The 144,179-nt window shown below is 40.5% G+C and overlaps 2 protein-coding genes across 11 annotated transcripts; both read right to left on the bottom strand.

The window, feature by feature from the left end:
- Window positions 1–3,936: 3,936 nt before the first annotated feature.
- On the bottom strand, window positions 3,937–6,800 carry BBS10 (Bardet-Biedl syndrome 10). Its single transcript, XM_075150337.1, has 2 exons — window positions 6,520–6,800; window positions 3,937–6,443 (listed from the first exon to the last, which is right to left on the bottom strand). Exons 1-2 carry the CDS (start codon window positions 6,702–6,704, stop codon window positions 4,499–4,501), a joined length of 2,130 nt encoding a protein of 709 aa, XP_075006438.1. The 5' UTR covers window positions 6,705–6,800; the 3' UTR covers window positions 3,937–4,498.
- Window positions 6,801–7,350: 550 nt separating this feature from the next.
- On the bottom strand, window positions 7,351–102,822 carry OSBPL8 (oxysterol binding protein like 8). 10 transcript variants are annotated; one of them, XM_075150247.1, is made up of 24 exons: window positions 102,620–102,822; window positions 69,651–69,756; window positions 64,262–64,298; window positions 58,601–58,738; window positions 39,774–39,844; window positions 35,045–35,125; window positions 34,072–34,173; window positions 32,631–32,834; window positions 28,003–28,087; window positions 26,640–26,811; window positions 23,235–23,469; window positions 21,654–21,838; window positions 20,799–20,880; window positions 20,011–20,109; window positions 19,481–19,577; window positions 19,041–19,139; window positions 18,009–18,106; window positions 16,544–16,633; window positions 15,814–15,950; window positions 15,304–15,489; window positions 12,706–12,793; window positions 12,200–12,302; window positions 11,506–11,611; window positions 7,351–11,250 (listed from the first exon to the last, which is right to left on the bottom strand). In XM_075150247.1, exons 2-24 carry the CDS (start codon window positions 69,690–69,692, stop codon window positions 11,115–11,117), a joined length of 2,673 nt encoding a protein of 890 aa, XP_075006348.1. In that variant the 5' UTR covers window positions 69,693–69,756; window positions 102,620–102,822; the 3' UTR covers window positions 7,351–11,114. The 10 variants fall into 10 exon arrangements, with proteins under 10 accessions (XP_075006348.1, XP_075006358.1, XP_075006374.1 ...); XM_075150257.1 differs by lacking the exon at window positions 102,620–102,822 and adding an exon at window positions 76,357–76,595; XM_075150273.1 differs by lacking the exons at window positions 64,262–64,298; window positions 102,620–102,822 and adding an exon at window positions 70,469–70,642 and having other exon boundaries at window positions 58,601–58,735.
- Between the last annotated feature and the right edge of the window lie 41,357 nt (window positions 102,823–144,179).

Here is a 144,179-nt window from a genome sequence, read left to right on the forward strand (position 1 = left end):
ACTCAGACATTACTCTCTTGATTTGTTCAGTCTTAATAGTAATAATGCGATAAATAGCATAGTAAATAAAGCAAGTATTTAATCTTTGGTTTTACTGGTGACAAAAAAAAAAGTTTCTTAAGATTTCAAGATAATTAAACTAATGAGATTTTTGCAACTGAACACTGAAATAGTTTCTCTCTTAACATGAGATTTAAAAGAACCTCGCCAAAAAAGACACAAGTGGACAGGTAACCTAAACAAGCATAGAAATAAATTTAGTGATCAAAAATGGAAGTCTGTACTGCTAATAGCAGATTTGTTACATAACAAAAAGCAAATTAAGTACAGGCTCAAATGAACACAATTCTAGTGAAGTCCAGGAGATATATGCAAGTGAAAAATTTAATTTTCCTTAATCTTCTCATGTGGTATGATTAATCACCCACCTGTGGACTCTGGAAGATGACTGTTATAAAGATAACAATAGAAACAATATAAAATTACCAGAGTTATGCCAATATACAGTTATGCTCCTAAACAAAATATTGCATTCCCCTACTCCCTCTTGCAAATGTGATTCAGTCGCGTGTGATTTGTGACACAACAGAATAATATTCTTCGTTGCGACTGGTTCCTATTAGCGATACTCTCTGTATAGCTGCCAAAAAGGCTAAAGGTCAGTAATCAGCTAAGCATGGATGAAAATATAAGGCCATATTTCGGTTGCGTAACTTCCACTAAAGAAGTCAAGCAATACCCATTTGGTAAATGGGGAGCTGATGTCACCGGAGATCAATGAGAAGGGCCCGAGGAAAGTGCTGAGCCACCGGGGTGAGGCAACGGGGAAAGGCAGCCGGAGGAGCGCTGGGGAGCGGAGGCTGTCTTGGTGCGGTCCCAGCACCGGCCAAAGTCTGCTGAGACTCGACCCCTGCCCAAATCAACAAACAAAAATGTGTGTCCTTGTCGTGTAAATAGATTATTCCCATTCTCAAGAGCTGTGTGCAGGATGCAGCTTCCATCTAGTCTCACAACACATTACTATACATGCATCTTAAAACCTGGGTTTTTTTAAATTAAAAAAAAGAAACTACCTGCCTATGTATTAAATCTGCTACCTGACAAATGGGATTACCTTGCTTAAAATACACCGACACTCCTTGCGGCTGGGGCGAGCGCCTTTAAAATATGAATTTCACGTGAGGCAGAATATAGGTTTGCTAAGAGCTGCAGAAAGGAGAGTTAAACATCAAGATTTTTCTAAAACCATTCTTTTAATTTGAGGCTATTACCACCAGTATCCTTGTACTTTACATTATATTTCAAGTTTGGACCCGAGTCCACACACATGCGCACGTGCACCTGACTTTCACTTTGTGTGGAGGCCAATCCATATTTAGAAATAGAAAAATAATAGAATAATAGCACAAAATAGAAATAATCTCTGGGAAACAGTGCAAGAAGAAAAACCCATAGGCTTTTACAACCTTAGTGCATGCCCAAACATACCACTCCCTGTGGTTTTGACTGAGTAAACATATTCTTCCAAGCTGTCCCAGATAACCCCTTTGTCCCTGCCACTATGTCAAGAACCGTCCCCATGCCACCTGTCAAAGGGCAAGCAACGTTTATATATAGCTTTAAAATTTGTGATAGCTACAAGACGTCATGAAACATTGCGTACCTAAGGCTTGGGTACCAACGAGCAGTAACAGCCCCAGTAAGGTGACCGGGTAAGCACAGCCTCTGCAATCGGGTCAGAAACATCAGCAGAGGAGAAACGGCACGGACAGCGCCCGAGCCGCAGCCGCAGCCCGGAACGCAGACTGCCGCCGCTTCTCAGGGCCACAAACAGCCTTTCTCTTAAAGAGTAGATCGGACAGCAGTGATCCCAAAGTATTTTCTAAGATTAGGTCATGATTACACTTCCAGGCTAATTACTGGAGAAGACTCTTAAAGATAAGAAAGAGCTGAATCCAGAAGTAAATCTGCTCTTCTCCCCAAAGACTAAGTTAATGCTTTTTTTTCCCTTGAGCCAGTGCACATCTCGTAATGCGCTTAGGCTCCAGGACTGGAAACCAAACAGCCATGTCCTGAACAAGCACCACCCCAGCAGTCCAGGACAGAGAAGGGACATTCCTCTCCAAGGGAAAGGCGTGCCATGTTCTCAGCTCTCCACAAAAACCAGGTAATCAGTAATTCAAAAGGGAAAGCTGATCATTCACAAAATATAAAAGGACAGAGAAGTCAATGAAATATAGCACCTGACTCAATGAGCCTTCAGGCTCAAGAAGTTTCACCAGAAACAGGTCAAAAAAAAGCTTTATGTAATTGTAATTTTAAAATTCTCCCTTGTATCTCTGGCATACCAAAACAAGAGTTTTGTATATCATAAAATTTTTGGAATTTCTTCTCAGTGATGACACTGAGAAACAGCCAGAAGGCCATTCACATAACAAATTATTTTTGTTTTAACCTTTTTCAAGAAGCTGCAGTAAATCTGAGTGTGCAGATGTGCAAATAGTATAAAATAACATGAAATGATACAGTATTCTCTTTATTTTACCTGTATTTAGGGGACACCTAGCTTCAGAATACAAAAGCAGCTTCTGCAGACAACCCCCACTGCTGCCAGGCTTCACGCACTCTGCGCCGCAGTTGTTAGACTACCATGAAGCAAATCATTAATCTCTGGCCAGCAAGCCGGTCAGCAGTTTGAACAGAGTATGCAGAAACTCGTGCAAGAGCAAAACTGTCTCGGCAGCTCATTACAAAGTTAAAATACAGAACCCAAGTGCCTGCTGAAGCGCCAGGGCTGATGGAGGCTCCCAAGAGGCCCCGAGGCCGTCCGGGCAAGCAGGGCTCGCAGCTCCGAAACACCAGCTCTTCCACAACAGAGATTTCTCTTTGCTCTTACTGGACCTGTCACATGAAGCAGCTGCCGAAAGCATGTGGTAACAGGAAGAATGTGATTTTCTTCTTCTGTGTGTTTAATTCTCCCCCACCTCTGCACCCACCAAAAATGATTCTAAAAAAAAGAATTACTGTCCCTAGTCCTTCATTAAAGAAATCGCTCTAGTGAACACTGAGTTTCACTGTTTTTCATATGCAGATGTCTGTAACAGTGTATTAGTCAGGAAAAAAAAAAATTATTACAGCATTTTATATTACCAAGAATATATATAAACTTTCAACAGAAAGTTGTAGTCAAACAGAGCATTGCTGCCAAAACACCTGCAACAGCTTTGGTAGACTCTTCCAAAGAAACTGAAAAAAGGAAAGCAACCACATAAATTAATGGGAAAAAAAATCTGATTTCCTGTTGCAATCATGTCAGCAGATAAATGTGATTTGTGCCTATGACTTTAAATACCCTCACCAAATTTTATTTAATAGCAGATTAAAAAAAAACCCTAGTTATTCTAAGTGTTTTGCAATACTGGCAATGGCACAGAGAACCAATGTGATACCGTTATCAGCTGCAGCTGTTCAGTTACCCAAAACCTCCCACACCAAACCAGTTTTTAAGACACAGCAGAAAAGGAGGTATATTGACATCTCAGTGATACTGAGCTTAAAGCAAATAGTATTAGGGTGAAAATCCTGTGGGGGAAAAAAGAATAAAAAACAAACAAACAAACAAAACCCAGAATAAAATCCCAAATGATCGAAGTCTGAACTGAAACATTGTCTCAGGTTTTTCACACAAAACTGCATTATTGCCTGTGTAAACTTTTCCCATGATTACACAGCCTTTTATAGTAGCACCACAACTCAACCCAGGATAGTTAAAATTAATAGTTGTACTATGTCACGTAACTAATTTGCCAGAGCACATGCCAGCCAGTCACGATATGAAATTATTCTTAATTCTACTAGTTTGACTGAAGTAAACTCAATGGAAGACAAAAATGCTGCATCTCCTACCAGACGAGAAAATTCTTCATTGGGATGTACTGCAGCAGCCTACCGCTGCCTGCTAAACAGGCTAACAACAGTTATATTTTTCCCATTATATTCAAAACCACAGTATATACAAAAATATTTTTATTTAAAGTAACATTCAATCCAGCCTATTATGAAGGCTAAAAAAACCCCTTGCTTACAACTTGCAAGGTCAGTGGCTCATGTCAGACTGGCAACTTTTAACGTGCCAGGAAAACTAATCACATCTAACTTGCATAAATACTCAAACCTCCAAAAAAAGTTCACCCTTGGCTAGAACGTACACAGGATCCTCTGCATGTGGATGGAAAAGGCATTGTGGATCTTCTGCAGTGGAAATCAGCTACACTTTCTCATGTTTGAAACTTCCAAGTTTGTGCTGTTCATAACCCAGTTTTCCACCCATCTCAGCTGGTCAGCTTTTTTCTTCCTTTTCTTCCAAGAGGAAAGAAGCACATTAGGTCTCTGGGCCTAAAAAGATGTCTTTCAGTCTCTAGCACTGAATTTTGAGACATGTCCATTTGACAAGAAGACACAGGAAAACACATAATCAAAACATTCTTTATTAATGATTTCAGAATTCATCTTCTGAGTCATTATCCTCAATTTTTTGCAGTGGCCGCTTAACGCCGATTATTAAATCTATGGAGAGGAGCTCTGTAACACAATGAAGAACTGAAATGACTAACTGGTATTTGCAATACACCAATTCTAAGCCTTTCTCGTTCACAGGCAGTGGCTGATTTTTTTTGAGTGCATTTATGGCTTTGAGATAGAACTTGGTAAAGCTGTTTTGTTCTGTTGTGCTGCATAAGGACTTCGGAATACTTAGCAAAGCATCAGCAACTACATTAGATATGACAGTTACCTCCGACTGATGAAACTGTTTTGCATAGTACCGAATATAATAATGTAACAAGATTTCAAAGTAACCTCCTACTGGCAAAACTGATCCTGCTTCTATGAGGGAGTTGGAATAATCCTGTGCAATACTTGCACAACTCTTTCCATGTTTAAATGGAACTATACTGCAACTTGTTTTCTCTAGATGTTTGCCAACATCTAGGCGTTCACACGCAGTGACTGTATCAGCATGATGTGCTGCTGATACAGCACTGCTGTAATTCTTTTGATTGTCCACAAGTAAATCACTTTTATAGTTCTCGTGCACGTCACCCGCATGCTTGCATTTTGCATGCAGTTTCTGTACGTCTCTCGAAGAGCCATCTCCTTCAGTGGCAACGTCGAATTCTTTGATGTGCGAGATGGGATTTGAGGGTATTTGCAAGTTTGTTTGCACACATGCCGGATTTTCACTTCCCTGCAAGTCAGAGTCTACAATTTGCATCTCTGTCCCCTCCCTGTGTGTCAGCTGTTGTTCAGAAACCTGATTACTGTTACAAAAAATATTTTCTGTTACAATTTGCTTCTGAGTAGCTGAAGAATGCCAGCCACAAACACCTGTGGCTTCATTCTGGCTCTCACCTTCTGCTTTCCATTCCACCCTCTGATCAACTCCTTTAAATAGCTGCTGCAGCATTGTAAATGCCCCTTGTAAAGCAGCAGCATGTTGCTCATTAACAGCATCGACCGGCCCACAAAGAATTAGGCAATGGGGCTGAAAGGCACACACGCTGGTGAAGCCAACGTGAACACATCTCTTTGAGCCGAGCAGCAAGGGCTGGCAAAACGTTGCCACTGCGGTTTCAGTGATTTCTCTGTGTATGTCATCACCAAAAGATGCGTAAGGCGAGACTCCTGTGATTTCACAGATAAGGGCCATTTCTTCTGACGACAAGCACTCTACCACAGATACACCGTATAATTTCGCATAGTAGATAACCACTTCCTCTTGCTTCACGCTCGACAGCAACAGTTTAACCTTGTTGCTCTGCAAGTGTTTCATTAAGGCTTCTGTCCTCCTCGAGATCCAGCGCAGGGAGGCCTGGTACTGGCCCTCGGAGTCGACAACAAACTCGGCGCCGGGGCCAGCGAGGGCGGGCCGGAGGGGCTCGGTGACGAGCACGGCCCGCAGGTCGCCGCCCGCCGGGCAGTAGGCCGCGAAGTCCCTGCGGAGGATGAGCCCGGGCAGGACCCTGGAGCTGGCCACGGGCAGGCCGGCCACGGCGGCGTGCAGCTCGGCGAAGCGGCGGCCGAGGAGGCGCAGCACCTGCGGGGCGGGGGCGGCGGCCGGGGCGCAGCGGCGGCAGTACTCGCCGCAGAGCCGCGCCAGGCGCCGCCGCTCCCCCGGCCCCAGCCGGCCGCCCAGGTAGGCCTCCAGCAGCGCCTCCAGGGCGCCCGCCTCCGCCGGCGGCCCGGGGAGAGCCGACAGAAGGTGCCGCCGCAGGCCCTGCGCCACGGCCCGCTCCAGCACCTGCGCCTCGAAGGCCCGCAGCGCCCGCCGCAGGCCGCCGCCTGCCGCCCGCAGGCCGCCCAGCACGCCGGCCAGCAGCATCACGAACGTCTTGGCGCCGTCCCCCGTCGCGGCGCCGTGGCTGCAGGCGCAGGCCGCCATCATCCTGCGGGCAGACGGGCGGTTAGGCGGCACCGCGCCCCGCCCGGCCCGGCCCCCCCGGCCCGCCCCCGCCGCGGTACCTGGCCGTCGGCGGCTCCAGGCTGAGCGCCTCCAGCAGGCGCCGCCCGTCCCGCGTGAGCAGCGCCTCGCCGGTGGACCGCACCACCAGCGCCCGCCCGCCCCGCGGCCCCAGGGCGCCGCGCACCGCGCCCGCCAGCGCCGCCGCCTCCTGCGCCAGCCGCCCCGGCTCCGGCCGCCACGCCATGCCCGCCGCCGCGCCCCGCACCTCCCGCCCGCGAGCCGCGCGCAGGGGCGGAGCTGCAGCTTGCGCACGCAACCCGCACCAATGGCTGAGGGGGGGCGCATGCGCGCGGGCTGCCGCCGCGCCGTGAGGGGAGGCCGTGAGCCGGGCCGGGGGAACGGGGGCGGGCCCGGGCCGGGGGAGCGGCGCGGAGCTGCCGCACGTCTTTATTGCGTGCGGCGGCAGTGCGGAAGGGCCGGCCCCGGCCCAGTGGCAGCCCGCTGCCGCCGGCCGGTAACAGTTCAAATCCCTTCAACAAAGGGTGAGGCCGGGTGGCGGACAGCGCGGAACGGCGGCGAGCGAGCAGAAACAAATCCGCAGAGACGGGCGCCGTGTGGCGGAGACTCGAGTTCCAGCTTGGTCAGACGAAAGGCCTGGGCAGGGCGCGGGAGACGGGGACAGCCCGCGGAGGAGGCGCGGCAGCCAGGAGCCCGCCCGCGTCGCCGCCCTGCATTACCGCTACGTGACGGATCAAAAGCCGAAATAATCCGCCTGGCAGGTGGCTGTTCTGTTACGGCTGTTTCTGTAATACCACAAACAAAGTATTGCAGCTTCGTTGTGTCCAACACCAGAAATCCTCCACTCGTGGCTCACCAGCCAGAAGAGGGAATAATTTAATGTGTTTTAATAGTTGATTTTTTTCCCCCAGAGTCTGACGAAGCAGGAAAGTTAGTTCTCAAACACAAAAGCCCTCACAAAAGGTCAGATGTTACATATGGCACAAACTTGACAAATCTGCTTTACATGTCTCGTAACAGCAAGAAACCCAACAAGAAGGCACTGTTTACAGTACTTGAATATCTGCTAAGTTTTCTGTGATTTGAGGATACCCTTGAAATAACAATAATTAAAACTTACAGATGTATGGAATCCTTGTTATATGTTATTTACACAAACAGTAGTGAAGTAGCATCCTTTAAGAAACTACATGAAACATTGAATCCAAAGTCTGTTTCACAAACACCAGTCTAGCAAAAAAAAAAAAAAAAAAATTCCCAAAGGCACAGGAGGGCAGCGAACAAAAAGGAAGAAACCACCATCACTACATTTTATGGGACACCCTTTCAAATAATTTATGAGATTTAATTGGGGGGGGAGGAACAACCAGGCTATACCCTCATCAAGTCATGTCAACTATTTAAAAGGAATCAACATGTGAAATGCAAGAAACATCATCTACTGCTGAAACTGATACTTGCTACATTTCACATGGCATATTTACTTTTTCTTACCTTAGGTCATCTGTACCTAACTAGGCAATCTGTACCTAAATGGCAAATTAAAGGCTTAGAGTGCATTTGAAAAAACAAAACCAAAACAACAAAACCACATGGTAACAAATTCTGAAAATATTTCCTGTACAAGAAAAAAAACAAACAAGATTTGTAAGTCAAATGTGAAAACAAGTGCCGTTTTAAATTTTAAAAACTAGTAGGAGGCCACAGCCCTCAAACATCTGCAAACGGTACAATCAATTTTTATAATTATGTGCAGAGCTCAGTCTTAAGTACGTAACATTCAAGATCAGCAACACATCATGGTTAAACAGGACAATGGTGATGCGCTAAAGAAAAGGCTCCATACACACCTATGACGAGCTGTACTGTAAAAATCAGGCAAGAAATTTCTTTGTTCTATTCACATGAGGGAACATTATACAAAACCTAGCAAAATAGGAATTACTAGGTTTTCGATGTACTTTTTAGAATTTATCTTATCATACAGTCAGGGAGAAGTCTGCAGTTTTACTTTTCAAAAAGTTTCATCATAATATCTTTTACCTTCCTGGACCATCACTAAAACCACTTTTATAAGAGAATTAAACTCTAAAAAATAAGTTGAAAAGGAAAATAAACACAGGCATTTTGTCTCGCTCTGTTCAAGTCTTTTACTTATCTTGAGCTGAGCATGAATTTCAGATAGGGAGTATCTGTTTAATCCGACATTGTCCAACACTGCGCTGCCACCCAGCTGGCTGGGTCAAATCCACACTTCCTACCATGCAGTCCGTGTAAAAATACACGCAGACTGTGTTATTAACTGCTCTTGAATAGAAGTGATTAAAAAAATCAACATGAAAGGGCAAAAGGACATTTCTATTTACAAGGGAGATAAAAGCTTGTAACTATCAGTCAAGAGTTTCAGCACCATAAATTTAGCAGAGTATTATTTTAGGGGATTGAAGTTATCGCCCAAATTCTCACCCATTTCCTCTTGTATTACTGCCATGTACAGAGCATGCTTAAAGGCTTGTAATGGATCTTAAGACAGGTGAAGCTTTGACATCTGAATGCGATAATGAATGGCCAAATTCCAGGCTGAGAACATTTAATTAGTGCTATTATATTCTGCTTTCTTTATGCCATTTTATACATGGCTAACAATTTCCGTTTCTGTTTAGTGACTTAACTTAGGGAATTTAAAAAATTTTTTTTTTAAACAGTGAGGGACTTTCTATATTCACAAATTTCACCTCATCAGCTGTAGATGTCCAATGTAACAGACGTCCAATCAAGTTTGGTCTTGCCCATGTATACAAGATCACTCTGGTTAAGGTGACTCTGCATTCCAGAAAATGATTCAAGACCAAACTATGCTAATATGAAGCTGGAAGAAATAATCTGAAGTTGACTGCTTAAGCAATAAACTTTTACATAGCTGAGGCCCAAAGAAGGGGAAAGGTAAAACAGAAGGGGAAGTGTGTGAAGATGTCAGCCACAGGAATATATGAGCTAGACTGACAAACAACAAGTAAATAGTATTTTCACTAAATACGGGGTGAGACTGATGCAGAACAGAAAGGTAGATCACCTGGAGAGTCAGGGAGGCTGCCCAAGGCTGAGGGATAACCAGGCCATGGCAAAAAGCCAAAAGTGATCTTTGAACTGTTCCACTGCCCGGGATGGATTTGATTTCTGAGAGGATCCTCTGAAAACAAACTCGGTTGCCCTTTGCATTGTGCCGCACATCCTCCTGTTGTCTCATCTGGGTTACTGAGAGTACCTTTACAGTACTATAGTCCCTTCTGGACTTGGTACGCTTGACTGGCATAAGGAATTCACCAGATAAACACTGGCACTAAATTTTTTTTCTCAAATTTTACAAGTTCTATGCATGCATATATTTCTTCAAATAAAAATGTTAGAAACCCTGGTTTTAAATTGAAACTTAAGCTTCACATTAATTTGTATGGCTACAGCATAATGAATAGGTGCATCTGTGTGTTCTGTTAGGTAGTATATACTGCAGCAAGGAGGAATTTAACAAAGACTTAGGGTTTCACTCTCATTTGTTTTGATATGTATGTTGTTAGCCATCCCACAATTTCTGAAGACCTTCCCCTTGTAAACACACATGTTTTCATTTGCAAGTGAACTCATGACGGTGCCTGAATTCTGTTCTACATCGTCTGCCTTTTGGGAGGTTCAACAAAAGCTACATACTAAGCACACCTTTGCATCTTCACATCTTGTTTCAAAAATAAGAAAGAGTCCTGGCATCAGCAGTCTGTCTGCTTACGATGACATGGCCACACACAAATGTAAATTCAAAGCTGTAGATTTATCAAGTCTTAAAAACATGACATAAATCCTTGACATTTGCAATTCATGAGACAGAGTGGACCAAGACAGTACCATCCTTGGTGCTGTACTGTTAAAAATGTGCTCTGTACAGTAGATGCAGGAATGTTTTTATGAAGAATCTGAAGTTTGAAAACTATAAAAATAAAACAGCTGGCTTACAAGCCACTACAGTAATTCAGGATAAAAACTGTCATACTTCCAAAACAAATCAAGGACATTACATTGCAGAATTCCCGAAGACTTCAGCTTTTTACTTGCCAGTTCCTAACACTCATGATCTTTGTATAATAATTTGTTTGTTTGACCTTAAACAAAAGTTTACTTCCAAACACCCAACGTCATTTACAAAAACTGTTGGCTACTTCGAAAGTTCCTTTGTTACAAAAATGGTAAGTTTAAATGTAACAAAGTATGCTCGTCTATCATTCTGTCGTTACAGGAATCACATCCTACCTACAGGGTCTGACCTCTGAATTTTTACTTCATCTGTTCTGTGGTGAAGGTTCATCAGTACAGCATATGACATAATATAAAACACAAGGCTGATGTCGTATGTCTGCGAGACAGAGGCACACACCAGGAGCAAGAGTGTACTGGCACTTACACAATTCTTACTTCAACTGGGTAGGCAGGAGTATGATTCTGAACCATGGACGCTGAGGCAAAGTTCTGTAAGGTGTTGCTACAGGCCTCTTTTAGATAATATTGCATCATTTAAAGTCCAACCTAAAATATGGTCCCCAGTAACAGTTCGATCATTCCAGTTCAGAAAGGCCTTTGTTCACACTTCCTATTTGAACAAGAAATTAATGATAAGCTGCAGCAGAACCACGAGTAAAATGAAGACATAGTGCTTAAACTGCAAGAAATGGTAGTCCACAGGTGGTGAATTAGAAGTGACTCTATTTCGTAGAGCCATAATGTCTCTGTAAGATAGAAAATAATATCCTGTAAATTACAATCTAGACAATTTGGCATTTTCTAATATGTTAGGGCTCCCTACAGAAGACAGTTTTTGAGGAAAATCATTAAACATCATTGAGCAATCAACATTTGGGAAGAAGGGTAGTTTAGAGACATCAGGGCTGTAAAGCAGAAAGATACATACCAGCCTCCAAGGAAAAAAAGCCAGAAAATTAGTATTCTCTAAAACCATTTTAAAGCATTTTAAATAGTACTACCTCTTAATGTCTTCTTGTGTTTCCTTTATAGATTCAATGGCACTCTGCAGTTCACCAAGGTCTGCCCCTTTTTTCCTTATTCTTGTATTATGCTTCAGAAGTTGCGCTAGAAAGATACAAAAGCCAGATGTAATTCACAGAAGTGACTGCTAAGTCAAAAAAGGAACGAAGTACTAATGACAAACTCAACCAGCTGCAAAAATGAGGAGAAAGTTTCCTAACTAAGCTTCTATTGAAAACTAAAGTTTTATTTCAGAGTCACCTATAGCACAAAAGGACAGCAGGGTAAGCACTTGAAGTATCTTAAAACACTCACTGTATGTTTAATTTCTGCAAGCATTCTCAACAACAAAAATCTGCCTTCTAGCAACATACTGATCTACAAATTAAAATGATTCATCTTGTTTTAAGAAAGAAAAGAGTTTACAAACACAATTTTTTCCTATGTGCAGCACTTAAGCCTGCCTACGCTACATACTGATGTTTAAAAGGACAGGAAAGTTTGCAATTAAAAGCATAATCCATTTTGCTTCTTTTGTTTTTCCAGAATGTGCTTCCCGTTGGATAAAACTGTGATCTAAAGCATGCATTATTTCATAATACAAACATTGAGATAAGAAGAGTATGTGTGACTACAGAACTCTGTTTCACTGTCGAATTTATTATTTCTGTATGCAAATGTATCTTTTCCTACCTTCGCTCCCAGAGGAATCCTGGTTATCAGGTTCCGGGGATGAGAAACCACACTCCCCTTTCTTCTGACCGGCTGGCTTTCGTTTGATTTTTGGAACATTAACCTACAATTGATAAACTTACGAATTATTTCCAGAGAACCAGAACTGTAGCAAAGCAGCACATTCTGACAGTAATAGTTAAAAGCACAGTATCTAATAGAAGTCCAAGTTAAAATTTTTGATGTATAAGCAGTCTGAAGTTTCTGCATCTTCCCATTTAAGGGAAAATATACATTAAACTCTTGAGTTCAAGTTTGCATATTTTATATTCCTATCCAATCAAGTCATCTCTACTGCTTAGGACGCAACACAGAAGTGAAAGACTACGGACTGGGTAAACTACATTTTTGTAGGATAACAATAGTATTTCCCATCGCTCCCAATGCTTTGATGACCTTTATACACATAACGCAATATGTAAAAGTCCCTGGATCTTGCTGCATCTGCTAACAGAACTGGAACATACCATTGGCGTGCGATGTCGAACTTTCGTTTGGATGGTGCCATCTTTTTCAAACTGGATCATATCATTCAAAGGGTCCCATGGTCTGGTACTAGACAAAGTGAATATAATTGATTAATACCACAGCGATTTAAATCAGAAGTATTTCCCTGCTCAGAAACTATTTGCTATGAACAGGTTAAAGCTCTCTCTCCCTATATAGAAGTCAGACATGGAATAAGTGATCCTATCTTCCACCTATAGACCAGTTCTAGACTGAAGGGCCAAGAGAGCCAAAAATAAATTTCACTTCCAGGTCAAACCCTCAGCCAGCTGTAAGAGTACAAGCTATTGTATTAACCAACAAGCTATTGTAATTATGAAATTATCTGGCTAGAGATATGTATTTGTCAAACATGGAGAGGTTTTCTGCTTAATGTACAGTTATTACTCTAAAACTACAGGGAAATTAGGGGATTTTTAAAATTATTTAGGACTGTTATTTGTTTTTTCTTTTAAGAGATGCCTAAGAAGAAGAGGTTAAGAATCAGTCACCTCAAACCTGCTTTCATCCCGAAGTAGCTAATAGTAATCAAAACTGGTTTCAAGAGGCACTAATGAGCTATGCACAGTTTGCTTGTTCTGATTTTTTACGAGTGCTTTTCCAAGTTCAGGTTGATATAGAATTTAAAAAAAAAAAAAAAAAAAATCAATCAAGCAAAAGATACATAGCTCACTGGAGAACAACAAGCAGCCAAAGGCAAAAACCGCCATCCCCACTGATTACAGCCTTTTCAGGATAGAAACTGCAAGTCAGCTGCATGAAGATTGTTCTGATGCATAGCTTTAGTGAGCGCAGATTAAGCATGGATTTCCTTTCATCTCCTCCTGTATGCCTTTTAAAACGGTTGTAGCTGTTTCAGGTGTTGTGAACATAGACCTGCATTTACATCTTAGCTTAACCTGACTTGAATCAAATGTCATCTAAGGTAACTGGGTAAGAACAAGGCATTGCTCTCCCAAAGGTCTTTTGTATCTGTAATACAGATGCCTAAATCCATAATCCAGAAACTTTTACAAATGCTACAGCTTTCACAGTAAGCGTAAAAGAGTGCTCTCTACATGGACCAGGTAGCGAGCCGGCATTATTGCGTAAAGGGAGACAGAAGTTTCTTCCAGGGACTGCTGACAGCGCAGACTGCTTTCTAGCACATAGCAAAATTTCCATGGCACATCCTTGAACCACAAGGCATCAAGGAGACAAGAAATAACAGATTAACAAGGTAGGTCTTAAAGCTGCAGGGGATAGTCTGACAGATTTAAAGTGCAGAATTTTTCCTGATGGTTTTACACAGGGTTCGACAGCATGGGCAGTCAATTCAGCTGGACTATTCACAACTCTTCCAACAGGAAGAGGCATCAACAGCACTAGAAGGTTCAACCAGGAGAGGGTGTTTCACATTTAGTCTAGTTGCGGAATTCCCTGTTGCAGGATGTTTTGGGTGGTAACAGTCTGCACAAACTTAAGAGGAAACCAAAGAAATTCATGGAAAAGAAATCTATTCAGAGTTGCTAAATACACAGAATCCCTGCTTGGTTCCAGGAAACCTCAGAGTTGCAAATTTGCTAGAGACATGAAGAGTACTCAGGATTCTTGTACTCTTCCCTATACGTACGCTTAGGCCGCTGCCCCAATATTGCCATTCTTCTACAGAAAGGTGAAGGGTTCCCAGGTTTAGCCATGGGAATATACTTCCAAGATCCGTGGCTTCAGAATTACTTAACTCAAGAGTGTATCATCTTTGGACGTTTTACCTTTACAATCCTTACAATATAGAAGCGTGCTGGCTATTGAAAAAGAATCAGCAGAATGTGGGTATTCTGTGAAAACCATCACTAGTAAAGGGCTCAGCTCCAAGCTGACTCTTGCAAGCGTCGGTGAGAACACAGAATGCATCCCAGCAGTCAGGGAGACAGCTACATCTTCATCTTCTGATCCAGATCATCACACAAAGAGATCACAGACACTCATGTGTGCAGGGCATATCTGACAGCTGAGCAGAGCCACCTGGTCCCAGCATTAACCACTGCTGTAAACCTGTTATTCTCAGAGTTATTCTAACATATAACAAATCAAATAGCTCAGTTCAACTAAGCACAGGCTTTTCTGATTTCCAGACACTAGATTTTCTGATTTCCAATTGGTATGCCCATATGTACCATATTTTCCAGTCTGGGAAGATCTGTGTAGCTGCTCTGGTCAGTCTGAGGGGGTGGGAAAAGGAGCACAAGAAACTCTAAAACATAGCATGGATTTGTAGAGGCACATAACCATAAAGATAAAACCAGAAAAAGCCCATTGCAATGGTTACATGAAACATGGTTTGCTACATTAGCAATCACTGCCTTCTCAATACTAAAAGGGCCAACCAAGTTCAGCTAAAAAATTATGCATTTTAATTAAAATACATAAATAAGAATATCAAGTAGCATTGCGTATTTAACGAGTTTGAACTCAGCTATATACTTGAGTTCTTTTGCTCCTGAAACCACAGGAAGAGGCTCAGCAACACTACCAAGAATTTAACAAGCATTTTTTGTTACAAGCACTTCAGGACTCACTCGGCATATTTGTAGTGCCATTCTCCTGTGACTGAATCCTGATCAAACAGCTTGCAGGTCCACTCTTCACCCTTGAGTTTCCTCTCTTTGGCACTCTTTCTCTGAGCTTCTTCCAGAACGTATTTCTCTTGAGTAGCTTCTGTTTGGTCTTTATTATTTATTGCTCTTGTCACTTGTTGCCAAAGCCTGACAAACAAGCAACATACAGAGTTACATTCGGGTTGACAGAAATAATTGCAAACATTTCCTTAATTATAGACTAAGTAAACGGACCAACTTCTAAACAGAATATTACCATGTTGTAACATATGTAACATTTCCATCAAGACTTTCCATGATTGTAAGGTTTGTAAATAATGACCTTGTATATAACAGTGTGGCTTTCTTGTTTTACAGGCCAATATCGGCAAACATGGGAAAGAAAGCAATCATAATTTGTTCATAATTTGGAGAAGATTATGAGTTTTTATTTTGTCAAAGTAATTACACATGGTTCTAAAGTGAACTTACTTCTCTGACTCAAAGTCATCCTGCTCTTCAAACTTCACTGTGTATCTAGGTAATCTACGCTGCTTGATATCAGATGTCGGGTTCCAGAAAGTCTCTGAAACATCTGTCTTCTTGTCACTGATAGTAACTTCACTGTCCTGTAATATATATAATTCAATTACCTGAATTGTAATAATCTCAAAGACTGCCAAAATAACACAAAAGGGAGGAATAAGCAATTTTTTTTGTAACAAGAATTTCTTTTCTTTTGGATGCATGTGGTTAAGAATAATTAGATATGCTAACTTTAAAATACAATTTCTGCACTCTGTGCTAGTTCTAACTTGGAACAGAGATGCAATGGAACCATTACCACACCCAAAAACCAGCGGTGCCAGTGTCATCTCACCCAGAGCTGAAACAAGTTTTAACATTTCATGCTGGTGCCATAACAATTCTTCACAGTACTAACACATATACTAAAAACATTTCACAAACTGAAATGTATTTTTTTCATTAACTACTCAAATGTACACGTTTCCACCTTTTAACAGTTGCAAATAACACTATGTTGATTCTATACTTTCTTGAGAACCGTCAAACTATAAAGAGATACTTTCTATAAAAGTACTTTCTATGGTACTTAATCAACTCTTTTTTTTAAACTTGGATCTTTTTTGTAACTAAGTGCTATTTTCACCTGTCTCAACTATCAGCCAGAATTTATAAAATACCATCACTCACTACTTACCCAGTGACCCTCCAAAATAGCCAGAACTTCTTTGCCAAGCTTAATTTTCCCTGATATTTGGTTAACACTGTCGTTGTTACCCAAAAAAGGCTGCAAAACAAAAAGAAATGCTTTCATGTTTGTTTTAACAGCAAACTATTTTTGCATTTATGTTTAGTGTTAAGGAAAAAAGTGCATTTATGAAATGTGATGTAAACAGCCCTGATGACTTTTAATATTATAACTTCTGCCTGTTTAATCCCCAAAACAAGTCTAAAACCACAGTGAGTAGTTCTCTTATGCTGTATTTTCATAAAACATTTGCTGAGCAAAAGCATTTTCTAAAAAATGTGGAAAGAAAACAGAAAATAATGCAGAAAATAGCGACACAATGATATCTTGGAGGAAACAGTCATTTGCTACACTAATTTCACCACTTTGACAAGGACCACTTCTTACTAGAGATTAACTCTTGCAGGAGCAACAGCAAAAATGATTGCCAGGGATTTTCTTCGGCTTTTTCGACAGTCTGTACAGGATACAGTCCACTGTATCCTGTGGGCTGACGAGGCAAAATATCAATTAACACAGCCTCCTAACTTTTATGTTCACCCTATAATTTCAACTGAATATAGTTTCCCTCTCCACGTGCACACTTCTCCTTAACAACTGTTTATTCAGCTTTAAATCAGTTTCTGCTTCAAAGATGGCAAATGTATTTTTCAGAAGTGCAAGCCATCTCTAAGTAGTTTAGAAACCTTTGTTTAGCTTTTGTGAGTGAAGTGGGGCTCCTACAGCAAGCACAGCTGCCAAAAACAGTTCATGTAAATTGTTGCTTAGCACTGGGCATTAGGCTGCTATAAATGTTAGCCAAAGCCTTTGCATCATCTTTATTCGAGGTATCGTGAGCAACTTAAATTTTACCCAGGATGGAAGAGGGGAACCTGGTTCTGAGTTCTCCTCCAAGGGCTCTCCAGTAGTTTAAAAAGACTCTGAAGATTTTTAGAGAATTAGAAATCAGCAAGGTGTCTTAACAACAATACACAAAATACCTGAACCACTGATCAGCTCACCAAACAGCTCCCCTAGACACTTTCCTAGACACACACTGTTGCCACTGCTGGAGGTAAGACAGACCACTGCTTTTTCCCCACTAGAGCTGTTCTTAAGATTCATACAATATGTTTGCATCTCTTATCCCCGGAGATGAAGACAGCACTGTAAGTTGCTGTCAAAACCTCTGGACGCAGAAGAATACATTAAAAAAAGAGATGACAGTATAATTCCCTTTTTTAAAAAAAAAACCCCACTATTTGCTAGATACACATAGCTGGATATGTAGCAGTTAAAATGAAAATTCCTCCGTTTCCAAAAAGACAATTCCATATTACATCAGATCATATCTAAGGAGTGACCTAATATATTTTTTTTTTAATTATCATTATGCTCATTCTCCTTCTTGTGCCCACTCACAGCATTTACTAACCTTGAGTTTGAATTCAATTGTTGCACTGTAGCCAGTTTTCTCACAGGTTATGTTGACTGTTCCCCCAAGCTCTAAGGTCATTGTGCCATAAAGAATTCCTGCAAGAGAAAAAAACCAGCTAAAATGAATGTTTATAACTGAACAAGACAAAAAACCTAAGTTACTTGGGCACAATTCCTAGAGCAAACATGTCTGTGCCAGAGGAAAAATCATCTTTTTCAGACGATCTTTCCCAACGATAAGCATGATCTTTCTGCCAAAAAAGATAACCCAAACAAAACCAAAAAGATCTCAGTGAATTTTTGTCACCAAAGCCATACAAAAAAAAAAAATATCCAACAGAGTATTAAAACCAACCATGAACAATGGAAAGAGAAGAGCCTTCCAAACTAACATCAAATTATCTAATTCTGCTAATTAATTTTCATACATCTCAAATATAGTTGCTGATTATAAGGCTTCTGAAAGAGAATTCTGGCAGAGAATATATGGGTAGGTATAACTGAGTAAGTAACAGTTTAAAAATCAGCAACTCTGCAGTGTATTTTGTACTACTACTGACTTTCCAGAAAGCTCTATGAACTACTGACTGGTTTCCCATAGTGAAAGTAAAGACAAATGGTCGTGATTTACACTCAGATCACACAGTGAGGTGTGATACTACACTGCCTTTTATGTTTACAAGAGGAAAATATTGGAAAAGCTCAAAACTGTTCTTTAAAAAAAGCAATTCAAACAGTAAATTACTGTCATGTAATGACAGATAGCTATATATATGCTCTTACTATTTATGAAAAAAATCTTTTTCTGTGCCAAAAAAAGTATATCATTGCTTAAACAATAGATATATTTTTCTCCTGATAAAATACGTAGAGGCCTAGAGCCACCAATGTTGCTAATGTTCAGAACACTCTTCTCAGATGACAAGCTTGAATCCAACACGGTATACTATTTAGAACAATGAACTATTTAGAATATTAAACTTCTGTTCTCATAACTTTGCCATCTAGAGAATGAAAAAAACCCCACTACCTTTACAATGAGCATATGGCATTGTCATTACATAATCTTCTCCCCTATTTAGGAATGTTAGCCGTCCTTCTCCATCTAGTATGGCAGATAATGAATTCCCTGAAATTCAAAGACAGAAAATGACATTTCTCACCCTGAAGACAACAGTCAACATTTCCTAATAATGAGCAATAAAATTAAGAACATCAGTATATTTAACATTGCAATCTATCCTGTCTAATGAAGCCACTATAATACACTTCTCCAATTAAAAATTAAAATACTCCAAAAATAGAAATTAATATTCCAAAGACCAGTAGCAAAAATTTGTAAGGAAAGGATAATACAATGATCAACCCCCTGGTTCTTCTAACAGCCTTCTTTCATCCACAAAACACAGCTCATTTGCACCAATTTTACACTCCTCAATAAAGGTACAACCAAAAAAAACCATTATTTACCATAGAATTTGGATTTGGCCAGAATGCTACCACTAAGGCAAAAACCATCCTTGCGGTTGCTAACATAGAAGGCAGATATTGGAGGATGATGGGATACCTGTTGAAAAAAACATGTTTAAAAAAAAAAGAACATGCAACATAGTATAAACCTTGAGCTAATAATGATAGAATGCAAAATTCAAGCTGCACGTAATAGAATACAGTTAATATATGTAAAATGTGACTATTATCTTTAAAGATAAAGATCAAGCAAATGTTCTTACTGAATTTCAAGAGTTAGGAAAATTAGCACCTGACTTTTACTGGAGGAAGAGGAAACAAAAATGATGGAAAGCACCTTTCTCTCTGTCTCTCTAGGAAGACACACTAAAAGAGACATCTATAAAAGAACCTACGCTCATCAGGAGAGCTTTTAGGATATTATTCATACACTTAAATACAGTTTCTGAAACCGCCACATCATTTATCTAGCACAAAAATGCGATATATTTATTTTTCTTCAAAATATTTGTGCTGGTTATTGCAGCTACCTGTTCTGCAATGTAAAAAGTCTTGCTATTTGTCCTTGGATGAATCCACATGCAGCGGAAAGTCTCACCAAGTATAGGATTGTATGGCTTTTTTAGTCCCTAAATAGAAACAGAACAGAGAGTAACCATACAATGCAGGTATAGAACTTGCAAAATATCTTCAGTGACAGACTGATAAAGAAAGACACACACAAAAAATCATAATATATATGCTGAAGCACATTGTACTTGATTTCATCATTTGAATATTACACTCAGTTACTCTGCTCTTCATTCTAAGGAAATGGGCATAGATTTAGTGTGTCTGATAAACTATTCCAGGTTACATAAAAGGACAAACAGAATATAACAATTTTTGTAGGAGAATTATTACAGACCTTGTGTCTGAAGTCAGGTAGTAAGTACTTTCTCTCTTCAATAGTGTTTCCACCAACACGACTATACAGAATATTTAGTGTAAAGCTAAAGGAAGTAGTGGAAATATTACTCCTCCAACTGCAGCATGTTATCACTGAAGAATGGTAAACATAGAACTGGCTCAACTTTATCACAAAATGTTTAGTCCAGCTTCTACTCCAAGGGAAAAAAACCCCAACTGAATATAGTCTATTTTAAGCATGGGAAGGGACCGTCCACAATGTATTTGCGAAAATAATGAATACTTAACCTTGCTTTTAAAAATGCATAACAATATAATTTAAAAACAAAAACTTACTCCAGCACATCCCTAAACCCTCAAACTAGACACAATGACTAAAGTAAAGACAAAATAATACGTGAGAGGACACCTTTGGCTTTTTGTAGAATCCCGACAAATACCACTTCACTACTTTTTTCATGCGGTTGTAAGCATTCTCTTCAAGAGCAGCTCTATGAATCAAACAGAACACACAGATTAAATATCAATATTCTTTCAGTTATAACACGCTATCAATCGCTGTGATATATCTTGTATCTAGGATTGGACTAAAAGGTTTTGTGATTTGCAGTACTGTAAAACTTTCAGCCTCATTGCATCAAATTCAAAGTTTTCAAATAATTGTCTGAAAATGGAAATCAAACAAAAAATCAGAAATGCTATTTCCATAATTGAGTCTGTTCTTTGTAACATTAAATCCTGTTCCACCCCCACTTAAGTTCTTCCATTTATAAAAGGTACTATTTTAGAGAACCAGCCTACTCACATATAGAAATTATTGTTGAATAATATTTCAATTTACAGTCTTTATTAGCTACATTTGAGCAGGCAACTATAAATCTGAATGGAATTTAACATTGTACTTAAAAGGTTAACTGGTACTCTTTTACCATTTTAAATATGCCTCTTAGAGAAAAAAAATTAAACTAATTTTGAGAAGTCTTCTAATCAGTCTCCAAAAGCTAAACCAGAAATGTCTGCAACACAATTGCCACTACTAAGCGGGGCCAGACTCCACTACTTCAAGACGTACTATATGAGCTCTCAGGCAGTTAGCTTTCAGAAAACAAGGATATCTGATGACTGATACATTGTCAGACAAACATTCAAACTCTAAGGAGTACACGATGTTGTTGTAGACCGGATCAAATGTTTCAGTATACACTGTTACCCCATTTTAGTTAAAAAATGAAGAGAACGAAAACCAGAGATAGGATTGACTCACTCGGACAGAAAGTCTGCATGGTAGTAGTAATCAGACAGCTTGTCCAGGAAAGAACGAGGTTCCAAGATAAATGTAGGCAGTACAACCTTGGACAAGTCCATTCCTGGCCTGACTTGCTTCAGCAGTGTCCAAATCAGACTTTTGTTTTCTTCTGACACTACTTCTGTCTGAGCAGCCTCCCCTGCCTAAGATGAACAAAAAACTGATTACAAGAAAATAATCCTCCAGAAGACAGGTCAACACATTCTAAGGATGCAATGAAAATGGAAAATGGATACTTAAAAATGAACGATTCAGAAAAGCTGAAGCAACTATGGGAGAAAAAACAAGTTTCTCTAAATACACTTATGATACATCTTTAATGAAGTATGATAGATATACTACTCAGCATTAAAAATTGCATTTGTTTTCATCAGCCCTAGAACAGAAAAATTTGAGGTAGAATGTTGTTCAGAAATCCTCCGTAGTCCTTTCCTGGGCATCAGGTACATGACCCTGCGTTCTCATGTGCAGGACTTATATAGCAAAGGCCTGTTCATTCTACCAACTTTCCCCCACCATGAAAGCTGCCACATTTATGCTTTTCACTGCCTTGACTAGTCAACAGTATCAGTGATTTTCCTTAAAGAAAACCACTACTTAGGGGTAAGTGAGTAAAACCAACAGCCACACCCCAATACCCTCCTTTCTGTCCAAGAAGAGGAGAGATATTCTTCCTTACAGTTTCTGAAATCAAAAGCAAAGGTTGTAGGAAAAGCATCCCTCTTTCCAGAACAGTTCTAAAACGCATACTCAAGAATTTATTGTAAACTTAAACTCCTCCTCAACTTTTCCTAAACTACTGCTTCTTTTGGAAACAATACTAGAAAGCAATAAAGCACAAAGTATTTATGTCCCATAGGTATGAAAAAGAAATCTCACAGTTAGTTCTTCCCTTTGAGAAGAAAGGGGAGATCTGTGAAAAAGCTCATCTCAATTTCTGTTACTAAGTTTTTTGGTATCTTTATAGCAAGTAAAACATACAAATCCCTGTCATATTTGCCTGTGTAGATACGTAAGACAACCTGCGGAAGTGGAATGACAGCTCTGGGGCATCATATTAGAATGCAAGGTGATATCAGAAACACAGCAAGCCTTCGTCTGAATTCTGCAGACCCCACGGCTGCTTAACTCCTCTCTTGCAGTAGAAAAACAGAGGTGCCAGCCTGCATTAAAATCTTCAACTTGAAGATTTTTACTTGAAGAAAAAAACAGGAGTAAGTTAATAAAAAACAAATCGAAATAACTACAAAAGGACAGGTAGACATGGTCAACTTCTTCTGCAGGTGGCCCTTTCAAACTGAGCACCTTCTGTCTGAGCAATATTCCAGATAATGTCATTATCTCTGTCAAAATCTTAGACACAAGCACAAGAGTGGCAAAGCAGAGCAGAACACGGGTGAACATAACTTTTTCCCCCCATTATTGCTGAAAATATGAAAGGCAATCCTGCAAGTCAGCTTTCAAGCATAGTCTGACCCCTAAAATATCAGCTTCCTATTTGGAGAAGCTGCTTGCTCACTACATCAACAGCACTTTTACCTCCCCAAGTTCTTCATGACTCTGTTCTAAATAAGTAGTTTCCTTGATATCAATTGGTTCTGGATCAATGTAAGAATCATCCTGTCGCTCCGAAGTGTCGCTATCACTTTCTTCGCTTTTCCCCAATCCATCATTATCAGATTCCTCGTGGTCATGGTCGTTTTCCTTATCAGATTTGTCAGAGTACATATCTTGATCTTTAAAGTGATGCCTTTCAATTTCACTGTCATTTAACCTACAAAAAATAAAGGCTAAATGAAACTTGAACTTCACACAATTGTCAAACACACCAAGTTTAGAATAGTTCAGTTGGACGGGACCTACAATGATATCTAGTCCAACTGCCTGACCACCTGCGGGCTGACCAACAGTTAAAGCACGTTGTTAAGGACATTGTCCAAACGCCTCTTAAACACTGACAGACTTGGGGCATCGACCACCTCTCTAGGAAGCCTGTTCCAGTGTTTGACCACCCTCTTGGTAAAGAAATGCTTCCTAATGTCCAGTCTAAACCTCCCCTGGCGCAGCTGTGAACCATTCCCATGCGTCCTACCCCTGGATCCCAGGGAGAAGAGATCAGCACCTCCCTCTCCCCTTCCCCTCCTCAGGAAGCTGTAGAGAGCAATGAGGTCGCCCCTCAGCCTCCTTTTCTCCAAACTAGACAAATCCAAAGTCCTTAGACACTCCTCACAGAACATTCCTTCCAGCCCTTTCATCAGCTTTGTTGTCCTCCGCTGGACGCGGAGGTCCTTCACATCCTTCTTAAATTGCAGGGCCCAGAACTGCACACAGCACTCAAGGTGAGGCCGCACCAACACTGAATACAGCGGGATAATCCCCTCTTTTGACCGGCTGGCTATGCCGTGTTTGATGCACCCCAGGATGCGGTTTGCCCTCTGGGCTGCCAGGGCACACTGCTGACTCATACTGAGCCTGCTGTCAGCCAGCACCCCCAGATCCCTCTCTGCAGGGCTGCTCTCCAGCCACTCCTCTCCCAATTTGTACTTATGTCCGGTGTTACTCTGTCCCAGGTGCAGAAGTCCGCATTTGTTCTTGTTTCAAATTTCATGCCACTGATGATTGCCCAATGCTCCAATCTATCTAGATCCCTCTGCAAGGCCTCCTGTCCCTCAAGAGAGTCAACAGCACCTCCCAGTTTGGTATCATCAGCAAACTTGCTAATGGTGCATTCAGCCCCTGCATCCAGGTCATTGATAAAAATACTGAACAGAACAGACCCTAGGATTGTGCTCTGAGGAACACAGCTGGTGACTGATCGCCAGCCAGATGTAGCCCCATTCACTACAACACTTTGAGCCCTGTCGTTCAGCCAGTTCTTCACCCAGCAAATCGTGAACCTGCTCATCTCACAGCTAGACAACTTGTCCAGAAGGATGATGTGAGGGACAGTATCAAAAGCCTTACTAAAATCCAGAAAAAAGACATCCACCACCTTCCCTTCATCCGCTAGGTGGGTGACCTTATCATAGAAGGATATCAAATCAGTTAAACAGGACTTTCCCTTTGTGAACCCATGTTGACTGTGCCCAATGATTGCATTGCTCTTTAAATGTCTTTCAATAGCACCCAGTATGATCTTGCCCATAATTTTTCCAGGCACTGAGGTTAGACTAGTAGGTCTGCAGTTCCCTGGGTCTTCCCTCACGCCCTTCTTGTGAAGTGGAACAACATTGGCTAGCTTCCAGTCAGTGGAGACCCTCCCAAGACCTCTGGTAGATGATCAAGAGGGGTCCTGCTGTAACATCCACTAGCTCCTTCAGTACTCTGGGATGAATCCCATCAGGCCCCATGGACTTACGAACATTCAGCTGATACAATTGGTCTCTTACAATTTCAGTGTCCACAAATGGAAAGTCACTGTTCCCGCACTTGTGGTCCTCCAACTCAGAGGACCGGACACCCCAAGGTCTACCGGTATTATCAAAGACTGAGGCAAAAAAAGCATTGAATGTCTCCGCTTTTTCTTCATTCCTATTTTTCAGGTGGCTGTCTTCAACAAGTATGGGTCCAGTGTTTTCCCTGGACCTCCTCTTGCTATTAACGTACTTAAAAAAGCTAGCGCTCAGTTGAAGCTAAAATTGCTTTCACCTTTCTTCTCCCTCTCCTGCCAACCCCATTAAAACTAGGCCTGCAGGTTTTGTTGCTTAAATAGTTAAGCACACTGAATACTCTTAGAATATCCTATATCCAAAGATCTACTTAATTAAACCATTAGTCTTAATTAGACTTAACAGTTGTAGCTAATTGCTGTGATTGTAATCTGGGCCAGCTGCTGATATTAAACTACTATTCATGAGTACAGATCTCCAGCTGAATTGTACACAGCAGTTTTATTGTTTCCATGAGATAATGGAAAGAGCAAAACTGTAGCTGAGCCTGCTTGGTCAGGTGGATAGGGCCTTGAACCTGGACTGGGGGCAGAAATTTGCCTTTACTGTGCTTTTCTCAGACTATCTATGCCAGAAAGAATTGCATTTCTCCCAGTCCAGGTCTTCTATCTCAAATACAGGATCGTACTCTTAACAGCAGCACAAAATTCCTGCCCACTCGGAAAAGACAGATGGGCAGCTAAATCTTCATGGGTGGAAGGATTTATCTGAAATAAATTTACGTCCACCTGAAAGTACATCGAATTGGTGGAGGATTACTGAGAGAAACTGTGCATAGCACAAGCTTCAGACCCAATGATTTCAAATAAAGGACTAAATCTTTTATAATTTCTAATGCAGTTCGGTACCACAATTGAAGTGTTTGAAAACACCATTCATTCGCCATGCTTGTTTAATAATATATTTCCACAAAAGCTTATGCTCCCAAAAACCTGGCTAAAAGTATTTATTGAAATAAACAGGGAGTTACTCAAGGGCACTCAGACATTAGATACCAGGTGATACCAGATAATTTCAACTTTTGTGCATTTAATTTAATATAATAATAGGGTGACTGAATCATTGTTCATCCACCTGATGATTCAAAGCTGAGACATACTGAAACCACTTAAATAACGATAGGATTATTAATTTCTTTAACCAAAGAGCAGCAACTTATATTCACACCTACCAATTTTTGTCACATGTACTAAACTTCTTATTTTCAGGTGAAGCTAACAAGAGAGACCAACTTCAAGATAGAAAAAATTAAAACTTCAACAGTTTAACTGAGTACTTAAACTTACTGATGTCATACTCGACTTTGAGTTCCTTGGGCCAAATTTTCCTCTGTACCCACTTTGCTTGAAAAAAGATTTTTTCGTTTTATCCACATATAATATAAAACACAGGAGCAAAAAGAACTGCAACCTTAGAAAGAGATTCTCCCTGTGGAGAAGTTATCATACAAGGTTCTGCCAACAGGATAATCAGGTTTAGTAATTAATTCACTTACGGTAAGTTTTCTCCACTGTGCAAGTTGTTAGCACGAAGCAGACCATAGAGAGAGACGTGAGTACTGTCTGCTGAAGAGTTCAAATCATGTTCTTTACCTTCTCTAATCATTGTACGTTTAAGCAGACTTGAACATTTCAGTGCCAGCTCCAAAGCATCCATCCAACACCTGCCTAAAGACAAATTTATTATTAGACTAAAAATTAAGGATTTAACTGAACCATACAACTTCCATTTCCTAATTTCACAATCCTTTTGGGTCTGCTTACATTGCCTTTGAAGACATACTTCAGAGTTGTTCCATGTTACAAGCATTGGATTTTATAATTTTGTGGGGACATAAAAACAACTCACAACTACCCAGCTCTGGTACAAGGGATGCTTCAGGGTAGGACAAGCAAGGTAAGTCATGATTCTGCTAGAGCACATTCCAGCATTTCTTCCTTAATGCAAGTTTTCCATGCCTGGTTCCATCCAGGCCCTCACTGCTGAATTCCTCCAAAGTTGCCTGCAACCCTGCTCTAGTTTTGAAGACTAAGTAACTGCATCGGTCTGCAACATTTGCTCATGTAATACATTAACAATGTGGAAAAGGAGCTATAATGACAGCATATAAATGCCATTTCAATATAAAATAGCAGACATTCTAATTTTTTTTGGCAAAAGTAACTAAACAAATTTGTGTGTTCTTTCCGCTCCTTATTTCCTCATTTCCATGTATCTAATCCTTTTTTCAATACAGAAGGCAAATAAAGTCCTATTTTTAAAGTCTGCAGGGATATGCTTAATTAATCAGTTGAAGGAAAGCAGCTGCTAGAAAGGTTATACAACAGTCTTAAGTTTTGTTTCCACATTGTAACCTTTGAAGATGGTTGTATTGATAGTGACCACCACCTTCTCAGTGATGAAGGGTGTTACAAAACCGTATTTTGAAGGAACTTTTACTACTAAAACTCTATGCAACTGCTGCACTTTATAATATACAAATGCTTTCATTAGAAAGAAAGAATGTCCACATTGGCACTTTAGAAAGGCACTAGCTTGAGTATTTAGACATACATTAATATATTTAGACATACATTAATATAATTAAATCCAAAATAAACCTTCGCCCCTCCTGCACCCAGCCAATGCTCGCAACTGCAAGGAGTTCAATGACAGTTTCTTCAGGTCAAAATTCTCCTTTAATAACCATGAAAAACTACTAGTACCAACACAACTGAATGCACTAAGTTAAGGGAGAACCGTAACAACAATTAAACTGCAATTACAGTGCTGTAATAGACATGGTAAGACAACTGAAGCCATCTCTTTCTAATAACTAACTGCTGTCACTGCGGAAGAACACTGAAATATCTATTTACCATCTGATTCTGAAGCGGCTCGGATGATCAAATAACTGCTGGGCAATGGCTGAGTTATAGAACCAACTGCTTCGCCTTTGGGACCCTTGAAATACACAAAACAAGCAACAGCATCAGATATTTTAATTCAGTTTTACAGTTTATCATTCAATGTAATAACAAGCTGACACACTGCAGGGCTATTTACTGTCACTCAGCAACATCTAATGAAGACATGAATGGAAAGATGGACAGCCCTCTTTAACTGGATTTCTTCTTCAAAGACTTCATTCTAAGAATAGCTCCCACTTCAACCCCACTTTAAAAAGAACGGTCTTTGGGATTCAAATAATTTTTGGTGGGTTTTTTTTTTTGTAAATCATACTTGGCGTAGTAACTTGGAAATGTTCTGCTGATGCTACTTATAGCAAGACGACAAAAGCATCAAAAGAAACACCACAGGGGAGTCACCCTCACTGTCCGGGGATTCCTGCAGGTGGGTGTAGAGAGATCACATGGGACAAGCCATTCCTCTTCAGCTCAATATTTCATCTGAAGAGGTAAGATTGAAAGTAAGCAAAATAAAAGACACATCTGTGGGGTGGTTTAAGAGACCTGATTGACAAGTGCTGCCTAGTAGAAGACCCCACATTTGTACAGCCACTGGCTCTTCCCCCTCCAGTCCCATTTGTTCTTCATGAGAGCAAAGGTTCCTCTCAATTCCTACGAGGATGCTACGATTCACAGCACAGAGAGACAGGAGGGCAAGCCAAATCCCTGCAGAGAATGGGAAGCCCTCTTTAGTGATCCCCTTCATCCTTGTTTTACACGAAAATGTGTTTGGTGTCTCAGCAGCATCCTATGCTCCAGAACTGCATGATTTTTGCCTGTCTTCAGAAGACAGATGAGTCAATTGATATTCAAATAAAATGGAAATAACTCCTCCCACCTAAACACTATGTATTACTATAGGAACCCACTCATTCTTTCTTCCTCCCTCCTTCTCCTTCAACTTCTCTACCTATCCAGTAGTCAATTCCACACAATATTTAGGTGCCTAACGGTAAGCTTGGCATTTAAATAAGGAAAAAAAAAGATGATGCCCAGGTCCATAAAAGACATTTAGATGCTTAAGTGTCTCTATAAAGGACATCAGCAGGACAGCATGACATTATGTTCAGCTAAAAGACACACAGAGGATGTCAAATGCCAAAGTTTAATTTTCACTATGAAGTTCTTCACATTCCAAATTAAAAGGAAAAAAAAAATCCAAAAGACCTTTCCACGTCTGTTGAGCTTCATTTTAGAATAAAATGCTAAACAACCATTTTAAAGCCCCTTCCAAAAAAGTTTACCTATGGTAACTTTAAGAAAACTTGTAGGCAAAGAGGGCTGTATTAAACATACTTGAAGCTATCGTTGAAAGCTGGGTTAAGCCTGCCTAACTGATGAGTTAACACATTTTGGTCTGGATTGATTTTCCCCAGACAGACGCCTAATGAAAAGCCAGTACACGGCTTAGAAGAGGGAATTGGAAAGCCAGCAGAAGTTTTGAGCAAAAGCAGAAAAAGGCAGATATTTTAGAAGCAAGCAGAATGAAACAGCCAGAACGTTTCTGAGGGCGAGAGGTGAGTAACAAGGAGCCTTGGTGGCACTTAAATACCAATACAGGCAAGCTAGCGCTGCTGTAAATGATGTTCAGAAACTCCTGAATAGTCAGTATGGAGTAACAGCAACTTGGGTGCTCAGTCCCGCTCCAAGCGAGCAGAAAGGTGCGCCTATGAAAAGTCTTTGGTGAAGTGGCAACACGGGGATTAGGAGTTAGCGAGTTAGGAGAACCAGGTGGGGCAATCCCATGCATGAGCACCCCTTGCCCCAAGGGTGGACAAGCAGGGAAGAGGTCTCACTCTCACCAGGCCCCTGGGGAGGGGCGAGCACCGCGGCGCAGGGCAGTGCCAGCGGTGGGAGAGGTGCTGGGGCGCTGCACAGAGGGGACCGCGGCACTGTGGGTGCACCAGCACCGTGCAAAGACCTTAGCCATCACAAGTCCTCAAAACTCTCAGGTCACAGGACATGGACTAAGGGCAGATCTCTGCCCGTGAGCTCCCCTTTAGGGTTATACTGTAGGCATGCAGGGTACACTACTTACTCTGTACCAAACAACTATAATTTAGAGATGAAGTGTGGGTTTGGTGTTTGGGTTTTTTTTTAATGCAAGAAAGCTATACTCCCCTAGGTGCTTTGACAATACATTGATTAAAACTGAATGAATAATTTGCAGTGAACATTTAAGTAGGTTGACTTATTTTGGAGTAACTGCACTGGACATTTTTCTTTGATATCACCCATTATGGTTTCAAAATCAATTTTCAGCATGTTAGTGTTCTGTACAAGAGAGACATTAGTTTCCATTTGTTAGGTGACTTTATTTGAACTGTCTCTGTTCCTGACAGAATGATGGTACAATTACTCCAATACAAGGTAACGGGCAAGTTAAAAATTCCACTAGATTAAAAAAAACTTTGAAGTTTACTTCCTACAGGATATTCATGCCAATAAAACTCAAATGCCATGAACATTCAGAGAAAGCAATAAAAACTGATAGGCAGTCACACTTGACTAAATGTACTTATGAAAAATTATTTGCAATAGCTTTTCTATTTATGAATTTTAGAAAACTGAAATGGCATCAGGGCCGGGCACATGAGGAAGATGGAACAAGGTACAGTGCATCAGCTACCTCAGAGTGCAGGAGGAACATCAAAGACCACAGCAACAGTCTTAAGGGAGCGTGTGAAGTGACTGGCCACAAACTACTGCAGAAGAGAATTTGCAGTCTGCCAGAAGGACACACTATGGGAAGTGTGTTGAAGGGAGAAAATCTTCTGCAGTACTTACACCTGTGTAAATGGTTCTTGCAATGTCATCTTCCTGCACTGACTGCGAACAAGGCTCATTTTGCCTTAGACTTCAGGCTCGTTCTGGTAAATCTACTCTGTAAATCAGTCAATTGCTATTATGCTTATGAAAGTTTGCCTCATGATAATAAATCTGTAACTAGGACATTATAATTGACTGGGTAAACAAGGCAGAAAAAGGTTTCAAACTTCAAGGCCTTTCGTCTAATTAAATACAGTAATTCTCAACTGCAAATAGCCATACCAAAATGAACAAACGCCACTCCAGCTCTCAGCACATTTAGAATGGACAATATCAACTTGTTCAGGTTCAAAATTTGACCTACCTTAAAAAAGTAAAAATCTGGTGGGGCATGTCCTCTAAATTCTAAATATCTAGTTAAAAAAACAAACAAATCCATTTCTCATTGCCAAGCAATAAAGAAATATAAGACTGATTTGTGATCTTCTGCAGACAGGCCACCACTTTGCAACGTATGTATACATGATCATAAATAATTAAAGCACATTAACACCAAACCCTATAGCTTTGAAAAAGGATATGAAGTTTGTGTTCTGCAAATGTGAGATCACCACTAATTACTGGAAAGTCCTCTTAAGTAATATTAAAATAAAATCATTCAAAAGCAACTACAAAAGATTTGATCTAAGTTTGGTAAATTTAGGTAACATTGATAATGACAACAATTCAGAAAGACCACAAACAAACATCAGGAATTACACTAGCTGACTGACTTCCCATTCTGAGATAAGGAAGACAAGATCAACGCAGCATATTCTACAGATGTGACAGTACATCTATATCAATTTAAGATTCAGAAAATACAATCTCGCAGTTAGTAGCTATCTTAAAATGTATGTTGCAGAGGGCGTAATTAATTTATTTATTAGGACAAGGGTCCTAATATTGTACAGTAATTTAATTTTAACAAGATATCATTTCAGGAGGTAAATATGTTCACTTGTGCTGTGCTTCCGCACCCCCTCTCCGTATGCAAACACAAAACAAGGACTACAATAGTTTATTTACTGGAGTATAAACAATGAGTAATAGCAAACATTAAAGATTCTTATGAGAAATTGAAATAAACCTTTGCTGTGCAGAACACGCTGTGCTTTTCAACACTTACAGATAAAAGCTGCCCACAATATTATGCCATGTATGACAAAGCAAACAGACATCAGAACTGAAGAAAAACATCTATCTTCCTAAAATTGTAGCCAAAAAGGAACACAATTGGCTAACAAGTTGCAATATAAGCTATTATTGCACAAGGAAGTAATTTGAATTCCTACTCTTACAAGCAAATTGAAGTAGGCTGACCTTTTATTACATGAATATAGGGTTGAAAGCCAAGAAATGTCTATAACACATCTCAACTCTCTCATTTCGGCAAATCACTTCCATCCTTAATTTCTCAGATTGGATTGACGTAAAATACAACATTATACACTCATTCCCTCCGCTTACACGATTGCCAGTGATGGCGTTACCCTCTTCAATGGCACCCCTCTGCACACCACACTTCTGAAGCTACTTAAGTATACAGAGTAGCATAAATCAAATACTTTTTGTGATGAAGAGGACTACCTGTTGAAGGCTTATATTCAGAATAAACAAACCATTAAAGTTATAACAGAAAATGTAGTTCAGCTTTTCATTAAGGTTGTCTCTACTCATAGCTGGCTAATGCTAGTCATCCGTTAAGAACCATATATGCTACCACTAACCTTTATAGCCCATATGGACTGCTCCAAAGGATGAAAAAGTTTGAAACAAAAGCCATCTTTTTTAGAAGGCCTCTCAATGAGTTCACAAGCGTTCAGGAGCACTGTTCCTACCCACTGGCCATTTTTGGGGGTTTTGTAAACAAGCAACACTCCTGGTTTCAGTACACACCACAGTTTGGTCCAGCTTTTCAAGGTACCACGAATCTAAAAGATAAATAGATACAGTTATATCTCAGTGAAGCCAATACCAAAACCATCCCCCTTAACAAAATGAGAATTAAAATTGAAATTATTTATTAGTTTTTATTTCAAGCAAAGTTTATCAGGTCTATCAAAAGTTTATGCTGGTTTTTCAAAGACAATACAAAGATATAATTTTAATGCTCACTCTTCTATTCTTTCTTGACGAATAACTTATTCTACAAATGGGTATTCACACATCCAGATACGGGAAGTATGACAATTCATCTGAAACCTTCATGCATTCTCCTATCTGGAACATATTTTACCACTAGCATGAAGACAGGATAATCTTTGGAGACAGAGCTCCTCTGAAAACAGGGCAGACATCTGATAAGCAAAACAGGATATTCAAAAAATAACTCAGATATAGTTGAATTTTTTAGATAAAACCTCTTATAACAGCTGTTAGCTTCAACCCATATGTGAAATATAAGATCCTTTCAAGTCCCTGAATTTGCACATCTGATTAGACTGCTTGCATCAATTCTGTCGACTCTGGATTTTAATTACTTCTGTGTCTGTAGGACTGAATGCCAACTTGACCTCTGAGCAATGTTTTAGCCTGTTTACATTGATTTATGCAAAAACTGGAAACTTTTTCCAAACAAGCTACTGTTTAGAGCTAACTATAAAAATGGATAGCAGATCTTTTTTCTTGTACAATATCCAAGAAATATATTTACAAATTTAAGGAATTATATACAAGTATATAAACTGCACTACTGTTGATGACACTGTATGCTATCTTTGAGAAATTAATTCCTCACCTTTCCTACCAGTATTAGAGGACAGTTAGTTCTTAAGAGAGGCAAGGAAAATTACCAGAAATACTCAAAGAAATCTGTATTCAAATATCTAATATGACTGAGCCATTTTCACTACTGTTATGGACACAACAGAGCTTCAATTCAAAGTGTAAAATAAAAAGGACAAAATAAGATTCGTAAAGCCAACTCATCTGAAGTTAATGGCTATACACACAAGATGCATGTGACTATGGTGACTGCAATAAGTGGTAGCTAGGTTCCTCTATTATTCCCCTAGGATTTGAGCACAGAGACCCTGGGATGCAATTAGTGGTGCTGTGCTTGTAGAAAAACATTAACAGCGAGTAAAAGATTGAGCCTTGTCTATTCTGGCCAGAAAGCAGCAAGCAGCTGCTACATCTTCAACGCAGGATTCACAGTTGGATTCTGACCTTCAACCAGTCAGCCATAACAATAACTGATGGGTCTGTGATAGTGCTAAGTAATTCTTTTGTAGCTCTCTTCTTTTCTTCTCTGTAATTTTTCTTTTGAACCTGTAAATAATAATAAAAATATTTACAATGCCACAGCCATAAGCCAGTAATCAGAGCACAAAAAGACATCTATCAATACAAGCTGAGGAAAAACCTGCTAAATCACTTTACAACACAGATACAGAGAAGTAGCTTTAAAACACAGTATTTGACTTCAAGATGTGAACAGTTATTTCATGCTCTGTTTCAAAAGCCACTATGACGTAACCAATTTCAGATTCTTCTGCAATTTGCTTTTAAGACTGAGGACTTTGGAACTCCTGTTAGAATCACAGGGGGAAAAACAAACAAACAAACAAACACCCTCCCCCCCTTCCTTTCCTGTACAAAACCAAATTTGGGCTAGATTCAGACTGACAGATACATTATCTGATCAGTAGTCTTTACACACCAATTACTTTCCCTCCCCAGTAGAAATTTGCAGCACTGTATCTCCCTCTTTTAGAGGCAAATGATTTTATGTTTCTCCTGACACGGTATCTGCCAAACAGTGCAGTTTGGTCTTGTTGCAACATAGTGGAAAGAAGGCAGTAGAAAAACCACAGATACTGCATGCAAATTTAACTTTGACAATTCAATTCCTCATTTCATTGCATGTAGATGTCCTGAGGTCCCTGCCAACCTGAATTATCCTATAATCTTCTGAGTTATCCTATAATCTTGTGCCATCTTAAAGACTGCATTATAGAAGCCATACTTAAGTAACAGTACAATAAGATTTGAAGAGAATCAATACCACAACTTCTCACAATACTTAAATATTCCACAGGTCTTATCACTACTTGGCACTTTTGTCTTCTCGTTAGAGAATACAGTAAAACTATGTGAATGCACTTATAGTCCATGAGTAGTTACTTGGAAATTAATTCACCTTGAGAGATTCTTTTTTTGTAAGTTTGCTTGAAGATAGAGAGATGTCCTTCTCAGAGCCATTGAAAAGCTTGGATTCAGACTGAAATTCACAAAACGCATAATAAATACATGACAATGATAGATACAAGGATATATTACTGTTGCAGGCACTTTAGAAAGTGTTTGAAGTGCACAGTTACGTTTGTAAGGTTCCCATTCCCACTCACTTCTCTACTGTTTCTCCCACTTAAAAAAAAAAAAAAAAAAAAGAAAAACAAAAACCCCTAGAAACCCCAACAAACACAACTTGTAACATGAGCTGTTCATCACATATTTATGGAGTCTTTTTTCGTAAGGGTTTTATGGGAAAGAAGTTTGAGATTCCTCCAGAAGAAACTGAACTATATATACAGTAAATATTTAGCCCGTGTAGCCTGTTACTTGGTATGTCGCAGTCTTGACTAGTTAGGCATTATTTTAGCAGAGAGAGAAGGATTTAGGAGAATCCCAGTGTTTAAACACAGGAGCCATTCCCATGTTCCCATGACATACAAATCCCAACATCTTCCTTCATAACTTGACAGTTCCTCTGAATGGATTGCTATAGAGGCACTTACCCCGTGACCCATGAAGGAAAACACAGCCTCTTCAATCTAGGATTCAGTGCCCTATGAATTATCAGGGTACAACTGACCACCAATGGCACTCGTTCTGCTCCTTCCTCCCTAATCCCACGCTCTGATTACTTTTTGCAAGTCATCTTCGAGAAGCTCACAGTGGCGATAGAGAGGGGAACGAGACTCAGGTTTGTTCATGAAACCCAAGTCCTTGTTGATGGCAGGACAATATGCTGCCTCAGCACCACATGATTTCTCCCTCCCGCCTCTCCCCACATCTTGTACGGTACAAAGTTTATTCCTTGGCATCTGTTGCCTGCAAGCTGAAAGGGAACTAGAGCCACCAAAGATTCATCCTGGGACACAGAGCTTTTAAAAAAACAAAACAAAAAAACCCCAAACAAACAACAAAAAACCCCCAAACAAACGAGGAGTCTATCACAGAGTTATCATATCATTCCTACTGCAAGTCAGAGAACATTGAGTAGGTATCCACTATATAAAACTTCAGATAAATTACAAAGAGTTGCATTTCTTTGTGCACTGAAATACCAGCCTGATGGACCCAAAATTCCTGTCTAATCAACAAAAAAAAAAAAAAAAGAGGAAAAAGAAAAATCAATGTAACCTTCTAAACTGTGTAAATTCAAGGACAGTTTATGAGAATTGCTTCTCAAGCTGTTCAACATTTCTGACTAGTCATTTCAAATCTCAGACTGCAATGCAAAGTTTATTCACCAAATTTCTATTTTGGAATACTATAAAATGACAGTCAAAAAAAAAAAGCAAGTTTTGAGAAAACTTACTACAATAATAAAAACAGTGCACTTGAGCACTCTTTTTCTTAGCATACAAGTTGCTTAAACCAAAGAAATAAAAATTAAAGATTTACAAGTGGAACAAAGCAATTTAACTTTGATCCTACTTTGATGCCTTTAATTCAGAACTAAGACTTTACAGGAATCTACTTAGATAGCTAGTGTCAAAAAGATATGTGCAATAACTGTCAAAAAGTAATTTTATTTCAAAATAATTTCAATGATAAGTAAATGTTCTCTAACTTCCATAAACATCTTGGAAAAATAAAGGAAACGTCTTAATTTTGTATTAAAGATATGTTCTTAACGCTCAAAATTTAGCTTTAAGACAAGCATACAACCTGAAATTTAATTCCTCTGTCTAGAAGTTAAAGGAAATACAGTACTTTAAATGTAGTAACAGAAGAGGGAAAAATGCTTATCACTGTCACATAAGAAGAGGTAATAAACTCTTTATGCAAGCTATAATGGAGCAACTTAAGTAAAACATTCATAAATATTCTAGTTGCTCACTAACAGAAAGGTAATGCAATCTAAAGGTCATGCATATAAAAGCCCCAAACCAGTAAGTATCACAGCTTACAAAAACTCATTTTCTCAGTATCTCAGTTTTAAAGCTCAGTAATATAACAATGAGTAAATGCTCATATTTACCTGTCCAACGGATTATGAGACAGGTCAGTGATTTGTATATTTTTAAGCTAGTAACTTTCTCAGTGTTACATCCACACAAAGTGGATGGGATCAAAATTTAAAAGAAGAAAACACTTTCTAAGAAAACCTACTGCAACTCCCAGTGAGGTACATTCAGTACCAGATTCTCGGCACGTCTCATCACTGCTTTTCTATCCTTACTTAAAAAGAAGGGCTTGCTACTTCACCTCCACAGCTGTGACAGACAGTTACCATCTTCTGTTAGCCTGAAGTTTATTTTTGGGTTATAAAGGAACCACTAGTCTTAACAAGCCCCACATGCAGTAATTGCAAAAATGCAGATGAAGAAAAGTATGTATTAGAAATAGGAATATTGGTCTCATCTTTAAAGTAGAAAGACACAAACAAAAGTGACAGCAAAGCAAACAAAGACTTAAGATCCTAGAAAGATAAGAACCACGAAAAATAAATATAAGGAAGAGAAAAAACAAATTGGATAGTCAAAGATAAATGATTAACAGAGTCTGAAATAAATCCATGTTAAAAGAGACAGTATTAACTCAATTTCCAAGTAAAAAATGATTTAGAGGTTCTGGACCAACATAAATATTTTGATCAGAAGCAAGCTGGATGGTGAAGCACACTTTCTTGATCTCCCTGACAAGGGAGGCTCTAGGATGCAGTAAAGCTGAAAGATGCAAAGGTTTGTGATTCCAAGTCAGATGTAAGACACCAACAGCTTGAAATGCTTATCTACACAGAGGACTGCAGCATCAGCTGCAGAAACTAACCTGCTCACGCCAGTGCAATTCTGATGACACCATGTAAGCAGGGAAACGCTACTATAACCTCTAAGTCGCTTTGATTTCCTTCGATCTCTCTTTAACGTTTCTCTTTAAAGCTCTGACTCATGAAATATCACAGAAAAATTCGTGTCAAGACCTCGAGTGCAATCCCTCTGTCTCCTAGGGGGGTGGCTCTGACAGACTGCCGTGGTAACCTTGCGGCAGACCCCTTGGATAGAGCTGCCCGTGAAAGCGGCGAGAAGCAGGCATCTCCCCCGCGTCCCCTGGGAGCTAGCTGTGTTCAAGCTCAGCTCCTTGCCTTCCCTTACAGAGCAGCCCACGCCTGCTGCGCCCTGACAATCTGTTAGTGTCTGTTACCACATTTGCTGCTGTAAAAAATAGTGGACATCCTAGCAGAAAATAGAAAACCACACAGCTGGGTAATTTAAAACCTTTAAACTCTATCCTGTAGTGATGCCTAAATAAGAAAAACAAGTGAACTTAGCTACTCCATTCAGTGATCGAACCACACACAACCTCTCCCTCCTGCAAAACGCAGTCTTTCCTTCTTCTCTTTAATCTTTAATTTCTTGAACAGAAAGAGACAGCCATTTTATGAGACACCCAACTAAAATTTTTTTTTCTCGCATTCCACATTCTTAATACATAAAAATCCCTAGATAAAAATTTAGTGCATTGACAAGCCAGGCACTTTTGCTGACCAAAATGTTCATGCACTTTAAGAGTTACAATAGGCCAACAAATAAAGAAGGTATCATCAGAGTAACCTACATGATGTCCTAAAACTGACAGCTTCTATAACTGCAACCTACAAATTTAAAAGGATTTGGGAAAGGAAAAGATAGCTATGGTAGATTTTTCTCTACACTACTACAATGACTTTTTACACAAATCTCTCGTCATGTGCATACTATTTCCATACCATCAGAAAATAACATTTTATTCTGAATAAATGCTATTGTGAACTATTCATGCAAATAACTGCGATCAGAACAAAATACAGCGCTGGAGGGAAAAGACCTGGAATCACTACATAAAAAGAGTCTTTTTGGTTGCTCAGGTAGTTCATGTTTTCTTCTTTTTTAAAGTTTAGCCACCCCAAGATGCTATGGTTTTGGTGACTGCAGTGTCCATCTCCCAGCTCTACTTTGGACATTCTCAGTTTTCACTGCATCTCAGTAAGCCTTCTCTATCTTGGGACTACACAATGAAGACTATGAATTTGCCTGGCTCCTGCCTTTTCCATTTCTATTACCCAGACTACCAGAAAGCATAGCAATTATATCTAGTTTAATGTTCTACTGAGCATGCTTTCCTTTGCACTCTCATTGCCTCAACAAAACGGGCCTTTATATTTGAATTCTGAGGTACAAAAGCCTTTGCAACAGACAGGACAACAGATTCCACTTAACTATGTTTTACTCTGGCAATTTAAGCCATTAAACTAAACCTTTTCCAATGACAGTTTACTTAACATTCTTACGCCAAGGTTTGCGACAGCTCAGTAAGCAGCATCTGCACTTACAGCTTAAAAGGATTTTAAATTCTGTTCCATAGCAAGACTTGGCCTCCATCCATCGTTACATTTGGCGAGGCAACATCCCACCCCTGGATGACAGTGAGAAGATTCCACATTTCATTTTCACTAATTTGAACCGTAGATTTTCATGTGATGTCATCTTGAGAATTATATTAAGAAATTCCCTTTAATCTTTGTCTATTGCTAAATTTGAAGAGTAATCTTTAAGATTATCTACAATGAAAGTTAAAAACATTTGCATTTAATTAAAAATGCACTCAACTTCTTTGCACACTGACATTTTTAAGCCAGATTAGAAGGCTGCTTTCCTTACCTTGCTTTTTGACATAGAATGTGCTGTATCCTCTTTGCTTTGTGACACATCGTCCTTCCCTTTGTCAAAACCTTAAAGAAAACACAGCACTGTTGCAAATGATTTGAAGACGTAACATTTTATATGAGATAGCCTTTGAAATAAATCTGCAAATTGTGTTTAGCATAAAAAAGTGCAAGCAAATTGGATTTTTAAACAACATCAAATCACTTAAAAACATACCAGCTACTACAATAGCAACTAATTTAATACCCACTAAGAGGTGAGAACGGTCCCCTGTACTTGGATGGTGCTGCACCCCATCCAATAACCTGACAAATCGTAAATATGGTGTGCAAACTTTTGCCCTTTTATCTTCTCATTCTCCCCTATCTGCACGCATGCATGCACAGAGCAGAACACTAAATAAAGCCTTTTTCGGTTTGTTCATTTCTGCAGCTAGAAATAATTATTAAACACCACCTACATGAAGGCAAATCTAAAACACTGATTAAGATCACCAGTCAGTTTTTTGCAAGGAAATGAAAAAGGTTGCTTACATTAGCCCTGAATTTATACTTTCAACTTGAGACTGCATAAGCGTAACTACAAGGCTTTATATTAAAATAGTCGTCGAAATCCCACATTTATCTTCTGGGAGTGACTCACAGTACAAGCCCCACACTTTCCCAGTATCCAAAAAGCAAAGTGAGACATGGCTGTAGCCAGTATACGTGTGACAATGGAAAGGGGGGGGTCACAACTGGCATTAGTGCTGCTGCGCAGCTGCTACATGCACAGAACATATATTGAGAACCTAGCATCCTCTTAAGGAAAAATAATCTACTCTGGTTATGAGACAGAACATCTCAGTGATCCATTTCCTTTGAAGAGGTTTGTGGTAGCATAAAGCTTTTATAAACAGGAATAAAACAAATTGCGCGATGCATTTATCTGAGTAAGTAAAAATGCCATCATTCTCATGCCCTCTGGATAGAAGGCAGATAAATATGAAGTCATACATGAATTTCAGGAATAATCGAGGCAGCTGGAAGGCCTTGCGTGGCTCTGACAGCGGTACCCTCGAGCTCTGGCCCACCAGAGGGCACCAGCTCAGCAGATAAATTGCATAAACAGACACCAGAAGCTCTTCTGAGCTCCCCTTTGAACGTTCCGGACTTTAAAATAGAAATTGGTGCTTAGATTTCTAAAATGAGAAGATTTATCAGAGAAACAGTTTGATTTCACGTTCTTCAGGGGACTGTGTGTATGTGTAGGGAGACTTCATGAGCTTTAAAAGAATTTTTATTAACTCTCTGTAGCAGTCTTGAGTAGTTTGTTAAGTGCAGGATTTTTTTTTTTTTTCAATTAGTATCTTCACCCTTCCACAACTTAGAATGCCCAGAAACTCTAAGACAGGACTGATTCATCTATCACAAATACACATCTTGAGAAGTTTCACTAAGTTATAGAGGTATTAAGTTGGTCTTCAGGTTACATGAGAAATCTGAGATTCCTTTCAGTTTTGGTCTGCTAATCAGTCTTTTGGGTTTTTCTGTTTGTATTTATTACCTTTTGCAGAGATTCTTTTTTAAGACCAGATTTTTAAAAATGACATACTGCAATACAATGATATTTCATTTCATGTTTACACAAAGAATACCTTACATGCCTTTACAGAAAAAAACCTTAACATGTTTTCACAGAAGCCCCTCTGTGCACAGTTCATTAAACCCACCCTTTTGAAATTCTTCCAACACATCTGTGATGGGTTTGTTCAGCTAATGAAAACCTATAATGCAGAAGACTACTTGACCACAAGGAAGAAGTACCTAGACAGACAGATGATTTGTAGTACTCAGGAATCCAGAAAAACCTCAAAAAGGCATGTCACAATCCAGAGGCAAGAAGCCACATTGCCTGTATAACACCAAATACAAAGCACATTTTCTATAGCACCAGTCATCAGGTGCTGAAACAAAACAAAGGTTGCTTCAAGCCTTCGAGGACAGACCTGCCTTAGTTCACTGAGAAGTTACTAGATTTGGTGCCAGTCTTAGGCAGTCAAACACACACCAGAACCACAGCAATGAGGTTTTCTCCTCACCCCCACACCCAAAAGAAATCCCTCATTAGTAACCAAGTTCCACTGAAAATGTAATGCAGGCATTTTCTAATGGCTTTCCAGTTTTTACTTATTTATGTATAGGCACATACAGAAGACTTAGTGATGGGAATCAACGAGGAAGTGCTAAGTCAGGATTGTTCTTACAGAAGAGAAGCTATAATTCACAGCTTGCTTTCTAAAGCACAGCAGCTTTAAGGGCTTTACACATCCTTATCTAACATACATATGTTTTTATTTTCACAAACAAGCTTTCCATTGGCATCACCAATGAAAACAGAATGAAGTACTGTGTCCCAGAGAATCAGACCCGAAGACCAAAGCTCAGTCACGTTTCCCTGAACTTCACCTCCTTGCTTCCAGTATCTCGAGGCCAAGAGGTGTGCGTGCTTGCTCATTTATAAACACGCCACCAGACTCAGTGTTCCCTTCCTTACTCACACGCACAGCAAAGGGCTGTCTGAGGGGTTTGCTAGCGAACCCAAGTCCGGGTGCTGCAGATCCCGGAACACCTTGCACTGCTCCGTCTTGGTCTGTGAGGAAACCCAACCAGTCAGCTTCACATCCCACACCATCCAACTTGTAACCTCCCTCCCTGTAAAAGGGATAAGCTCACTCAGAATACAGACAGAAGGCTTTTCTCCCCATCAGCTAAAACATATGTTAAAAAAAAAAAAAATCATAATTCAGGTGCTGATCCAGACACGGCCTCATCCACTGTAAGGACGTGTTTTCCAGGAAGCCTCTATTAAGATGGAGACACCTCAATACCAAAAGCAGTCTTACTTCTTCTGACAACAACAGTTTGATACTAATACCTGCAGGGAAATTTGTACTGAAACATCACAAAAAGCTATATATGGGCCCAAGCTGAGGACGATATACACTTTGCCCTGGAAATACTTGGTCAAGGAAACAACAACAGAACAATTATATTCACAGAATCAACAATAAGAAATACTGTTTTCTCCCTTCCTGCTACCAGTTATGAAGAACAAATTTCTCTATGGATTTCTGACAAAGACAACAGCAAAGCCAAGAAAGCTGCGCCTCTGAATGATGCTTTGTGTTATTGCTTTTTGTAGTTTTGTTCACCCCAGAGGTACAGAAAATTGCACCACAAAAAGTCCTTGAATCAGTGTCTGGAGCAGAGACTGCCAGGGTATGAGAGGCAGGGTCTAATAAAGAGAATGTGTTTCAAGTTTTTCAGTGTTCATCAGCAGTGGTTTTGAGTTTAATATTTTAGCTTACTTGCTGTTTCCCATCCTGTAATTCAATCAGGAACTCTTTAAACAAGATAACCTGAGCTCACATTTCACAATGTAGAAAATTCAGATGTTGAAGATGCAGTCCCTTTCTGTAACCTCCTCTCTATTATATCTCTTGAATTTGTGTATTATTTTCTACCTAAAACCCTGAAAGCAATCTTCAGAGTTAGGAGACAGCGAGCCAGTACTGTTTGAATCAACCTTCAGAGCTGCAGATTGAGCTCCCACTATTATTTAAGACACTTGCAGATTTAAAAAAAATTATTGGTATTTTAAACACAAGCTCCACTACTGTAGCTTCTAAAGCAGTTCTGGACATCAGGAATTGTGTTCAGAGCAACGCTATGTCTTAACAGACTTTCTCCCAGTGTGACCTTCCTTGTCTTAACATCACAGGCCCCATAGGCTCTGAAAGCTGATCCCAACCCCAGTGCCGTCAGCCACAGTTCATGGTACGACCTTAGAAGCCAAGGGAAACTGTCCATTAGAACGTTCCTACTGCGAGCACTTGGCAAGTCCTTCCAAAACCTGCAGGCAGAAATCTATGTGAAAACTCATGATGAGCTTTTAGACAGATGCAAGAGCCTGACAACTGCATGCAACTGGAACAACCAGAACTCTATACACGCAAGATGTCAACGAAACAAAATCAAACAGCGCTTCTTTAGAGACTGAGGTGGAATACGCAGTCAATACCAAAAGAAAAAAATACTCCAAAACATCGCCTTTGACAAAAAATGAGGAGTACATACATTGTAAGACTAGTGTTAAAGAACCTTTAGGATAAAGTTTATGGTAGGGTACATTTTAAAACAAAACTGTTTAGTTAAGAGATTTCAATTTTTAAGCATAACACAGGTATCATTCTTTAAAGTCGCACCCGCAATCTGTCTCTTCAATCAGTCCTGAGGGAAGGGAAAAACCAAAACCAACCACATAACATCTCCTGCATCTCAAATACTGGTTTTGTACCTCTCAACAAATAGCATCTGCAATTAGGATACCTGAGAAAAATACATCAGAAAACACATGTTACTTTTTAATGTCAGATCTATTTTATCCAAAAAGAATTACAATCCACTGGAGGCTTTTTTCCAACAAACAGAAGAACCAGTGAAAGAGCAATGCAATGCATGAAAAGATCACAAATAGCAAGCCAAGCAACAATATTACTGACTTCCAAATGAAAAGCGAGGAACAGCCTGATCTGATTACTGGTGTGCATGTGCAGTTGTGAAGAAAGAATAATTGAGCTGAAAAACTATATGCTTCTGGAAGAACTATGAGCTATATTTAGTGGGAGATATCAATACTGGTGTTATATAATAAACACAGCAGAAAAAAACGAAAAATCTTTTTAAAGAATTGAACACAGGAGACAAAGTCTTTTTAACTGACTGATTTTCAAAAGCTTGCCGACAACCAGTTTTAAGAATAAAATCCTGTATTAACTAATTCAGATTCCTCCATGGATTTTGAAACTGAAGTAATCAAAAAAGCAAGTAAAGTCCTTTTATGTATTTTCTCATGGTCATGGTATTTTTTTTTTAACAACATCATATAAAATAAACAATAATAACCAAAGATTGTCCTCACTGTAACTATACATGAGTATCTTTTAGATAGGCAATAACTACTCCTTGCTTAAACCAAACCGAAAGAGTACACCTTAATATACCTTAATATTAATATTGTTTAAATTCTTCAGATATATGGAAGATTCCAAAAGATAAAACATTTTTTAATTATATGTTTACACTTGATTTTTCTCATCAAAAACTGTTTTCCATTTGTTCTGCATTTTAAGAAGTCATTCATTGTCCACTTATGGACAGCGATCAGCTTTAAGGCAGAATTCTATACAGGAAGGAAGCAAATAGGAAACGAATCCCTTTTTGTTTCAGTAATTACCAGACTACACAGATTTATTTTAAAGGTATGGAGGATCTGTCTAGTGCCAACTGCACGCTTTCAAGCTTTGAGATCTTTATTTCCTGAGCAGCTTGAATAAAACTCAGTGTTATATTCTTGGTAGAAGGCTAATCATTTCCTGAAACAGAGTGAAAGCAAATGTTATAGGGTAAAACATAAAGTTTAATACAACGCGGTGTCCCAAGCAACTGCCCCACCTGCCTGCGGCTGAACATGCTGCTCCAGTGATCCTGCAAGCCAGCACCGGCCAGCGATGCAGAGAGCTCCGTTATCGCCACCCTGCACCCCGCCCTGTGCTCTGCACCCCAATTCTTTTCCATGGCTTCAGGGACAGGGCTTACAAATTCCGTGAGCCATTCTGCAGAAGGCATACAATAAAAAGTGAAAACTATTTTATTTTCCCACTCCCCCACCCAGCATTCTGGCCCCGAGGCACTATGCATCAAAGTGTGTATGTGCGCATGCACAAGATAAATCACACATACAGAGTAATTCTGATAAGAATGTATAATTTCTACAATGTCCCCTTTCAGGAAGAGGTGACCTTGTAACACATTTTCAAGCATCGAAGTTTCCTGAAGTAAACTGTTGAAATTCACGCACCTATATCAGAAGGGCAAATTATGGACAATGAAACTCTAGAAATTCATTTCAATATTCCAGTACTGATTTTCAGGAGACAACAAATCGGAGCAAAAGGAGATTCAAACCCTTTCTGCTGTTAAATGTCTTTAAAATCTTGCACTACAGAGTTTAGCAAGGCTATGCCTTTAAGCCTTAAGTCATTCTATCTTGTCATTTGATATCAAACCACGGATGACAAGCACGCAGATTCTTCAGTAGTTACGGCCAAAACAAAACCTTCTGCTGTACCTCACTATTTTAAAGCAAGTCCATTGGGGGGGGGGGGGGGGGCAGAAAGTACAAGGGAGAAAGGCATTCATAAACCACATCACAGAACTTCAGTCATAAAACCCCAAGCCACCAAAACAAATATTCCAGTCAGTACCAAATATATAAATGCCTTTGAAAGAGAGATTTGCTGTGATGCAAGCTAACTTACTCGCTTGCCTATCTGCAAATCTTGCCACTAAAAAGAGCTGTTATCTAAATGCACACAAGCAATATTCTTTCTGATTTCTACCATCTCAGTACATTACTTTCATTCCAGCTGAAGAATTTGAGGTTGAAATTATATTCTCTTCTGTACATTTTAAGAAATGGAAGACCAAAACAAACCTGGTAAAGCAGGAGAGAGTTCATTATATCCTCCAAATGAAGCATTCCGGACAAGCTTTCGGCCATCAGCTCTTGGAGAAAACACAGATGAAATCCCAGCACATGAAGAAAACCTACGTCGCACTGGACCCTCTTCCTTCATGAGTTAAGGTGTTTGTGTAAGGATTATGTTCTCTGTGAAAGCTGGTTAGCATTAGCTGGTTGGAACAAGAGTGTTGCAGTAACAGCCTTTTACCTCACATTCTGATGAGTAAGATACAAAAGGAAAAAAAAAAGAAACAAACGAAGGGCACACGTGAAAAATGCAGTGAAGAGACAGAAGCTGCCAAATCAGCAGCAAGCCAAGCAACACTATACTCTTCTCGTTAAACCCATTAGGACGCTTAAAGCAGAATGGCTTTGCTTCAGCTCCTCTTTTCCACAAATATAACGCATCTCATTTTTTGGTCTTACTCATCTCAGTTTTGGTCTTACTCATCTCTGCTTTCTAAGCACACAAAAATGGTGATTATTTAGGTCTTACAGATTCATTAAATCAGTTCTTTTTCCTGTTCGTCTTTCAAGTCCCAAATTTATATTGCACAAAGCACAACTCGTGAGCTATGCACCTTCCCGATTTGATATCATGGTACACTACAGGAATCTGAAAAGGGAGCTGATCGATGTTTTGCGTTATGCAGCCATGTTAACTTTCCTGTTTAGGCACTTACCTAGCTAGTTTTCATCAGCTGATTCCCATGGCTTCTATATCTTCATTTCTTATTTTTATTTAAAAAGTGAGGTGATAGCTTTTTCTTCTCTAAGACTCTGCCATTTTATATATACAAACCAGCCTGACTCCTGGGAGAGTTGCACAAAATAAGCTCCACAAAAAGGGTTTTTTATTATTAATTCCCCAAATATTTTATGCAATGAATAAAACACTTAAATGAACTAACTTAAATTTTAAACATAAAAAAAAAACCTCCAGTAAATTGTGCTTCAAGACTAGAAATCAGCTGATCCAAACTGCTCTTGCTGATAGCTACCAGAATGAAGTCAAATAAACTCTCCCTAACCTCCTTCATGCACTGCTCGTTAGACCAGCTGCTACTTTGCCCTAACAACTACCATGCATGGCCACCCTCTTCCATATGTGGAATTTCGTTCCTGCCTGGTGCTTCTCTGCTGATCCCATTTTCCCCATCACACCTTATTTCTGACAAAATATGTTTTGAAACCTACTCTGTTTGCTGGAAACCAGAAAAATAAGACACTAAGAATTGGCTTGAAAATAAGAACTTGTGTTCTCCCTTACTCCATATTACAGGTCTCCTCTTCTTGTGGGTTGTGAAACACATCCCACAAATTAAACAATGGAGGTGTGAATTTGATTAATCCTCAAATAATACTGTTTACTCCAGCTGCTTATGCAAAGAATTGTACTTACTATTTGCAGCTCAGTAATTTCAGTTCACATTAGCTCAAGGATAATACAGTAGACTGAAGTATTTTATAACCCCTATAAAAGGTTTTAACTGTGCAGAGTGTACGTGCATTAGTACCTATAGATACTTACACTAAGACACATACAGAAAACACTGAAAATAATTTTTCTGGTAACGAAACATAGCAGCTTCCAGGATCATATGAATCACTAGCATTTCTTCACGCCTCTTAACAGACTAATGTCCTAATACATGCCAAGGAAAAAAGATGTAACTGAAAAAACTAAATATAAGCCATCAATAGAAACCATTATATATGATACGTAACCTTCAATTCTTTTGTACAAGAGGTCAAAAACTCTATTCCCTTGGGCACAGGGAGGGGGAGAAACTGGATGAGCATGTCTTGTGTTCAGGCCTGTCTCCATTTATCCACCACTGTGTCTCACACTTCCCTCAGCTGAAGCAGTCCTTGTCCAGATGTCCCGGAAGGAACAGAAAGAGCAGCTGGGAAACTTAAGGAGTCGAATGGTGGGGCAATGAGGAGGAAATGCAAGGAGGGAGAACACCACTTTTTTCTTTTTTTGTTCTAAAAAACCACAGCTCCACATCACTTCTCCAAATCTGTCTTCTTAACTACAAAACAGAGCAAACTACCTTGGTCCAAACCTCTGCAGAATACGCATTTTATTTTTTCTAATTAACACCAAGAGAAAGCTGCAGTAGAAAAACTCTGCTTACACACAGAAGGAACTGTATCCTCTCATTACAGACCTACCTTGCCCAGTTAATGGGTCTGTTATCTGGTGTTTCAGAGTCAGGGCTATGGCCCTGCCCGGAACGCTCTGCTGACACCGGTATCAGGACGCTGCCGTGCCCTGTACGGTAACGGCAGGGTGGCACAGACTAACGGGAGGCTCCACCACCAGCCACCCACCACGCTTTGTCTGCATCTGCCTCCAGCCGCTCTGCCAGCCAGTTCTGGAGCCCTGCTGAGCGCGACTCTGCCGGCCCACCGGGTTCTGCGCAACAGCTTCTCTGCCAGGTCGTGGTCAGTTTACTGAGGAGGGGCTAGACACCCAGGGGTTTCAGGAAACAATGTAGTCCTGAAGGTTCTTCCCTTATTTCTCTCCATGCCCTCTCAGGTCCTTTAACATTGTTCATGTAGCCAAACTGTAAATGAGAACAGATTAAAAACCTCTTTCTCCTTCCTATGCCCTTTTCTCCATTTAGAAGTGAAATTGAAATCTTTGGGTAGACAAAATTAAGAATTTCCATCATTTCCCTCTCTGAAGCTACCTCCCAACCAAAGAAGCGGTTAGCTGGGTATTCTGACGAAGTACAGCTGTATAGGAGAGGCAGAGCCCGTGCCTTTTGCCAAAATGTGACTGTCTCACCATCGCAAAAGAGGGGGAAAAGAAAAAATGTAATTTAAGCTTCCTCCTTCATCTCCCTCCCCCCCACCAAGTCATCTTCATATTTCATTTAAACCTGCAGTGGTAAAACAGTTAATTACATGGTTTGGCTGTAAAAATTCACTAGTTCTCCAACTTTTCAACAGCTTGTCATTTATTATGCCTCCTAATACTTGTATACACATGCTCATTTGCTTCAACTCCTTCAAAGCAGTATACGTTGCTGGAGAGACAGCTGACACACAACCAAAAGGCTGTTAGATCAAAAGGAATTGAAGGAAAATGAGCATTCTTCTCCATGGTGTGATTCTAGGCTAAAGTTTGTTGTAACTCTTGAGCATCAGCCTGAGATATTAAATCGGTTTCTGCTCTCCACACGCTCAGCGCCCACTGAAACCCTTTTAATTCCTTGCGATAAATTTGATTCCTGAAAGGACACAGAGGTACTTTTAAGTAGTTGGAAGTGCTTTTATTTGCATGTTTTGTACATGACAATGGAAAGGTGCACTTCATTAGCCACCACATATTAGACACAAAAAAAGTAAATCCTTTTTCCTCTTCTCCTCTCCCCCAAAATAAATTCAGACAGAATAGGCCAATCTACTGATAAAACCAGAATTAGTATCACTCATTAGGTGACCTTAGACTAACGTCCCAGGAAGCCTTCCATCCTTTTGATATCAGTTCCCAATGCCTTAATAATTGATACACTCAGAAAACGCACTAACATACACAGCTTGGAAGTTTACATGGTTTCAAAATACTCACAAATAGAACTACAGCCAAGTCCAACTGCAGAAGTCAAACATAGCTGAAAAGCCTGCTTAAACAGGAAAGTATCTGCGCTCTAGGCTAAATGCATCAGGTGTGTGCCACTTACGAAAAAATAAGATTCCTCATAACAAAAGTTGAGTACTTCATGAAAGTAGGCACTAGACTAAATATGCCACTGAAAGGGAGAAAAAGTCTCCTGGTTTCTCTGTTTTATGTAATACCGAAATCAGTAGGAAGAAGAAAAAAACATGACTGAAATACTTAGTTCATCTATCTCGGGGTAGGGAGAAGAATCCATTCTCAGTCAATCTGTTGAACACCTCTTTGGAGGAGGAAAACTTATCTGTTGTATACATTTTCTAACGGACAGAATGTGTTTCTCATATCAGCTACTCAAACAGGGCTTCTTCAGTAGTAAACGCTGGCTGAAAAACAAATCATAATCCCGTGCTTAAGACATTCTTCCAGGATATTGCCAGGGGCAAAACTTAAATCTCAGTATACAAAACAAAGGCAAATAGAAGACACGTGCAATTCCAACAGCACATGAACACTTTTGACAAAGCCTGGTTTTAGTTTTAAAATATTTCTCCAACCAAAAAATATTTACAGCTGAAAAAATCATAGGCTTATCAAAAAAGACCTCTTTGAACTGTACAGGTATGAATTCCAAGCATGGAAATTGAACTCAAATCAAATATATTCTGAACTATCCAACTGAGGAATCTTAAATATAATAATCCTTTTTATATAGATTTTAGAAGCTTAAAATAATGAACACATTACACAAACTCATGATGATGCAATAATACAACTAAGAGTATATCTAGTGTTGAAAATGAAAAAAATATTCCTTTTCCCCTTAGAGGTATACAAGCAAAACCCAAAACCTTCTTAAAACCAAACTCTGAAAGCTAAAGGGAGAAGGAGGAGGAAGGAAAACTGATGGTGTAGCAGAGAAGACAGAAGCTTTTTAGACTTGCCCTTCAAGTCTGACAATTATTTGCCCTATATCTCGACAACACTACGTTTTCCAGTAGAATTCTTCCCCCAGTCCAACAAAAGAAAAGGTCATAAACAATTTGCTACATGCAGTATACACACGCTCTCTGCGGCATGCAGACAACAGAAAAAGGAAACTGCTAGACTATCATACCTATAAATGAATTTTATCCAACACCTGATTTTTGCACATGGACTTCAAGTGAAAGTGTTTTTCTCCTATTCAACAAAAAGGGTATTAAAGATATACTTGCCTTCAGCCACCAATATTTGATGCAGAAAAAAGACACCTGAACCACAAGGCTACAAGTTGTGGCGGTAGTTTACAGTGGCGAGTTTCTTTCACCAAATATTCTTCTTTCTCTGGTATTTCCAAGGCGAGTGCAGTTTAGCTGAGGAGTAATTCCAGAGGCAGGCCTGAGAGTGGTTATGAATGAACACCAAGGCTCCCCGTGCCCTGTTGGCAACGGTGCGCGGCTGCACCTCCTCGCTTGCTAACACTCCTGCTCAGCTCCTCCCACCCAGAGTAAATAGGCTTGCTCGCTGCTCAGCTTTCAACAGCTTTCATCTCAGCCCTTATGAAATTCTCAAGGTCACGGTTCAGGTTCAAGTAGGGCAGCTCTGCAGAGACTGTCATGGAGAAAGAGAACTTGCTCGAGAAGTTTCACAGTAATCAGCCCTGCTGTGCCTTTCAAACCCAGTACCACGCTGTCATAAAGCTATAACCACACAGAAAGGAGTACATGCAATTTACCCAAGCCACAAATACTGGGTGGAGTAGCATTTCAGAAATGGCAAGTTTTAATAAACACACCATGACTTGCAGAGAGGAATGTGCCAGAGCATGCATTACACTAAGAAAGCAGGAGGTCAAGATAATAGAGTCAGGAGACTAACCACACACAGCCGAACTTAAAACATTTCGCAAGAAATTCAGTCTGGTAACACAAGCTAAAATCAGATTATTTTTCTTGATTACTGTGACTAGAACCTCACTCACACCCCATTTGAGACAAGCATCACTAAAACTATTCCAAATAAGCCGCACAATTTTGCAGAATTGGGGCTTCACCTCCATGAGGTACGCTCCATCATAAAACTTAAAAGTGACCACCCATGTCACTGGGGTCAGGTCCCTGCAGCAGTACAACAGATATTAATCCAGAACTACCTGAAGAACAACCAGTCCACGTGGCTCCTAATACACTGCTGATTACAAAATACTTCCTCATCATCAAAAGACAAGGTAAGACAAATTAAAACACCTCCCAAGAATACAGCAAGAGACATCAAGACTCTCCAAGTGCAAGGGCTTGCAAGGTTTTAGACCGAATTCCCAGGCAGCGGAGAAAGCAAAAGCAATAACATTTTTCTAAGACATCAGATGCACTTACTCTACGGAGAAGGTGCCAGACTTCACAAGTAATACTTACTGTTAATATGGAAGTGTTAAAAAATAAGCTTGTCAGAGAGCCTCAACAAGCCCTCTTAGCAGTTTCTTCTCTAGTGCTGAGACAGTGAAACAGACTTACAGAAAGATGAAGTGAAGTAAAAAAGCATGGCATGCTTAGTAACAAGTTGCTCAAGATAATAAATTATTTAGCCATTCTTCAGCTTCTCTATTCAAAAGACAGATATAGTGAAGGGAAACAGGAGACTGCATGAAGTTACTTCCATGACTAAGTCTGTCTAGATGTAGAGAGTAAAGTCAAAGGAAACATGAAAAGAAAAACAGAAATCATTATCAGAGATTAGATATAACCCAGCTACCCAGGAAACAGCTTTGATTTGGAACCAGATAGATTGGCATGATTTTACCATCTGCAAGCCAAATACCATTATCAAAAAGAAATATCAACACACTGAAAGTGCCAGCTGAAAGAAAAGCAGGAGCTGGCATTTAAGCAGTGATCAGTATTCTACCAGTGGAGTTACAGCCTCCCCTGTGCTCAATGCATGCATCTGCTATAACCACAGGCACGCAGAATTTCTCTCTCCAGCTCCAACGCAGTGCCGCTCCGCTGCGGCTTCAGTCTCATGCACCCACATGAACGAACAGGATCTCACGACCTCCTAGCAGAAACTTGGCCAAAACACTGAAGCCAAGTGCCCATCTAAGGAAGAGTTGCTAATACTTTGAAAAGGCTTTGAGTTCACTGACACAGGGCTATATCTTTCCTTCTGCTGGACCACTGTAATCCCCCTCTCTCCTAACAGCTGGTAAAAGAAGGTAAATGTTACATCTCCAGAGCTTCTTGCACACTGACCACCAGTGAGCCAGAACAGGGATGACACGTCAGGAGCTCCAGATATTTCTTACCACCCGGACAAACAAAATGTGCTGCCGTTGCTATCAGCTGAGCCAAACACCCGAAACAAACGTTTTTTAAAGGCTGCAAGTTGTACAGGTCTACAATAAATCATCTCTAACTTCTTAGCTGCCTCGGGTAGACAGCAATGTCCAAGTCTTGCATTTTCTTGGTCATTATCATCCCATCATGCTGATGGCATCTCATCCCTTCAGTAGTTAATAAGTGTTCCTTAGGACCTAGTGCTTGAAAACATCTATTTTTCATTCTCCACCTTCTCTCACATGCAAAAATAGTTAAATTTGTATTTTCTCCCCAAATGCAACGTCCCACAGATTAAAATCATAGCATGGGTTTAGATGTCTACTCTGGAGCAAACAGCCTTTCATACAAGCTCAGCACAGCCAAAAATGCCCTTATTCTCCACCAAAAGCAGTTTCCCCTTCTGCTTTCTATTCATTGTGATCATCACCATTATTGGCAAACCTATAATTCTGCTTTTACTGTCAATCCACCTCCCTGCACTGAAGCCACTTCTGTTTCTCGGTCATGTTACACAGAATACATTTTCATCATATTGCAAACTGAATTAACAGCTGCTACTACTCTACTGGAAAGGAAGGGCAGATCCTGTTGCTTATCTCAGCTCAAACTCCTTCTGGGCACACACTTTCACTGCTTACCTTTACTTGACGAGCTGACTTAAAAAATCAAACCAAACCAAACCAAAACAGATGACAGCACGATGCTGTTAATTTAGCTCAAAGGTTTACATTATTGTAAAATATCTCCTCCTTAATCTTTATCTAATCTTAACACATTTTTCCCAGATACTACTCACATTTTCACCCCATCTGCATCTCATCAATAAGATAGGAAAAATACTGAGGACTGATGCAGTCAAGTTCAGAAGCCAGGAAGCTTGTCCCCACAGGTCACTGTTCTCCACATGAAATACAGAAACTAGAACTCCAAAATCTTAATGCGTTATCTGCTGAGTTACCAGCCTTAAAGTATCAAATACAATACTGTCAACACAAGCACCACTGCTATTTGTTCCTGTTTAAGTATGGATGATGCTCCCATTAGTGACACCTGCAAATTAGAGCCCTCATTCAAACCCACAAAAACCTAAAATGGCAAAATCTTTCTATAATGGATGTTGTGAATTTTGCATTCTTCTTCACAGGGATTTTCACGTCCTCACACTCTTAAAAAATAAGCCCAGAGATTGTCTCCCAAGCACATAACACATATGTAAATTACTAGCAAGTGAAAAACTAGAAAAGCATTTCATCATGTATACTTTGTAACATACACTCAAAGGCACACAAAGAACAGCAGCACAAACTCTCATTAAATAAAGCTATAAACAGACAATATGAATATTGGTAAAAAAAAAGTCAGACATTTTCAAACATGCTATTACAGAATTTTTAATATTACTATCTTAGCTAGATTTCTCTCTTTACCGCAAGTACAGCTAATTATTATTTAAGCATCAATGCTGTTTTCATAAAAAGTTTGAAATATGTTTTAACAACATATTTGTAAGTTAGAAAATATTAAAAACCCTCTCTGAGAAGACTTCTGATTTTTTAATAAATTTTAAGTGATCACTATTTTTATATTAATCCATTTCATCAAACAAAGAAAGCGGTATCCTGATGTAAGTCTGAGTTAACAAGATTTACAAGAATCCAATTTACCAGGGATAATTTGTGTAACCACATAAACAGCTTACATCAGCAAGCAGAGTTCTGCTCTACAGCTTTTGAAAATGCAGTCTTGGACTCAATATTTTTCATGTTCATTTTTTAGCTGTAATAAAATAGTTTTGTCAATGATTCTTTTTGGTTAAAAAAAGTAAAAACCCAAAAATAAGCTTGATAAAAGTTTGTTTGCCCATTAATGGTTAATAACATTTTCAACCATAGAATGCAAACACAGAAAATGAGCTAAATTAACATTGTTCAATCTATGTGTCAGCTGCTGGAATTGAAAGATGTTTTAGCAATTCTAACATCTATATGCACTACAGTTAAAAAAACATTGTCTTGGCGAGTTGGCAAGGCCATGCTATCTCACTAGAGCCTAAAAACACACCATCCCACAAACATAAGCGAAGCTTTACAGCAAAAGCTAACTCCCCAAACCCATTAAAGTTTCCATCAAAAGGCTACTGAATTATTTAGGTCCAATTCCAAGTCTGACAATTACAAATAAAATACTTAGCAAAAAACATAGTATGATCATTTAGTATGTTCAAGGCACGGAAAAGTAGGTAGGTCAGCGTATCTTCAAAAATCTTAACAACATTATGTAAAATAAGAAGGTGCAAATTCTTACTGCAAACATTATGCAGAACAATGACAGTGTAAATAGACTTTTGCTGAACAATCACTAGACAATGCTGCCAGATCAAGCTGTATTCTACATTCGTAAAACAGATCTGTACTGGACTCCAAAAAGAAGACCCCCATCACTGGCTCAGACAACATACTAAGTTCCATCTCACAAGAGTGAAAGGAGTGAGGAAGGAAGAAGTCATGTTTTAAACTAAGAAACCAAGTACAGGAAAACAGCAGCTTTCTGAAATCCAGAGCTATGGTCACATAAATTAAAACCCAGTATTTATACAAAGGAACACGTAAAATCATGAAATACGTACCGCTTACAACTTCACAATGACACACGGTTCACTCTTGGTTCCAAATAGGAAGCCAATGGCCCAAACAGATGTTTACCTCCACTCCCTCATATTAAGACTCAAATTATCATCTACTTTTAATCATATTCCTCATACTTGTAATTAGGATCTCACTTAAAACACAAGCAGAAGACACAAATTAAGCTTGTTCCAGTATATTTTCCAAGTGATGGGCACTGAGCATGCCTGTCCCTGGACTGCTGCTGGCCAGCCAAAGAATCCAGCACATGCGGTGGTGTTTCCCCACCAACACCAAAGTGCTGATTGCTCCAAAGACTGCCTCTTCACAGGTTTCTTTTCATTCCAACTCATTTATTTTTAACCACAAGCTGTATACAAAACTGGCTTTGCCACACAGGCTCTTTTATTCAGGCAGCAGTAAACATAACTTAGGTAATGGTGGCCAAATAGCATTCAACAACATCCAACCGTCCAGCAGCAAAAGCCAAGTACCTATGTCACAGCTCCCCTTTACATACATTTAATGAGCTCTCTGTAGACTGTATCATATATTTTTCTGTTTCGATTCTCTTTTATCCTGTGCCTAGCATATTTTTGAATTGTTTATTTACACTACCCATCTCCTAAGGATGCATTCAGGTGCCAGTGACTAAAAGTATCCATTTAGTTCATAGTAAATGCCTTTAAATACTGTATCTAAACATTTCCTGTATTTCTGCATATTCTCATCATACAATACCACAGCTGTATCGTAAAGACCTTTGTTAACTGGATTTCAGTTACAACAGTCAGCCTCAAGTACTCCATCACTTTAAACTCTGTTCTACTTCATATTTTTCAGGCTTGCACAGCATGCCTTTTTCCCTATGTAACAAGCTCACATTTTCACCAGCACCGTAATTTCCCTGTAGGAGTAACTACCACAGAATAACCACCCAACTTCTAAATGTGGGTCAACCACCTCCATAAAAATCAAACCTACACTTCCGAAGTTGCAGATAGGCTAGAAGTTAGTGATTAAAGGTTGTTGAAGCCTAGCCCACATCATTACTTTTCACTACTGAAACTGACTGCAAGCCAAATTCATTGGTTCATGAAACTACAGCCTCATTTCTAGTAGCACTCCTGGAAGACTAAGTCTGATGCTAAAAAAGGCACTGATACATTTAACCAGCTTAAAATCACTTACATAAGCCCTGAAATAATCGGAGTAAAAAAAATCAGAAGAGAAGCCTTAGTATCTGCAAGGAGTTTGACGCAGCACAATCAAGTCTTAGTGCTTTTCAAGACTGTTTTAATGACTTCCCTATGATTGAAAGAAAGCCCTTAAGAAAGCACAACAGTTTGCCTCTATAAATTAGTGGGAATAGCAACATTAAAAGGAAGACTTTACTACAATATTCAAATACACTTATACAACTACAACATTTGTCTAGTAAGGGATACAACACGGTACATAGAGAGAATAACCAAAATTTTTTTAAAAATAATAAAAATTACAAACAAGTTATATATGTATATTGTACAGAAAATAATTCCAGACTAAGCACAACACAAACCAGAGAACATCAAGTGCTGTTCCAGTGAGGTAACAGCAGCTTTTAGAAAATATATCAGAGCTAGCTGTGAGTAGCACTGAAAATACTACCATAATAATTCTTAAAATACACTAAAAGACTACCAGATTCAACATGGTAACAACTATCTTAGGTTTCAAAGTTTTTTTCTTTTTTATCTGAACAGTACTGAATGGGAAAACGGGAAAATTATTCAAAGTTACCTGAGAAACTGCTTTTATTATTCCTACAGACTAATATCATTACTTTGACAAAGCAAACTATGGGAGTTAGGGAGGCCCATACCAACAAAAAATCTCAGGAACACTAATGATGGCAAGAACTAAAGGAAGCATACATGACTAGCACGGTTGCCAAGAGTAAAAGGAGATAGAATATCAATAAAAAAAGCCTGAAGTTTTCACTAAGGACTCCACACACCATAACAAACATGTCTAATGATATCCTAGGCAATAGGACAACACAAGGAGTTTCAAATTCAAAAAAGCACAAGGAGAGCAACTATGGCTTGTTTTCTGGTTTTTTTTTTTTTTTTTTTTTTTTACAGACTATCAACATGTCGAGTCTACTGAGGAGTTTCACTTTGCATCCAGTCAGTTCACATGGATCCACTGAGAGTTTGATTTCAACAGGTTTAGCAAGGCAGAGGGACTGTTTGAAAGCTGGAAAAAAGTAGGGCTGAGACTTTCTTTTCCCTTTGCTAAAGAGAAGGGAATTACTTTCAGTAGAAGTAATTGTTAAAAGATCTTTACACAAAGGTTCCAGGCTTAGGTGATGTATCGCAACACTTCTGCATAAAGACACAACTTAAATACCTGAGACATTAACGTGACCATCGGTTACAGGATTACACACAGATAATTATTTACCATCACTGTTTTCCCACGAATCATAGCATGCTTTAATAAACTAGTGCACCACATAATGCATTTTTTTCTCTTTCAGATTAACACATAAGGATACAAAGAATTACATAAAACATTTCAATATGCCTTCTTCCTTACCTCTTTATTGTAAAAGGCACTGTTTTTGAAGCAACATTTGGAACAGATAGTTAATGTCGGCATTTAAGTTCTTTAAAACCTCTGCAAAAAATAGCTTTGTCTTACCATGACTGTGGGCAGTTCCTGGGCTGAGAGATGGCTGGAGTAACTCTTTGGTTGGAGTAAAATAGCCTTCTTTCCCCTGGCGCTGGCTCATTTTTCCTGGAGTTAAAAGCTGTGATTCATCGCTGTTTGCTACCACTGCTGAAATACAAAATGGATGCTCATTCAATGATGTTATGCGCTTGTGCATAGATTTCTATTAACAACTTCACTGCTATTTATGAAACTGGTACTCAAATGCTGTCTTGCGAAATTTTTCATCCTAGAAAATGAGGATTTCAAACTAGAGATTTGCTTTGGACAGGACAGCAGAAAGGAGCCGACAAGACTGGTCTCAGACATGAGACAGAAGGTGAAAATAAAAACTAGGAGGAGGTAGGAAAGGCTACTACTGAATACAGATACAGCACTGAGCTGTTACTTAACTTCTGAAATCCTGCTTTCTTCGCCACTTTTGTGATAGTTCTTGGTTTAACTGGCCACAATACAGCCAACCCAGGAAACAGCTTGCCAGATCAAGCTGTGCCACCATCCCAGAAAGCTAAGATGAATGTATGTTCGTACATCACAAGAAACAAGTCTTATTAATAAAGATCATGTATAGACTCTGTCAAGGGAAAGCTTTAAAGCAGAAGAGTTACTCTCCTTGAACCTTATCAGTCTTGTTTGATGTCTTCTAGCTATTTGTAAGATCACCTGGCCAGCTATTCTGTTTATGGTGTCTGTACATTTCCTTAAGCTGCACACAACAAAACTGTACCTTTTTTGATAGTGGAAGAATGGCTGACTCAGTTATACCTGTCCTATGGAAGTAGATATAATGACAAAAAGAGATCAGAGGGGGAGACAAAAGATGCTTACTAACGAAGAGCCTTCCTAAAAGATTGGAATTTATGATGCGGCGCATTTTAAGAGTTCCCAAGCTTTCCTCAGTTTTAGAAGTTCAGCAGAAGATTTAAACAAACAAGTTCCATTTTCTGGATGGAATCTGCAAAGTACAGAGGCCCTCCTCATAGCTTTATTTCTACTATTATTACAGTAACAGAAACATTTTTTCAGCAAAGCCTAGCATAAACACAACGCAGTATGTAGAATGCAAGGATGCTAGGATACCCACCTGTACTATTCTTCTACATCAGATAAACCATCTAAAGCTCTGCTCCAGACAAACTATACCCTATGCAGACTGCTGCTCAGGAAAAATACGTGAAGAGATGGACAAAGGGAGGTAAAGAGCTCATTTTACCAGTTCAGAGTTCAAGTCCGTCAGTGCCAGAAGGCCAATACTTCAAAGTAGTGACCGACTTCGCTTTTCTTGTAGTACCATCAAACTAGCTTTTTACAGCTACAAAAAAGGGGAAAGGCAGGGAGCGGGGGAGTTGCTGAAGTCTTGGGACAGGACTGCACCACAAAAGCTCCGGTATCTGAACTGAAAAATAAAAGGGAGAGCTAGGAAACAGCTGCTTCACAGGCTTGCACAAAATGGGTCCCTTCTCATTTCTTTTTAAAAAGTTTAAGGTGCACTGAATTAGCACCAACTTTCAATGAACTAGTTGAAAGCTGCTCTGGAGGAGCCACTGGCCATTTAGCTCTATAGGAACGGGATTTCACAGCCCCTCCCGCAGGTGCCCCCGGCCAGCCCCCCGCCCTGGGCAGCACTCCGGCTCTGCCGGTGGGCGCCCCATGGGTGGGCACTCCGCAGGTGGGCACCTCGCCTGCCGCGCTGCCAGCCATGTCAGAGACACGCTCTGCAGCAGAAATTGCACTAGCAACCGTTCCTCGAGTGTGCAGAAGGCTCGTTTCTGAACAGGCAGCGTGCAGCACCGCTAGCTTTTTTTGAAACTGTCCCGGTTTCGGCTGGGATAGGGTTAAATTTCTTCCTAGTGCTGTGTTTTGGATTTAGTACGAGGAGAATGTTGATAACACACTGATGTTTTCAGTTGTTGCTAAATGCCTTCCTAGTCCAAGGACAGCTCCCGTGCCTACTGACTGAGCTAGGTACACAAGGTGGGAGGGAACATAATCAGGACAGCCAGCCCAGCTGGCCAATGGGGTATTCCATACCATGTGATGTCATGCTCAGTATATGAACGGTAGGCGTGATCCAGGAAGTACCGATCGCTACTTGGTTATCGGTCAGCGCGGGTGGTGGGCAATTGCATTGTGCATCACTCATTTTGTATATTCTATCATTATTTATTATCATTATTTTCCCTTTTCTGTTCTATTAAACTGTCTTTATCTCAACCCATGAGTTTTTCTCACTCTTACCCTTCCGATTCTCTCCCCGTCCCACTGGGGGGGCGGGGGGAGTGAGTGAGCGGCTGCGTGGTATTTGGCTGCCTGCCAGGTTAAACCACGACAGAAGCTTTTGAAATCCCGAAGTTTTTTTAAGCTGTCGAGACGCGATCATTTCTCAGGCGGTACTGGCCAGTAGTTTGGAGCGTAAGCAAGCTCTGCACACAAGTTTTACCAAAGCATGAACTGAACTCAGTGATGTTAACTCAGTAACACCCACAGGGTTACAAGCTTCAAGTTCACTATTAAATTCATGCTCCTTCGTTAGTCTGCAGACTCAATTTGGCTCCTGCAAAGACTGCTAGCAGCGTCAGAAAGGCTCCTTTCCTACAAAGCACAGTTTATGTATCACCTAACATCGAATATCTTGTGGTAAGCACTTTGCATGCCTGGAGATTCAAGATGAACTTCTTAAATCACGCAGGCTTTTGAGAAATTCAATCTATAAAGCTGAAGGTTGATTAGCAGGAGAGTTTTAAAATCTCCTTTTTATACAAAGAATTGTAAAAGTACTAAACAAATGGAAATAAATCAGTTAAGAACATAAATGCCTATCCACACTGTAGCAGCCACTAGGAAGAAGTTGTCCCCCTCTTTCAAAATCCCTCATCCTGATGCTCAGATGTTTGCTTTGGGGTGAGGGGGAAGACAAGGCAAGGCAGAACATACCTGTTGCTTTGAGCAGGGGATAGTAAATAAGGTTACTGAGAAGATTTAATCTTTTTTCTGTAGAAGACTGACTAATGACCTGATTTTTACAGGTGCCTGTGTAATCACAACTGTAAAATCGGTAGGACCTTCAGGCAGTTAACAAGCTCTGTAAAGATATGCCTTAAGCATCTTATGCCAGGAGCTCTGGAACTTTACAGTGATGGAAACAAAGAAAGCTATTACAAAGAAAAGGAAAAAGTAATTGGAAAGGAGAGAGGAGGGGGAAAAACCTGAGTTTTCAAGATGCTATTAAATCAAACACCTACCACTTGGAAGCAGCTATGTTTAAGAGAGTAGATTTAATTAGTACATATTAATAGATAACTTAGCAATTTGTAGAGGCTCCTTGGCTGCTGTTTATAGTTCCTGATTGATTGATTTTATAAACACTATAAAAATGTATGGTACATACTTAAGTCATCCATTCACTGACAATGTTTGATGGTCCTATAGCTAATTTTGAACTCATTTGAAGCATGGAATGGTTTTATCCTGGAATTTCACTACATTTACAGAATAAAACCAACAGTGATACTGAAAGAAAGCAATGGTCATTTACTCTAGTGGCCTTGCTCTTTGTGAAATAAAAGTTAGCATGAATGAATAAATGATGTTCCTAGTCAAACATGTCTTCTTATTGCCCAAAATACCAAACTGAAATTTACCGTTTTGGACTCATGTGTCCCCATGTACCCGCAGTGTACCTCAAAAACCACACTCAATTTCTGACAAACCTTCAAAGCACTCACACTTTCTAGTGAGTTTTGGTGAGGACAACCAAAATATGATTTTTCCCCACCCCCCCACCCCCAAAATGTTCCTGGGGAACGCCTCACCTACAGAAATGATTAGAGAGCTGGAACACCTCTCCTGTGAAGAAAGGTGAGAGAGTTGGGGTTGTTCAGCCTGGAGAAAAGAAGGCTCCGGGGAGACCTTATTGCAGCCCTTCAATATATAAAGGGGGCTTATAAGAAAGATGGGGACAGACTTTTTACCAAGGCCTGTTGTGACAGGACAAGCAGCAATGGTTTTAAACTGAAAGAGGATAGATTTAGATTAGACATACGAAAAGAAATTGTTCACAATGAGGGTGATGAGACACTGGAACAGGTTGTCCAAAGAAGTTGTGGATACCCCAATCCCTGGAAGTGTTCAAGGTCAGGCTGGACAGGGCTTTGAGCAACCTCATATAGTAGGAGATGTCCCTCCCCACGGCAGGGGGCTTGGACTAGATGATCTTCAAAGGGCCCTTCCAACCCAAACAATTTTATGATTCTAATTCTTCTTAGGTTTCACATGCCATCTCTGCAACATGAAAGACGGATTTGGCAGGCACATGCTCAACATGCCTGACAAATCATACGTTAGCATTGCCAACCATTCCTTCCACTCAAAGGCCTTAAAGTGGTGATTGATTTTTAGACTTTCACTCAGGCTTCAGAGCACTCATCCAAGAGAAAGAAGATCTCCATTCATCCCCTCCTTTACCTGAGTGGGTTTAAACCCATACCGTCTATCTCCTTAGAGATGAACAGAGGGTTATTTTAGAGAAGAAACATCACAGTAAATATCAAAGACTTCTTGCGATTCTTTGGAGGGCACATTTCAATACCAACAGATCTATTATAGTTGATAATACATACTTTGTTCAATTTCCTCATATTGGCCATAAAATAACTAATATATAGTTTGTCAGTAAGATTCATGCATCAGAAGAAACACAAATTGGGGTCTTTACAGCCAAATTATTTCATCAAATAAAGCTATGAAAAAAAAAATATCTGAAGTGGCAGATTCCCAGTTCTCCTGTTTCTATAATGAGCATCTGAAAGTGCCTACACTCTTGAAAATACCACAAGGACATCAGATACAGGAAAACGTTTATTATAATTCAATTCCACATTATTCTTGAACGTCTATAATAAGTGATATCAGCTAAGACCATGGCTGCTGCACAGATTTCTCACCAAAAAGAAAGAATTTGTGCCTGTATCTTTCCTTTCCCCATATACACAAACTCTTAATCCCAGGCAAAATTATTCTGCCAGTCATACAATCATACTAATGCCCATGAACCAAAGGCACTAATGTCTTTGGCTGCATGTACACACATACATACACACACTGAAGTTTTCCCTATAACCACACCAGATCCAATCCTTATTTCAGTATTACAGTATATACACCTGTTCATTTCTGAAGATGTAAATTTATTGAAATTAAGTGAACCATATATAACCAGCACTATAAACAGGCAAGCTCAAAAATAAAACTGTTTTTGAACCATTATTTCCATGTCTTTATTATCGATACTACAATAACATTTGAAGGTTTCATTTCAAACTGATAAAATATATTTTTTCCTCTTCCAGGTAAGTAATTTAAAAGATTTTTTTTTTTTCTAGCCATGACTGGGAGAGGTGAAGAACAAACTTTTCTCACTAAAAAAAAAAAAAGGTTAGTAGGGAAACATTTACATGAGTAGTATGGCAGGTAAAATACTTTTCCAACAGTAAATTTTCATTGTACTTCAGCTCTTTCAATTACAATACAGAAGAAAACCTAGTATTTAGCCCAACAGCCTATATGCAAAGATATATGCTAACTATTATGAACATATGTGCAAACATACTACAGGAGAGGGGAGTCACTTACTTGACGGTCCATGAGAGTCTCTGTTATCACCATGATGCTGTGTACACATACAATTGAAGAACGAAGAACAGCAAACAAAAAAATCCAGGCCAGGAAGAAGCAAGTGCACAAAAGCAGCAGCAGCGGGAAAGAAGAAGCACAATGAAAACAGTGTTAGTTCATAACTAAAATACAACATGCACCTCAATACCAAAGGCAAGACCTCAAGAGACTTAGCAGTTCAGAAAAGTTGAAGCCACAAAATTGACAAATATGCTTATAGAGAAGCCATTATTAGAAGCCATCATCGTATATGGTTAGTAAAGAGCAACTGCCCCAACTGCTAATTCTGAGTGGAACCTCTCCATCAGCAATTTAGTGCTCATATGACTTGATACACAATATATTCTAAGAAATTTTTAGCTGGAATGTTTTCAGAAGACTAAAGCTCTGAAGAAAGCTGAAATACCATAAAATTTGTTTCCAAAACCACTCCACTTTCAGACTTTGGAAAGACAAAAACTTTTCAGCCGTCAGTAATGTGCACGCACCCACTAACGCCAGATCCAAGCCTTACTGCTTTTGCACACAAACACAAACTTAGAAGCCACAGATTCAGTTCATCTACAAATACAAGTAACATTTTAAATTGCTTAGGATGCAAGACAAGCAGCGCAGTTTTAAATTTAAGAGGATATTTTATATCAAAGTATTTCCAAAGAATCACGTATAAAAAATTATCTCTGTCTCACTGAATGCATCAAATACAGGCACTACAGGACAGTAATTACATAGTAATAGCCTGTACTCCTCTCTGACATTGGATCTAGAATCTTTTATAAATTATTGCTACCCAAGGCCACAACTGGGGCTAAGATCCCACCGTGCTCAGCCATGTGCAGATGTAAGGTAAGTTCCACTTATGTCTTAAAGGATTTACTACCTTTGAAACCCACAAATAACAGAAAAGGAGGAGAAAACAAGCATACTGATCAGCATGAACATTTCCTCCCTGAAAATAACATAAATCCAAACACGCTGTTTCTTCTATATCCCAAACAAAAAACTTCTGCTCCATAAAAGAGAGAAATCCTTGCCCTGCTTTAAAGAGGATCCAATCTTGCCTCTCTGTTATCAGGACTAAACAGCAGGAAATGTAAAAAAGAAAAACAAAAATCTTAAAAAGCAGGAGTCTTGTCTTGCACCCCGATCTCAAAACACAGATTTTTATCCCTCGCAGGTGCCATGGGGTGTTAAATCAACACTGCAACATACAAATGTAAAGTACTGCAAGGAGAATACAGCAATTGCAGTGCACATCGTTGGAAAGGTGAGGGAACCCTTCTTTTTTAATTTTGCACTTTCTGGAAGAGGACTTACTAAACAAGAAAAGCTGAAATAAATTATAAGTGCATTTGCTAAACAACTTTCTTTCACTGTCAGAGTCTAAATTTAGGTCAAAGAGTGAAACACCGCTAAGGGAACTCATGAACTTATCAGCCAGGTTTAGGTACTAGTACATGAAATGCATTTAAGAATTCAACGGTTTTCGCAGAAAAGTGTTTCTTTTTAATGTACAGGTAACATACTGCAGACTAGGAAACAACCTATGTTCGGACTGGAACTGTATTACCCTATGATGGCTTTAGATTCAAGAGAATAGTGACTGATAGGAGAGCAAGATAAAGGAGCCTGCAGTAACCGTACAGAGATCCAGCAACTGACTGACAGACTGGGAACACCACTATTCAGCACTGCTCTGCTTTATTTCACACTAAAAGTTGGAAGGCAAGAGAAGAGAACTGGAAAAATAAATTGTTAACAGACATACAGGATCAGAAGGTTCTGAGACTCAGACAGCATGTTCACTCGCAGTGCATACTTACGCGTTGAAGAAATCGAGTGAAAAAGCACCGCAGCAGGTCCTGTCTCACTGCCTGCCTCTCAAGCAGCCTTGACCAAGATTCAACATGACACCACAGAGCAGGGCAACCTGTCACCCGAGACGATGCAGGGGCTTTTTATGTAAATATTTTAGCACTGCATGGTTAATCCTATGAACGGGTACAAACAGCTCCTACCCCAGAGGCTGAAACACAAGCCTGTCTAACTCTGTCCCTGATCTTCTCCAACAGACATTCTGTTTACACACCAAACTGCCTCCGTTGCTGGTCAACCCCCTCTCTTCATTAGAACTATTTGCGCCTGCGTGTTTACCTGAAACCTGCAGAATATATATTTCTAAATATTGATGTGAGATGTTAAGATACTGAAATGAGACTATTTCAGCCAAAAAGGCATCTTCTTGTTCCAATAACCTATTGCACCTCTATCATCTGCAATTCGTATCACTGCAGATTGCGGATTCAAACCCCTAAGGGAACAAAATGTGACAGTTTTACTGTTTTCTCTGAAAAGAATGTCCTCAGAGCATTCCCGTCCATCATCTCCCACAATTTTTATTCTAAATATACAAAATTAAGCGAAACATGCACTTATTTCCAGAGACACAGCCTACCCTTATTTTCACATTTATTTAATTGATGACTTTGATTACAGATTACAGAACAAGTCCTTTGACAAGGGAGGTTCTCAATACTACATGACTGATTTAGCTTCTGCGGAGGCACATTTAGTTAAAAATGTTACTACCAAAATATACCAAACCCAGCCCTCCTCCCAGTAAAGTTTTAGATTAAGACTAAGGAATAAAACCAGCAATATAAACCATCACATGAGACAGCAGCCATAATTCTGCTTTCATACAAAAGCAGCTCTGTGCTTCAGAAAAGTACTATTTTTAGACATCCATTTCTCAGAAATAAAGCTTATAACAACTGCTACTAAACCTAAAATTATATCTGCCAACTTGTCCTATGAAACAAAATCCTTTTCCTGTTGAAGATTAGGGTAAAAGCAAAAACATATGTCATGCTAGCATGTCTGAATCTCACACTACAAAAGATAAGTTTGCTACAAGTACTTACTAGATTTACAACCTAAACCTATAGCTAAATTCTTAATAGAGTTTAAATGCATGTTTTAAAACCCAGTCAGAGTTTTCACGCTGCTGAAGATAGGCTTTTCCTGAAAGTCTCTAATACGTGTAAATCACTAAGATTAATCATGTTACATTTAAATTCAGGACCACTAACACAACCTGCAAAGCTGATCAGTAAAAAGGACCTCTATTCTATGCTTCAAGGACAAAAGGTACTTTATGTCTGCTGATGTATATAAAAAGCAAGAACCGACTGTAAAAGTTATATCAAAGGCAATGCATTTATGAAATATGTGTTTTGGTAAAAATTAAAGCCAACTAGAAAGTTTTCTAAAAAAATCATTTAGAAAAAGAATGGTTTATGCCAAACATTCCCATTTAATGTTCTGAGTTCTGGGTCAGCGAGGCTTTTTAAATTATTTATTATTATTTTACAGAAAAATAGGCAAAAACTGTTCTCAAACAAGAACTCAAACCAAAGTTTCTAGTATTTTGCACTGCTTTAATGGTGCCAGACTACAAAAATAATTTGCTGAGCTTTCATAAAATTTGTGCTCAGATACAATGTATATAACCCTAATTATTAGAGAGGAAAAGTATTTAATGTAAGACTCTTTTCCCTAGACTGATTCTGGAAAGAAAAGCCCACAATATTAAGTTCTGTGATCTCCTCCTCTGTTTTTCTTTTACACACAAGCCAAAAACACATTAGAAAGCTGACACCTCTAGAAAGGGCTTTTTTCAGCTACCTCCTAGAAACCCTCCAAATTACTTAAAACATGTAGCAAAGTGTTGATCAGTATTCTCCATGCATGTTTGCAACTTACGTATTTCATGAATTTTAATCAGAAAAATGGAACTAAAAAAAAAAAATTAGATTGCAGCTAAAAGTCTGGAATACTGAACAATCACAAACATGACCTTCAAAAAATTTAAAATTCTGGGAAGTGTCAGGATTTGTATACATTCAAGGTCTTCAAAATTACTGGGTCCAATCTCTCTTAAAATATATGCCTTTTTTTTTTTTTAATATGTCAGCGACAATTTTTTACTATGGGTGTTTAACAGCTGTAGTGCAACACACAAAACTTCACATTGTAACTGCAATTAAGATAGACAATTACCCCACTAAATTATATTTTGGTAAGAAATGCGTAGAGTAGCCAATCACAGTATACCATCAGTTAAAAAAAATTATTCTGAGATGACACTTCAGGTGCCTAAGCACATAGGATGAAAGGCAAATCTATCCTTACACTCAGCATTCTTCTGAAGCTGACTTGGTAAAACATATAGAGCCTCATTTCAAGATACCTTCTTAAAATCATGCTGTTGGGAAGGCATGTCACAAAAAGAAAACTAGCACATTTCAAGTTACTTTCAAGTTTTTTGTAAACTGGTAAATTTTTTTTATTTTAGGAAACAAGGAGCACAGCAACTGAATTGACAGGATTTTTTAAAAAAAAATACATCCTACTGCATAGTTGGCAGATGATACTCATAGTATGTCACACCTGGGATATAGATGCACTGGCGCTACAAAAAAATCAATGAATGTGTTTATTATAGAAAAAAGCCAAGGATTTTCTTAATGCACTGCGAAATAGCCTGTCTCCAAATTCATCACTTAAGATAAAAACAGTAATAAAACACTTGGTCAAATCAATAGCTCCATGTACTAGTTGAACCATCGCAAATATAGTTGGTCTCTAATGAGGTGTTAAACTTGAGCTTCACCTCAGTTACAGAAAAAATACCCTATTTTGCCTTTGGGAGGCAGTGCTTTGTATCAGAAAGCAGCTTTGGAAACTAAAAAACATTTCCTGCTTCAGCTATTAGAGTGTTTCCATACAACACAGCTGTGGAAAAATTAAATTCTTAAATGATTTCAACATTATGATGATGATTAAGTGTCATAGAACCCACTAGCCTTTCCTGTTTTTAAATTGTGCTTAGAGAGAAAGAGCTGGTATTTTCACTACTTCAGAAATTTTAAAATCAACACAGATTATCAACTCTTACACCTGAAATGACTCTGATAACATACAATTATCACTCCTCCCGCCTTTTCTGCTTTTCATTCCACCAAGAAATACATCATTTTTTTCTTTTGTCCATAGTAACTAACTAGTAAAGTGTCAATTAGTAAGACTGAGAGGAATACCTTTTTCTTTTGGGACTCAGAGACACCAAGGATCAAATCCAAGAACCAAATGTTTCTTGACATCCAGCCCTCTTGCCATGAGAATCTAGCAAATGATGGGTGATGCTACATGGTATTCCAAATGCATTCACCAGAAAAGTATCAATTCAAACCAAACTAGAACAGATTCAAGCCGTTTAATCCTCTCCCTGCAAAAGCATCTTCACATTCATCTGATTTGATGAAGTCACATTTAAGTTACTCACTGAATTTCTATCAAGTTCCACGTCAATCGGAACGGTCTCCATGCTGAAAGGGCGTATTGTCTGTCTCTCCGTCAGTTAGAGTTCTTCCATCCTGCTACTCGAGACCCTGGAGGGAGGAAAAGAAAAATACAGTAATTCACTTCCAATGGCTGAAATCCGTTGAAGAGCCACACTCTCTCTCCTCTATGTTTTAAGAGGGTAAAAAGTCTCCTATTGTAAACTGTCTATATTACAGTTCCTTGCAAAACATGCACATTACCCATAAAAATCAACTTTTTCTACTCACAGAGGCAAGTATTTACTTTTAACCATGCTTGCATCAAATAAGGAAGAACTATGCTGAAATAACAGAAGCAAAAAAAAAAAAAAAAAAAAAAAAAAAAAAGCAAGCAAGCAAGAAACCCACAGGTTTTGCCCTGTATTCCTCCTTGTTCCGGAGTCCTCAGCAGCACACCACTCCTGCCCCACAGGTACACGCACACAAGCTGTTTGGGTACGTAAAAGCTATTCTGGAGCAGTCAGGGTTTAGGGCTTCCCAGCATAACTCCAGAAACAGCCACGTTTTGCTTTGTGGAACAGAGAGACAGAAATCAAATCATTTGTGCAAGCCAGCACCCTCTGCGGCGGAGCAGGCGCTCAGCTGGCGATCACCACACACAGCCAGAAAGCGATGCCTCGTTCTCTAGACGTTTCCTATTTACTTTTTTCGCTAGAGAACAAAAGCTACAATAGACCTTAGCATTCACATCACATTTGAAGTCACCAGTGAGACAAGAAAACGGTCTGGAATCAAGCAAAACTTGGTGGAAAAAACATGCCTTAACCGTTCATTCATTTCACGGATTTGAGGAGGGAAGCCGACCAGGATGGGACGCCTGCAGAGATGCCCATCTACAGCCCATTGCTCTGCTTCTCTCTCCAATGGTCCCACCAGCAAACGATAGACGTGGACGCAAGAGCTGTAAGCTGGCCTGTTCAAAACAGCAAAGCCAGCATCCTGCAGGGAGAAAACCCTCCACGAAGCCATGCTCACACTGCCCTTCCTCCAGCCAGAGCAAGTGCTTGATCAGAGAATTAGCCCAAGGACATTTTTTTTTTTCTTTCTTTTTGTCTTGGGTGGGGTGAGGGGGCAGGAAGCAGCTCAGTTACAAGCCAGATTGCTAAACCAACACTTGTGCAAGAGCAGGGGTAGCATGGAAATGGTGACTATTTTTTAAGCTACGTTACCATATGGTGTTACCATACTGTGCTTAGGGTATACATCAAGCTATAGCTTCAGCTCAAGCTTTAGCAGAAACAGATTAACTGAGGTGAAGGGGGTGAGGTGGGGGGAGGCATCACAGCCGCGCCAGGGAGCATGAGGAGCGCGCTGGGTGCAGGACAGGAGAAGGGCAGGGAGAGGACCGGGAGAGTACACACAAGATCTTGCAGTTCAAAGCCTGCCTCAGGAAATACACACTCATAAAAACAAATCTCACTATAAAGAACCACCATTTGTTCAACTGCTTTCAATGTTATTACCATTTTTTTTGTTCTTGTATTATGTAAAGCACATTAGAACTAAAAATCTCTTAGGAAGAACATAGAGTATTAACACACTATAGCAGGTTACCATAACAAATGCCACTAAAACACAAAAGGAAGCGTTAATAAAAGGTTTAACAAAAAGACCGTGTGCTAAAGAAACTGCAAAGTTTATGTTCCCTATGACTCAGTTCAAAGAACGGACGAGGATCTTATTCAAGTACCTGAGTAATTACTGAGGTGGCACATGACTGGGAAGCGTATGGCTAGATGTTTTCATGTAAATTAGACATGTAGACATCTGAAGGGAGATGACTACAAGTGATTAATTTGCATTAATAAAATGAAAGATGGCATCACCACAGGAAGAGGAATTTGCCCCAGAAGTTGTTTCCCGGGGCGGCAGGCACTGCGACGAGCACCTTCCACACACCAGTGCAGGATGAAGAATTGGGTAATGTCTCCTGGAGGCTGCTCCTTGTCATCTCTACCCCCCACACCCATTTTAGCTTCTATTATTAGCAGGCAATTCAGCAACACCAGGCTGCATACATATTCAATTTACGGAAACACTATACTCTCTTAAACAGGATGAAAAATGAGTAGCATTGCAAACAGATGTATACATTTTACTGAGAGATCCCTTTTCCCTCCTTGGTATTTATTTTGGCGTATTTCAGAAGCAATATTGTTCACTTTCAGCCTTCGTTTTGCTTTCATCTAAAGCAGTCAGTCAGCTTTTTTAGTTACACAAACTTGCAACTATACTCAGTTATCCAAATAAACAGATCTTTCCTAACACAGGAACATTTACCCTAAAACCATTTTAAACCCGTCTCTATTTTTAACAGACATTTTTTAACTCGTAATTTTTATTGTCAACATTCCTGGTGTATTCTGCTCCTCCATGTGTTCATGTGACCACAGCCACTACACCCTTCCTTACCTCAGTCCCAAGAGTAGTATCATTTGACAGGCACCCTAAAGTCTAATTCTTAGCAGTCACAGTCGTCCACGATGCCCAGGAAACTCATAATCCAGCAGGGTCCCAAACACGGCAGAGGAGTTATCTGGGAGAGGGAGGGAGAAAACTCTGCCTGCTCATGTTTGAACTGTGCAGAGTAAAGCAAGTGCAGAAATGGTTAAGGACTACCTTCCCCCACATTGTTTAGCTTATGAGCAGATAGCCAGCTTGGCTTATTTTTCTTGGCAAAATGAAGGCTGCAAGTGAACAATATCGCTTCTGAAATATGCCAAAATAAATTCCAAGGAGGGAGAAGGGATCTCTCAGCAAAATGATATTGCCAAAAAGGCAAGTAAGTATAAACTTGGAGAACAGATTTATTTTGAAAATTACAGAATGCTTCCAACCACCCAAGCCCCAAGGCTTTGAAACAACTTTCCAATCAATGTAGGGAAGGGGAATTTATTTATTTGTAAATGCAGCCAGGTTATTATGAGGGGTGCTTCCATGAGTAAGTGGGCTCTTTTCAACTTCAGCTAACCCAACCATCAGATTTGAAGACACAACCCCAAATTTAAATCGTCACTTTTTTAGCTTTTGGGGGACATTTATGACATGCCTTTGCTGCTCTCTCCACATTCACAAGTGTTTGCAATTTGGTTGTCTGGTTGGTTGGCTTGGGGTTTTAATTAACAGATGTTCCTACTTCACAATCTCAACTCTTAAGAGCTTAAATGTTCACAAAGGCACACGCAAACTGAAATGATTTGAAAAGAATTATATGATGGCATACCAGCCAATCACCTATGCTTCTTTTATAGACAATGGATATAAACTGGCACTTAGAAAGGTATTGCTCATTTTAAAGCAGGTGTACCAATCAGACAAATCATGCCACAAAATAAGGTATTTCTCTCCAACTGTGAAAAGGATCTAGGGTGATCAGCTCAGAAGCATATATTTAAAGCAGAAGGGAAACGCATCCTATTTGTCACATGATCTACAATCTCTCCTGTAACATGTGTATTTCGTCTTTATTTTAGCAGACTGCGTCAGCCATGTCTAGTTTTCAGTTAGCTGCACCTTAAAAATAGGAAAATCCTGCTTGGGTCTCTGATAGAAGAAAAGGACGGCATGCATCAATGAAAGCTACTACCCTGTGTGAACAGGATTTTATCTAACTATCTATACATGCACAGTCAAATGTCTTACGTGACTTCCTACCTCTTCCTAACTCCCACTCTTTTAAAAAAAAAAAAAATCTCAAAAGCCGTAAGAGTATGCCTCGGGTCCTGCACTTGGGTCACAACAACCCCATGCAATGCTACAGGCTTGGGGAAGAGTGGCTGGAAAGGCTGCCCAGAGGAAAAGGACCTGGCAGTGTTGGTCAACAGCCGACTGAACATGAGCCAGCAGTGTGCCCAGGTGGCCAAGAAGGCCAATGGCATCCTGGCCTGTATCAGAAATAGTATGGCCAGTAGGGAGGTGATCGTGCCCCTGTACTCGGCACTGGTGAGGCCGCACCTCGAATACTGTGTTCAGTTTTGGGCCCCTCACTACAAGAAGGACATGGAGGTGCTGGAGCGTGTCCAGAGGAGGGCAACGAAGCTGGTGAAGGGCCTGGAGCACAAGTCTTATGAGGAGCGGCTGAGGGAACTGGGACTGTTTAGCCTGGAGAAGAGGAGGCTGAGGGGAGACCTCATCACGCTCTACAACTACCTGAAAGGAGGTTGTAGCGAGGTGGGTGTTGGTCTCTTCTCCCAAGTAACTAGTGATAGGACGAGAGGAAATGGCCTCAAGTTGTGCCAAGGGAGGTTTAGATTGGACATTAGGAAAAATGTCTTCACCGAAAGGGTTATCAAGCATTGGAACAGGCTGCCGAGGGAAGTGGTTGAGTCACCATCCCTGGAAGTATTTAAAAGACGTGTAGATGTGGCACTTAGGGACACGGTTTGTTGGTGGACTTGGCACTATTAAGCTACGGTTGGACTCAATGATCTTAGAGGTCTTTTCCAACCTAAATGATTCTATGATTCTATGATGTAACATGATATTCTCTAAAGTACAGTTGCATAGGTCACAGAGCAAAAGCAGCAGAAGTCAGATGCCTTGGCCATGTCAGAAGTCTCTGTGGCAGCACGCCTTTTTTCATTCCTTTACAGACAAGTGGATTTGGCTGTGTTCTATATTGACTTATAAATTCCATATGTTAACCAGATTATGTTTATTGTAGGGATATGTTCATTTAACTGAATAAAGGGGTTATTAGGAAAGACAAGCCCTTTTTTCCTCCAGCATAAGAAAGGCTCCTCACCAAATATGTAACTTGTCCCAGGCATATTAGAGTTTAAATCTGACTCCATGGAAGTAATACCTTATTGAAGATATGTTTCTAACATTAAAACCATAATTCAATTCACAAAAGGACTCTTCTTCCCCTTCTCCCACAGAAGATTAGCTTCCGTTCAAACACTTCACTAAATGTGGATAATTTCATCAAGAATCTTTGCCTGATCTCATGGCTGAGGTGCTTGCTATGCCACCTCCTGTATCCTCACTGTCCCCCACACGAGTTCCTGAATTTCAGCCAAGGTGCAGCCACAAAGTGGAAGTGGTAGAGATAACCCCCGAATCTAATAGGTTTTCTGTTTAATCGATGGACCAAGTTACTTGAACACCTACATACTGTATTATATAGGCAGGTTTTAGCTTTCTCCCTAAGTACTGTCACCTATGGTCATTAGATATGGCATTTGCACTGTGATACTGTTTTGTGATCTGTTATAGTATCAGAGTACCCTCTTACACTCCAGCATCATAACCTCACGGGCAAGGTACAGCCTCACCTGTGATCTAATGGGCTGCACCAAGCGCATGGTGAAATGGCTACTGCATGCTGATCCGGCCTTTCCAAAAGGGAAGCGTTCTCCAGGGCTCTGACCTCCAAAACTGGCCTGCGAAGCTCTGCTGGATGCCTGCCTTCTTTCCTTAAGGCCTAAAATAAGTTAACGCACTTAAATTGCCCAAGACAGGTATCAGATCAGAGTATATTCTAAATTTCTTTAAGATGACACGGGCATAATACATTGACTTCAAAGATCAATGTGGTAACAAGCATGGGTGAAGCATGCTGGGAGAAAGGAAAATCTAGTAGTTTACATTGGCATCAAGAAGGGTAAAAATTCACTTAGGTCCTTGCTGGAAAGCAGAGTCACAACAGTACCCTAGAAATGCTATTCCACAGGGAATCACAGAATGGTTGAGATAGGAAGGGACCTCTGGAGGTCATCTTGTCCAAACCCCCTTCTGCAGGAGGGCATCTAGGCAGCTTTTAAATATCTCAAAGGATGAAGACTCCATAACCTCCCTGGGCAACCTGTGCAGTGTTCGGTCACCTCACAGTAAAGAAGTGTTTTCTGACGTTGAGAGGGAATCTCCTATGTTTCAGTTTGTGCCCACTGCCTCTTGTCCCATCACTGGGTACCACTGAAAAGAGCCTGGCTCTTGTCTTCTGTACACCCTTCCTTCAGGTGTTTTTACACATTGATGAGATCCCCCTGAGCCTTCTCTTCTCCAGGCTGAACAGCCCCAGCTCTCTCAGCCTTTCCTCATGTAAGAGACAATCCAGCCCCTTGATCATCTTCGTGGCCCTTCACTAGACTCTCTCCAGTATGTCCATGTCTCTCTTGCACTGGGAAGCCCAGAACTGGACCCAGCACTCAAGGTGTGGCCTCACCAGTGCTGAGCAGAGGGGAAGGATCACTACCCTCGACTTGCTGGCAATGCTTTGTCTTATGCACCCAAGGATACCGTTCACCACCTTTGTGGCAAGGGCATGTTGCTGGCTCACGTTCAACTCGCTGCCCGTCAGGATCACCAGGTGAGCCCTAGGTAAGCAGTTCTCAGGCATGGTTATCAGTGCATTCAGTTCAGTAAGGTCCATAAGGAAGTTTAAGGTAATACTCTTGAGAAAGGTATCTAAGTGCTAAAAAGAAAAAAAAATAAGGAACAAGAAGCTTCATAAAAGTTAAGAGCTAACGGGGATAGGATCAGTTTTAAGAGATTAAAGGAAATCTACATCCTAAATCTAACTAGGGTGATCAAACCAAGACTCTCAAATAATCTAAGTGCCATTCAGCAGTCATATGACAGAGTGAAGGCACTTTCACTTTGCAGCGGGAGAGCAGCAATAGCACAGAAGGTAATAAAGGTACACACCTTACTTTCAAGGTTCTTTGAATCCAGTGCAGCAGAGGAAGTACAGCCCCCCGGTTGTAGTATGAGGCCACAGATCGTCTCTCTCAGTTCCCGAGTCCACACACCAAGTACACTTCATTACCAAGCTACAGATCAGGCCAGCTTCTTGCACATGACACAATGTCCCTGCTTGCCAAGGACCCCGTGTTTGCTGAGACCAGTTCCAAGAAAGCAGGAACTGAAGCTGAGATACTGGTAAAAATGGAGTGGGGCCAACAGGGTCAAAAGATTCAGCAAAAGATCTGGTAAACAGAACAAATTTTTCTCAACTTCCAAACTAAGCATCTTACACACCCTAACAAGAACTTGGAAGAACTAGGAAGAGGTTTCATTCTGCAATTCTAGAAGAGAAATTTGAGAGCTGAGTAAATCTCTAAGTTCAATTCCTACTACTGTGAAGTCAGGCCAAATAGGAGAGCTTGACAAAACCAGTAATAATACAGGGGAAGTCGTAGATGACTAACTGCATGGTTACGGTAACTCTGAACTGCAATGTTTGAATGCTCAAAGGTCTGCTAGAGGTATAACCACACCAGACTCATCAACTGCCTCACATATGTCTCCCAAGTACACTGTCATCACTTAATGCTATCAGTCACCAAATACACCCTTATGAAACGCTTCCTTCCACCCCAAGTTTCATCACCTGCCTTCTCATTTCCTGAATAAACAGTCCATGTGCAAAGAAAGCTGTTTCCTCTGTTTCTGTATTGCTGTTTTCGGAAGCGGGGCGGGGGGCAGGGAACGAAAACAGGAAAGTTGAAGCGCATAAGAACAAGATTTGAAAACATCTCTCATCTAGAAAAAACTTGGAAAGCAGAAGCATAGTTCAGATACCTCAGCTATCTTTTGAGAGTGATAGATGGCAGTGAATGCCATGAAAAGGATAGAAAACTTCTAAACAGCCACTGCAGCTTTAATAAATTACTACCTTAAACAGGTGTCCCACAGGTAAACTTGTCCTGACAAAAATCAAGGAGTACAGAAGACGTGGCAAGAGTCACCTCCAGGCACTAAAACCCAGCATCCTCTCAAAGCTCAAGTCCCAAGTGTTCTGGAGCCCTTTGGCCATTAAAGTGCACTTAAAAGCTCCCCAACCTGTCCCAGTCTTCATGATGCATATTTTGCAAGACTACTCCCACAATCCAAAGGAGCTGGAGGTCTCAATACTAAAAATGGTTATTTCTCCACACAAGGGTGTCTGGTTACCTAGACCATTATCCACTTTGCCTCTACACGCCAGTTTTATCTAGGGCTCAGTCTAACTTTTGAGGATAAGAACAAGAGAGGCAGTAAATCATTAAATTCTTTGCATTTATTAAGCTTAAACTAGACAGCACCTATGAAGCTTCATAAAATATTCAAAAGATTTGTTCTGCTTTGCTGTGATGATGTAGAAAAAGAAGATTCAATCAAATCTTACATAGCCAAATCCAGCATTTTATTTTTACGTTTCAGGATGCTGCAGTACCAACCAGCAAAATAACCAAGTGGATGCCAAACCAACCTTACAACAGATATACTTGTATCAATACTAGCATTGTTTAAACAAGGTTAAATTGGTCAACAACAGCCTTTGAAGAAAAAAAAAGATGCAGTCAGATTAAATGGTTAGACACATTGCAAACTGTTTTCACTTCAGAACTCCACCCCAGACACAAAGGCACATTTGCTATTTAGGCCTTGTGTTTTTCCTGCCCAAAGATGACAAACTAAAAAAGGTTTAAGAAAGCAACATGACAAATGTAATCATTTTAAGTCAAGGAATCCTGCCTTTCTTCTAACAATGTTAGAAGTTTTCTTTCACAACTGTAAAGGTACTACTAATAGCCTCACACACACACACACCCCCCCATCTATATAGTCAACTCATGTTCATCTAGAGGTTTGCATTAGAAGCCAAGATGCTCCTATTAATATCTCAGAGTAAAAAAACAGTTGTTCTGCGCTGTGATGAGAGGCCAGCTGGTACTCCCTGTGGTTTCTCATGGCTCATGTTGGCAGCCGTATGAAGCTGCAGTGTGACATGCTCTTCTAGACACAGCTGAGTGTCTGTTAAGAGATTACTAGTCCTCTACACCCGGTCCTTGCCTCCACCTTCCCCACTGCAGCTGCTGCCTTTCTGACCTGCCCACAGGCCTGCCTGTGCAGGTGCTTCCTAGCCCTCTTCTGTCAGAGGGACACTCCCTATTGCAAATTATTTTAAACAGACACTCTCAAAACACAAATCATTTAAACTGAGCTAGGCAATGGGACTTTGCACCTGCCTTTCTGCTCGCAGGTCTGGCACAGCAGTGGTAAAGAACAGCTGAGGGCCACCTCTTAACCCACCTCTGTTCCAACCATAACAGCCAGTGCAAGCATGGACTGTATCTACAGCTACAGACTCGCCCAATACCGACTGGAAACTACTGCAGGAAGCGAAGGGAGTCAAGCCAAGGCAAAAGGAAAAGCAATGTTGTTGATGTTGCTGAAGGTTTTTCTGAAATGAAAAAGTAAGATAAGTCAGCAGAGATGTTTCCACAGACAAGATGGATAGATGGCGGAACAAGTCCTTCTGTTTCTGATGCCAAAGTGGAATCAGTTGCCATCCTGAGACACGAGATAGATCTGGATTTCCTCTGCGTGGAACTTTCCAAAACAAAATCCAACCTTGCTTTTCCTAAAAGTAACATTTTTCTCTTTTCCCCTTGACAGACATTACTGTCAAATACAGAGTCAAAGCATTAAAAAGGTTAAAAAAAAAAAGGATGCTTGCTATTTCAAGCCTATGAAAAACACTTTAAGAATATAAGAACTAATTCATTGTGCTGAAAAAGCCACAATAAGGGGATGCTAAAAGTCTACTTTAATACTTCAAATGATTCAGAATACTACCTTCAGTGATGAAACCCTCTAAACATCTTGGTTATAATACGATCATAGATACAGAAATACATTAAGTCTCACGTGCAGGTTAAGAATACAATCGACTTCATAAGGAATAAAGTTTCAGAGAGCTATTCTGAGATTATATATAAATGATCACAAGTAATCACACTATTGCAGATCAATGAATTACCTACTGCCAGATGAACTATATGTGACTAGATGAGAGCTCTTTACCTATTGCAAATAAAGTAAAAAGTTAGCTTAAACTACTGTAAAGTTCTGTACCTCTGAAGCTGCAGTGACTTTGCTTGGACAGATAGGCACCATCATGCAGACAGTTCATTGCCACATCAAAAGCTGTTGCAGCTGATTTCCTACATTGCTTCTCTTTGAGCTGACTTAAGCAAACACAAGCAAGATTCCAGCTTGTCACAATTTCAGAATACATACCTGGTCAGACAGTCATCGTAAAACATTTTGCTTATTAAGAGTTTACAAACAATTTTCAGTTTTAATATAACCACCAAGCCACTATCTCGGGCATTAGAGCAGATACGACTTATGTTACAATACCACTTATGTTTAAAAAGTCTCTATTGCTGGGGAATGGTCAAGAACATTTTTCCAAGACTGTGTCCAAAAGACTACGCCACCCCCTTTTCTCACCTATGGTCTCTCCCTCATGTTTGCAGGGGTTACAGACACCTGGAGGAATAGGATGACTGTCCTCAAAAGTGATCAAATCTTTCTCAGTATATTCCTTGACAGTGGACACAGATCCAAAGCAACTAAAGCAAATTCAAATTAATACCACATTCATGGCTATACGTACCCTCTGAATCACCCAGCTGTAAAGGTCAAAGCTCAGATTATGCAGGACAGACCATACTCAAAAACCAACCCCCAAAAAAACCCCAAACCCACACATCTTCAAAAGAGCAGAAACGTGTAAGGAGGTGACTACAAGTGACCTACAGTATCAGGTTTTTGGTATCACACTGAGGTTCTACTACAGCCTTCCCAGAAACTACTATAACTAACTGTCCTGGTTTTGGCTGGGATGGAGTTAATTTTCTTCCTAGTGGCTAGTATAGTGCTGTATTTTGGATTTAGGATGAGAATAATGTTGATAACACACTGATGGTTTAGTTGTTGCTAAGTAGTGCTTATGTAGTCAAGGACTCTTCAGCTTCCCGTGCTCTGCCGGGTGCACGAGAAGCTGGGAGGGGGCACAGCCAGGACAGCTGACCCAAACCGGCCAAAGGGATATTCCATACCACATGACGTCATGCTCAGTATATAAGTTAGGGGGAATTGGCTGGGGGGCAGCAATTGCTGCTCGGGGACTGGCTGGGCATCCGTCAGCAGGTGGTGAGCAACTACATTGTGCATCACTTGTTTTGTATATTCTTTTATCATTATTATTATTATTATTCTCTCTTCCTTTGCTGTCCTATTAAACTGTCTTTATCTCAACCCACAGGTTTTACTTTTTTTTGCCCCAATTCTCTCCCCCATCCCTCCAGGGGGTGAGGGTGAGCAAGCAGCTGTGTGGTCCTTAGTTGCCAACTGGGATTAAACCACAATACTAACCAAAGCAGATAGCGATCTTTACTTTTCTTACTGTAACTCAACTCAGCTAGTAACTGGCAGTGTTTGACTTAAGCTCCCTTGAGTACAAACTCTCCTCATGTTCCGTATCTGTATGCTACCAAGTTCAATTTGATCCAAATGTGACCAGGGTTCTCAAGTTCAAAGCAATATAAACAGTTACTGTTGAATAAACAGAGAGTTGAAGTGGAAGAGAATCATCTTAATACACATCTACAGCAAAAAGAAGAAAACCAAATTCATAAACTGAGTAATATACCTCCAAAATTGAGTGAGTGCAAAGGACCGATTTTCCAAGTGGCAATTCTACTAGGTTTTTTATCTTTCCTTTGCACTGTGCATTTTGCTGCTTCTCAGAACTGAAAAGGATGGCTAACTCATTTTAAAGAGGTGAAATACACCTTAAGAGCTCTTTTAAATTTTCATATCTGTTGAAAGGACACCTTAAGTTTCATAAAGGGGAGTAGTGGGGCATTTGGTTCACTAAAAAAGAAAAAACCAATCTCAAAATATGACTTAGGTGACTCACCAAGAAGAATACAATGATTCGAATTCTGAGTGTAACGCCATTTAACTGCATTCATTTAGAAATAACACTGGACTACAGGCTTCCAAAGGTCTAACAGTGGTAATAGTTTTTTCGTTAGCAAACACTGTTGAGAAAGAGCATTAATGTGAAGTGAAAAAAATAGCCCATCTTTCCTCATCCAGAGGTCCCAAAGACCTACCAGTACAGAATCACTTTTCCATACCGCAATGGCTTAGTTTCACCAAGGAACTGAGACTACCTCTCTGGGTCCCGCTAATAAAAACCATGGACACGCTTCACAGGGGCTCAGCTAAGAAAATAACTACAATCCTAATTTCTGCTCTCACCTGAGATACATAAAACAGAAAAATCAATGCAAGTTCTAAGATTAAAAGCATACAAGAAGACTTAACACAGACAAACAAGTCTCAGTTGAGCTGTGCTTAGCTGCAATACAGTTATATTGTGTTTGAGAGGTTTTTATGAAATAGACTTTCTGCAGGATTAAACATGGTGGATATTTCAAACAGGAACCTAATGTTTATTCTCACATACAATTTAGTTTTCTTATCTTGGCAGCAGTGCCTCTTCTTGATATTAAAATAGAGTTGATGACATAAGAGATGGCCTTCATTTGGATTTCTCTTGGCTAGTGCTAGAAGGCAGTTTCCACAATTTCAAGATACAGGATATCTGTATGAGAATTTAAGAACAAAAGGTCAGAGAAGCCTACTGCAATAGGAAAAACCGTAGAAATTCTAACTTATAGTAGCACAGGTTCAAACAGGCAGCGATAGTATCTGGCTTACACATCATGGTTTATTAAAAAGATTTAGAAAGTCTAATTTAGATTTCCATTGTTTATGCCAAGTTTAGTTTTTTTCACTTTACTGCTTGCCTAATTAAAATAAGCTGATGAACCTAACTTCTGGGTTTTTAGGTGTCAGTGCTATTCTATATGTTTGCAATTCAGGATCTTTCATAGGTTTTTTGGGGGGATTAGTTTTTTGTTTGGGTTTTTGGTTTGTTTTTGGTTTGGGAGTTTTTTGGGGGATATTGGAGGGAAGTGCGTTTTTTTGTGGGTGTTTTTTCATCATTGTTGTTGTTTTGTGAGGTTTTTTTAAGTCACTAACAAATATTTCAAATAACCTTTGTACAGGCTTAACAAGGACTAGTGCTTTTAGCAGCAAACATCCAAGCTTGTCTTTCTGAAGCTACTGAGTAACTGCTGATCAACTTTGATTTGGAACTGCTTCAACGGTCTCACATAGCTTTTAATTTAACAGGATGAACCAACAGCATTTAAACAATACAACCTGACCCACAGGAACCGTAAAAATATTGTCGCATTGCAGACTTGGCAAGTGACCTAGCACTAGACCTCTTGTTTCCCCACCCATTTCTATTCAACAAATTACATGCTCGCCCATGACATTTCTTTGGGCGATGAGAAGCACCTAGCCTGCCACAACAAGCAGCTATGGAAGAGATACGAGCATAATCAAGTGACAACTTACCTGCAATTCATAGCCCTCAGAAAATCAGCTCAATATTGCTGCCTAATTTAAGTTAGGCAACTGCTCACACTATTTGCAACAATAAACAAGCAACTTATATAAAAATAATTTTTGCCGGAGCTGAAAATAGAAGCCAAGCCTTTCACAGCTCAAAGCCAGCCCTCAAGCACAGGAGTTAACCTATTTGTTCCCAAAGCTATCCCATTTCTGAAGAGCAGAATGCTTTTTGCTCCCAGTACTGGGAGGAGACACCAAGATTCTCCGTAGCAAGAACCACACATTATCAGGGTACATTTAAGGTTCTGCTTCAGGGACCAACATAGAAGATACTAAATTCATTCAAGCAGAAAAGAAAGTATGTGTCATAGTAGGGATAATAGGGTTCTGTTCCTTGACAACCAGGGAGTGGTTGTAAGGTCACCTCATACAGCTCAGCTAGGAAACTAAAGTCTTGACACTTCCTTGGAAGTTCTCTGAAATGCTTCAGAGAAGGAAAAAAAAAAAAAAAAAGAGAGAAAAAACCTAGCATCCTGAACAAAGAATTTTTCCATTCAGGGCCAAACAAATATTGAACGGACAAGGCACATCCTCCTGCCCTTCCACCCAGTCTACTCAAGTACTGTGAATTCTCTTTCCCGTAAAATGGGTTAACAGGGCCACCAGGTAGCTTGAGCATGTGATTTAAGGTGAATGCTATCCTCTCAGCTGTGCAATCCCATAGGACTGTGTGATACGAAGTTTTGAATCCTGCTTCCCCACCACCCTCTATCCATCCCCTCAATACTCAGCTAGGTAAGGGAAGTCAGAATGGCATGGTACAGGTTGCAAGAGACATCGCACAGTTTGGGAGCCCAGGGACAGACAGAAGACAGACACAAACTCCTGGAAGGAAGGATGCAATGCTTGTGAGCTCCAGCAAATTCAGTTGGTGTTTTTACAATAAATAAGGGAAAGAATACTTCCGAGAGAATATGTATTTATTTTTTAAAAGAGAAAAACTACAGCCTTCCCTTCACAGCATTACCTCATTCCAATATTGTCACCAAAACTGACAAGAGTTATCAGTTTAGTAGCATTTTATAGTTTACTTTCACATTTAAAATCACACACAATACCACGATAACACTAGCTTAACTACCAAGATAATATTAGCATAAAGCAATTCAATACCCTGTATCTCTGCCACAGCAGTTAACTACACCTCTGAATATCATGTTACACATTTTATTCCCTTGAAGGCAGCTTACACATGCATTTCAAAGTCTAGCATTTAGGAAAAGAATGAAACGCTAACTTCCATGCTTCACGATGTAAATAGAGCTAGGCAGCAATAGGTCAGGTCTCAGAGCTATAATTGAACAGAAATGTATGTCCCAACTTACTCATAGCCAAGCGTCCCCTTCCTGGGGCACATCCCATCTCTGACGCTCATTTTCACACACCGCACTGAGATGTCAGAAGGAGAAAAACTGAATGTACCCGTCCAGATTTCCTGCAGGAGTAGCTGTACCAATAACCGGCACTACATGTTTCCAACTGTGTGCTACACTAAAAGGGGCGACTGGAGAAATCTCGTGTCCTGCGTTTTCAATCCATTATTAACTGAGTGCCCAGACTGAACATCCAAAACCAGCAGTCACAGATACAAACCAGTGAACTTCAGCAGGTACACTATACTTACAGCTAGAGGTTTTAACTTTTAAAAACTCCAATTTCTCCAAGAAGTCTTGTAATGCACATGTAAGAGAATAAAGGTTTGTTGGTTTGTTTTTTTTTTTCCAAAATTGTGAAGCAAAAGCACATGTAATACTGATTTCAATGAAAGCAACAAGTGTGCAGAGCCCCTTATTCTCAAAAACACCTTGGCATGCATAATCTTTCCCGTAAGAAAGGATTTCATTCCTTCGTTTTGTAGCCCTCAACAGAATTCAGAGAAGGGTGAGCTGCCCTCTCCTCCTAATGATCACAACTTGAGAAAAAAATACGATAAGCCAGTAGTTCTTAATGCAACTGCATGTTTTACACTCCCATGATAGCTTTTAGAAAGTCTGTAACATTCATAACTTAAGCTTTTTCATATCCAGATTGTCTGAAACACACATGGAATATGAAATTAAGACCTGGTAACTCCAGGAGTGCTATTAACTTCATAAAATCCAGTTTTTAAGTGAACAGCCACTTGGATATTCCAATGCCATTTATAAGTACCAAACTGTAAAATAACCGAGAAGCTTATCCATCGAAACCACCTAACCAAGATAAGCACACAAGCATTCCAGTTACATCATGAAGTAATAAGCCACTTCCCCCCCCAGGAGAAAAGCACTGTACCAACACTTTACATATAATGAGAACCGACTGTTTCCAAATGTTGATAAGTATAATTAACCTTCATAACCCTGTCTTTGGCCTTGAACATTAAAGCTGAATTCAGCTTGAAAACCAATTAAAATGCTAAGCAGTCTATCCACTTTGGGACTGGAGAATGGCATACTGCATTCAATTAAAAAAAAAAAGCAAAGCACAATTGTCTCCTTAGACACCTTCAGGGATCTGTCAGTCGTTTTACTAAAAATCACAATTCATAAATAAATCACATTTTAACAAGAACTGAAGAATTCTTCAATTCTCCATGAAGATCCTGAAACATTTAAGGTTGATGAAGGGAACTCTTTGATCCTAGCAAAACTGAAGGTTTAACAGAAAAAAATAGGCATAGAAACAAAGGATAAAGATGAGCTAGGTGGGCTATGAAGTTGGATCTTACCCTTTTCATGCTTATCTATAACAATAGATATTAATCATATCAACGTGGGCCAGAACTCTTTCGCAGCTTGCACAGCACCGTCCACATTCACAGAGCTTAACTTCATTCTCCCGCAGTAAGGTACCTTATTTATTCTGCCTTTTGGATCGAGTATTGACAAGGAAAGCTACTTAAAATTTATGTTGCCAAGCCTGCTTTTTCTATGGTTGCCATTTTTAAATTAACAGAATGACTAGACAGGCAGATGGACCTGGAATTCTCATTTTTCTCTCTAATTGCTTCTTTCCTAGATGTGAAAAGCATGGAAAATCCTGGGCTTCAACACTTAATTGCGAGGTAAGGCTTCAGACAGACCTCACAGCCAACTAAAAGCCTATATGTTGAATGCTTCATTAAAAAATATAAAAGCACATTTAAGAGTGGTAGACTGTCCTTGGAGATCACCTCTGGAAATCCAACTAGCTTTAAAACAACAAAAAATACCACAAAACTACAAGCAATTCCCCATTTTCAAGAATATCTCCAAGAGTGGCAGCATTCCAGTTTAGACACACAAAGTGCTCTAAACTGATCAAAAGCGGTTCTGAACTTCTAAAACATTTTGTTGAATATTAAATTTTTCTTCCTTGTTCAAACAAAAACATTTTTAACAACTTTACAACAAGTATCATATTTCCTCTTACAAAAGAAAAAAATCACGTCAACCTGCTGTGAAATTCAGATGCATGTGGATCTCTAGCTGATGATCAGGTTTCTTTTCAAGCCCTTGGTTTTGTTGCAGCTGGGGCAATCACTATGTTATTCTGTTACCACACCCCTGAATAATGAAGAGAACAGAGGATTATAGTCACACCCCTAAATAATGTAGGGAACAAAAGATTATAGCAGACCACTATCCAGCCACTTACAAGAGCCTTTCAGAGTATCCAGCCTCTGAACAAGAGCCATTTTGCATAACAAATACTGCCACAGGTGCAGACCAAAAGCACTCTTAGCTTTGCTTAAAGTAAATTACTATCATTCCTGGTTTCCACACTTTCCCATTTGAGCTTGAAATTCATATTACACTAAAAGATTTTAAGCCAGGTATGAAACTCTGTTCTTTTAATAACATTAAAATTTTTCCATGCTATTCTGTATAGGAGGCTGTCACATCACAACAACAGAAGAAAAAACTGTAGTTTCTTGCTGCATCTATTCCATCACATTAATCATCATTATTAGTCTTTAGTGTCAGAGCAAATAAATTAACGGGTGTTTTTTTTCCAGTTAAAACACTAGGTAGAAACATAACTTTTATTTTTGAACAGAAAGAAAAGTAGGTAAAGTGATTTCTGATTCTCTAGTGAATCTGAGCTGATTATCACCATATAGTTACTCCTCAGTTTTAACATCAGAATTTTGTTTCCAAGGATCTATGTGGTATATCTTAGTAGAACTTCATTCATTCACTACTAGAGTTCAGAGTGGCATTAATTTTTTTTTTTTTGCATTTTTTTAATTTCTTTTCAAATATACACAATATATCTGCTTAACAAGCATCTGTTCAGGTATTTAGACAAGCTTGAATTAGCTATTCATTTTGAAAGCAGCCCCTTTATGAGGTGGCTAAAAGTCAGAATCATCTTCATGTCAAGTTAAGACATATTTCAAGCATTTAACTCCTGTAGAGAGTTATCTTGTACATAGTTGTGCTGCAGATGGCAGTATTTTACACAGCTCAGCTCTCTACCTCAACCCGGGGTTACGTAGTACAATATACAGAATATACTGTAAGGTCGCTGCAAGAATCTTCAGCTTAAGCATCTGCAGAACATACCGTACGTAGTAAGAAAGTATGCAAGATGTATTAATTTGAAAAACAAAATCTTGGACCCTTCTCAGATGACTAGCTGAAGACATGTACCACAATGCCAATTAAACATAAAAATTTTAAGTTACTGCAGGTGAGATAACATCCTTAAAACAGAGACACACAATAAACTGTTCCTGTGTACGGGATTTGAGCACACTCAGACATTTTACTTCAGCTGACCAAAATCAAAATAAGTTTTCTGTAATAGCCTCAAATTCCTGACAAGAAAGTGCTGTTCTGATCTAAGAGGGTACATCTGAATCCTCTGGACTTCCAACTTGCCTGGAATCAGGGCACAGACTTTCTAGAAAATACTGGCCTGCACAGCAAACACCTGAGTTTCACACTAATCTTTCCAACTCCTTTCTTTAAGATGGCTCTAGTCGATCAGCAACAAGCTTTCCATGCAGAACCTCCCAGAAGCAGTCACATTTGTCTGAAAGGTGACTTTGCCCACTTCATGACACACATGGCATGAGCTTCACAAACATGAACCGCCTCTCCCTCCTGGAAAACATAAGCGACATGCATTCAGGTATATATTGCCTTGATCTGTAATTCCCTTTCTTCCTAAAATTTTAACTGGAGTTCTTTGAGAAAAAAAAACTATGCTATATCCCACTGCTATAACTCTTACAGATTCTGCTGCACAGATTGAATTAAGAGCACAACTATGAAAATCCCATGCTGCTATCACGATGGGTTCATATTTATTTCATAATGGGTAGAAAAACTGCTCAATCACTAGCAAGTCAATAGTTTTAGGAACAACCTCAACAGCAATTTCAATGCTTTCCCAGCTAAAAACTCTCTCCTAGCTGTCAGCCTCATTATGCATCTCAAGCTAAATATATAAATGCTAGCTCAAACAGGTTTTCCCAGGACACCAGGCATGAGAGCTTCTCATCATAAAGCTCACAAATCAGAATTCATAAAAGACCAGCATTTCCACTTCCTATGAGAAAGGACGGCCTGCTTCTCTTAAGATCAAAATTACTGTCATCGCTACTTAGCAAAACATTTGTGGGAACTACAAGAGGCATGAGACATCAGAAACCATGATGGAGGAGGAGCAGAAGCCAAGACACAATCACATGGCATCTTTGTTAAGTCTGCGAACATAACAAAGTCCAAGGCTGCAATGGAGAGCAGACTGCATTCCATCAGAGTATCAGCAGTAGGCCTCCTACAAGTGTTGGTCCTAGCAAATACATTTATGCTGGTAACAACCTCCCTGGACACAGCACTGGGAGGAGTGGAGTGTTGCCATTTTTGCTTGTACAGCTTATGCTTGTAGTATTTTATTTGGGGAGGGAGGATACACTTGCTGACATAAGCACCTCCACTGCAGCTTTTCCCACGCTGTTACAATAGCATGATCTTTGCAAGTTAAGCACCAAAGATTGCCACGCACAGGATTTAAGCAGAGACATTTAAAATTTCACAACAGGAAAATATGCATGTATGTTGTCAAGCTCAAATCAGTGAACATCTGTATTTTTCTCCACAGAAAGTAAAGAAAAGCAGAACAGAGAAGAATGCTTTTAGGTTTCTGAGTTGCTAAGACAGGTAGGATAGCCAAGAAGAAAAACAAATACGCTACTATATGCTTAAGTGAAAGAAGAAAAAGAAGGGTGCATGGGGCTAAAGATAAAACTATTATGGACATGGAAGAAGATGGTAAGGCAAGGTAGTTGTGTGTGATGCTAAACAACGTGGTTATCCAAGCAGAAACCTGAGAATAAAACTGGGATGGAGGAAAGGCATTTAAAAGTATCAGACAAGTATAACTGACACAGTTAATGACACAGAGCAACCGTCTAAAACATGGCTACAACAGGACAAACACAGAAATAAAAAGAAAACTATTTTTTTAAAAACATAGAATAAATTTCAAGCAAACATGATCTTGCAACAGGACAGAGAATAACCCCGCCAGAGCTAAAGTAGGCTTTCATTCAGTATGGATGGCAACAGCAATGTTGTGTCACAAGAAGAAGGCAGATGATGAATGAAGTTGGAAAATTGCATCTACTACACCCTTAACTGGTAATAGAAAAGCCCCATCATCTCTTCTCTCCTCCTGCAAGACTCAACTCTTGGGACCCTTGACACTGGAGAAGGGGGTGAGGATTCAGTGAGGGCTTTCAGATTGCAAGTTAAAACCCCAATAACATATACACACCTTCCTTCAGTCAGGTCTTTTTCCAAGTTTCCACCACTATGAAACTTGTTTAGCAATTACTTTTCACTACTCTAGAATTTCCGCGGTCTGGGCTGCCCTGCTGCAGAACACGCAGTGCAGGCTGTGGAAGGTCAGCTATAGCAAGTTACAAGTCATGATAACACCAGTTGCTCTCTGACAAAAAAAAAACACACCAAAAAAAAAACCACACCACCAAAACACCACCTCTCTTCCTTCCCTCCATCCAAGAATTCACAGATAGAGGCCCAAATTCAAGCATCATCTCTATCAAGGCATAAACTACATTCAGAAAACCATTCTACGAGTCAAGAGCTTGCTTCTACAACACTTCCCCCAACACCTTAAAGCTGTATGAATCACAGCAGATGCTACTCATCTTGCAAGAAAGACAACCCAAACTTCTTAAGTCTGCATTTTTAAGATAGAAATATCCGCTAAGCAAGCAGTTTACGTTTTAATCACCTACAAGAAACTAACAGTAAAAAAAACCCTGATGAAATGAAATTGATTGTTAACACTGGAAATGTAACATTTTTTTAAACCCTCAAAAATGTCTACAAAAACGCCTACAATGAATAGTAGTCCAGACTTACGTGCAATATCTCAGATGTTTCAGCTGTCACTTCTGGACAGTATACAATGAGAGTAACGTCAGGTCTCTGTCACTCCAATTTCTCTTTCCTTTACCGTGCCTGCCAGCACAAATGCTTTTGTACATACCATCTTCACAAAAGGTCAACTGCCAGACAATATTCCACATTCAGAATTTTTAAAAAAATTAAAAACTCATTGTCTTTAGTTCTCATGAGCAATATACAGTCAAGTTACCCTTTACGCTATTTACTTAAGATACCACAAGCCTTAGCTTCCTGAAGTTTAAAATTAAAAACAAAAACCAAAAGAGCCAGAGGTTTGAGAGGCCTGAGCCTCCCATTGCTACTCAGCAATACTGAGTGACCACGGTGTCACAGAAGAGTTACTGGTCTCTTTTTCCAAAAGCAGACTAAGCCATGCAGTAGTGTAATTTTTCTGCTGGATCTTCAATAACCTGATGCATAAGGTATTGTTGCGAGTTCTGCTGAAGAACAACAGATGTATTAGACAGAAAGATATGACTTTTTAACTGTTCACAGCATGAGTATTGTCATGCTGATAAGAATTTCAGAGGCATAATGAATTCTTGTATCTGCAATAAGAGGAAGGAAGACTCCATAATTCATTATACAGAATAATTAAGGAACAGAGTTCAGAAATAAATCCACATAAGGGAACAAAGAACTACAATGCAGGAAAATAAGTAGAGCAACATCCGCAATATGTTTTTCTGAGCTTCCTATTGGCAAATATTTAATCTATATAGAACGTAAAGACAAATAATCTCTTCTTTTTTTGAATGAAAGGCTATAGGTGATACTTGGAAGCATTCACAGAATAGAGCGACTGAAACAGTATAGCTGAATGTTGACTTCTGCCTTATTCTATTCATGCCCTGATTCCATCTATGCTGCTTATACGATAATTAATAGATCGGAGATTATTTTCAGTATATTTACATTACAAAATAACACAAGTCCTGTTCATAAGTGGGTTGTATTTACAAAAACAATCTGTCAGAGAAAAGTTGCTTAAGATAAGCAAAAAACAACCAGTTCATTTCATAAGGAGGGATCAAATACAATTTGACAATTAATAAAATACATAGTCAAAAATCATGCATAAAAATTCTGTTCTGGTCACTTTTTATTACAAAAAATAAATACTTTTACTCAATAAATGCTACAACATACATTCATTGATTTATTGTGCTTGAAAATAATGATCACCTACCAGATCTTTAATCTTCTTTTTGATATAAATTAAGCTCTGTTTGGGAGGAAAGTAGAAATCAACAATAAGATATACAAGGACAACTTTTTAAAGTTCACTGAAGACAAATATTGTTTATATGCCAAAAACAGGGAAAAAACTACTAAAGCTTGGTTTAATTCAACAAGAACGTGCCTCTGAAAACCAAAGTAGCACGGTTTGTAACCTGTGATCTGACAGTGACCAGAACAGAGGTCTTCCACAAATTTAAAAAAACAGTAACAAAAGCAAAACCACCCAAACCCTCTCACAGCACAGGCCTCATTTCCTTACACCGGTTCTTAGTTTACATAAAGAGAAAGCATGTTTTCCTGTTCCAAGCTGAGAAGCAAATGGAGTTGATGACACTGAAAGGAACTGATTATTAAGCTTAAAAGAAAATATTCTTGTGATGCACAGAGAGAATATCAAGCACTGTTCTTTAAAGCACTGACAGTAAGCATGTATAGTCAATATTTAATTCAAGTACCTGACGTGGTACAGACCCATCTGTACACTCTCTCAGGTTTATTCTTCACCAGTTTTTCCCTTATTTTGAAGGGCAGCTCACTGCTCTCCATTCTGTTTCCTATCTTGATTAGCATATATAAGCTTTCTACTCAGTGCTTCTTTGCCTCAGTAGGCTTTCTTTTTTAATGAAAGGAGAATTTTTTTCATCAAGGGAGAACGCTCATTCTTGTTGATGATTTCAAAAATTTGTCGTAAAACCTCTCCTTACACTCAGTAATTTCATACATTATTCAAATAGATAGAATTGGCATTTGTGTGGAGGAGGTTTCTTTTTGCTTGTAAATATCACAGGCCTTAAGCCCGTCTTTTCCCCGGATGATTTTCTATAGCTGGTATTTTAATGTAGTTGTTTGCATTAAGATTCATCCAGTCCCTTTTCAAGACAGTACAGGTCAGTGACATATAACTACAATCCTATTTGCAAGCTAGAATCAAAATACTGTTTTTAAAAACAGCAAGCAGTAAATCTTTATAGGTAGGTTAGCGTGGGGTCCTTAATTCTGTGTACAAAACAAGATTCAAATGTTAGCTTATTGGCTTCTCTCTACAATCACAAAGACTGCATTTTAATTACTGGTAAGATTTTCATTTGATCACAAAAGAAACATAACAAAATTGTAATTTCAGTACAGGAAATATGTACTGTTACATGAATCTTTCAGCCTCCAACAGGTCATAATGGACAGCCTAGCAAAATCTTTAGTGTAAATTCTGAAGCTAGAATTACTGGCTTAGAATTGAAACTCCTTCTCATGTATTGTGCAGACTCAATTTATTTTATAGAACAAAAAAATAGAATTTTTTTTTTAAAGATGCTAATCAAAGCAAAGAGGTACCTTGAAAGTCTACAATTTGCATCATACAGATTAATCAAAGTTGCTTTGTTTATCCATACAAAAAGCTGCTTCTTCTAAAGGAGACTGCAAATAACATGAAGGACTTCATGTCACAGCTACCCCTATTGTGGCTTTAGCCTGAAGATTTAGCTGACAGCCCTACACTAAGGATTGACAGCTAGCAGTTTACAGGTGGTTATCTGCTTCTGATGTATTACTCGTACACTTCTTTTATACACACAAATATACACAGGCACACATGCAGATTATGTTTGACAGGTTAAGCAAGTCCTTGAAGTAAAACAGTCTGTATCGCATATAGACAGCACATACCACTGTCTATATAACACAGGCAAGCATATCGCTTCAAAAAAATCCAAAAACCCCAATCCCCTCCCCCAGCTAGTAGTTCTCCACAGTGTCTGAGCTATCTGGAGGGAATACAAGGTTATGATCATGCCCTCTTCTAAAACTATAATCTCCTGAAAACAACTAAAGTCATGATTAGTCAGATGGTGCCTAGAGTTACAAGAAATGAGACAGAAAATTCCCTGCAGCAATTTAACCATGATCTGTGTAGAAGACCAAGGCAGGAGAAAGATAGGAAGTAACCAACGAAATTGGAACAGGTAGTGTAGCTGGAATTGCAGGAGAAAGTAGACAGGTCACAAGAAAACAGTAATCCCAGATGTCTTTTCCTCAATAAAACTAACAAACAGAAGGCCCTCACCACCCTACTTACACAGAAGAATGAATGGAAGAGAAGCAAAAAGGCCACTTCAACATTGGCAGAGAAGATGCCATTAGGTTAGGAAAGTGATGCAAGTCATCTTCACTCACAAAAGATACTCCTCCATTAGTGATGTGCACATCCACCTTAAGTATGTTAGATGTCAGCTACAAGAAGCATGGACAGATGTTCAGTCACACTAAATGAACCCTACTTGCTGCTTCAGGTAAGAATTTAACCTGCCTTACTCAATCCTCCTTCTGCTCCCCTCCTCCATATTACCATAACTTTCCTGACATTGCCTGAACTGGAGAAGAGTATGATCAGGGGAAAAAAAGGCAGCAATACCAACAGAGAAGCACGGAGCACTGTAAGCTCTCCCCATAAGAAATGGAAATAGCAGAACAGCACATATCTTATTCAAAGACTTATTCATGGTCTGGCACCTGGAGAGCCAGAAATCACGCAAGTCTAAACACTATTATTGATCCTGGAATTTATTCTTGTAGACCTTGGTTCTCGGCTCCCCAATACAAGACCTAAATGACTTCTTCTGATGCACAGACCTCTCTCTTCCCCTCCCAAAGTGGGGGGAGAGTGTTAAGAAGAATGAGCATTAAGGGAAGAGAGCATTTCTGTATTAACTTCTGCTGCAGCATAACCACTTACTCAATTGTACAGCTCATACTAGCAAAATTTACCGCATTATCCAAAATTAGATAGAACCCAGTATACTATACTCAGAATAAATGTATGTTGCCTCTATAGGGCATGTAACAAGCCCTCTGAGACTAGTGAAAGCCAAATTATCACCACATTTGCCCCAGGTTTACAGTGCAAAGACTGTTAACAAAGTTTAGCTGATGTGCTGTACCTCCACATGCCAATGTCAGCTGAAAAGAGACCGAGCTATTAGGAACAATGAATTCATGCCGAGTTGATGCCTGTTTCTGACCCAAGTCTACAGAACTTTTCCTCTGCATTTGTTCCTCCCAATCACACTAGCTATTATTTGAGGTCTTCAACAAATCATTTAAAATCTTTTTTTTTTATTTTTAACTCTGCTTCAGCTTCTACACAAACTTTGTTTCCTTGAGACTTGGATTAAACGTATTAGTAATTACTCAAAGGTTGTTTGCTAAAAGGAACAACAGCTGTGCCACTTTTCTTCAATTCTTGTAATTTTCATCATGTTAATATTTCAACTCAGGACCACCCCAATATTTCTAGGACTAGTATCTTAGAAAAAGTTAAAGTTTCCCTTAGTTACCATCCTAATGTCAGTGGATACTGTATTCTGTATTAATACAGAGTCCGTGTATAAATAAGACCAGTGTGTTTTAAGTATTTAAATTTCATATTCTTTTTTAAAGTTACTCAGTCTTCCAGATTGTAAAAAAAAAAATAATTCAGTAACCTTGAGTGTCCAGTAGTCCCTCAAAAAGAGTAGTGCAGCAGCTTCCAGGACTAGTGGAAAAATGGGGCAGCACTAGTCATATCAGAGCACAGAGCAGGTGACTTCTTCCAAAAGCATTAAATTATACATCCACCTATTCAGGGGAAAAGAGGTCCGCTTTCTAAAGTGCTTGGTTGACTTCACAGGCTCTTTTCACCTGGAAATAACCAAAGCCTGAAACAAAGCTTCCCCAGTCCTCCACACCACCTCCACCCAGCACCACTCCTAGCAATTACATTTAGTTTAGCTCCCAATTGTAATTCCAGGGAGCCAGCGTTCAGTAAAGCGCACACATGAACACAGCTTCACGTTCAGCAGCCAGGGTGCAGGTGGCAATACAGACAAGGAGTCGGCACCACTGCCATCTTCCTACACAAGAAGCACAAAGATTATCGGTGCTTGTCTACAAGGTGAGAGATACACTAACGCTACACTGTCTAAAAAGGACAAATAAATGAATCCACCAAGCAAATGAGCTGCCTCATTTTCATGCTACATATGTGAAGGTGGGGACACACTGCATTATATACATTACATTACATCATAATACATTTGTTTCAACCAAAACATTTTCCATGCATTATGCAGTTGATTGCACTACTCTAAATGGATATCTAAACTGGCTTAGTTCAGTTCAGAGACACAAATAAACTTGCTCTTGTGACTGCTTTGCAGTGGAAAAAATACTGAAAGAAATATCACAAGAGGTCTCAAATATGCAAACGAAACTGCCTACATCAAAAGCCTTATAATGGAGCTCTTATCAGACAAAGATAAAGTCACGCAAGGAAGGAGGCTGGCGATCTTCTAGAGCTACATTAAATATTTGTTTTCAGGCAGTAGTACTTCTCTTAGACTAGTTCCCCAGTGATGAACAATGGTAAACCCACTCTCCTGGTACAGTATGGCGCTGCAGGATTCAACTCCCACAGTTGCAAAACAACGAACTGCAGTTTATGCAGACTCACTGGTTTAATGTCTAAACAATACCCTAGCTATCACTTCTATGTTTAAGAACAGTATTTGCTTTATGCAGCGTAAAGGTTCACGAGTCGCACTAAACCCTCTGCTGCGAACAAACTGCCTCCTCCTCCTCCTCTCGGCAGCACTGGCATCCCACTGCGCAAGGAACAACACTCTTACCCTGCTCCTTTCCACCACACGTCCCCACGCACAGCGGAGCACACCGCAGCAGGTCCCTTGGGCAGCCACCTCTCAGGTCTGGAAGGAATTGCTTGAGCAGGGGATGACAAACTTGTGGAGATTTATTTGAGACTGAGAGCAGTATTTTTCCCTAACTCTGGGCACCTGCTCTACAGTATTTACATCACCTGCAGAAAGAGACCATGGAGGGCATCTCCTGCTATGGCCTGCTTCAAAGGAAAAACAGTGGTCCATAAGCAGGTATTTATATACAATTTAACATGCAAGAATAAAGAAAAAATATGCTATTTAATACTGATAAGGGATTATATCCATCACTGCATATCCTCATACTGAGTGATCTTTCCACTATACCACAACTAGACAGGGGAAGCTAAGCTCTCAGGTAAACATGTTTCTTAATTCAGTACCACTTGAGTATCTAATCACAAATTTACAGCATCTTCATGCATTTTTTTAAATTTGCAAAGACTGCAAGACCATAAAATCTGAATATATTACCTAAAAAATGAGATCAGTCAATGCAATATTTAAGCAAACGTTGCCCATGCTTTACCTAGAAAAGTACTCACTTTGCCTGTAAAAGCATCCTTTTTACTACGTGTCTTAACAGTAATTAGAAACAAAAATTCCACGTTAAATTTCAAGCAAAGGAACTTGCTGTGTACCTGGGAATAAGTGTTTCATGAATCTTAAAATGTCACATTTCTCCTTTAGCATCCAGCCAGGAATCTTTTGTAATTCATGAACTAGACACCCAACTGAGCCTGTAATTTACCACACAAATCTCTCATCAACAATATAACACTCTGCCTAAGTAGCATCATCCAGTTATAAGTAATAAGCTGTTTGTCTTAACTCTCCAAATCATCTATAAGAAATACAATCGAGAGAACATCTTTTTGAGGAAAAACATGTGAACCACTGAGATGAAGCCCTCTGTAGGTACTTAAAAAAGACCCACTGTACATGAGACAAACCCAGGTTTGCAATGATACTTCTGCCATTTGAAGAGTCAAGTAAATCATTTACAGGTGTTATTCGTTACTTTGGAGGGGAAAGGAGAGGTGAAAAGTAGCCTTTAATTTATTAAAGCTATTCCTAAGATAAATAAAGCATTCCTAAGGTAAGTGAAGTCCAAGCCACAGCCAAGTACCCAACTCAGTTTACTGGACCACCCGCTTACTACCAGCTTTAAATACATGAATATTAAAACCAACCTATTTTCTGCTGATGCATAATTCCCTAGATAGCTAACACTGTCAATCAAAAAAAGTCACCTACAATATGCATGCTTCCCTAAGTTATGCAAGAACACTAAATTCGATAAAAATATTTTTTCACATGTTTAAATGACTAGTAGTATAGCTGCACTTCCAAGTCCAAGCCTTTTAAAAAGCAACCTGCTGGTCTTTCAAATAACCTTCAAAATACTATGGCTTCGGTTTGCAGGCAAGCAAAAGGTAACTCTGGAAGAAACAAGCTGTTTTCCCTTATCTCAACTGATTAGTCATATTAACAGCTTCTGCAGTACTACCACACAAACACTGGGTGACAGGATAATTGCACTGGAAAATTAGGAACATACAAATAGCATATGAACTAGCCCAAGCTTAGATGCAACAGGAACACTTTAAAATGGATGAATGAACGGCTAAATGAAAAAAGAGGAAGATCAGATACACACACTCCCGTATTGTGTCAAAGCCACTGGAACCGTAAGAACTTCAAGAGACAGATGTAGCACTTTTAGTGGATGAAGGATCAGTGCTGCACCCTGTGCTGAGGGAACAAACTGAGATAAAACCTCACATCCACAATTAAGAGTGTGAAGAAAATGAGGTTTATTTATTCCTCCCCTTCCACCAGAAGTCCAAGCTACTTCCTCAAAACGAAAGTCTCGCTTCCCAAATGCCTCTTACCATCTGTCAAACACTTTTAGCTGCTCTCAGGAGGCTTCTTATGCTACTATATACATTACATCTGCAACAGATTTTTCTTGTTTTAGAGTACAGATGGAATAAAACATTGTTTTACAACAAACATAGCAAAATATTGCACCGGATTTCAACTGTGTACAATCCAGAACCAGTTACTCTGAATAAAACACTTCTGACTAATGTATCTGCTGCTAATCAGTCCCTTACTACGAGCACTGTTTCCTAAACATCACTCACTCAGTTTATAGGGTTCAACACTGCACATATGCCTTCCTTTCAAAAGTCAGTGTCAGTCCTCAAAACATCAAGCTCCACCAAGTCTCTCTATTACGGTATGAAATCACAAAAATTAATTAATTGAGACAAATTACCAGAAAAGCATGCAACTTGCTGCTCCCACAAGCTGGCCAAGTGTTTGTTTTAAGAGAAAGCTATGCAGAGCTGCTTCTACTGTGTCTAAACTGATGGAGTTTCTCAGGCAGAGAAACCATCTCCTTGATCAGAAGTCAAAGTAAGCAGCAAACCAGCAACAATGTATCTCCTCTACTAATTCCCAATATCATGAAAGTAAATGTTAATTCTCCAAAGTAAATAACTTACTTTTTCTACTTTGTGGTTACAATTAGACCTTCCATCATCGAGAAAACTTGTCAAAGTCACACTAGTCATATTTGCTCGTATGTTTTCAGTGGAAGCAAGAGGCTTACAAAGCCTTTTACGTTGCTGCAGCTGTAAACTCTGAGCATGACTCTCCACTCTGTATTAGTGGAAGAGCTATAAGCAGCAGAAGGAAGAGGGAAACTATTGACAGGCTGAAGCTAAACAGAGAGGTTATCAACTTTACCCAAAACACAAGACAACAGCAAAAGAAATCACTCAAGCAAAATCCAGAAACAGTCCTCTAAATTGAATCAAAGCCTTTGGGAAGAACTGTTGTGTTGTTTTTGAGGGTTTTGTTTGTTTTTTAAAAAAAACACCAAGACTATGCCCATCGCCTCTTGTACCTTAAGAGAGAGATATCTCCATATATCTTAAGAGATCTTGTATCGTAAGAGAGATATATTACCATCAACTACCAATTGTAAAGGACGTCTAACAATAGAAAAGCTTTATTAATTCAACATCATTATGACCGCACCAAAATGGGAGGGGAAAAAAAAAAAGAGACAGTTCACTCAGTAAAGAAGTGTTTGACATTTAGAAGTAGTATTTTTTACTTCCTCACCAATTCACCGAAACAGCCTAGGTGAAGAAATACGCTGTTTCATTTCCTGCAAAAAACAGGGGCTGTATAAATACCTGCCTCGAAAAGCTTTCAGCTACTGCTCCCCTCCTCCCCAACAGTACATCTGCCGTAGAAGCAAGATCTTCATTAACAGCATACTGTATTATGAACCACAATTTACCCGACCAAGATTTCTACATTATAGTTTGGGGAATAGGATCATCAACTTCTGTGTTTGTGCTGCTTCTATCACATTGCACATACTGAAGAAAAAACCTCACTTTTAGGTAGTAAGACTACCCTGTTTCCCAGAAAACAGATGTCACTATTTCTTCCGTGAAGGTCTTTTTCTGTCTTCCTTCACAATTCTCTGGTTTGTTGAACACTAGAAGTTGTTCTTCTGTGTTTAATCATAAATTTGAGTAACCCCAGAGCTTGATGTAGGTTCATTAAAAAACAAACAAACAAAAAAAAAACCAAAAAACAAAACCACACTGCTTGGCCCATTGGGAAGTTTTAACTATATGATGGCACGTAATTTCTGCAACAAATTTATCTTCTGTTCTGAAACAGAAGTCCAAGAGACTAACAGACAAATTATTTGACAGAAAGCCTAAAGTGACAGAAATTTCACAGCATGGGGAGGGAGAAGGGAGAAAAATCCTTCAGAAAACTCCCCTGCAGGCTTAAGGAAACAGAAGTTGTGGCAAATGCGGGGCGGGGGGGGAGCAAGTGGTAAAACAGTAGTCAGTGAAGAGATGAAAGCCTAATAACTGACTTGACACAGTTCATTAAAACTTGGTTGAGTGCTCTATGCAAAGACTTACTGGAAGGAGAGGGGGCTGGAACACAACTTCACAGAATACAAAACATGCATAGTTTCTTGTACTAGGTAATTGCACAAACATTTCTTTGAAAGCATAAGAGCAGACAAAAGAAAAAGGGTAAGTACTGCATCACCTAAAACCCTTCTTGATCACTTCAACAGAATTAAAAAAAAAAAGCAATCTAAAAATAGCAGTCTTCAATAAACTTTTCCCCAAAAATTACTTCTACTAATTTCAGCATTTTATTTCCCTTTGGAGGAAAACTCAGAGATAATACAGTAAGCACTAACGAAAGAACAGGAACACATCAGTCTGACTTTCTGCCCCTATACAGCTCCCTGTAAAAAGTGTACAAGTCCAACATTTTTTCCTGCAACATCAAAAAATGCCTTCTTTTGTTGTAAAAGTTAACAAGCTTTAACAAGCATTTGTAAAACAGAGTTTGAAGTACCCCAGAAGTTCACGCTTGTGGCAGAAATATGAGCTGGATGGCCCTTTACTGAAAAGTCAGTTTTTAACTAATTTGACAGAGCAGCATGTTTAAAAGGAGCTCTTTCCCTAACCCCTGATTAAAGTAGGAAAAAGATCTATTCATTGCTAGGTCTAAGCTATACCAGCCTCGACAAATTCAGTTTACTTACAACATCTTCACAACTCCACAACAATAGTAAAAAGAAGCCAAAGAGTCCACAAGGGACCACAAACACACATCTCTCTTTTTCTCAACTAGTTTCAATTTTGAAGCAGACTGCATTAAATGAGCATCTGGGAAGGAGGGCTCTACGGCTGAGTTTTAGAAAGTTGTATATTCATAAAACAAATTACTTCAAAGCTCAGGAGTTTTGATGAAAAACTAGTACATGGCTAAAACAACAAACATCCTCAGAAGTTTGCAGAGAACTCTAAAATGAAACAGCACACAGAGAATTTCACCAGTCCCTTCTACAGTTACCTGATAGCCGACACGTGAAAGCATATTCTTCTTTTTTCCCCCTTCATTTAAGACCAGTACTATATCAACTCTAAACTCTCACTAGCTGGAGAACAGACCTGACAAAGACAAGTGAGGAGCAATACTCCATACACACTTCTCCTACTGCCCGTAACATTTGCTGTGGACTAACAACTCGGTATCAGCTACTGTCTTTCAAAACTTCGAAAATTAAGTTGATCTTAAACACGCGCCAGCAGGGCCTCAACTGTGTTAACACTTAATGGATCAAATAGATTTTTATTTCCTGTGATTAAGTAGAAATGATTGAAGTTAAGAAAACTTCCAGATGAAATTCAGCAGTTTTAAAAGGTTTCCTGTCCTCAGTCCCAAGAACCCTGTTTTGTTTGGACAGTAGTTCACAAGCAGCAATATCTCATGTGAGAAACATCTTCAATGACACACAGGAACTGATGGCTTTCCTCCTTTCAGAGAAGGAATTCTCTACAGCATTTCTATAACCTACAATCTATGAAGACTATTATTTCAAGCAAATGTCTGAAGCTCATCTGAATTATCACCGGGTACGTTAAGCAACATGCCTTTAGACAAGACACGAGTGCACTCTTTTGAAAGTGAGCCATTTACAAGGCCTGCTAATAAAGATATAGAAAAGCGGCTGGCAGCAATAAGGGACTAGCGACAATGATAGGGATTTAGGTTTCATTCCCCAGGGCATTGCTCAGTCAGAAGATTATTCTCCCAGTGCGAGGGGAAGGAGGTTACCGACGATCAAAGGAGCTAAATTTTAACTGCATTCGGTACTTAACCCCACTGTTTTGAAACCGCGGCTGGCGGACCCTCGTGGGCCCAAGGCGCACGCAAGGCCATTAACAAAAGCAAGCCGGCCACGAAGTGGCTCGGAGGTCCTCGGCCGAGACGCACGGCTGCACGGAGGCGCGCCACCGGTCTGAAACACAACCGAGCTTAGAACACCGCTACGCTTCCGCCGCACCACCCACCCCACCGCGGCGTGCGGGGAGCCCTCCCGGAGCTCCGCAACAACCGCCCCCCCGGGCGGGCGCAAGGCCCAGCCGCTGCCGGAGACGGCGGTGGGCTCCCAGCGCCCCCCTCCCGCCCAGCCCCCCGCGGGGAGGCGGCACACGGCGACGCTCCGTGACGCCACGCCACCTCCTCCCGCCACCGCCGGCAGCGCGGCACCGGCGGGGACCTCAGCGGCATCACCACCCCTACCCCGGCCCCCGGCCCCAGCTGCGGCGCTGCCCCGCGCCCCGGACCCGCCGCTGCAGCATGGGCGGGTGCTCCGGCCCAGGGCCCGCCGGGGCGGGGGACCCCCGCCCTCCCGCCGAGGCTCGCTCTCACCTCTCCCCACAGCCAGGTCCGGCGGGAGGCAGGGCGCGGAGGGGCGGGGCGGCCCGGCCGGTGCGGGTACGGGCGCGGGGAGGGGGGGGGGCGGTGGCCGGGACCCCTCCCCTCCCCACCGCGGGCTCCGCCTGCCGCGCGCGGCACCGACGACTCCTTCCCTCGCGCGCGCGCGCCCCTGCGCGGCGCCCGGTCGCCGCTTGATCCGCTCATCCGCGGCGGGCACGAGCGCAGGCGCGCCCCGCCCCGTCAGGCGGTGGCCGGCAGCAGGACCGCCCCCGCGGCTGCGCGAGGCGTAACGGCTGTGGCGCTGTGAGGGGGCCGCTGGGCTGCGGGGGGAGCGGGGCTGCGGGGGGCGTTCCGCCAGGAACAAAAGGCGCAATAGAATCCGGCGGGCCGCGGCAGAACGTTTTGGGGGACGCTTGGAGGGCGGCCTAGCGGTGAGGGAGCGGCTGGCCTTCACAGTGTCGTGCGGTGCTTCGATCCGGTAAAGGAAAAGCCTTTCCTTTCAAGCGGCACCGTTCCTTCAAGTAGAAACTGCGGACTGTGCGGAGTGCTGGAAAAAGTACAGTCATAAACAGCACGGCAGCACTGTATTAATCATCAGGCGTGGTTTTAAGTAATCACTTAGGCAGCCAAAAAATAGTAATGGTGGAAATAAAATACACTCTGAACGATACCCATAAATCAGCAAGAGACGTGGTCACCAGTTAACGTACCAACAGGAACCCCGCTTTGGATTTTTTTTTTTCTGTCTCAAAAATGCATCCCCTCCTAGTAGTTTTAAACACGTCCATAGAAACACAAACCCACTGTGAGCAGCTTACATATGTTACCACATTTAAAATAAAGTCAGTGTATACCTCAGGTTTTCATCACCTGCCAGTTGACACCACTGAAAACAGTTGCAAAAAGCTGAATAACTTTTGGAAACACTGAGCACCTTCTTTCCACTTATTTCAAGGGAAAGTACTGTCAGTACATTCAGAAAACGCTTGGCACCTTCAGCATTGACCTGCTAACTAATGACGCAGAAAAGTTGTCACAGGATTAATGTTTCCAACTCTGAAAATAAGCCTTCAAGCTCAATCTATTTTTCATAGAATTATCTGCTGTACCTCAATTATATAGCAGTGTCGCCAGGAGTCCATTATCTTGGGCTAATGTTCCACTCATTTTTTTCATTCTGTTCCTTGAATAATCTGAGTTAATTAAAAGGCTGAGTTTTCTTTCCTCAGTACTTTTTTCTCTTTAATGCTTCTGTAGAAAGATATGTGTATATTCCTGACTGCGGAAGATTGCTTTTTCTTCTCAGCAGTGAGCTATAAAATGTTGAAAAATACGGAGAACAATTTTGTTTTCATCGTTAGAGATGAAGTTTCTTTGTACAAAGCTTTCTATAATTAAACAATACTTCTCCCCAAAGGAGGGCCCTGGGTTGAGGTAGTTCACCCTGACAAGAGTTACACACGCGGGCTTTCTTGCTGTAGAGGTTTAATTCACAAGGCTGGTCGTGGTCTAGAATGTGGACTGAGTCTAGCTTTGGGAGGCAGTCCTGCTCATGTGTGCAACTCATGACTCATTTGTGTCTTGCCTTGTGACAGAGCTATTTTTTAAAGCTGTTTTCAAGGACACGATATTTTGCACGTTCGCACTTTGAGAGTTCCATAAAAAACGTGGACTTCTCCAAGTTGTGCTAAACACCCGTGGACGGGTCACAGTTTCGGATGTACGAAGTATGTGATACCAGGCAGATGTGGGCAGCTGGGAATCGGTTCACCTAGTGAGCATGCCAGGTGAATTCATACGCTTTTTGCTTCTCCGGGAGGTCAACAGTAAAATCCTGTGACTCATTCCCTAGAGTCCTTTCCTAGCTTTATAGACTTCTTGTATTCCTGCCTGTGGTAGAAGGGGGAGGCTGGCAGCACACCGAAACAGCAGTAGTTTATGGAGAAGCTCAGGCCTCTGCTCAGGTGGCTTAAACTAAACCACATAAATGCTGACGTTTTCATAGGCTGCACAAAGCTGAATCGTGTTATAGAAATTTTGCATTAAAGGACCTCTTATAGGGAAATGACCACAAAGTATCATGTTTTCAGATTTGAGGACACAGAGTGCTGATGAGTAGTGGGAGTTTGTACCTCACTTATTAGGGCTGTCAGGTGGAAGAAATACTTAACTGTCACCACAAATACATGGACTAGGGAAAGCATTTGCCTGCATTGTATGTGACCAGGTATAAAACAACGGGAGGTACACAGGTAGCAGAAAGAATGATCTATCTTTCCTGTAGGAAGGCTACGCTACCAGTCCCTGTTAATGTGGGGGTCAGGAAAAGGAGGTGGAAACTGTTGTGTGAAAGGGGAGAAGCTCTCTTCCAGCTTTGAAATAGGCTTTTAATTAGGGCATATTTCCACCCCCTTTAAAGTAGCAGGGATTCAGGTAACTTAAGGGTGGACCTGATGTTTGAGGCCAGGAGCAAAATCCCTCGGTCATGGGGGATCAGGTCCAGCAACCACGAAGGCAGAGCCATAGCAGTGAGACCAGGCTGAAGTCAAGCTAGGAAGTCAGTCCACAGGTTGAGGCCAGATCAAGAATTGCTATGGTACAGACACAAACGAACTGGAAAGCAGTACTCTTCTAACACAGCTCAGATGGGGATTGAAGACCCACGGCTGAGCTTAAATAGAGCTCCTGCGCCCATGGGTGTGAATAGAAGCTGCAGGTGAGGCCACTCAGAGCCACTAGGGCTTATTAGTGCACTCAGGACCCACAAAGAGTTCATCTAGCCCCTTTCTTCCTTACAGGATAAAATTTGCAATAATACATTGAAGCAAGCCTTTCACCTCAGTTACCTACAGCTGTTCCTTCCTGATTCAACTCCTGCAAAAGGAAGGGTGAAATGGTGAGCAGAAGAGCTATATGCAGTATGCTAGACGTGAGGCTCAGCCACAGGCAAGAACAGCTTCCACCTGGAGCGTGGGAGCTTATGACAGTGCCACCATCTCACGGTTCCTTCCCAAGTTCATGCGTTCTCTACTGCATGTTCAGAAAACAAGATAAAGTACTTTAGATTTGAAGGTGAACAACAAAAAGGTGAAGCGTTTTGTTTTGTGGTTGTGCATATCTTTGCAGGCTATGATTAGGGCCTGTAGATGCTGTAGAAATACAAACAAGCTCTGTTCAGAAAAGAAGATAAGAAAACTTGCGTTATTCTCAGATAACATACTTGCAGAGTCACTAGAGGATTACTCATTGTAATCCTGCTAGGTGTTATCTTATTATCTAGCGGTAACACATACCACATAGGGCTTTACTGGAAAGGAAAACAGAGAAAGACTAAAAGCAATGGAAGAGTCTGAAGTAAAGTAAGAATTCTGCAGCCCTGGCAAAGGAGCCTTCTGTGCCCCTCCTTTTTTTCCGATTTCTCTGAAGTGTATAATATAGCTTCCTGCTACATCTGTCGGCGCAGACAGCTCTGAAAATTAGAAAGAAAAAAAAAAAAACCAGAAATAAACTAGAGATATTGTATTAGAAACATTACTATGAAAGATATCAACAGTTTTATGTTTTCAGGGAAGCTGCCCTTTCCTTGCTCTTCATGGAAGTTTCAGCTTCCCACATCTTAAAGAGAATTGAGGCTTTTGTTCTCAGCTTGAAAACAATTTTTATAATAAAAATCAGAATTGGTCTCTTAGTTATAATTAACAAAACTTGGTTATAATTAAAAAGCAGGTGGGGTTGGGCAGAACAGCAAAAGACTTTTTAGCTAAATGTTCACCTAAAATGGTTTTAGCCTCTTATGGAAAGAAAACCAGTTCCAGAGGTCCTCCATTGCCCTCTGCGGGAGAGCCTTAGCACTGCTTATGGAGCAGGCAGCTCTGCAGCCAGTGAACACTTCTTGCCTCACTGCATTGCTCTGTTCTGATTTAGAGAAATTATCTGCATTGTGACATCAGTAAAATTAAAATTTTGGTTAAAATTTAAAAGGATTATTATTTGGTTGTAAGTACATTGTTCACGATAAAAGACAACGTTTAGTAGTATGCTCTTTAGCATGGAGTTTGGTAACATATGGTTGTTTTAGAATAAATGTTTTGAAGCTTTAAATCTACTGACATTACTAAGAATGGGTTGAGTTTATGATTTGAAGTGGTTGTACTAATTAAAATTAAAAACAAGATGACAACATTTCAACTGTGATTCAAAAAGCTGTGTAGCAGGTATCTGAAGTATTTCTAATTTACATTACAGTAATTCTCATTGTCTTCAGTTTGTTCACAGTTACAACTGCTATCCTTATGAAATTACTTTTGTCCACAGTAATCCATAATTTACTCCATTCATTCATGGGACTAACATTAAAAAAATCCAAACTTATTTTTCCACTGTTAGATCACATTTTTATTTTATAAGATGGTAGAACTACTCATTCTGTCACAGGCACTAGCACTCCAGGATGCCATTACATATATTCCTTCTTCCTTTAGATCTAAGCTTGTCTCTATGAAATATGTCAGTCCTGCATTATATTTAGTTGTTTAGGACATGATGTTATAGGAGTTTTAATTCAACTCAGGCATTTTTCAAGCACCAGCGTATTTTTATTCTTTTGCATCCCCAGTGTTCAAGTATTCTTAGCCCTGATCTGGCTTGTCATTTTTGCAGTTTTCAGTATGCTCTTGTCTGACAAGTCCTCTTTAAATATCTGCTGTATCAGCTCCTCTGCTCTCTTGGAAAAGCTCCTTCTCCCCATCTGTCTCTTTCTAGCCTCAAACATTCGTATAGAGAACCTCACATTTCTCACGTACAGTGAACTGAGCTTGATAAGATTATATTTAGCTGTATCAGTAGAATTTAAATCCAATAATCCTGCTGAGAGGGAGTTCTTGGCAGCAAGGGGACCTAATGCACCTGTTTCACCTGCCACTTAGCTTGCATACCTTTGCAGTCAGTTTTCTCAGAACTCTTTGTATTGGTATTTGGTATTGTGAGGAAACAGAGAACAAAAACGCATCCACTTTTGCACAAAAGGGTAAAGGTACATAAAGGATGTAAAACATTCACATGTCATATAGAATGCCAGCTCTCTCTTGAAATAACCCTTGCCAATAGTAAATTTCATAACTCTTCATTATAAGGCTCTCTGCCAATACCAGATGCATCAGGCTTAAGTGGCACCGTCAGACCAGCTCTTCCCCAGGTTTGAAACATTTCTTCTTGTTTTGGGAAGTTCAGATCGGCCAGGGTCTTGAAGGGGAGGAGAGGAACAAAGAGGGAGGTGAAAGGCCTCAGTGCACTTCTTAGCGTACAGTTATATCTGGTTGACAGCAATATTGACCAGAACCTGTTAGGCCAAGAGTACACAGTCGTTAATGAATCCAGATCTGAACTTCGCAGTTGAAGAGTATAGGGCCGGTTCTGCACTGTCATATATCATTGGCAGTTGTTCCTAGGTGGAACAAGTGTAGATAATTCTTCCTCTGCCTAAAAATAGATAAATGATTAATATCATCCCCCCCATCTAAAAAAGTAATCTGAAAGAGTTTTTCCATGAGAAATCAAAAAAGAACCTCGCTGATGAAGTAATCAAAGTTCTTAAAATACAAGATATTCACTGCAGAAGGGGAAACTTCCAGTCCTTGTAATGGTATCACAGAAAACTGAAGTGGGTTTCTGAACTGGACCACCGTAAGGTTGAGATCAATCTAGGTTCTTCTCAGATTGTTAGCCGATGCTGACAGGATGGGATTCTTGCAGGTGCTGCATGTGCCTCTGTAGTGTCTGGTCAAAGTCAACTCCAGTGCTTCCAAGGGTTTTTTTTGTTAAGACTTCGTGGTGCCAGTCTTCTCCTAGTCCAGGACCAGGATCATCACAACTGAATTTCTTCACAGAACATTTATTGCAGTAGCACCATTTCATTGTAAAGGTGATGAGTCATGGCAACAAAGCTGGTGGCCAGGACCACACCTGGGGGACTTCATGGTGGTAGTTTTCTGCACAGGCTATCCCACCTGCCTGACTGCTGTCATCCATGTGTTCTGTTTTCAGATGGATACTGTGATCAGGGACTCCCATCTGATCCTAATATTTGTCCATTCAAAACTTAGCATTAAGCCCCTCACTTACCTGCCATACCCTGATTCCAAGTGCTGGGATGTTAGAGTGGGAGGAATGTAAGTCGTCCAGCACTTATTCCATACTTGCATGGCTTGTCAAGTGTAAGGCTTTACAGAAATCTGTGGTATTGCTGGAGTACTATTGTGTGCTGGTTTTGTCTGGGATAGAGTTAAATTTCTTCACGGTAGCTCCTATGGTGCCATGTTTTGGATTTGTGACCAAAACAGTGTTGATGATAAACCCATGTTTTAGCTGTTGCTGAACAGTGCTTGCAGAGGGTCAAGGCCTTTTTTTTTCCTGTGTCCCATGCTTCCCTGCCAGTGCATAGGCTGGGGGAAGAACTTGGGAGGGGACACAGCCAGGACAGCTGACCCCAACTGACCAAAGGGATATTCCAGACCATATGACGTCGTACTCAGCAATAAAAGCTGGGGCAAAAAGGAGGAAGGGGGACATTTGGAGTTACGTTGTCTGCCTTCCCAAGTAAAGGCTGTGCGTGTTGGAGCCCTGCTTTGCTGGAGATGGCTGAACACCTGCCTGCCGATGGGAAGTGGTGAATGAATTCCTTAATTTGCTTTGCACACACAGCTTTTGCTTTCCCTATTAAACTGTCTTTATCTCAACCCATGATTTTTCTCACTTTCACCCTTCTGGTTCTCTCCCCATCCCACCGGAGGGGAGTGAGCGAGCGGCTCCATGGGGCTAAGATGCTGCCTGGGGTAACCCATTGGCTAACCCATAATTCCTCCACCTCGTGCCAATTTTGCAGGAAGGTAGACAGACATGCGCACATTAAGATCAAGGTGCTCCAGGCTGAACCTTCTTTTCCAGAACTTCTTGCTGACACGTTCTTTGTGTTTTCCTCCTCAGTGTGGACTCTTGTACAGAATGGAAGAAAACATACTCAAAGTCATAAGCCTGTCTTCCAAAAGGAGATAACCTACATTTGGGGGAGGAGGGGACCTCCATAGCTGTGAGGCTTTTTCTGGTCACTTGTGAAATCCGTGGGCAGTATCTGCTGGTCCCTCCACAATAGGCTTTTTATCAACGCTCTCTTCTCAGTCTCCTTTTGTGGTTCTTTTTGTTCCCTGGGATGATTCTTTCCCCCTTGTTTTTTTCTACTATATTGGATGCAATACCATTCTATGGCCTAAATTTGGACAAAAGCAAGTGCTTTTAACTTAGAGTGAGTCCAGGCCCTCGCTTTTCTCAGACCTATTATCAGTTGCTGGCTAAGCAAGCCCATTCAGCTAGACCATGGCAGCTATGAACATGGTCCCCTTGTGACTAGCTGTTGAGATCAATGCCTCAGTTGAAGCAGCAACTGCAATTGATCCTTAACAGATTGCAAATTAAAGCTTGTGTCTCGCTATAAGCCTCTCTTGACCCTTGATTGCTAGCTTGATTCATACCCTTCATGTATATAGTTTTTATGTCTTTATATTATATGTCCTTAGTGCATAATCTTCAAAGCATATTCTATTTCCAGGCCTCTTAAGCAGGGTTGACATGTCTCAGTTCCTTCATTTTCTTTGTAGATAGCTAATTTCACTTAGCTTGTAAATGCTTGGTCTCTAGCACATCATTACTGAAAACAAAACTTAAATATTCAATGTTCAGGGTAGTTAGCACTGTTCTAGTCAGTGCTTGGGGGATTTTGTCAAAAAAAGTCTACTGTCACATTTGATTTTCCTCTCACAGACAAGCATTCATTAATTCAGCGCAAAGCACAGGCATCTCTGAGTCTTGTTAAGATTTTTATTTAGCAGCGGGGCAATTGAGTCAAGACTCCATCCACCTCTGCAAATGTGTGTTGTGATTATGTGGTCTCCAGCCTGTCAGAAGCTTATGAAACATTTTCTAATCAGGGACAGGCAACTCAGCCAATTTTCTCTATTTTAGCTCCTGTGTTATCTGACACTTTATTTCTGTCATAAGAAAGTCTGATGCATAGAAAACTATGTAAAAGCAACTCATTCCATGTGTTTTTAGGTCCTTTCCATGTTACGCACTGCAATTTTTCATTCTTCACTATGTTTTTGTTACCTTCTTAATATGTTAAAGGCCAATGTCTCACATCTGGACCTTGACAGGCTGATCTTGATAAGTTGAGAGCTATTCCCTTCGTTTTGGCATATGTTTAATAGCTATAAACACCACAAATGAAGTATGATGTGTATACTCATCATTGCTCCAACTACAGGAAACTTCTTGTCATTCCTCTCTGCTGTAACCTTGTTGTCTACAAATCTAGTTGGAAGTTGCCTAAATGGTTTTGCATTTCTGTCTCATGAAATATTTGAACGGTCTTTCCCTTTTAGGTTTTATCTGTGTGAGTACAGTCGTCATGAAACTTGCCCATGAGCCACAGCCCAGGAGTCCTGAGCCCTTTATTTATTTGCAGAAGAGAATATACATCATCAAGGATGAGGGAAATTCTAGAGGCCTGCAAAACGGAAAATACAGTGGCCATCTTTGAAAGGATGGAAGGGGAGAAGAAGACAACTAAGGGAATTACGCTTAGCCCGCTTTCCCTTCCTAGAAATAGACAAGGATAAATTATCTATGTGTAAGCACTAGAAGATAACAAAGTAATGAGCAATAGCTGGCATTAATAAATCAGAACAAATCATGTCAAATTATCCTAATTTCCTCTACCTGAGGAACTTTTTGAATAGGAGGAGGTCAATGTGATATGTCTTAAATTTAGTAATACCTTAGTAAGTATGAAGATGCAGTCTAAATACAACATCTGTAAGGTAGGGATAAAATCTACCCTTAATTCTCTGGTTTGAAAAACAGAAAAGTTGTCAGTGGGTCCTGTGGGTTTTTAGAAAAGGGTTAAAGGTAACATAATAGTATCCTTAATTTCATGTTCTCTATGGAAATGAATGTGAAAGTTCTCTAGTAGTGATAGTTATGCTGACTTTAATTTTCCTCTATCGTTAAATTTAAAGTATGGAAAGCAGCAACCCAAACTGAAAAGAAGTTAGTCTTGCACAAGTAGCACACTGGGCAGGTGTTGCTGTGAAAAAACAGACTTTTAACAAATAAAAGTCCAGGAGTAGGCTGTAAATTTAAATTATTATTTAGCTTGAATAGAGAGTCTTTCCAAAAAGTGTAATGCAGTGGGATTCATAGTTAAATCATCTAACTAGCAGATTAAAACCAAAAACCTTTTGAAAGTTTCCAATAGTATATGAAAATCTAGCGAAGCTGGTAAATGCCCTTGCTTTTAAGGTAGTCCATGAAGCTTATTGACAGGACAAAAAATGTTGCTCCCTCCTGAAATGAACTCCTACTTTATGAACGGTAATTCAGTATCCATGCAGGTCAAGGTGATATCTGGAAATCAGGCGTACAGGAAGGTGATTGTTTTTAATCCCTCAGTGATGGTTCCAAACTGACCTTTCTTAGCTGAGTTGTTATTATTGCTAATTATAATAGTAGGTCTAATGGGTAATATTTATACTGTCTTAATCAGCAGTATCAGTCTCTGTATCATTTGGTAACTGGCTTGCCTATATGGGTAATTTTTCTTTTGAGAAAACAGGAAAGCTAAAATTTAGTAATTTTTTTCTACTGTTTTTGAATGTGTTTGATATTAAAGGTGTTATTCTACTCAAAGAGAGATTGTCAGTGACTAATAGGACCAATTGCTTTCAGAACTGTGTCCAGCAATTACTTTTCAGGTGACCTCTAGTCAATGCTCAGTTGGTTAGGAAATGTCTTTAAATGATTTAAAGAAGAAATCACTGCATAGTTGTGCTTCATTCCAAATTCTGTGTGTATAATACTCTCTAGTCACCAGTGACATTTACAGCAGTTATGTTTTGGTCATGTTTAAGTGAAGCATCCTTTGTTTGGCAATGGGTAGGACTGGCTTAAGATTTTAGGGGAACTAAAAATGGCGTTAATCATCTAGTTCACTGGAGGTTCTTACTCTAGTTGGAATTAAATAATTTTTTGGAATTTTTTTCTCAACTTAGTTTTGTGTCATGTGGTGCAATGATCTAGTAAATGCTAGAGAGAATTACATGTCCCTGATGTAAATAAATGCAAATTATTAAGTCTTTATAACAGTTCAGAGTGGTTAATAATTTCTCCAAAACAAAGTCCAATGGAAAACAGACACATAGGAATCCACCAATCTTAATTTAGCTCTATGTAACTAAGATGGAAGAAGACTGAAATCTGCTTAAATATTTTGTTGAATTAAGGTCTTTTGCTAACATAACTGAAGCCAATTTCTAGTAATAAAAATTTTCCAAGAAAGGGAGGAATGGAAAAAATACAGAGGAAGACTGGGAATGGGAATACCTGCCTGGCAGGCAGAGCTACAAAATCCCACAGAGAATGTCGGCACAGTATTCCTGGTTTTGAACAAGCTTGACTATATTCAATAGAAATGTTAAAAAACATGCATGAATAATTTCTTGCTTGTGTAAAGGCAATTTCATGTTCACATGCCTATGCACAGTGTTTATTTGTTAAAGGAAAGCATTTGCAGGGTTTCAGTTGTCTTCAATAGCCATGAAAACATATGTTTTAAAAAAAACCACCTCTGTGGTTGGACACTTTATGACATTATTCTCCAATGTGTATTTCTGACCCAATTCTGCTCTGTGATACTTCTATACCACAGAAATGAACCTACCTCTTCCAGTTGAGTTGTACTGGTGGGGGTGGGTGCAGATTCAAGCTTATTGCATCCAGAAAGCTGAAAAATAGGATTTCCCTGATTTTTTTTTTATGAAAGTTTTAACTTAGAAAATAGCTCCATTAAGTAATGCTTCTCATCACTAAAAATGGCTGAATCAGAACTTTGATGATTACTTCTAATAAATTGTAGTGATTCTGAATACGATCCTGCCTTCATGGATAGGATTCTGTTAAGTCAGTGGAGTGATCGGTGCGGTGTAACTTTGAGTAGGACTAAAACCGCCTGCCCCTTCGCCAGCACTCCCGGTGCTCCTAGGAGGAGCACTGCCTGTTAGGGGAATGTGTTTTGTCCTGCTGTTCATGCAGTACTTCATACAAATAATATAGCTGTGAAGTACAGAATAAAAAACAACAGCAGAGGGAGGCATACGAATAGGCACAGGAGAAAAAACGTGGAGGTGTGACCTGAAAGCAAATGAGAGGAAAAGAGAGAGCCTGCATGACAGCGGGGCAGTGACCGGCAGGGCTGCACAAGTGGGAGGGGGAGAGAATAACTGCAGATAGATACCCAGCCTGCGAGTCTCAGCAAAACCAGCCCACGGGTAGGGTTAATAAAAAAAGTGTGTGTGGGCAGTTTGGAACTTCTAAGAGTTGCAAGGAGGGGAGATGGCTGAGTTTGGGGATTTTTCTCTTTGTCCCGTTACAGGCAGAGCACTCTCAACTCAGGGAATTTTTACTTAATTTACTGCCAGTTAGCACCAACTTCTGATCACTGACTAGGGTATTGGGTGAAAAAAAAGAGAGAACATAATTAAACACTTTAAGAAACAGCTTTCCTTCCCCAGGCTCCACTTTAGCCAAACATCTTTCCTGCCCCCGTCCTAGTCCCCTGTTTCACTGCAGGTCATACTCAGTCATCCCAGAGGAAGGTGGTGGTCGGTGCCTGACGGCTGCTCTCTGCCACTCCACCCTTCTCCTTCCCCTTAGGCCTCCCTGGGGCTGCATGTCCCCAGCAGCATCTTCCACGACGTCCCCAACTGTAACAGAGGCCTTAAACACCTTTTCCTTCTGGTAAATCCATGATTTCTTATGGTACTGCAAAAATGGCTAGGCAGGCTGTTGGTAGAATTGTTGATACCACTAGTCAGATACATGCAAAAAATTTTAAAAAGAAAATGTTGCTTTTAAAAAATTTTAAACTGAAAAATTCTGAAATGCTACTAATTACATCCAAACTAAATCTGTTTTGATTGCACCCCTAAATAGTCTCCTCTGTCTTCCATCAGGTACAACTCTTGTGTTTGCTAAAAGCAGCCGTCAGCCTATTGATGATGGGGTAGAGACTGCCTCTTACTAAATCTTTCTGCGACGTATGGCTCCATGTGGTGCAAACCAAAATCAAGGCAAAATACTTCCAGGCACTCTGCCCCTGTTAGGGCACTCACTTGTAAAAAATAATGTAATCAAGTGGTAGCTAAGTTTATTTTTGTGCCCAGAAGTCTAAGTTTTTTCTTGAAAAAGATAGAAAGTTCTTCTTGTGTGACCTGCTTTCTTCTATCTCTGCAAATCGCGTACCACAGAAAACATTAGTTGTGATACCATTCTGTGAGGGTGATGACTGGTTGCAAAAATGCCTTGCCTTCTTAAATGATCTTAATCTAAAGCCCCAGAGGCACAAAGCTTTTTTCTTCTGCTGCTTTACTTGCTGAGACCTCAGGTGAAGGACCATCTCAGAAATGAATTTGCCGTTAGTACTAAAAGTATATGTGTTTGGTTTTTTTTTTCTCACTAAGCTGGCATCTCACACAATGTCTAGATTTAAACAAAACTTCATGGAACTCATTTCCTCAGGACTGTCCCACTTGGTAAGGATCTTTGAAGACTTCACTGAAAATCTGTTTACAACAGTGGAGAGGTGCTTTTGTCCTGGGCCTTCCCATTGTGTGTTGAATTATGGGGCAAAATGTCTCTCTGATAAATTTCCGCATTTGTTTCAGCGCTTTCCAGCCCAGTTTTCAAGAGCCTTAGGGATGTATCGCAACAGTCCTCTTTCTATTTTAAGTCCGGAACAGAATATTGTTTACTCAGATCCATGGGCCAGGGGCTGAGGGATAACAAAAGGACATTGTCAAAACTTTCCATCCCAAAGTGCTAAAATAGGAGCCCTGTCAAACTTCTTATTAAATTCAATGGGGCCAGGATTTTACCCTTATCTGGATGCCATCTGATTTCTTCTTTATAATCTTTTTACCCTTTCTACTTCTCCCATGTGAAAAGTTAGTTATTAGGATACTACTTTTTGGAAAGAATGTAATGACAAATTTCACTGTGTGGATGGGCAGAAAGAACCTTAAAACACTTGTGAGCACTCAGGAGATCTGATTTGATTATTATTTTCCAGTTCTAATACATCAGCACATTGTTATATTAAAACTAATGTTTATATCTTTTTCTAATTTCATTTTTCATGGAGTATTTTCTAAAGCATGAGCAGTGCCTATTCATAGGAGATAGACCTGACCCTGCATTCTGTGTCTAAATAACACAGTGTTTTGGTTCAGTGTGAGCCTTGTCTGAAGTAGTACAATTTGGACCCATCTCTACTGTGCATAAGAAAAAGTTTTGAAACACATGCTTCATATGTCCTAAAACATAGGCTGGTGACCTTTCAAAGTAATACCCACTGTATTCCACTGTAGACTGCATTTGCATGTTAAAAGTGATATAGAAATATAAAAATGTCCTCACAATATCTGTATGAGGTAAATAAAGTATCCTCTTTTTTTCATAGATGGAAATACTGAAGTGGAAAGTTAAAGGATTTGACCAAAGTTACAGAGGACAAGCATGCCAGGATTTATGACTTTGTTTCTCAAACATAGGAAAACTTTACCCTGAAAGGACTAGTATGTCTGTGAGTGATATATTGGGGTATCTTTGACAGGAGCTTCCTTTTTCAGCGAAAGACTGGGGTAAGCTACTCCTCCCAGGGAGCTTCAAATCTCCATTACAACTGATCTTACTACACTTTCACTGTCGTTCGCTGCCGCTTGTCTACTGAAGAATCCTCTTGCTGGTGTCAAGCCCAAATACAATGAATGGACTGTAGGATCAGTGTATAAAGCTTGCAGATGGTTCCTATAAACACTCTCACTTACCCTCTGTCCCCGACGTTCCGTAAATCACTAGCTCCATCTGCTTGCCGTTTCTTTCAGCAGCTTGGGCATTATAACTCATTAGGCGGTGGCAGGGAAACTCATCCCAAACTGCCAGGGTTTTTGCCAAAAAGCACAAGACACTGAACTTAACCCTCAGGAAAACCCATGCCTCAGCATTTTGCTGATCACTCCATTGCGGGGAGAAATGCCTGCTTTATATTGTACTCTTATCAAGGTAGAGAACAGGCTATTTGAAAGCCTGGGGTATGAGGCAGGAAATCCTCATTCCCTATTCTTCTGTGCTTTACAGTGAGAGGGAGTGATGACGAGATCATATCCTGACAGATTTCACCGTCATTCTGTTTGGCCTGGAGTCACTTGCAGTCACCCCTGTGCTCGTCTGCTTACTATAAATAGCATACTGTCAGAAAAAAAGAATTCACAGCTTCTCACTCTGTTGCTGGCAATAGGAAGCTATTTTCTTGCCACTTGTTAAGTATTTGGGGCTTTGGCTTGGATTTCTACAATCATGACTAGAATAAATGGCGTTAAATGCAGATTGGTTGTGCTACGTGTTGAGTTTTGTTCAAGGAAATTTTTACTTGGAGGGAGGGTGCAAGACACCAGGTGAAGGAAGGGCCTAAAATTGTCTCAGTTGCAGAGAGGGGGCAATATGGGATGATACGGTCTGAGAGAGAAAAAGCTGTAGGAAAAAAATAGGGTGAACAGAAGCCCTTAGGGTTTGGGAGGAAAAGAGCTTGAGGGTGAGGGCCAGACATCTATAGATGGAGCAAGGCTAAGCAGAATGGCTGTGAGAGACAGTGACTCTAACTTGCTGATTTGGTAAGGGTAGGCTCAGGTGAGAATTCTCATCTCTACTGATGGGTGTGGTTTTTTCCTAATTAAAAAGCCTTACAAATTTTTAATGATGGTGACCTTTCGAGCATGATTTGGAAACTGAATGAACGTTTCCAATGTCTGAATGTTATTACTAGCATATGTTGCCTTTGAAAATATCCCTGGTTTGATCTCTGAAGGCACCTATTGTTTACTTACTGTTGCTCACTGTTTGCTTATCCCCAGGGCAGGTACGTCCTCTTCGCTGTGTCAGGCAGGAGTCCTGATCCGAAAAGAGTGATCGTACTGGGTGAAGACTGCATCTTGCCACACGCATGCGATGAAACTAATCAGCACAGGCACCCTTCTCTTGGTCGTTTCCTGGCTCTTACTGCATTTCTCAAACACTGATGTTGTTCTAACACCAGTTTTGGGGGATGTGTGGCCCTGCATGCATAAACCTGAGTGGTGTTGAGGTTCCTAGGTGTCTCAAGGAGCAAGAGCTATCAAACAGCTATAAAACAAGGATATGCTTACAGTCATTTGACTCGCAAGCCTATGAGGCAAAATGCATTTTTCTCTAACCTTGGTTTCCAGAATGATGGAACTGATATTGGTGCATTCCCCAGAAGTATTTTTTGCTATTTTGATCAAGCCACATCCAGTGAGATATTTCAAGTTTTATCCATACACAAAATTCAATGTCATTTTTAGAATTTTTTTAATTATATTAGTGCAGGCCAATATGTAAGTAGCCCTAAGTTGTTTTATGTTGATTTTTCTCAAGCTGGTTATACAAATAACTGATAAAATAACGTAGGTGTCTGTATAGGGGTGTTACATTAGATAAGCCAATTTAAATCATAATTTAGCTGCCTGCAGGCAAGATTCTAGTGTGTATTTTCTATCCTTACTCTTTGTTAGTCAAACATCATAAAAATTAGCCGTTCTAATTCTTCTAGGTTTTTTATTTCTACATCTTTCCTGCATCTGCTGACAATACAGTAGCATCTCATAACGAGACATATGCAATGTAAATTATTTACAACATTGCTTTCTGACACTCCCTAAGAAAATTGATGATGTTCCTGTTTAGCCTGCCTTATGCACACCAAGGGACTGATTTTGGTGCAAACAAATATTTTTCTAGCGTTTTTTTTCAATTCTGTATGTGGCTTTAGATCAGAAGAACCCATTTCCATTAGAATGTAAAGCATCAGAAGATTCCAGCATTATATTCCTTTCTGGTTGTATGATGCAAGGAAATTATAATCTACAGCAGTGGGAGTAAGCTTATAACAAGAAAAATGTCCTGCCCAACGCCCAGGACATTCTAGTCAGGCTGAAGTTTATGCTGACTGCTGGATTGCTGCAACTGCGTAACAGAAATTGGTGGAGGCGCATCTCGCGGCTACCACTCCAGGCTGTAGCTTCGTAATAAAATCTCCCAGAGCCCCCGTTCCCTGTCAGCTTGTGCTTGACTTCCTTTATGTAGAAAATTCCCTGGGAACTCGATGATCTGCCAGAGTTAGATTATTCAGTCTTTGGATACGCTGCAGAACTCATCTTTTCTTTCATTTTTCCCTGGTTGTCCAGGAAGGAACCGCTGTGGACTGGATGGATTTTCGCCTTTTCATAGAAAGGATTTTGGATCATTAGACAAGGGTCCTTTTGCATTATTTTGTATTATTATTCTAGGTATAAGATGCACAGAATGCAGAGCAAAACCTACTGTTTTGTTTTATGTACTTGAAGAGATAAATAACGTATGATCTCAAAGATACTTTCATTACCTTCCTGGATTTTTATGTGCTCCTTTTTGTTTTACTGTTTCATAATGCAGACAGCTACATATTAGGCCATAAATCATTCTGTTTCTTTTGACGGTGTTACTGCATACATCCAAAGCTGAATAACAGTGTTCAAAATATGGGTCACTTTGCTTTTGGTTTCCTTGCTTTACAAACAGTAGAATGAATAAAATTATTACTTTTTTAAAAACCTGTGACTTACAGAGTCATAGAAGAGTTGCACTCTTGGATGGTACGTCATTATAAATAGTGTTTGAAAACTGGGAGTGTAAATAGATACATGTCGGATTCTGGGGTTACATTTTGGGCCTTAGTGAAACTGAGGGCAGGCAGCTGCTCTGCCTGCCTGGCTTCCTGCTGGTTTTTGTTCTGCTGAATCAAAGCAGTAAGGCTAGGCTTAGCTGGAAGATAAAATACCAAGAGGATTTACATGGGTAAAAGGGTAGGAAGAGTTGCAATAAATGTCTGTGACCCAGCCAAGCTCTGAGTGACCCCAGCAGGCCCATCCAAGAATGCACTCCTGGTGTCTTTGCTCTTGGGCTTGCTGTAGAAGTCAGGATGGAGCTACTGGAGAAGTCTAAGAGGGCCATAACTATTGCTCTGGCTCCTACCAACACATCCATCAAACCCCTGGCAGCTGGAGCCAGGATGCACGAACAAGTTTGTAGGCACGTATGTGTGCTTACACGTAAGAACCGGTGTCCTGTGTTTAAAGTAGGATGTAAACATCACATGGTAGGGACGGCAAATATGCCGACCTTCTGTTTTCTTGAATAAAGGTGTGGAATTTAATGCATTAACATAGATGGGGGGAGGGAGGTCGCCGTAATGTGTCCTTTCTTCAGCTAACCTGAAATATGTTGAAACAGCTACCAGGACAGACAAAGAGAAACTGTTAGCATGCTTTAAATATGTAATGGGCATATGCTCTATGCTGGGTTGGGGTCTTGAAGAAAGCTGGCTGTGAAAAGGGTCCCAAAGAGCTGGGTTCTGGGTGAGATGTCTTGTTGCCCAAAAGCAGTCAGACCACGTTAGTCTTCCACAGCATTTCTTTTGCTGCAAGGGACAGATAGTGCATGGGTCGGCACTGCATTTGCTCTGTGCTTTAAGAAGAAATGGTGGGCAAACCTTGCAGCAGGTTATGGAGTGCAGAGGCTTTTCTTTGTTTTCATGCTTAGATAGCCTCTAAAGTATGAAAAAGTATCTGCTGTGACGAATGCTTTGCTCAAGCAGCTCAGTCCACCTGCAATATTGGCCAGGATGTGAAGAGCTGACTCGAGTCGTTTCTGTTCCCGGACAAAGGCACGGGTAAGATTGTTGGTCTTGCTTCCTAGGAGTAACCTAGTGGGAAATTGAAAAGTGTCAAGTAAAGAGCTGAACTGGACTGGAGCGCTACTATTGGGTTAATTTGCTTATATTCTGTTCTAGTCAGCATGAAGAGGTTTCTGCTTTTCAGCAACATACTAGATCAAGGCACCTTATACCTCATGAAGTAATAAAAATATGGTGAAGTAAGCTTTATTTTTCCCCATGAAGCTCCTAATTACTATGAGGCTGTGTTTGTCTCATTGTGAAACACCAGTGGGAGTTAAAGAATAGAGTGAACATCTGAGATATCAGCACGTGTACGCACATAAAATGACTTAGCCAGATCGTTGTGCACACAGGATAATTAATCCATCGGCTTACTTAAAACAAAACAAAAAAGGTGCTGAAAGAAAGATCAAACAAGAGCACAGGAGGTGCAGGAAGATGAGGAATAGTTACAGCTGCAGGAACCAGAACAGATTTTCTTCTCTCCAGCAGGTGGTAGGATTTTCTCAGCTACAAACAGGCAACAGCAAGAAGAATCACCTGAAACCTAATCTTTAAAGGAGCAATCTCCAGCCTTTTTTGACTTGCAGATTCCTAAAAAATCTGGTAGAGTTAGGAGTACAGTAGATAGCAAAAGCTGCTGGAAGAGATTTGAAAGTTACCTGTCAGGACTGCTAGTAGTGGTCCATGTAGTTCAGGTTTAAACTACGGCTGAAATGCCATAGCTTGCCCATAATATCTATGAAAGCCCACAGACAGTGTTCTTCCACATAGTTTTGACATGCAGTTTAGGGAGATCAGGTAAGAAAATGTGCCGAGCAGAAGGATATTTCAGCTTTTGAGTCTGAACTTTTCCAATGATCTGAACCCTTCTGGGTGCGAAACTTCTCAACATCTATTTTCAGCCACTGCTGGAGGTAGGATACTGGGCTAGATAGACCTTTGATCTGACCCCATATGGCTGCTCTTATGATACTTTGCTGTGTAACTTACTCTAGTAAATTATTTAAACAATGTCAGGAAATAAAATTTTGCTACAGGTGTTATTTAAGTTCTTATTCACCACTATGTGGTGAAGGAGCTGGTAGGTAAGGCAGCAGGGTTTAAACTCCAGGCATCGATACGGATATTCTCTGTATGTCTTTTGGCAAGGCACTCATCAGTCAGTTTTTCAGCTTTCTACCTGCAAATTGGGTACAATGCCCTCAAGAGATAAGGATATATTCTTTGGATGACTCTGTCTTTATTAGGTGCTTAGATACAATAGAGAAGAGTTAGAATGATGGCTAGGAAGATGACTGTAAGCATACTTATCTAAGTATGTCCTTTTAGCTAAACTTTGAAATAGCTCCTGAGATCTTGTCTTCTACCGAATGCTGTATTTCGGGTTTGCTAACAATAACCACTCATTCTTGTTAAAATGGTAGATTAAGTAGGTTTGATTTTTTCTTTTTTATTTATTTATTTTAAGGTGTTCAGCCACTATAACTGCAATAACAATCTAAAGTTGCAAAATAGACTTAGGCCTACTATCTTCCTTGTAAACAACTATGTGCATGAGTAACCTGTAGAAGTAGGATAGAACTTCATTTTTTTTAAGACATTCCTACTGTATTATGTGGATTTGCGTGTTTAAATTCTTATTTTATTCTCACTTAACTACTAAGACCATTACACTCATTTCCTAAGTGGAGTTCTTTCACCTCCACTCACAAAAGAGGAGTCACAGGACCGCAGAACACATCTGGGTTTGGAGACGAGAAGCTCTGCATAGTAAGAACAGCTCTCCTTCATGATACAAGGCTTTTGTCTGTAATTTCCATTTTGTTGTTGAAATTGTTGTTTGAGGGTTTAGAAACTTCATAGAATCATGGAATAGCCCAGGTTGGAAGGGTTTTCTGAGCCACTAGGAACAGCAACTAGTTATCAGATACTCATGTAACTTGTGCCAAAGTTGTCTCTTTGTGTTGCTTGATTTTTATGATAAATAAATAAAATGTTTTTCAACTACAGAAATATGTGGTCAAATACTTTTTCTTCAGGGTCTAGTTCTTGCACCTTTCTTATATGGTGTCCTATTCTGCAAGTCAACCCGTTAGAATTGATGGGATAACTCAGCAAGTAGAGTGCTGTCCCCTGCTCTCCTACCAGCTCCTGTGTCTTCCTCAAGGAAGCCTTGTGCGAGAGCCTGCTGTGAGAGCCTGCAACAAAAGGTAATCCTTCTGTGTTCTCTTAATACAAGCAGAATTTAAAATAGATGGAGATTCAAGAACTTTTTCCCCTCTCTTCATGAAGGTAGTAGGAGAGGATTGAATGCAGTGTGGTTCTGCATGAATTCATGCATTCTTTTCAAAATCAAGGTCAGTGGAACAGAGAGAAAGTCACTTAAAAAATCAGCTCTCATATTTTTCTTGTTCTTCTAATGAGCCAGATTAGATAAGGGTAAGGAAGTACTAATTCATCTCTACAGATATGTAGGTTTTATTTATGCTCTTTGATTTCTGAGTGAACCTTACTGTGTATCTTTTGTGCAGCTTTAGAATTTGTGGATTAGCAGAATACAGGGTTTGCCATAATACTTCCCTGTATTAGCGACTCATGAATAGATAGATATTCAACCATCTGTCATGAGCATTGTTTAAAATGTGGCCAAGTGGCTCCTTCAGCTCTAGTAAGGTAAGAGGCCCTGAATAATTTTACTGCTGCTTTTACTGTGATCGTTCCCAGCCATCTGCAGTCCCTGGAGCATCATGGATATCCCCAGAGCTTCTAAACCTATTTTCCATCTGTTGCCTTCTCACCTACAGCAGCACTAATATGCCCCAGAAGATTTTGCCGCTTTCACTGGCAGCAAGAGCAACATTTGGAGCCTTCTGCTGTGTGCTGGTACTGCTGGGAGCTGGCAGGCAGCAGGAATTAATGGCTTCAGAGCCCTGCAGATTAGGGTTAGACTCAGAGTTAGACCCTGGTCAAAGCCATATACTGTGCTGGGAAATGAGAAGCTCAGGTACAACCGTAAGGGTGCCACCAGGACCTGACACCTGAATGTTCAGAGATGTTAATATGATTCCCCTCACCATGTGTAGCTGGGCAGAGGGCAGAGACTTGATTCCATTTTGATCTACTTGCTGGTCAGAGCAGCTGACCCAGCAAATAAAAAGCAATTTACTGTTGTGCAACCTGGGAATAAGGAGGAGGAGGAAGGGTGAAAGTGAATTTGCTGTGTATTCTGGGCATAACTATCTGCAAGATGGCTAGCTATCCTCTCTGTTGCTCAGAACCAAAGCTGTGAGCACAGTCGTGCTCTCTGCAAGGTGCAGGGGGAGTGGAGAATTGAGGGGGATAGTTTCTTGGAGGGGGGAGGGATGGAATAAGATTGGAGACAGGAAGAATGAAGGAGCTGTCAGAGATAGCAGAGGGAGTGACTTGGGAATAATACCCCCAAAAGAAATAATATCTATTGATTCAGTGATCTTCCCTCTGCCCTGGGACACAGTCTTAGAATTTATTAACCTTTCAGCCATGGATGCCCTTTGGTAGTTCATGGTTTCCATACAGGCACTCCTTTCCTCAGTGCTTCACCTTGTGAGTTCTATACCAGCCATATGGTGGGACACTGGAAGATATCGCCATACTTCCTTTTCACACCTTCTGCTTCTCTGTCACAGCTAGAGTCACATATCCAGATTTCATAGAGGAGGAGTTGGTGATGCACAGAAAGCAGCACTGGAGTGCTCATTCTGATTTTTTCTGAGGTACTAAGGTGCATCAATAATTAGCCAGTTATTTCCTAATGTTACTTTTCTCTGTAAATGACTGCAGGAATTGGAATATTATGTGATTGTGTTGAGGAGATGGGATGGCATCAGGAACCATATCTCTGTGAAGGAGAGAGATACTTTACGAGCGAGTCCAAGAGGCTGATAAAGTCTAACGATAGAAAGAAAAGAGGGATAAATGGAGAGGGAGATACCCATCCCCAGTTTCAGAAGCCAAAAAGGTGAAGAAGTAAGTATTTAACAGAGCAGAGCTGAAAGTGGTGTGGTATCGATCTATTACAAAACTTGTGCTGTAATGACACAGCAGTGATGTTGCCACCCCGATTTGATTCAGTTTGACTTTGGGTAATAATCTGGCCCTTCACGGTGATCTCAAGACCCTCCTTTGGCTGACGCTAACATCCAGATTAGCATGTACTTCACTGAAGGGACCCTTCCACTCAGCTGTACTTAGGAAGAGCAGCTACCAGTTCCAGGAAGGCACGGAGACTCTTCTGCTGCCACCTTGCTGGTCACGCAGAAGTTCCCCATCCTGGCAGTCTCACCTGACTCCTCGGCATGAGTGAGTGCTGCTCCATACTTGGTCTGTCTCTGCCTCTCCTGGTGAATGTGGTGATGCGATTGTGAGAGACAGTCTGAGGGTGAAGATAGTAGGGAGATGATCCAGTCTAGGAAAGCTTCCTGGTCTTCCTGCGAGAAAGATTGTTCCCTCTGTCTGCATGACTCCGCTGGAGCCAGTATAGAGCTGCAGTATATAGCAGCTTGCATTAAGTGGACTGGCAACAGCCTTGAGAAACTAGTGTGTGTCAGCCAGGGACCGACAATGCAGGAAGAGCATTTGGTGTGACCAGCTTGGGGCACGGGAACCAGTTTTATGCTGCCTGAAGAGCTGGGGAGGTCTCTAGTAGCCAGCTATATTCCTTTGCTGTCAAAGCAGAACAAAAATTTAAACAATTCCAACAGTACTTCAAAAATCAGCAAGATAAATTTCTGAGAACAAGAATAATGGAAAATATATTTTTTAGTCCATATTAAAAAAAGTTCTCTACTGCCTTACTGCTTTAGAGATGGAAGTTGATATTTGGCAGGGGAATGCCCTCACGTCAGAAATTTGCTATTTTCTTGTCTCCTGACAATAGAACATTTTGAAAAGGTTATAAATCGCTGTGATAGCTCAGTTAACGTGCACTCCATAAAGACTTGTCAGAGTTTGGTACCCGTTTTCCCAGGAAATCTGATCTGCAGTAAGCACATATGTTGCCCAAGCTGAGATGTGGGGACTAAGAGCCCTGCAGCTGCTGCTTCTGGCTGATGCAGACTTTGTGGTACTTGACGCAAGGGCTGAGAGCAATGAGCCTGTGCTCCTTCTACTGCACCGATCCTGGCAGCAACGGGACAAGAACTGGAGAACAGTGAGAAGTGATGAGGAGGTGGCGGAGAGTGGTGAAAAAGGGCAAGGCACCTAGAAAAAAGACTGGAGCAGGGAGCTGTTGGAAGAGGACAAACACTGGGACCTGTGTAATGCTGGATAAAGACAAGGGATTTGACTGTTTCAGGTGCTTTGAGAAAGTCTGAGATGCAAGAAAAATTAGGTTCTCCTAGGAAAAGAAACCACACTGTAACACTATGAAAGACCAACAATCACTTTTGAAGTAGAATGGAAGCAAAACTCACACTAATTAGCTAGTAATGGAAATTAGAAAGTAGAGGATACAAGAAACAGAAGAGGGAGTAGCAAGAAACTAGAGCTGCAAAGATGTTGCTCAAAACATCTGGATACTGAGGGGGCAGAGGGAAGAGAATAGGAAAGTAATTTAAAATATGAGGCTGATGATGGATAAACAAAATAAACATGAAGATGACAAGAGCTGTCATGAAGCTTTACAGACCAGCTTTAAAACCAGAAACAGCAACTTCCTACACATCTACAAGACTGTACCACATACATATCTTCTCTTATACAACTGTTCTTTCTAGAAGAATTTGCTCTCCAGCTTCCTACGCTAATTGTTGTTGTAGGACAGTCATGCTTATGATTTCTTTTATAGTGTTGGCAATGTAGAGGAGCCGGTAATGTTCAGTCATCAATAAAATCATCAAAATTCTCTCTTCACTTCAGAGTGCTCCAGGCACAATAAATAAAGGAAGGGAGTTCAATTAACAGGATAGTGGTAGCTTCATTACTCTTTCTCTGTAGAGCTCTTGCAGAAAGACTAAACTAAATTAACGGCAGAAATGGAAGAGGAGAATGAAAGGGGAAGAACAAAGAGAGAAGTGAAAATGGACTCTTTGGCACGTAACTGTCTGATTAGGCACTGTCTTGTACTCTGAGTTAGACCAAAAGAAAATTCATCCTTGCTGCCCTTCCATTGACTTCACTGGAGACAGAGCAGTACTGAATACAGCCCTGGCATCCTCAAATACACATTTTCTTTGTAGTGAGCATTTAAGTTAATTGTGCCTACCTAGAAGAAAAATGGGAGAGAAATGAGATTCTGTTTCTAGTTCTGTCACTGACTTGCCAAAATGATACTGCTTTTATGGTTAACTTACATGTGGGATTGCCTTTCCCACCCCTGCTGCCCAGAAGCCAGCACAGACTTTGTTCTTCGTGCCAGGCCCAACTCTTCGGCCAAAGATGTGTGCTTCGGGACTCGAGGAGCCCAACATTGCCCGGCACTGAGGAGATCAGAGATGGACAGAGCTCTCCATACAGCCTAAGGTTAAGAGTGAGGTTTCAAAAGCAGTAGTGTTCCTATTGTGAAAAGATATCAGAGTACGGCACCTTTTTCTGCAGACGTGTTTTGTTTGCTGCTGATAAAAGGCCTCTCTGAGAAACCACAAATGAACACACAGCTCCACCACAGCTTTCAACACAAGCAGGAACTTGGAGGAGTCCTTTTCACTGCTGCTTCTGTGCTTCATCTTTACAAAGCTTGTTTCAGAGGAACACCGTATGGTCTCATTTACTAATGACTCTGAAGCTCTTTTATCTTTGGAGGAAAGGCTTTACAATGACAACTATAATGCTGCAATCTTATATTAATCTCTAGATGTCTGGTACAGACGGGACTAGAATTTGTGTGCGTTATCCAGTTTAATAAGGAGCAATGTAGTGTTCTCAGCAGATCTCTGAATGACCTTTCTAGGCTTTAACAAATTATATATCCAGGTTTGTTGTGCTTAAGCAGCATCATCTTCTACTAATGTTTTCTCCTTGACTGGAAACCAAAGACCAAGTTACTCAAGCAGAGGCAGTGGTATCTGCTTAATATTCCTAGTCCTGCCCTGTCAGGCCCCCCACCCTGTAATCAAAATCTCATTTCAGACTGTAGAACTCTATGAAAATGCTTTCCTTTTTTTTTTTTTTTTAAAAAAAAAGTGCTTATTTGTTTGGGTTTTATTATGACTGTATATTTTCTCTTGGCGCTGAATGTTTTGCATCAATTATAGCATCTACCGTGGACCTAACACCACAGAAACCAGTTTAAATCATCAGAATCCACTGAATGATGTTGTTATGCTACTCTCTAAATAGAGAGGGTGCCTTTGGTCTCTTTTCAAATCTACCTATGCAAATTCACTTATATACCTGCATAGGTTTCCAAGGAGTAGGAAAAAGTTAATACCTTGGAAAAGTAAGCAAGAGGCATGCATTCCTGAAAAGAACAATTATTTCTAAATTAGCAGCACTTGTCTGCCAAGGAGTAGTCAGTAAAGAAAGGCCATGTCTTTCAAAAGGACACCTCTGTAGGGCACAAGTTTGGGTGGTGATAACCAGACCAATAAACAAACGCGACACTGATGGATAGCTGCTACCCTGCTGACACAGGTAAAGAGGAACATCATGTGTGTTCATTCACTTATACAGGACTAAAACTGAGATGCACAAGAGAGTGTAATATAAGTACAGAAAATCAATGAAAGCCTTAATTGTGGTCTACACATGAGTTTCTCTCAGTAACTTTTAACCCTTTCTGAATTTTCAGTGGCAAATTCATAGACAGACCAAAGATTTAAAGATGGAAAGTCAAATTAGAAGACATTTCAAATGGTAGTCTAACAAAAGGACCTAGTAGTCTAACTAAAGTACGTCTCATTCTTTTTTTTGCCTTACATTTGTGATTCTTAATTTGGGGGGGGGTTATCACCTCCCATTCTCTCACTGTGATGCAGAATTAATTTTCTGAGCCCTGCAGTCAGCAAGCGCCTGTCTGAACTGTGCCATAGGAACCTGCACCTCCCTAAAGCAGAGCAAGGGACGCAAGTCCCTCGGCTCACGCTCTCCCCTGTGTGTGACGGGGAAAGAGCTGACTACATTACACGCTGAAGGAAGCCAGAGAATGATCAGTAATGAAGACGTCTGAATCCTCCTAAAGAGGTGGGCACAGTTGGATCAGAACTGCTGGAGAGGGAAATATTCACAGAAACTGTTTAAGAAGCCATCAAGCAGTGGGACACTGACTCTGGCAAGAAAGAGCAAATTAGAAGAATGTCTGTAATTGGCACTAGTAAAGTAGCAGTGCTTGAAAGTACGGAGAGTCAGACCAGCTACTGGAGCAAGTTCATGCTAATAATTTGACCCTTTCAGCTCATTAAGAAGCAAAACACAGGGCAGAGAACAGCCAAAATGTTGAATAAGGCTGCTCATTACTCCAGTCAGTTCAAGCGGAGTGAAGAGCTGGAATGTATTCCAGAAAAGTGACAAAGAAAAAGGAATGAGCATGAGAGCAGATGAGCCTCCTCATAAGGGGAAAGTTCTTGTTCACACAAAGAAAAAGAAATATGGGAAATAGAACAGGCTGGAATGGTCTGAGTTGCTTCCACTGATTGTTATATGTTAAGAGGGCCTTGATGCAGTGTTACGTATGGCAGATGGCCAAAGGGCATGAAAATTGCTCCTGATACCTCAGTAACTAAGCAGCATGTCATCTTTGAAGTACTTCCTCTTACTGATTTGGATCCACAAAACTTCATTGCTGGAGCCAGATCCTCAAATCCGTACCCTGAAGTTAGGAACCTCTGCTCTCTGCTTCATCCAGAAATGAGATGAAGATGAGCCTGTGTGCTGATAAAATGGACTGAGGGAAATATAGCCACCAAGAAAGCAGACCGCAGGGGGTGTTCCTGAATCCCAGCTCTCTCCTAATGCCAGGATGGACACACTTTTCTCTTAGGCACCTAGCCTGACTTTTGGGTACCCTCCTTCCTCACTCCACCTTTTAGAGGGGCACAGCATAGAAGGAAATTGAATGTTTTGGAGACAAGGAAGAGCTTGGACATAGCCTAATGAGGAGAGAAATGCAGGGTGGGAAATGGATTCCCATCCTTGTTCCCAATCAAATCAAGTCCGCTTATCACTGGGCTGCAGGTTCATGTTGCCTTTTGTTCTCTGGTTTCCGTGCTCTGGGAGTCTTCATCTTTGCTGCATGCTGGTCCAGCTTTAGCAAGCAGGTTGAAGTATCATTTTTTTCTTATTTTCTTTGCTGTCAGTGTCCTGGTAAGCATTCTGTATGTGAACACTGCTAGAGAAGAAGGGCTATTTACTCTGGACAACTTGTCCGAAACAGAGATTTGAGTCAAGATGCATATGTCCTACTCTGCTACCCCAGCAGCTGAACTGCAGAAACCACTTTTCTAGAAATGTCCTAAACTTTTCAGAAGCTGACCTCACTCTAGAAAAACTTCTGCTGACTTTAGTGCACCACCTTGTACAAAGATACAATTCGTATTTAAGTAAGTTTTCTTTGAAGAGTACGTCTTTGAAATTCTAATACAAAAGATGACTGATTTTTTTTTTTAACTTGGTAGCTGGAACAGTTGAAATACCACTATGAATTAAAAAAAAAATAATCATTAAGTTTTAATAAAGTCATTGAAATGCCACTGTCATTGAAATGTCACCTAATGGGTGAATCTGTCTGTATTAATGCACATTGTTCTTTTAATAATTAGCTTATGATATATGCTTCCCCCTCTGCTTGGAAGGAAACACTCCTTCTCTGTTTAGTTAGTTATTTATTTTAGCAGGAATCCTGGTAATAAAATTAACTGGGCAATGTTTCATGAAGAAGTAACTGCTGCTATAATCAGAGTTTTCTGTCCTGGTTGTAGAAACTGAATTTGTGAAATAGTGGCTTAGAAAAGTGACAGGGGAAAAATGAAAGGCACCCAGTATGCAGAGAGGACAAAAAGAAGGGGCTAATATATTTTTACTTTGAGTCAAGTCTGTCAAATTATAAGGATTCCATTACCTAATTTTCCTTTGTCCTGACTGCCCACAACATTCCTCAGCATGGCAAACAGTGGCAGACTTGGGCTTTTAATAATATGCACATTAAACCACAAGAGACCTTGGGAAAACTTTCTCACATCCCAGCCGCTCTGGGCTAGAGCAGCAGAAGCTTTTGTTCGAAATACGCAACCCTTTGGGCATGTAAGAATAGCGTCGTTATGTGTAAAGAGTGGCCACTGTATTTATCATGGATGGTAAATGAATCCCTTTTCCACAGTCGCCATCTATAATAACGTCACTTTAGAAGGATTACATTAGTTTCCTGTCACTTTTAACCGGCATCGTTTATGTTCATTAGCCACAGAGGCTGTACAGCACGCCCGGGCATGCAGAGCCTAAAGAAAAGGAGTTCCTGAAGGTCCTTGGGTTTCATCTCTTTCAGATTCCCTCGGCTTGGCTTTGTAATCCGCAGTTCACACAGATACTGCCTGCCGCAAGCAGTGCTCTGCTAATGTGCTGGGACACCTTCGTCGTCTAGTGGGGAGGACGTTTCTTCACGCTTTGGCTGGGGGTGCCTTGAAGGCCTTTGGGCTAAAAGACCAGATCAGCAAGGCGTAAGTGACAGGAGAACTTCAGAGCAATTCGGAGAGCTCAGCCTTGCACACAAAAGAGTGAAGTTAACTCACTGCTGAGAGAAATCTGCCTGTTACGTCCACGGCAGCCACTTCTCCTCGCAAGCGGGCATACTTCTGAGCTCTTGCGCCGCTCCTTCCTCATAGGAACAACCCGTTGTATCACGGCAACCTTTAATAAAGCCAATTATCAGCATCGCTTCTTGCAGAGCAAGGATATTTTTGATGTCATCAAAGTGGAAAAGTTTGTTTTCTGCCACAGTAGCATAGTGTATCTATTATACATTGTGCTATGGACTTCTCAGTTACATCCGTACCAGCACTGCTCTTCTGCATCCCTTTCTGCCACCTGAAGGTATAAAATACCAAGAGAAGGTTATACCAAGCTTTCTCAATATTGCAGGCCATTGTGCTTAATTATATGCGATTTAAAAACATTGGCCAACCCTCCAGACTATTTTGAATGGAGAATATTCCTTCCCTACTGATCAAAGAAATATCCAGTTTGGTTTTGTTTTTCCTCTATAGCTCATGTAACCAATTCTTCCTTCCTAGTAGGTGAAAAGCAATTCTGGTCCTGCAGAAGTAGTTTATCAGCATTCATATGTCCAGAAATATCTGGTGATAGCAACACAGAAGAGAGAGATTTTCAGGAAGACTCTTTTTAACACAGAAAAAAAGAGAGATTATTCTGTGTTACCGGCAGGCAAGGTTTTGTGTCAGCAAGCCACCACCATAATGTAAATGAATTGGCAGCTTTTCTACACAGGGATGGTAAAATTGATGCAATAGTACCTAGTAACATTAATTCAAATAAACTGTTTTTAAAAAACCATGCAAAAAACGGAGGACAAACCTTTGAGGGTGGCTTTACTGTTGCTATTTCTTTTATACACATCTATAATGGTAAATTGTCATAAAAGATTTTTAGTGGAAGCTGTATTTTGTTTTTTAGGCCAGTCATTAAGCATCTGCTGCCCTCATTGCACCAAGGTATAATTCCCCATCATAAAATGAGACTTTTTCCTGTGCACAGCTTGTATTTTTTATTGCCTTTTATAACTCCAGCACTTACTGCATGTTTATCTTTTTGATAGTTCTAATCAGAAATTAACAAATTAACAATCTCATAGTTAATAAATAGACTAATTTTTTCCTTTTTTTTTTTTTCAAAGAGAACCCTTTCCAGTCACTTTGGTGCATCAGACCACTTATCTGAGATGCGTTTCATTGGGCGTCTGTTGCTAAAAGAAGAGACAGTCTTGAAATAACAGGTAAAGACACACAAATGAGACCAACATGCCGAATACTCAGGAATATCCAGATACTTTGACACTGGCCACCACTAATGAGACTGTCAAGTGCCTGTCGCATTTCAGATGTTTTTGTTGTGAGGCTTGGTAATACCTATAAGCACTGCCAACAGATTGTTAAAAATAACCCGAGGAACGCACCCTTTCTAGGTCAAAACCAACTGTGAAGCTGAGTGCACTGTAATTATAGTGCACTAAATGAGTTACAGCTTGAGCTAATCACACCCCACTGAACTAAAAAGCTGTAATTACACAGAGAGATAATGTGTGCTTGGCAGCATCTCCTATGTCTATGGCTTTGAGGGAAGCTTCAAGTCCAGTTTGCTGGTCATTGCAAACTGGGGCTCAGCTGGGCTGATTTGCAGTTCAACAGGTAAAATCAAGTTTATGCTCAACAAAGAGCAAAACTTAGTGTTATTTACCTAGGGAAGATGATATAAAGAAAAGTTGAATTGCAGATTTACTTGAAACGAAGGATATTTATCAAACCTACCAACCAACGTGATGCTGTTGTTTGAAGGGAGCTAGTATAATTTATCGATGTAACTATATAAAAAATTGGGGCCTCTGTATTTTTCTAGTATTCCATATGCTCCCCTTACGCAGAGGCGGGAGTCTGGATGGTAGGGCTTCACATTTAATTCTTGATTTCTTGATTTTCTGAAAGTTTGAGTTTTGATTTATTGTGACTTTCTGGAAGGGTACAAAATACTGTTTAGGCAACTTTAACTTTGTGCTGTCAAAGCATTTCACCATTGATTAACTCTTAATAAACGGATGATTTTGGATTATTTGTGGTGCATCTTGGCCTGTGTTACAAGTAGAGCATTTGGCAGACGGGACATCTTTGGCACCATAGAAATCCCATGGAGAACAGTTCACAGAACTAACTACATTAATCTTAAATGAAATGCCGGATCATTGTATTTGTTAAGAACCTCATGGTGACCTCTTCTTCCTAAACGAGTAAAACTGTGATAAAGGTAAATAAGAGTGGAGAAATTGAATTAATATTAGCAAATAAGAAGAGAACCTGGCGGAGAAGTCACATTGCATAAGGTGACTCCTGAGTCTCTTGCTGGAATATTTCTGAAGATAGCCTGGGAGACAGTGTTTTTAATAGTGATGGCTTGTAGTCTTGATCCACTCTTTTAGCTGGTGAAGAACTGAATTTAGACTTCGTATTCATTCACAAAATACCACATGCAAATTGTTCTGCTACAACAGTATCTGCTCAAAAACCTCCTGTCTACCACGAATATCACTGTTGCTGTTAAACACAATCTGATAACTCAGTCAACTAAAAGGCAGCTTTAAATATAGTGCCTGTAGGCACTTCTTTTCACCGGGGGATGTTTCCGTGTCACGTTTCAGCTGTCCCCTCCAGCCCTTTGGCCGCTAGATCTGTGCAAGAAAGGTCGCTCTAATTTTCTGGAAAGTATCGCTTACCAAAAAGGACCAGGTGTTCACCTGTGCCAAAGAGCAGCGGATAATGCAGGAACGTTATCCTGCAGGAACAGCGGGATGAAAAGGGCTCGTTGTGCCTGTAAGAGGAGGCCTGTGTAACCTGCTCCCTACCAGGGGCCACGTGAGTCTCCGGCGGCAGGGAAGAGAAGGTACCAAAGGGAGCGGCAGTGGTGGGAGATCCCAGGAAAAATGCCCCCTCTGGCAGAAAAGGGGCTACGTGGGGTACGCAGCGGGGAGAGGGGTCTGCCCGAAGCCAAGTGTGGAAGCGGGGGAAGAGCGTGAAAAGTTCTCTCAGAGCGGGTTTGTGCCAGTGGTGACCTTGTTTTGTGGTTGTTGTAACCTCTCTCATTCTCTTCCCTTCTTTTCTGCGAAGGGGTGAGATAGAGGTTGCAGACGAGGTAGGGAGCCCTGCACACGTCTGGCAGGCGGTCACCAGGAGATGGCAAATTCTAATGCAGAGGGTGATGCTTCCTTTCTCTCAGTATTGCAACTTGCACACTCAAAAAACCACTGTGCTGGGTTTAAAACTGTGGCCTTGGCTTAACTCTTCTTAATCAGTGTTTATCTCCTCCTGGAAATCTCTGTGAGAACAGTATCTAGGGTCCTAGAGAACCAGATAAGCCTGGAGTAAGTAGCTCGTTTCTTAAACAAACTTGGACCCAGGAAGAAATGTGGGGAACGAGAGCAAGCGATGGAGGATTTTCACCACTGTCCCCCAAGAAATGAAACAAGTGACCACCGATAAAATGGCGTGCTGAACTTGTTTAAATCTCACCCTATGAGAACTGCAGGGCAGGTGGGATGAACTGTCAAACTTAGTTTTGCCAATAACCTGCAGAATATTATTGCTTCTCCCGGAGTTGATATAATATCGACTGGAGAACTTTCTTGGGGGGATAAAAGCCAAGAAATGCTCACTGTGGCTGAGAATGCTGGCAGGCTGGGAAAGCTCTCTCCAGCTAGCTGCCGAGCTCCGTGTACGACCGCAGGTGAGATAATAAAGGAAGGAAAAGGTGATGGGGAATTAGGGAAGAGACGCTGCAGAGACTGATGCCAGTAGGAGTTTGACAGTGCTGTACACATCAGGAGAATCATTCTGCAAGCCCAGTCCGGCTGCTTGGAACAGAGACATGCCATCAAAGGTATTTCTGCAAGTGAAATAGGTGGGAAAGCTGGGAGAAGTAAAATAGCCCTCTCCAATTCACAAACACTGTTCTCCTTTCTTAAAATATTAATTGGATATTTTTTAAGCCACTCGCTATTTTGTCCTCCCTCTGCTCCCCAGTCTCATTAGCTTCTTTGCTGTGTTGCCTCCTGCTGTCTGTCCTGACTCAGCAGGCAGGAAAGCGGCTCTTATGGAGTGACTGACACACGGCTGTTAGCGGTGCCATTTGGAAAAGTCTAGTGGGGCAGTGGGATGCAATAACAAAACACTGCAGGGTAGCAGAAGGAAAGAATCAAGGCTACTAGACTCTTGTCTAGATTGGTTTTGATATCCACACCAGCGAGCAAGCCTTCATTCCTGAGCCAGGTGGTGTGGATTGGCTTGTGCCTGCACACTGCGAGGCCGGGGTTTGTGATCTGGATGGGACAGGCTGCTCCTTCCTGCTAGGCGCAATTCCCCACCACCACCACGGTGCAAGAGTTTGCTGTAGCCCTTTGCTCTTTCTTGCTCTTGGCCTCGTCAGCAGATGCTGCGCTCGTGTCTTGCCGGACCCGCGCACATCATGCGATCAGACCCGCGCACGCTGTATAGGGTGTGAATGCCCAGGTCAGTGACTGCTCAGGTCTCGCTGCCACTGCAGTTCATGCTGTTGCTCAACAGTGATGATATCGAGGCCTGACACAGGCCATTTTCATTCCCTGAGGTGGAGCCAGATAGATCTGTGCTGGGTACAAACCATCCTAAGGGATGGATAGAGTTGCTTAATATACAGGGAAAGCATGAGATGTTTGCACCACTCCCATTCTTTGGATTTAAGCCATAATCCAGGCTATCTTGTCAAGAGGAGGGTTTGAAATTGGGAAACTAGTATCAGACTACATCCTTCAGCAGCTTGGGGTAACCAGTGGAGAGTAGAGAGAACCATGTTCAAGTCCTTGTGCCAGGAATTGAATTACTCTCCAGAATCAGTGAATTTTCTTGTCAGCACCCAGGCCCAAGAGGAGAAGGGCTGCTACGTGGAGCCATGCAAATATTGACTCTTACCCGCTGTTGAAAAGCAATTTTGCAGCCAACAGGTTTGCTGTAGACACAGAGGAGTGAAGTCTCTGGAAGCCTTGCTACAGGTCCTCTGCCCCTGCATGATCAGTGTCTGCCATGTTCCTGGAGAAATATATACCAGAACAGAAAGGATTCCTCAGCTGTGAGGGGCCATGATAGCTATTGAGATAGAAACATGATGCCTACATGGAAATGAGTGCCCACAAATTCACATCCTTAGCAGAAACAATTGGTTAGGAGTTTGGTTCATTTTATTAAGGTTCTCCTTGTCTATACGTACTAAGGCAAAAGAGCCAAGCTGAAAGTCTTGAGAATGAAAAGCACCATATAAATATTAAACAGGATTTATATATTTATATTTTGTATATTGTATTTGTATTTATGTATTTATAAACCCTGTGTTTATATTTTAATATTAAGGCACTGCATAAATGTAAACATTAAGCTATTTCCAAAGCTTATACAGATGCTTTTTTGTGCTACAAAGAAAGTTGCAAAGTGATGTTTTCTTAAAGCTTTCTTTCTTTTCAAATCTCCATGAAAAATATCTGGCTTCATTTTCATATTCTTAATTTTGTTAGCAAAAACATCAGTGTGGGAACAATGGTGGTTTTGCATTGTATATGCATCTGCCTTCCTCAGGAGTAGCCTCTGCTGCTAACCTAAACTATAGCAGCTACCTACAGCCTCAAAGTGCCACATCAGCAGTTGGAGCACTGCTCAGACAGGTGATGCAGGACCAAGCCAGCTCCACTCACTGCATCTCTGGGGACTTCTCTGGTTTTGTAAAGACCACTGGGCATAAAATGACATTAAAAGTTCTTCACCCTAGCACAGTAACATAGAAAGGCTACAGTCACCCAGAGGCTTTGAAAAGCTTGACTCTGAGGCTGGGGGTGAGGGTAGTCAGGCACTGGAACAGGCTGTCCTCAGAGGTTATGGGCTCTCCATCCTCAGAGATGTTCAAAACTTGATGGGACTCTGAGCAACCTGCTCTAGCCATACCTTCTTTGAGGAGGGAACTGGACTAGGTGACCTCCAGAGGTCCCTTCTAGCTTGAATTATTCTATGATTTTATGATCTTGGCAGAAAGTCCCTCTCTACGGGTCACCTTGAACATATATAGAGATTTAGATTATTTGTAGGTAGCTAATAAAAGATGCTTTTATTGCTTTTTTTGTTGGAAATACAGTTGATTTCTTGTAACTGTAACTCTCAACAACCTATCTATTTTGTCTGGCCCCACTGGGGAGCTTATAGAGGTGTCTGTGAAACAGTATCTGTATATATTGTTTAATTTAAACCCTGTGTGGCAGATCCTCTGCAGGATGGTGCTAGCTTTTCCAATTTTCTCTTTATCAGGGCATGCAAGTGTTTACGTCCTAGTCTATCTAACAAAAGCAAAACGGCAAATGAGTTCCTGAAGACATTCTTGGCATTTTAACAACAGTAGTCAGACTGGAAATGCTTTATAGCATACAGTGAAAATTATTTGGAGTCCAAGACCATTCTTAGAATCAAGGACACAGCTTTGAAAGCATGTCAGTTTTTTGGACTTGCATATTCTTTACATCAGTTTCAGTAAAGTATTTCCAATTCCCTTAAATACATGAAAGAGTAAGATATTTGTGGTGCGTTACTTTAGTGGGGTTACATCTAGGATAATGTTGTCCATCTTTCACTGTCAGCTGGGGAATATCTCAAACCAAGACCCCAACTAAGTATACAGTATTCATGAGCTATGTCTGTGTAATTTACAGGATTGCACTCCATTAATAAACACAATTCTGTATTGTATGGTTAATGGCAATCAAGTTAATTACCATAACCTGGGTAGACAATTGCTTTGGAGTTATAATGAAACGTTTTACGAAAAAAAAAATTACTCCGAGACTTGAGATAATAGCTTTAATGGAACATTACTCTTCCCCGCCCCCTCCCCCCCCAACCTCCAGTAAGTACTTTTAAGGCAATTCACCTCAAATGTGCAATTTAGAAGATCATAATTAGCAAAGTGGAGGACTGAAAAGCTAGAATTGATTCAAATGCTACCTTTAATACACCCAGGTGTCTCTGGCTCATCGTTACTTCAGTAGTCAAAGCATTATCAAAATACCGAGAAGTGTGTGTGTATGTTTTCGTGTGTGTGTTGAGTGTATGTGTACAAACTTATATATGTGTGTATGTATGTGTGTACATAATAACATCAGGCTTATATGTGCAACAGCATGACCAAACCCCTGTGGTCTATCTCATTTTAAAAAGAAAAAAGTAAATTATTTGGTGAAGTTATTACTAAAGGTCTTTCAGTATCACTCTAAGGGACATCTGATAGCTGCAGCCTGGTTTTTGACAGCAAAAACAAAGGGATATTACTGGCTATTTGATGCAGATACACGGTCATGATAAGATTTAGATAGCATAAAATGGTGTAGCCCCCTCGATGTGAAGAGCACTTCCTTCCTTTGGTCATGCTTTTGTACTGCCAAAGGAAGGCAGCAGCAACGCAATCCCCTCACCCAGCAATTCCCCCGCGTACGGGGACTTCACCTCCGGGCAGCTTGGCCCTGGGGCTGCCCCGTGTTCTCTCTCTGCTTATGCGTCTCACGGATCCGTTTCACTCATCCAATTCTGCCAGAACTGTTCATGGGATTTAACTTTAATTGCTAAGTTATTTCCCAAACTGCGTACAAACAGACACATTTAATTTTAGATACTGACATCCAAAGTTTACTCAACCTTTTCATTGCTTGTTTCACTTTACAAAACAAATAATCTTTCCTGAAACCCATTTCCCTTCCTTTGCCCCCAGAAATTAATCTTCATGCTCCCCTAATTGTTCCTTGTTGCAAGGAAGCAACCCTTAATCTCTGAGACCTCCAGAACTAGTATAAGCACTAAACCAATGCCAAAGAGAAAAGTTCTATGCACCTTTTTTTAATTATTTGATGGAAATTGAAGCTAGATTCCCCCTTTTGCTTTAGTCAGCATAGGGCTTACTTGAGAATGATTCATGGTATGTTTTCAGAATGTATCATGAATAACAAGCTAAAATCTTTCATCTCTTGTTTGTACACAGTTACTACAGCTTGTCAATAAGCAATTTGGATTTTGCCCAATTCTTGCAAAGAAATGCTGAAACTTCTTGTTTAAGCGAAAAATATTTACCCTGTACGAATAATGGTATATTAACTACATATGGATTCTGAGCATGCTTATTTTGATTACATTGATTTTCTTCTACAGATCAATGATTTTTTTTCTTATCTAGGTATCATACATCTATTATAGTTTCTTTTGTATTGAGTCACCACCGAACAAAGCTGTTTTTTGAGTTTATTGTTCAGTAATACTTTGTAAGCATTTTCATTTCCCCTTTGCTTGAACATATGCAGTGGAAACAAAGTTAATGATCTTTCTTAACGTTCTTGTCAGATCACTCAGGACGTTCATCATGAGGACATGCAAGAGAGGAAGAGTATATTCTACTTTGGGCAAGTTTTTACTGTCAACAGTCCATGAAGAGATACAGAAAAAAACCACAATCCCAAACAAGAAAAAAGCAGGATTTCAGTTTGGAGAAAGAGAGGTCCAACAGAGAGAGACAGGTTTGGGAACAATTAGCATAGAGACAATATTCGAAACATGCTTTCCTACGGGATTGCTCAAACTGGATGTGCAAGCAGAAAAAGGGTAGGAGCCTAGGGGGAAAAAAATGCACAATGCACAGTTTAGGTGTTGGAAACGAGGTAGCGGCATCAACTGTGCCATTTGCCCGGGATTTAATGTCTCTGGTTGCTCAGCAGAGCTAATTAGCCAAGCAAGCACCACCAGGAAGGGAGCTGTGCTCCGTTCAGCTGATTCCAAGTCAGCACCAGTACATCACGCTCCACTGTGCTTTATAGACACGAGGGAGACGTCTGAAGAAAAATCTGAGGGATTCCCTTAGGGAGTCTCTGGCTGAAAGCAAATGATAAAAAAGATGATGCTCTACCACACGAGAAAATGAAGGAATGATCTGGGTGGAAGGCACAGCACCTTCCAGACCAACTGTGTTACGTGGAACAAAATCACAGAATCCCTCCACAGGATTTTGAAAACAAGATTATGTTTAGCAGCTCTGATGGGTGGTACTTGTTAATTAGTGCCAGATACAAATATCTAACATCTGTGTATTCCAGTTCAGTGGAGAATTGGAAGAGAAACAGGCTGAAAAGTGTTCACTCTGAGGGTAAAGCATGCAGCTGTCTCATTTGCTTAGTAGATAGTCAATGCTGAAAAAGCTTTTGAGTGACCAAGATGAATACCCATGGAGAAGCAAGAGTCTGTCAGGAAAGCGCTGGGCTGCGTGGCCAGGAGGTTGGTGACATGGAGGTTTGTGACCTGAAAATTCTTTGTTAGAATCAAGTGACACTAAAACTGAGGAAGAAAAAAAAAGAGATTGATAGGGTTGTATTGGCAGTCTCAACCTCCTGTACTGGAGGGAAGAAGGCAAACAAAAGCCATCAAAATTAGGAGTATGGAAGTCAAACTGGATGGTTCTCCCAACTGATGAGGAAGAAGCACTTCAAGCAAGATATAGCTTTTCCAGTCTGATTAAGCACCCTTTGAGAGGAAAACTAAAGGAACAACGATGCCAGTCCTGTAAATAAATAGGAGTAGAGACTTGGATACTGCTTTCTTAACTGCTGCTTTGCACCAGGAGGTGCTGGTTCATTATGGTCACTGTAAGAAAGGCACTCAGACTCTGACAAGTACTGTTTACAATGCTATTTATTAGCGTCAACATTATAGAGAAAGAGAGGGTAGTATAAATAATCTCATGTCCTTTCAGATGCTGGTAACACTGAATTGTGCAGCTTCAGACAGGCCTCCAGATCCCAACCACAGAGGAGTTACACCTCTGTGTAACCTTTTTTTCTTAACTCGAGCTTTTACAGGATTTTCAAAAAAGAAAACAGCTCTATTCATCATTTCTACTGCCAGGTAGAAAGGATGTTCACATGAGAACTTGTTGCTGCAGTTTTAGATAAAGGCAAGGACATGCCGGTACCGAGTGGGAGCTGCCTGCAGGCTCCTCTGTTACAATCAACCCAGTTTACCCTGCGGCCAAGGGATCGGCGTGACAGGGCACGGGCCAGAAGACCATGCTGTAGTGCCTGCTCGGGTTAACTGCTGCGTGGATCACTCACACCTCGATGGACAATGGTCTTCTGGTCAGGAACACGGCGTCTGGTTGCCGCATGTGATTCCTCTAACTCAATAGCTAGTTTAGCATTTCTGTTGCTACGTCTTTATATAATTTGGCAACTTTTATGAGCAAATCAGATAAAACGTAACCACAAATAAAAAGTAATGGAATTGCATGTTAAATAGAGCAGATATTTGCCTAAGTCAAGTTTACAGCTCACTCGGCAGAATGATGTATTCGGCATGTGTGGAGGAAGAACTTCAACTGAACCGTAGAGGTTAGAGAGGTTAAACCTCTGAAACATGGTTGCTGGCAGGTTTGCATGCTTCTCTCTGGAGACCCTTTAATAAAAAGCCTCGTATATCCGTCTACTTGTGCAGCGACAGACATAAATATGCCAAGTGAAATGCAAGTTAATTATAAAGCACTTATTCTAGTCCTCCAGAGTGTATTAAGATGGAGAGTTTCACTTTCAGGCTACAACTTACTCTTTTCATATTCAGTCCCATTCTTTTCCTGTTGTATTGCTAAGATTTTCTTCTTCATTCAGTGACAAGGCTTTTTTAGCAGGCTTTTCAATGTAGATTTCTTTCTGTGGTTCTTCTGAGTAGAAGTCGTCATTGTCTGGGGGAAGTCAGCCACAAAAGTCCTTGAGGAAGTGTGGCATCAGCTTCTTTGTCCATTCCATCAATTACCCCTTGCTCCCCTTCCCCTAAGCAAACACACACGTCTCTTTAAAACTCAGAACTGATGGAACTGGACTACCTCCAACTGGGGCTATGGGTTTTATTAGATTCAAAACCGGTATTAAATGTCTGCTGGTGCTACATACTGCTCCCCAGTGGGATAACATAGCACTGACTCCCCCATTGCTATTTTAAGACTACTCAGTAAATTTGCTTGGTGAATTTGCTGAAGCAAATAATCTAAAGAGACCAAGTATATTTATTTAATGACAAGCAAGTCACTTGAAGATAGGATGGTGAAATTGTTCAAAACTGAACAAACAGAGAAAGTTAAATGAAATTACAATATATCTTGACATTCTTTGACATTTTTGAGATAAAAACCAAACTTCTGAGGTCCTTGTAATAAAACGAATCTCTTCTACAGCATTATCCTTGCCTGTGGTTTAGTCACTGGAGTGATACTTCACATTCGGTTGTGATCGCAACTTAAGGCTAAGATAGACTTGCTTGAGCTATTCCTTACAAGTGAAAATATTGGCTCCATTGAAGAGGGCTGGCATTTCTCTGCAGGTGCAGGTGGAAAATGGATTGTTTGTGCACTGATCCTATTTCTCTTTATCTGTACTTATAACCAATGACCTCATCTCTCTTGGCCTTGTTTGAACACCACCAGCTAGGGAAGCAGAAGGTAGCCTAGAATCAGGCTGGACTGTTTGAATCTTAAACTTTCATATTTTCAAATCTGGGCAACCGGAGAGGGACTGATCTTTTAGCTACTGTCAATGGTTGTCTGGCTAGAATTTGGCTGTTGGAGAGAGGGTGTTGCCAGCAAGAGAGGAGATCAGCCTTTGAGCTGGACAATCTTTGGATTGGGTTTTGGATGAACACCAGGATGGGCTACTTGGATGGATTTAAGTCCCAGACTGGCAGGATATGATGGCCTAAGGTAAAGATGGAGTTTATTATTTCACTTTTACACATTGAAGGCCAAAGGCTGTAGCTGTACATAGAAGGAGAAGGTAACTAGGTCTGGGCTGGCTTCATTTCACTGGATTTACGTACAGCACTGCCTCGGCTGGCCGGGGTTGGTATGCAAGATAGATTTTGATACCTGACGTTAGAAAACTCCTGGGTAGGGTTGGTATACTTTACTGTTCAAATATAGGTTGCAGAGGGCTCTGGTAGGAAGTTTCCCTGCCCCAAAATGACCAGTAAGGTGATGGGGGAAGGGATACAGGCTCTGGGTCAGGCAGAGGGATGGTGCAGTAGTCACTGCACTGATCATGAGACCAGGCCAGGATTTTGGGACCAATGCCCAAATCTCCCACTCTCTTGCCAGGCTTCTGGGAGTGCTGCAGCTCTGGGGACTGGCCTTGAGCAGGAAAGCAGGGGACAAATGAGGGAAAGCAATTATCTTGTATATGTCACGAAATTTTTGCTCCTTATTCCTGATACCCTCTATTATAGGGGCTATTTGGCAATTGCACAGCCGGGGATGGGCAGAGAGAAAGGTCTGTGGATCTGCTTTCTCTGACATGTAGTAGATTGACCACAATTAGAGCTAGGTCAGGACCACAATCTGACAGACTCTTCAGGTTACTGGCTGCCACATCTTGCTCACATTCCCAGGGCTAAACTAATTGCCAGATTTGGGGTTTATTTGAGGATTAAGGTTTTCCTTCATGTCAGATTGGCAGAGGCTGAGCAGCTTTTGCTTTCCTGTGGGGCATGGTGCAGAGTCCATCTGCTAGAAATTCTCCAGGGATGTTTCAGCTAATGGCAGTGCTGTGCATCTCTTCTGTTCTCTTTCAAGTGATGCCATGGTGTAATTTTTGAGGCTTTTTGCCTTTTGTACTAATGGTCTTGCAATTGTTACATGGTCTCAGAGACTGCTTTATGGTACAAGATATAGGTGGGGGTGCAGGTATTCTGAGGATCCATCTGAGCCTAATGTCGATGCCATCACTGTGTGATCGCAGGGAGTTGAATTCAATGTCCCAGAGGCTCCTTTCCAGTCCCACCCCCTGTGAGCTCAGACAACTCATGTGTCCCCCTTTCTGTCTCATTTTCCTGTTTCTCTGCTGCTTTTAAATTTCCTTTTCTTTAGATAGATGTTTCTCTACCTGCT

This window comes from Calonectris borealis, chromosome 1, assembly GCF_964195595.1.
Source record: "Calonectris borealis chromosome 1, bCalBor7.hap1.2, whole genome shotgun sequence".
In the NCBI taxonomy this organism is placed as follows: Eukaryota; Metazoa; Chordata; class Aves; order Procellariiformes; family Procellariidae; genus Calonectris; species Calonectris borealis.

What these genes read in the sequence shown, in the direction of transcription:
- BBS10 (XM_075150337.1), bottom strand. Translation starts at nt 6,704, where the DNA reads ATGGCGTGGCGGCCGGAGCCGGGGCGGCTGGCGCAGGAGGCGGCGGCG. An exon ending in CTGGAGCCGCCGACGGCCAG is followed by an intron (nt 6,444 to 6,519) that starts GTACCGCGGCGG and finishes GTCTGCCCGCAG; the next exon opens with GATGATGGCGGCCTGCGCCT.
- OSBPL8 (XM_075150247.1), bottom strand. Translation starts at nt 69,692, where the DNA reads ATGGAGACCGTTCCGATTGACGTGGAACTTGATAGAAATTCA. An exon ending in AGGAACTGCCCACAGTCATG is followed by an intron (nt 39,845 to 58,600) that starts GTAAGACAAAGC and finishes GTTTTCTTTAAG; the next exon opens with GTTTTGACAAAGGGAAGGAC. An exon ending in ATTCTATGTCAAAAAGCAAG is followed by an intron (nt 35,126 to 39,773) that starts GTAAGGAAAGCA and finishes TGTGAATTTCAG; the next exon opens with TCTGAATCCAAGCTTTTCAA.